The sequence below is a fragment of the Fulvia fulva genome, chromosome 5, assembly GCF_020509005.1.
Source record: "Fulvia fulva chromosome 5, complete sequence".
In the NCBI taxonomy this organism is placed as follows: Eukaryota; Fungi; Ascomycota; class Dothideomycetes; order Mycosphaerellales; family Mycosphaerellaceae; genus Fulvia; species Fulvia fulva.
This window is the reverse complement of record NC_063016.1, coordinates 5366295-5505311: the sequence shown is the minus strand read 5'-3', so window position 1 is coordinate 5505311 and position 139017 is coordinate 5366295. Positions and strand designations below refer to the sequence as shown.

Sequence of the window (139017 nt, the reverse complement as noted above, 5' to 3'; positions counted from 1 at the left end):
ATTTCTATTACAATTTAACTTCTAGATTATTTACCGCCTAGGTATATAAGGAACGAAGCTAGACAGCCTAACGAGACGTAGCTAGGACCTTCCGTAGGGGGTAGACGATCCGAGAAATTAGTACTAGTATTAGACATTACTTCCGCTAGAGCAATTCCTTAAGATCGACTCTATATAAGCTACTATCGAAGATACGCCCGAAGAAGAAGAGACGACTCTCCTAGATACTAAAGTAATCGAGTTCACTTTAGAACTAGAATAGGTACTATAAACATAGCTAGTACTAGCTTAGGAAGTATAGACTACGAATAAAGCCGAAGTCGAAGCTAAACTCGAGTACCGTATAACGACTACTTACGCCCTAGACTAAGAACTTAAGGCGGTAATTAAGATACTACGGAAAGATAGTACTATCCCTCTACTCTTATAGAAGGCGAAGATATACCCTACGTACTATAAGGTAGATAGTAACATATTATATATACGAAACTAGTACGATAGTTAGAGCCTATAGGTACCCGATAACTAGGCCCTACGGACTCGGCTTATTAGAATAAATTATAACGCTCTAGTAGTAGGATATCTAGGACGAGCTCGAACCTATAAACTCGTAGTACGAGAATTCTACTGGCCTAGCTTAGTAAGATTAGTACGTAGATATACCGCGAATTGCCGTATATACCGTACGACGAAATCTCTATACTCCTAGCTACCTAGATTATTATACCTACTTTTAGTACCGGACCGACCTTAGAGGTATATTGCGGTAGACTTTGTAGTCGGACTTCCTAATAGTACTCTCGATAGTATGACCTATAACAATATTATAACCGTAATAGACAGGCTAACGAAGGAAGTCGAGCTGATTCCGATCGGAGCGATAACTATATAGAATACGGCAAGACTTTTCCTTAAGTATATATTCTCCCGACGCGGATTTCCTAATACTATTACTTTAGACCGCGGTAAACAATAGGTTACTACCTTCTAGAAGAAACTTTATAAGATACTTCGTATAAGTCGTAAGCTAAGTTCTTTATACTACCTAGAAACTAATAGACAGTCGGAACGTACTAACTAAGTAATAGAATAGTATCTCCGTATATTTACTAACGAGGTATAAGATAACTAGGTAGAATAGCTTTGTCTAGCTTAGTTCACAATTAATAACCACCTTTCTAAAACTACTAGTATATTGCTATTCTACGCCACTTTAGGCTATAACCGTAAGTTTATAGAGCGCGTAGACCTAAGCGCTAGAAAAGAGGGAGGACTTACTACTCTCTAGCGACTAGCTACGCGATCGGCTAAAGCCTTCGTACGCCGGATTTACGACCTTTATAAGCACCTTTAAGAAAATATACGGATGTTATAAGCTCTCTAAGCTAAAGTAGCAAACCGCTACTAAAGCATTTCGCTAGACTATAAAGTAGGCGACTAGGTATACCTAAGTACTAAGAACATCCGCACGACTCGACTATCTAAGAAGCTCGACAGAAGATACGCTAGCCCGTACTAGATTATAGAAGTTATACTAGCTAAGCTCTTATATAAACTGAGATTGTCGGACGCTATAGTAGGACTCGACAACTACTTTCACACCCCGTTACTTTAGCGAGCCAATCATCCCGACTTCCTACTACTCGAAGGCTAGTATCTAGCACTACTACCGCCGATAACTATCGAGCCCGATACTACCGAAGCCGATGTAGTCGCTAATATAGTCGTAACACCTATACATATATATAAGGTAGAGAAGATCTTGGACATATATACCCGTAAGCGAGTAGGCAAAGTGAAGAAGGGGCAGAAGCGCAAAGTGGACACTTAGTACAAGGTGAAATGGCTTGGATATCAGAATAAGGAGGATAGTAAGACCTAGTAACCGGCTAAGAACATGTTTGAACACGCGGCCGCCGCTATTATAGACTTTTACTATAGCCGGCCGGAGTTGCCTACGCCTATAGGCTTCGTAGCTCTATCTAATTAGGTCCCCCTAATCATTTCTCGAAGGGAGCCGGTCGCGGATAGGCTAGTTATAGATAGACTGGATGCAGATGTGTTACTAGACGATAACAAGGTATTAGAGGATAATTAGACTTTCGTACGGTTATAGAGCAGCACGGGCAAGTGGCCGTATAAGATGGATAACGCTTAGAGGACTAAGACGCGTTTTGAGAGGGGGGGTACTATCATAGGTAGCCCGCGACCCCTCACTATAGCTACGTCGGCCCGGGTGAACCGCGGACCTTCCGTATCGGGTTAGCGCGGCTTAGCTTTGCTTTATAACTTCGCCGCGCCTCGCGCTCCTCTTTCGTAGCTTTATAGAACAACAACTCTCTTATTCGGACCCTACGGTACGCGCGCCCTTATAGGTAGTAGCCTACTTAGTAGATTGTTAGAATAGCCTTAATAAGGGCTTTTAAATATATCGTGTTTTTAGGAACAAAAATTGCTAGTAATATTAAATAGATATTATCACTATTCGACCGGTAAATACTAATACCTATACGTAAGCTATTCTAAGGTTACTAGACGCGCCCTTACTTACTAGGGTAGTTAGTCGTCTATAGTAGAGTAAAGCTCCTAAAATTAAAGTCGTATACGTAGGACTAAGGCTACTACTACGGTACTTATACGCTATAAGTACGGCTCGCTAACAATGTAGAAGTAGAACGCGTAAGTAACGTAATCTACTACGTACCGCCTATAGGTAGGCCGTTAGTGATCCTAGATAGGCCCTAGCGCTATCGTAATCGTATTATTAAGATCGATCGGAAGGACTAGTAGCTCTACGGTATAAAGACCTATATTAAGAATATATAGGTTATAGGGTCAATATTAGGTACTTAGGGGATTAGTAATTAGGGCTTACTAGTTAAGTCCTAAGTATAGCTATCCCTCCTAAAACACCTATACTATTAACTAGCGATACTATATATAGATATACGCTATCCTATTAGGTCCTAATTTATTTATATAATCTATAACGTGCTTTACTACCGAGCGGGCTATACTACCGAGCGGGCCACTTTTACTAAGAACTATACTACTTCTACTTTAATTACGACGGTATCTTAATACGACGACATCCTATAGAATCGTTACTAGGAGGACAATTCCTCTTTAGATTCTTCGCTATCTAGCGAGTCTACTTAATAGGTACGTACGTTATACCCCGACTCGCTATATCGCTTATAGCGTCGTAGCCTTAGTACTAGCCGAACACTATCTAGCGACTCTCTACTCACTTCCTACCTTCTAGTATCCTCTAGAGGTATCAATTACGACGCCTTATCGAAGGTTAGAGACCCTCTAGACTAAATGTACTTGCGCTTTCGTGCTTTTTGCTATATAAGGGCCTCGTTAGACTTACGTAGCTTACTAATCTCGCTTCGTATAAGAGCTATCTAATACGCTATCTCTCTACTCCCTTTCATAAGCTAATACACCCCTTCCTATAACGAGTTTAGTAATAAACCTGCCCGGGCACGCATTTTGTTCGTTACTAGTGTCGATTAAGAGTCGAATTCTTTTATAGTTTGTAGTGTCTTCGACTCCTAAGGGGTAGAGTCCGGAGCTAGAGGGGTTAGCATATATAGCTTAATATTAAGCTTGTCTATTACTACCTATAGATTAAATAGAACTAAACTAGCGCCTCTGAAGCTCAATAGGATGTTCTCCTGTCTAAATATAGCGTTATAGGCTACCCGGAAGGCGCGTAGGAACTCTACTTTATCGATATAAGTAATACGCTAGCGTACTAAGCCTAAGAGCTAAGTACCGTATAGACGTCTAATAGCTAGAGTAAGTACGAGGCGTGCGATAGTATATATAGGGCTAAGATCTTGTATTCCTTATATAGATTCCAGAATACCTTCGAGTTGTAGCTCTCGTAGCTATTAATAATAAGTAGTCTCTATACCCTAGTCGTATAAGCTATAGTATACTTCTAGAAATGCTCTAGCTACCGTATACCGAACTCATTATTAGTCTAGCCGTTCTCTATTAGCCCGATTATCTAGTCTAGACATAAGTTGCCGTCTTAGTACTAGGTACTAATGTGCTATTTGCCTATAAGGATAACGTACAGTAGGAGCGCTATTCCGTCTATATAGATAGTCTTAATCACTATTACCTATTCTCTATTACCCTATTAAACGACCTTCCTCTTTCCACCACGCCTTTCTAAACCCGTAACGACGCTCTAAGACGTAATAATACCTATTATAAACCCTATCTCGTCGAAGTTATAGGTGTCCTAGTTAAGGATACTATACTTCTCCTTTATATTACGTATAAGTAAGAACTACCTCTCGATAACGTCTAGATCTTGAATTAGGGCTCGCTAACGATCGTATCTACGTGTCATACGAACCTTTAGCTCACGATGCCGCCTAATAAACCTGTCTGTCCAATTGAGACTAGCGGGCTTAAGACCCTTCTCTTATAGTAATGAATCGGCTATTACTCGTATACTAGCCTTTAATAGCGGGAAACCTCTAAGATCTAGCTCGAGTATATACTCAAGTATCACCCTCTCGTCTAGCTCTATAAGCTTCTTCGAATTAGGCTCGTAGTCACCCCGGGGAGGTCGTCTATTTAATCGATACCCTAGTATAGTTCGAGACGCGTCGTATACCTTTATAGCAAGTCGATTCGTAATTGTCGCGTCGCGTTTCGTAGCCTAGACAGCTAAGGTCAGTTTGGCCTCATTTAAAGACAATATACGCTATAATAGTGGTTATATAGCTGTATCTATAGAAGTAGTACAGTTCTTAGCAAAAGTGGCCCGCTCGGTAGTATAGCCCGCTCGGTAGTAAAGTACGTTAATTCCTATCTTCTACGGCTACGTAATTCGTGTCCTATTCTTAATAGCTAGGTTAATTACTTTAGATATAGTACGTACGATAGCTATAGTATTAGTAGTACGAGAAGCCTAGATTACTACTTCTAGTACCTATATAGTATCGTCGTCGGTAGATATTAGACGGCCGCTCCCTAATATATACGCTATAGCGGATAGGTAAGTTAGGTATTTAAGTTAGATATTCGAGTTAGTTACTTACCCTTAAGTACTATTATACTAGATTAGTTATAGACTCGATAACGTATATATAAAGATAAGTAGTTAGAAGGGTATTAAGAAGGGCCTCCGGTAGTTTGGTTACCTAATATCGAAAGTAACCTCGCCGTCGCTAGCCCTTAAGAGATAGGAGGAAGGGAAAGAGTTGATTTAGTAGTACGTACTTACCAAGACTTTTAATCTCTTAAAGGTAAATAAGCCCCTTAAAGTGTCGGTAAGTACTTAACGTATAGTAAAGAATATAATATATTTACTACTATAGTAATCGGAGAGCTTACTAGAACAGGCTATACGCGTTAGGTATTATTACTTAATAATGCGCTATCGTATTTATATATATAAAATACGGATACGGTCGCTATATTGTCATGGTCTCCCCACAGAGTGTACAGAAGGTGGGGACAGAAGAGCCTCAGAGTGCTCAGAAGTCGTCAAGAAGTGACAGTCCAGCTTGGTGTGTGAGCACCAAGAATCACATGCCCCGCAACATTCACTACGGGACCCAGCCCTCCAAATTCACCCCTCTACCAAACCTTGACAGATTCACTTCGGCTCGTGACTGTGTGACTCACGGCACTCCCGCGAGCACCCGCGACTGCGCTGGACCCTGGAAGAAGCACGTGGAAGACTCGGAACGTAGGGCAGGTTGGAATAAGGTTTTGAGCAAAGCTGCTGAGCGCGGCTTCGCACGGGTTAGCCCTGTTGATGCGGGGACACGCACTCGCGAGGGTCGCGTATAAATATCTGGCCTTCCCCAGGCCTCTCTTGCTTTCTTCGTCTTTTGTTTTGTGTAGCAATCATACCATACCCTTTTGCATCTGCACTTCGCACCTGCATTCTCGCTTTCACCCTTGCATCTCACAGGCCAGGCTCTCGCCCTGACATCACAAAAGACCAACAAACCGTCAACCACTCGAGTCATCCTCATGGGTGACCACGCCACCGATAGAGGTGTCAACCTCGACAACCAAGACACTCCATTCCACTTCAGTGAGTGGACTGACATCCCCTTCTCGAACGCCGCTGCCTTCGGTGCCTGGGCAAACGCCAACCCCGACACCGCCTACGCTCTCATCAACCGCACCGTCTCCTCTTTCCGCGAGACCGCCCAGCAGGTCGAGCAAGCAAACAACCAAGCAACATACCTTCAAGGTATTGTGAACACCTTCCAGAACCTCGCCCCGCACGCCGACGACAACCGCCGCCAGCACTTCTCCAAGAAGGTCAACGACCCAGACGAGTTCGACGGCAACAAGAGCAAGTTTGAGGCATTTGAGACACAGCTCACCATCAAGCTGTTGGCTAATGCCGACCACTTTCCGCAAGAGAAGGACAAAGTCACGTACGTCTTCTCCCTCCTTCGGGGAGACGCCGCGGCTCAGGTACAACACTACATCGACAACGCCACGCAGACTATCGGCTGCCCGGACGTCCTCACCTTGATGCAGGACCTCCGTGCTGCCTTTGGTGATCCAGACCGTAGAGCCACCGCCCAGAACGCCATCCACAACCTCCTCCAGAAGAACAAGAGCTTCGCCGAGTACCTCGCGGCCTTCAACCGCGACATCGGGTTCACCGGCTACAACGAAGAGACCAAGAAGAGCACTCTCCGCCGTGGTTTGTCAGCAGAGCTTCTTCGAGCCCTCGAGGACAAGGACGTCGGTGCTATGAGCTTCCGTGAGCTCGTCGAGACCTGCCAGCGCCTCGACTCCAACATGAAACACACCGCCTCTCTCCTCGCTTCCCGTTCTCAAGGTCGTCAGCCTCGTGGTCCCGGAAGCCACTTCGCTGCTCCACTAGGCGCCGCCGCTCCTACGGCTCTCCCTCCCGTCTCTGTAGGTGACGCTATGGATCTCAGCGCTGGTGCCGCCGTCCCTCGAGTCCAGGGCCTCGTCAACGGTAAGCTCACTCCCGAAGAGAAGCTTCGCCGTCGCCAGGCCGGACTCTGCACCTACTGCGGCGGTCCAGGCCACATCGCAGCCAACTGTCCGCAGCTCGCTGCCCGTAACGCCCGCAACCCGGTTCGCGGCGCTGTCGGCGCTATCGAGCCTGCTCCTGCTGCTCCCGCTGAGCAGGGAAAAGCCTAGGTCTTCCTCATCGACGCGATGAAGACCAAGAACAACGTTTACCGAAAGTGAAGAGAGGAAAGAAGTTGAGGATCAATACAGCACAGCTAGACCTGTACGACGAGACGGGCAAGGACCACGCTTGCAAACCGTTCGTCACGAATGTCAATATCGGCTCAAAGAAACTCTCTTCTTCCAATCTCACTCTCATGGACACTGGCGCACTAGGCGAGTCTTTTATGGACTATAAACTCGCGACCTCTCTCAACCTCGAACCCCAGGAACTGAAGTACCCTCGCACCCTTGAACTCTTTGACGGCACGGAGACTACCACTGGTAAGATTACTCATGTTGTACACACGTCAATCACCCTCGGAGGCAAGCGTATGTCGATCACTAGCTTCCTTACGTCCCTACCGCATCAGAAGTTTATCCTCGGCCTCCCCTGGTTCAGACGACACCGACCTATCATCGACTGGACTTCCCTTACTGTCAGCTTCCCTCCAGAAGTTCCTCCGGCACCTCCGCCTTCTCCGCCGCCTCAGCGCGGTCCTGAGTATACCAAGATCTTCCAGGTGAACGCCGCTGCCTTCACCACTGCTGCTAAGCAGCCCAAAGCTCAAGTCTTCGCCGCCTCTCTCCGCGATATCGACATCGCCCTCGAGAAGCTCGACAAGAAGCGTACACCTACCGACCCTGCTACGAAGGTCCCTCCTTGGGCACACCACATCCTCCACGTATTCGATGCTAAAGCCGCAGACGAGCTGCCTCCTCATCGCCCTCACGACCACAAGATTGAGCTAGAAGAAGGTGCAGAGACACCGTTCGGACCGTTATATTCCATGTCCCGAGAAGAGCTTATCGTCCTCAAGAGATACCTCGAAGAGAACCTAAAGAAGGGGTTCATTCGAGCGAGCCGTTCCAGCGCTGGCAGTCCCGTCATGTTCGTCAAGAAGCCCGGCGGTGGTCTACGCTTCTGCGTAGACTACCGAGGCTTGAACGCTGTTACAAAGAAGAACCGCTACCCAATACCGTTGATTCAGGAGACGCTCGAGCGCCTCTCTAAGGCCAAGTACTTCACCAAGCTCGATGTCATCGCTGCGTTCAACAAGTTACGAATGGCAGAAGGACACGAGTATCTCACAGCCTTCCGTACTCGCTACGGGCTGTTCGAGTCGCTCGTTATGCCCTTCGGCGTTTGTAACGGGCCTAGTACCTTCCAGAACTTCATTAACGACATCCTTCAGGAGTTCCTCGATCAGTTCTGCACTGCCTACATCGACGACATCCTAGTCTACAGCGAGACCAAGGAGGAGCACCGCGAGCACGTCTGTAAGGTCCTTCAGAAGCTCGCAGACGCCGGCTTGCAGCTCGACATCGACAAGTGCGAGTTTGAGAAGACCGAAGTCAAGTTCCTTGGTTTGATCATTACCGCAGACGGCATCAAGATGGACCAAGAGAAGATCGACGCTATCGTCGAATGGGATGCTCCTACGAACGTCAAAGAGGTCCAGGGTTTCCTAGGCTTTGCCAACTTTTACCGCCGCTTCATCCACGCATTTTCGGGCGTGGTACGCCCTTTGACGAAGCTCACGCGCAAGGGTGAGAAGTTCGCCTGGACCGACGAATGCCAGGAGGCTTTTGACTTGCTCAAAGCGAAGTTTGTTGAGAACCCGCTTCTACGGCACTTCGATTTCGAACTGGAGACCCGTGTAGAGACCGACGCATCCGACGGCGTGGTGGGCGGTGTCCTGCTACAACGCCGCTCGCCTGAATCCCCCTGGTTACCTGTCGCCTTCCTCTCCAAGAAGATGACCGCTACGGAGTGTAACTACGAGATCTACGACAAGGAGCTTCTCGCCATCGTCAAAGCTTTCGAAGAGTGGCGCCCCGAGCTCGAAGGCTCTGCTATGCCCGTCCAAGTAAGCTCCGACCATAAGAACCTCGTCTACTTTATGAAGAGCAAGCTGCTCAATCGTCGCCAGGCCCGCTGGAGCGAGTTCCTCTCCCGGTTCAACTTCGTGATCTCGTACACGCCCGGCAAGGCCAACTCGATGGCCGACGCCCTTACCCGCCGCCCTGGTGACTCTCCAGTTGATCGAAGAGGGGGCCGGCAAATCGCAGGGCAACAAGTCATCAAAGAGCACAACCTCTCTTCCGAGCTTCGAGAGTACCTATCGAATGGCCAGCCTACGCTCGCCGCTTCCTTTGCTACTCTCGTGCTCGCTCCTGCCTACCTTGACGAGAGTGACGATGAATCCGAGCCTGAAGAATACGCCTCGGACGCTGAGGACTTGAACGACGATGAAGAGGGCTCAGTAACGACCGACGGCTCATCCGAATCAGACTTTGAGGGGTTTGATAATGAGGAGCAGCCCGAAGGCATCATGGCACGAGTACGAACAGCGTACGATGCCGACATAGACGCCCAAGAGTTAGTTCAGGCCCTTGAATCTGGCGCGAGGACATTCCCGGGCTTCTCGCTGTCCGAGTGCGAGCTCCAGGAAGGTGTCGTCTACTTCCGTAAGAAGCTTTACGTACCGCAGCCCGAAGGCTCTAATATCCGAGCTGAGATTCTTCAAATCATCCACGACTCCGCCTCTGGGGGTCACCCAGGCGTAGCAAAGACCCACAAGCTCCTCGCTAGGTATTACTGGTGGCCGCATTCCTGGAAGGACGTCCGCCGCTACGTGCTGAACTGCGCTGCTTGCCGAAGAGCCAAAGCTAACCGCCACCGTCCCCACGGTCTCTTGCACCCTCTCCCGGCTCCTGATCGTCCGTGGAAGCACATCACTATGGACTTTATCACCGATCTTCCTCACGGCAAGACCTTCAGCGGCGTGAAAGCAAAGGCCCTTCTAGTGATCGTGGACCGTCACTCTAAGGACCGGTACATGATCCCGTGCTGGAGCATGACCGCAAAGGAGACTGCTCGCTTGTTCTACGAATTCGTCTGGCGCTTTCAAGGCCTCCCGGATAGCATCACCTCTGACAGAGGCACCCAGTTCATCTCGCACTTCTGGAAGCGTCTGTGTGCTATCCTGGGCATCAAGCATAACCTCTCGACCAGTTTCCAGCCACAGACCGACGGCCAGACCGAAATTACGAACGCTATCCTCGAGCAGGTCCTTCGTTGCTTCGTCGACTACCACCAGAAGGATTGGCCTCAGCATATCCCTGCGGTGGAGTTCGCTACTCGTAACTGGGACTCGGAGACTACTGGCTACTCTCCCTTCTATACTACGAGAGGTTACCACCCTCGTACAGGCATGGAACCAGAAGAACCTCTCCCGCCTACCGAAGACGCAAACGAGCAAGCAGCAGACGAGTTCGCTACTATGCTCTCACAGATCCATGAAGAAGTTCACGACGAGATGGTGTACGCACAAGCAATCTACGAGGATCAAGCCAATCGTCGTCGCCAGCCAGCTCCCGACTACCAAGTAGGCGATATGGTCTACCTCAACTCCAAGAACATCAAGACAGACCGCCCCTCCAAGAAGCTGAACTGGAAGAACCTAGGTCCTTTTGAGATCACCGAGCGTATCAGTTCACACGCCTACCGTCTAGCTCTTCCTGCGAACATAAAGATCCACGACGTCTTCCATCCCGTACGCCTTCGGCCGTCGGCTGAGGACCCATTCCCGAACCAAAACCAAGACATGCCAGGTCCTCCCGATGAAGTAGAAGTCGACGAGCCTGTTAACCTACCTTCTGACGACTATGCCGTCCGCAAGATCCGGGGAATCCGCGTAGAGCCCAACGACGTTGAAGGACTACCGCCGATCAAGTATGAAGTCGAATGGCAAGGTTGCCCTGAGTGGGATACCTCATGGGAACCTATCCAACATATCATCTTCAATCGTCAAGCAATCGAAGAATACCACGCCCGCGCAGACGGCCCAGAAGTCAACATCGGCAGGCTCTTCGAATCTGAGCTTTTCGACGGGGCTTACCAATGGTGTATCGACCATGACATCAGGCCTAGGCCTGGTACTGAAGCTGAACATCCTCGATATGTGGAACTACTACGGCTTCGTAGGAACTCAGCTTTGTTCGGGGGGGCTACTGTCATGGTCTCCCCACAGAGTGTACAGAAGGTGGGGACAGAAGAGCCTCAGAGTGCTCAGAAGTCGTCAAGAAGTGACAGTCCAGCTTGGTGTGTGAGCACCAAGAATCACATGCCCCGCAACATTCACTACGGGACCCAGCCCTCCAAATTCACCCCTCTACCAAACCTTGACAGATTCACTTCGGCTCGTGACTGTGTGACTCACGGCACTCCCGCGAGCACCCGCGACTGCGCTGGACCCTGGAAGAAGCACGTGGAAGACTCGGAACGTAGGGCAGGTTGGAATAAGGTTTTGAGCAAAGCTGCTGAGCGCGGCTTCGCACGGGTTAGCCCTGTTGATGCGGGGACACGCACTCGCGAGGGTCGCGTATAAATATCTGGCCTTCCCCAGGCCTCTCTTGCTTTCTTCGTCTTTTGTTTTGTGTAGCAATCATACCATACCCTTTTGCATCTGCACTTCGCACCTGCATTCTCGCTTTCACCCTTGCATCTCACAGGCCAGGCTCTCGCCCTGACATATATATAGTACTATCGGATCCGCGTATTAAATATATAGTATTTGGGTATTAAGGATTATAAAGTGTTCTAATAAGGCTAAAAGCGCCCACTATGAACCTACGCTTCTTAGACCCTTAGGGATCAGAAAGTGGTGGGTGTGTGTGATTGGCTCGCTAAAAGATAAGCTAAAGTAAGAGCCTGAGGCCAACACCACACCCGCCACTCAATTTTTGATTCACGCGGTCTGATTTAGGAGGTAGGCTTATCGAAGGGTAGCGACGGTAAGGCCAGCGACAGTAAGGCCAGCGACAATGAGGCCAGCGACAGTGAGGCCAGCGACAGTGAGGCCAGCGACAGTGAGGCCAGCGACAGTGAGGCCAGCGACAGTGATAAGGCCAGCGACATCAAGAGCACCTTCGGCCCACAGATACGAGGCTTGGCTCCGCCGCCTCGTAGCACATTTTTCTCTCGACAACCACTACTACTAGAGTGGGCTAAGACTTAGTGGTTGGGCGCTTCTGAGAGCACTACCGCCACGAAAATACCGGCGTAGACTACGATGCCTTCATGGGCGCGAGGCCATCATCTCCTCGTAAGTGGCTTCAGTCGCTGTTCGAGCAGTGGTGGTTGTTCTTTTTGCTTCCAGTCTACCATTCTGCTCTCATACTTCATTCCGACAAAGACCTCGGTCCTATTCCTTTTCGACTAAGGGTCACATCCCTATTCCGGCTAGATATACGCGTAAGATAGTCACTATCTCGACGACTAGCACTGCTAGGGTCCTAGTAATTGGGCGCTCCGGAGAGCAATACCGTCATGACGCTACCGTATCAAATGCTTTTATGACCTCGCGCCCATAGCGTTTCGTACTCTAAGGGTTGCCGCTCAAGCAGTGATGGTTGTTCTTTTTGCTCCTGGTCTAACATTTTGCTTTTCTATCCGTCGTTCCGATAGGGGCTTCGCTCCGTTGCCTTCTGCCCCAGACATCACATGCCTAGCTTGGCTACACATGCCATGAACATTCTTATCCTCTCGACGATCATCACTGCTCGGATGGGCTAGTGGTTGTGCGCTCTTCAGAGCACTACTACTGATTCGCCCAGCTGCACTTGGCGTCTATATGATCTTGACTTACGTAGTCTCCGACTCCAACTCCACGGCTTTGCCATTCGAGTCGTGATGGTCGTTCTTTTTGCTTCCAGCTGGACATCTGGCTTGCTATGTTCCAACCCATCATCACGGAGTGTGCTTCCCCTGTCTCCTCATACCCTGCATTATATGTGTATCCTTATCTATACTCTTTCCCGGCATCGGTTTCCTCAACGATCGTCACTGCTCGTATAGTATCATGGGTACGTGCTCGATTAGGACTACTCCTGTCTCTGTTAAAGATGCACAGGCTATGGCAATTGTCATCTTGTCATCCTTCTGCACCCTTGGTTAGCTGTTCGAGCAGTGATAATCGTTCCTTTTGGCCACATCTCCTTTTCCTGCTTGCTGTCTGGCCTTTGGTTCGTTAGGAAAGAAGAACACGATTCACTTTTGCACTACTACCGATCACATCCCCAGCTTATCTATACATACGAGCAAAAAGTCCCTTATCCCGACAAGCACCACTGCTCGAATGGTGTAGTGGTTAGGCGCTTCTTTCCTTGGAGCACTGCTACGATTTTCTGGCTAGATGTGGTACCGTCACATAACTTTGTCGTTATGACTGGTGGGTATTGTCGCCAGGTGGCTGTCTGAGCAGTGGTGACTGTTCTTTTTGCTTTTTGTAAGCATGCTCAGCAGCGGTCGAGATGAGCATCACTTGCGGGCAGAGTAGCGCTTGAAGGTCATCAACACATCGACGCTCTGATATGATCAAACCGAGTTCCTCGATGCTATACTACATCATGCCTGCTCCACGCAGCCCATCACTGCCTTCATGATAATGCATGCGCCTTGCCTTTTACGCAACAACCCCCATAGCGCCTTGATACCTCTCAAACACCCCAATCCCCCTTCCCTCCTCGTCAACCTCCATCTCCTCGCCCTTAACCCTGATACGTCCCAAGCCACCACTCTCAAACTCTCTAACCTCTTCACCCAGCACTCTCATCATCTCCACAATCGCCACTCTCTGCTCCAGACTCATATCACGTTCTCCCTCTCTCATGATCGCCAAGCCAGCACTCAACCTCTCCATGACTCCTCGTCCCTCCTTCGAATGCTTCGCCTTGGTTGGCATGTGCAGAAGCGTGACGAAGTCTTCAAAGATCTGTCCGCTCTTCTCCCAGCCGTAGGGTTTGGAGTGCTGGAAGAGGGTGAGGATTTGGCGGAGGGAATCATAGTCTTCCTCAATGATGGCTGTGGGGCCGAGGGTGTTGGAGAGGACTGCGTGTGCTTCTTCGTTTGCGCCGGCGTTAATCAGGTACACAGTCTGAAGGTTCGCATCTTGGAGGACAGCGCGGGCGTGCTGTGCTTTCGCTTGCCAGATGATGGCGGCAGGGATCATGAACTCGTTCGTAAACCGGGCGAAACGGCTCCTGCCGTCGTCTTCCTGGTCGGGTGCTGGGATTCTGGCGGCATTGCGGTCGATGATCGCTTTGATCGCTTTCTCGCGAACGGACTCATCGCGGATATGGAGAAGGACCCAGACTGCGGTGATGTAGAATGCATCCGCAACTTCCAGCTCCGTGGCAAAGTTGAGGGTCAGCTGATCGAGCTTTTCTGATGGGAACGACGTTGCGATGCCCTTCGCGTCGAAGTACATAGCAAGCTGCCATGCTACACGGGAGTTGAACGCGCTGCCGGAGACGGTTTGAGCATCGAAGAGCAGCTCCAGGTCAACCTCAGACACCGCCAACCGCAAGAGGCCCAGTAGGGTATCTTCTCGCTTTGCTGATGCATCGGCTTGTTGCCCTGAAGGAGTCGCTGGCACCTTCTCGGCACCACTTTCGAGGTCTTTGGTGTACCCCTCAACAGCCTCCGCGATAGTGTCATGTCCACCGAAGTAGAGTCTTAATGCGAAGCTCTGCATCCAAGAGAGGCTGAATCGCTCGGATATGCAAAAGGCGCCGACACGATCCTCGGGAGCGGCCTTGGGATCAGTGCCGACAACGCTGCAAACCTGTCCTGCCACGATAGAGTACAGCGCACGCACAGGCTCGGGCATCTCAGTCCAGTCTTTCCGGGTCAGCCACGTCTCGATCTGTGCATCCATAACCGCATGGCTCTGCTTGTTTCCTGGTAATTGTGCAATCAAAGTAGCAAGCTTGAAGTCTTTGGCGGCCGCCAGAACTTCACAGGCACGGTCGACGTTGTTCACGGTAAGATGCAATAAGGCCTTCTCCTCGGATGTTTGAGCGAGACCAAGCTGCTGTTCGACAGTGTTGGCGAGATGCTCCGACCAGAACGCACCAAGAGCCTCCTTCTGAAGGCGACCCTCATACTGCGTGATCTGCTCAGCAGTCATGCCAGCCTTGAGCTCCTGCGGAAACGTGTCGATCGAGTCGAATAGGATGTGTGCCAAGGTCCAGATCGCTTTCTCGTTAGCGGCAGCTTCGTCGCTGGCTAGCTGGAGGAATGCGGTATAAGGATCAGTCCTCGCTTGGGGAATTCTGCTACTCTGCTCCAAGGTTGTTGCCTCCTTCTGAACACCGAACCATGTGGGGTTGAGATCCTGTGGTTCAGCCCACTTGGCAAAACGGACTTCTCGATGCTCGCCAATGAGCGGTCGCAGGGCGGTATTAAGCGGCTCAGTCGGCTTCGGTGCTGATGGGGTGGTGGAGTAGGCGATAAGTCCGTTGTTCGAGAAGGATGGCTTCACAGAGTCATGAGATCCGAGGCCATCCTTGTCGCTCAAGACGTCGGGCGCGGACAGACGAGGTCGCTTGGGGTATGGGTTCTGTTGATCATTTCAGCTACGTACTTCTACATCGGATGTTAAGGCGTGCTGGATATGGAACGCCCAAAGTTATGCTGCTCAATTCCTCCCATGCAGCCGTGCGCTGACTCGATCATACAAAACGTGTTATGTGGGCAGGGAATGTGCAGGGGTGTGATGGTGGTAGTCGGGGGTCATACCTCAAAGCCTTTGGTCATGGCAGGAGCTTTCTTTGTAGGCTTTTGCTGTTCCCACAACGAATTCATGAGGTCCATGTGGCTGTTCAGCGTTTGGCTTCGGCCGAGCTCATTGCTCTCGTTTGCAAACGTGCTGGCACCGAATCCGACCTTCTTGGCGCTCTTTTGAGCAAGATAGCTCTGACCAAGCGCACTTTGGCCGAGTTTGCTCTGGCCGAACAAGCTGCGGTCAAGCGCAGGGTCAGCTGCACGTGACGTGCTCTGTTGCAGCTCTCGTAACGCCTGACGATCCCGCTTTCGGCGGCTCATGGTACGCTGCAGTTGATCTTCCCATGCATCGGTGGCCAGCTTCTCTGGCGAAGGGAAAGTCGAGCGAGCAGCGGCGGGCTTCAAGATGGATCGCAGGTACTTCGGCTCTTCAGGCATGAAAGAGCCAGGGAGTTTGGGGGAAGGTTCGTCCTGCATATCCTCAGCAAAGTCAACAGCGCCAGCATTGTCGTCAAGCGCCATACTGGAATGATGGCGGTCATAGGCACCTGGCGATGGAGCCTGCACTGCGCCACCAGCCGATATGAAAGGATCCTCTTCGTCACCACCAAGTCCGCCGGACATGGTGTGGTCCTGGACATCGTCTTCCTCGCGTTCACCATCATAGTCGTTGGGGATGTGCTGGGTGTCATCGAAACCCAGTGATTGACCGAGTTGTGACTCGCCAAAGCCACCTGGCACGAACTGACCAGCGGACTGACCGAGCCAACTAGACTGAGATCGCTTTTTGTTCTTCTGGAAGTCGAAAGTATCGTCAAGCTCGCCAGTGCCAGTCTCGACGCTCTGCATCGTGTCATCCTCGGGGGGTTCACTCAGGCCGCTCGTGTCCTGTGGGAGGTCCTCTTGTTCCATCTCAGTGTCTTCAGTAAGCTCATCGCTGTCCTCGTCGAAGCCGTATGTCGTGAAGTGCTGAACCTTGAACGTCCACACGCCAGTGCCCGCATCGTAGTTGACGAATTCTGTACCCTTAGTGCCTCGGAGACGCTTGAGATGCTTCTCGTAGGCTGGTCCAGTCCTTGCCTCCACTGCCTTCCTGCCGCCGTGACTCCGAGGCCATGAGTTCTCGAGGTAGATCGTGCTAGGCACGTTCAAGCCTTTGCCCATCGGAGGCTTGCTTGCGTTCTCTGGGTAGACTGTGACTTGGCGAGGTCTGAAGTTGCAAATCTTGCCAAAGATGTCGTCTAGGCTGGTGTTTGTAAGATCGCAGGGACCAAACTCGATTCTGCCAACGCCATCACGACCCACGACGAACTTGCCAATCTTGGAGAGCTGAGCACGAGACATGTTCTTCAAGTCCTTAATGGATGGCTTGCTCCAGTACTCGCCCATGTCGACGTTCTTGCCGGAATCTTTCTCGGCTGGCTTCTGTGTAGCGGGCGCAGAGATCGGTCGTTGTGGTTCCGCGTCCTCTGGGACAGTGGTAAGAGACGCGCCATTGCTGACCTGCTGCATCTCTGGAGCGCCGTTCTGCTGCTTTAGTGCTGCTCGGAACAGACTTGGCGGGCTGTCCATTTCATCCGAATCCTCCGTCCTCACTAGCGCATTGTTCAATGTGGGCGTGGCGTCGGACTGACCAGCAGTGTTATCAAAGCTGACTTTCTTCCTCAGCGAGGGAATGTCACTTTCGCGGCGAGCTGACTCGACTTGTCGTTGCTCTGGCGGCGCGAACAGATCGGCACGGAGAGACCTGTCAATAACAAGCTTTCGCATGTTCCCAGACTGTAGGTACTTCTGCGATGCACTGCCGGGTGTTGGGCGTAGTAGGCTCTCCCCATCACGAGGCGTGCTGTCGCCACCGCGAAGGTTGTTCATGCTCATGCTCTTAGCAAGTCTGCTTGTGAGAGCGCTACCGAGGCTACCGGATGGCTTCAGGAGGCTGCTCTGCTGCGGAGTCAGGCTTACAGAGTAAGCAGAGCCTGGCGTGCCGTAGTTGGAGTAGCTGAGGCCATACCCGCCATTTCGACCTATCGTGCTTGCTCTGGGTGTGTAGATTGGCGAGTTCAGCCGAGTACTGGACAACAGGCTTGGAGTCTTGTTCTGCACAGCTCTGGCGCCGTTGAGGGGAGTCGCCAACGGGCCAACTGGTGTCGAACTCTGACCAAGCGAACTGAATAGCTGGTCGTTACCATACGGCGACATGGTAAGACTAGCGTGCAGCTGGTTCTGTTGTGGTGTTTGGCTCGAGCCGAAACTATTACCAAAGAGCGAGTTGTTGTTCTGCTGCTGGTTTTGGTTATTCTGATTCATACTTCCGAACAGACCGATACCAGTGGACTGCTGGTTTTGCTGGTTGTTCTGGTTGTTGCCGAAAAGAGACGCGCCAGCGTTCGTGTTGTTCATGTTGCCAAACATGCTGGCTCCAGCGGGCTTGTTCTGGGTGTTCCCGAAAAGCGAGCTTCCAGCATTGTTGTTGTTCCCGAACAGGCCGCCCTGCTGCTGCTGCTGTTGCGGTTGTTGGCTGTTGTTCGATCCAAAAAGCCCACCGCCGGTGTTCGTGGTTGTTGTAGACGAACCAAAGAGGCCTCCTGGCTTGTTCTGATTTGTATTATTGTTCCCAAACAAACCACCTCCAGTGTTCGCGCCAAAGCCGGTGTTCTGTTGTTGCTGCTGGTTGTTCGCAGCGCCAAACAGCCCACCGCCAGTGTTGGTCGAGGTGTTGTTCCCGCCGAAGAGGCTCGTTCCAGCGGGCTTATTCTGCGTGTTGCCAAACAGGGAATTGCCACCAGTGTTTTGGCTGGCTCCGAAGAGACCGCCAGTCTGCTGCTGAGGCTGGTTGTTCTGTGCTCCAAAGAGACCTGTACCAGTGTTTCCGGTTGTGTTCGTACTTGAACCGAACAGCCCGCCGCCCGTGTTGGTGTTGGTGTTCGTGGCACCGAACCCTGTATTGGTCGTGCTGGCTCCGAACCCACCCAGAGTTGGCTTGTTCTGCTGCTGGTTTGCGCCGAACAGGCCACCAGCCTGCTGCTGCTGCTGGTTGTTATTATTGTTCGCGCCAAAGCCTCCGCTGCCACCGAACAGGCCACCGCCGGTGTTGTTGGTGTTGCTACCGAAGCCGCCTGTTGTTGCAGTGTTTGTGGTGCTGCCGAACAGACCTGTAGCAGGCTTGTTCTGGGCCGCTCCAAAGAGACCACCTCCAGTGTTCGTGTTCGTTGACCCAAAGCCTCCAGCTGCTGGCGCATTGTTGTTTGTTGCGCCAAATCCACCGAACCCTGTGCTGCCGGTAGTCGCAGTGGTGTTGTTATTGTTGCCGAACAAGCCACCACCCGTCGAAGTAGCAGTGTTGTTGCTGGCTCCAAACGCGTTGCCTCCGAAGCCACTTGACTGACCAAAGGTCCCTGCCTGCCCATTCTGATTATCACCGAACCGACGGCCTTGTGCGTAGTCCTCAACTCTTAATTCTTCGAAGCTCTTACCCTGGTATGGCTGCATCATGGTGATGGACTGATAGTGCGACGTCTGGTTGCTGGCAGCATCTTTCTCGGTGAAAGCCTGGAACGGGACTGCAGCAGAACCTTGGTTGTTCGTTGCCGTGGTGGAAGCGCCAAATCCACCGCCGAAACCTCCGGTGTTCGTGGTGTTGGTCGAACCAAAGCCGCCACTGTTCGATGTGTTTCCGAAGGCATTGTTCTGGGTCGTGTTGTTTGCGCCGAACCCTCCAGTAGTGCCACTACCGCCGAAGAGGCTTCCACCAGTGGTAGCACCGCCGAACCCAGTGGTCGCAGGCTTGTTCTGTCCGAACAGACCTAAAAACCAGTTAGTTCGTGGCCATGGTATTTCAATGCAATTCGGATCAAGACTGCTCCCACGCATAGTGGGTGGACCTCTGGAAGCCAGAGCCCCCCCCCCCCCGATACTTTCTGTGCAAGGCGAGACTCAAGTCTGCAATGACTGTCGCCCATGCCGCATAGGGAGCGCATCCGGTCCCAACCATGATCCCAGCTTCTCCCTTATTGTGTCGACTTACCTCCTGTGTTCGTGTTGTTGCCGCCAAATCCTGTGCTTGCAGTATTGGTTGCGCCAAACCCAGTACCGGCTCCAAAGCCTCCAGTCGTGCTGGTATTACCTCCTCCAAACAGACTCGGCGCGCTCGTTGTCGCTGCTGGCGTACCAAATCCACCTGTCGTGGCGGGCTTTGCGCCAAACCCGAAACCACCTGTCGTGTTGTTTGTGGCGCCAAAACCGCTGGTCGTGTTATTCGTACTGCCGAACAGCGATGTTGTCGGCGCAGCGTTGTTGTTGTTATTTGCGCCAAAGCCAGTGTTCGACGCCCCAAACCCGCCAAAGGCTCCACCTGTGTTGCTGCTACCGAATCCTCCTGAGCCGAACGACATGATCGCGGTAGTTGAGGTGTAGGTGGTGTAGAAGGCGCGCTCGTGCGCTGTATCGAGGGTGGTCGCGCGCTATTCGAGATGAATGGCGGATGTTCTAGTGTGGTGGGGACCTGAATGTGTTTTGTCAGCGACAACGCCTGGTGAATAGGAATTGGAGTCGCTGCGCGCTTCCAGACTACTTCGAGCTTCAAGGCCGTATCGAGACGGTGTTGGATGCTTGGAAATGCAAGTAGCAGGATGTATGCGCGGATCGTGTTGAGACTCGTGCTCGTAATAAAAGTTGCCGTACCTTGTTCGGAGAATGTGCAGGCCGTCGTGCGCTGTGCAGATGCAGATTGCAGAACTCACCCCAAACGCGCCATGCAATGAGACGTGCAGCTGACAGTGATTGCTAGGGAGATGCAGCTGCGTGAAAGGAAGAAGGTGCGAATGGCCGTGGACGCGAAGGGCTGCAGTCGGGTGAAGCTGTTTCGCGGGCTGGATGAAGTGCGAGGAAGGAACGTCGCGCAACGGGATGTCCCGAAAGTTAGACGAGACACGTTCAACAGCTCTCTCGTTCACCAAAGACACTCATTCACGACATGCATCACTTTGTCACTGCGAGTATCACGACGGCAACTGCTTGCGAATGTCTAAGGCTGTCGGTTGTAAGTGCAAGGAACTAAAGACGAAGAAGGGGTCTTTTATGCGTGTCTCATCAGGCATCCATCCTTCGAGCTCTGCGTTGCTGCCTTGGAGCTACTCAGCTACTCAGCCGCTTTGTGCTCCTTCGCAGCGACCATTTCAGAACGATTTCTTTGCCGGCAATGACGATACGATGCTACTGCTGCTCAATGTGGCCCTTCACGTTCGCTTGGCGTGGAGAGATGAGCTGAGAGCTGACCTATCTGGACGCTCTTGCCGAGCAAGGCATTGAAGTGGGCTCAACTCAAAGAAGGTCCACTACCTGGTTTTCTGTATCTCCCTCTCACCCGTGATAATGAAAATAATGCAGAAGCAGCAGCAGCAGCAGCATGCAGCGTGACTAACTGCGCAAGACCCACTGACAGCTTCAGCAGGACTCAGCAAACAGCCTTCCCATACAAGCCACAAGCTGATCACAACAGAGAGCTGATTCCTGAAGAGCTGGCTCTCTGAACACCTGCTGACCCCGAGATAGTGTTGTCATACTCTGCATGCCGATATCTCACCTGAAATCCCTTGGCTGCATCGCCAAGCACTCCTGTCTCCATGTCAACAAATCCCAGTCGATTGGACGTGAATGAACCGTCGCACATGCTGGCTGCAGTGCGCCACTCAGATCACGCCCCGCCCCTGCCTCACTTTGCACAGGCACATGTGTACCTCACGTGCGGCTGACTTGATCACGGTATCGTAGTCAACAACATAACAAAAGACCTTCCGCCCATTCACCAATTGACCTGTTCACTGATTCACCCAAGAATACTGAACATCGGCGACAACGAACAAAATGTCGAACGTCTTAGGAAGTGCCAATACAGGTCTGCAGCCAGATACATGGTACAGCATACAAAGCTACGCAACAGACTATTACATCGGCGTTGGAAACTGTAAGTCCAGAACGAGCACTAATCCTCTCATCAACGATACTGACAAACGCACCAGCATCCTCCATCTCCCAAGTAAGCTCCGGCACAGACGACACATCTCTCTGGCAATTCCTCTCCGGATCCACCTCAGCATCCTACGCCATCCGCTCCAAATCCTCAGAAGGTCTCTACTGTCTCTATCCCGGCCCAACCCTCCAGGAATGCAGCAGCACATCAGCACAGTACCGCGTCTTCGCCGCAGCGTCAGATGAGGGAGCAAACATCTTCGTTCCCTCCACGGAATCTGACGACGCTGGACTCTATGTCTCCAGCGACAGCTCCCAAGGCGATGCTGTCGAGACCGCAGAGCTGGATCCATTGAATGTAGACGAAGTCGAACTCCTCTTCGCCATCTCCAGCGTCAGCGCGGTTGACACTTCGGCTTACCCGACTGCCCTTCCATCGCCAAGTTCAACCTCGACGTCGTCAAGTGGAAGTAATGCTACCACTCGCACGTCGTCGACAAGCCAATCTTCCAGGTCGGTAACTCCAACACCCTCTTCTTCTTCCTCATCTAGTTCGACCTCCGAAGATACCAGCTCGACCTCAGCACCCACTTCCGACGCACCCGCTGCTCCATCGACAGCATCCTCAACCATCACAATCACCCAGGACGCACCAGTGACCGACGCCGCTGTGCCCACGACGTCGACGGTGCTCGTCGATCCTTCCGATACCCTCGCTACGACTGCGCCGTCGGCTGAGCCGAGTGGTGTGGAGTTGAGTACTGGTGCTGGGAACGTGTTTGGAGTCAGCGGTCTTCTGGTGGGGATGGTTGCTGCGGTGGTCGGATTGTGGGTAATCTAGATGTAGTGAGGTATGGATTACTCTGCATGTCGCAGATGATTTGACGGAGAGAGGGGTGAAGGGAAAGTGTAATGAACGGCTTTCACGTGCATGATTTAATGTAGATATGAGTTATGGTAATGGTTATGCCTTGGATGAGGAATGGCGAGATAGCTTGAGTTTCAAGTGTAATCTTAATTCTGTCAATGATGCGGAGTGTATTTACATTATTTTTGTAGTCCACGTGTTGCTGCACTGGGCATTACGACGACATGGTCGGTCATAATGAGCTCCAAAATATGGATTTGGAGCTCTATGAGCCACAACTCCACGAGACCGAAGGGAAACCATGGTGTTATTATCATCCTGCGACTGAAGGTCTACTGCCATATTCTGAGCGCTGTAGAAGCGGGATCTGACATGTTGCTGGCATCTCATGACTTTTCCTGCTGTACCCTAAGAACTTTAGTGGCCTGAGGCATCAAGTTGTTGGAAAAATGCGGTAGTCCATCGAGGGCCGCCAGAGGGTTGCGTGCACAGAGGGGAGTGTGAATTCGAAGCTGAATCAGACCTGGAAGAAGTTGAGCTGTCGAGATTCTGTGTCGCAATCTTCAATGTCATTCGCTGCGCGAAATAGCATAATCGCTAATGACCACACAACGATTCAACCCCAGTACCGGACTCTTCTCTATACACCAGCATATCTTCCACTACCCTCTTCATGACTAGACATCCACTCAATCACCTCCGCTTCTTCGTTGTCTTCCCCTGCCACGCATCTACAAACTGCGCCTTCTCCTTCACGCCCAACCCCAACGTCTTCGTCCTCCCCAACCGACACAACGAATCCGCCACAAGATCCAGCGACCGTCGCTCTCTAGGCGTAAGTCCGTCAATATCAGTTTCTTCTCCGCCGTTTTGGAAGCTGTCGAAAAAGTTAGTATCATACGGTCTACCTTCTGCGCGCCCTCTGGAAGCTTCCCTGCTGGCAATCTCCGCCGCAGTATCCTGTTGACCGAGGGTCAGCGGCAGACCGATGCGCACGCGGATGCAGTGCGTTTGGCGGGAGCAGAGTTTCCATAGGAAGCGCGCTGCTTCGATGATGCCGGGGATTGGGGTGACGACGTCGGCGGGGGTGTAGCGGAGGGAGACGGGGTAGATGCTGGTGTCCTTGGCGGCGAAGAGGAGGGAGGGTGTGAGGCGGAGAACGCCTCGGCCGTTGCTTGTTGTGCTCTCGGGGAAGACGACGATGACGCGGTCTGGGTTCTGGGCGACGAGTTGGGATAGTGGTATTGCCTGGTCAGGTGGAGGTGGCAGAGTAAAACATGCTGCGAGAGCGCCTTCGATAGATAGATGTCGTACTTTTCGAGATCCTGGATAGCTTTGCGTGAAGATTGGGTCGAAGATGCAAGCCAGATAGAGCACATCCAGAGGTGAGGTGTAGGAAGATGCGATGACGGTCCCTGGTCCTGGCAAAGGATTCGATCCGCCTGGTTTACCCAAAGATCTGGTTGGAAGGTGTCAGCACAGTGGTGTGATGTGGATGCAGGTCAAGCTCACCCGCGTCGGACGCCGTCAACTCTAATGTCGACCCACCAGACTCCTGGAATGCCTAAGATGCACCAGAGATTGGCTTTGCGGAGGACGCCTGCGGGTGGCGTCCATTGTACGATGAGGTACCAGACGGCGCAGGCAAAGATGAAGAAGGGTATGCGGAAGAAGAAGAGAAACTGCCGAGGTGTTTGGAGTCAGTGGTGGGGTGTTCCAGTGCTGGTGAGTAGTGGAAGTAGTAGAAACCTACAAGATGATACGGGGCGAGGAAGATGTTGCTTGGCGGAGGTGCAATGGTAAAGAAGGGTGCTATGCCGGAGCCTGAAGTCGGGGACGAGTAGTCAGCGGGCGAGCGCAATATGCAAGCCGCTTCAAGCGATGTCGAGGTACCTTTGTCCCTGTACTGGCCATACTTCTCCATGTCGCATGCACATTCGTGAGGTGTGCGTGGGTGGTGGTGAGCTGGTGTTGAGCTATCGGTCAGAGAAGGGCGCAAAGAAGATGTCGTGTGAGGTACAACATTATGGGATGCGGGCGATGCAGATAGGAAGACGGAAAGCAGCCAGACGCCGCACGAAAAAGAAGCGTCTGGCAGACTGTGCGATATCCCAGACCGAATCGGTCAGTTCGCAGCGCTGCCCTTGTCCGGACGAGCGTTTCTTGCAAGATGGTTGGTTGACATGTGAGAGCACGCCAATGACGTTGGAAGCTTTGCCCATCTCACGGCATTCAGAGATGGAGATGATTCTCGTTAAAAGATGTATAGCCGCATATGTGGTCTCGTTACCGAGATAGATCAACTTTCGGCCGAGTTGTCCCGACCGACGCTAAGTTCAGGTCCAGTAAACACCAACGCGCTTCCAGAACATTGAAGCCCTCGATAACGCGACTGCGACCACGTTGGACGATGGTCTGGCGTCTTGTTATTCTCACTTCGCATTGACGACACCCTTTGCCGGCGCGAGCCGTGTCCGACATGCTTACGATGGAACGGCCTGTATCACAAATGGAGAACATACGCCCATCAGGTCTGAAGCCGCCATCGAGGCTGCCCGCCTTGACCAGCGGCAGAACTCTGCAAGAAACGACTGCCAGCGACCTCAATGCGAAGACTGCTGGGAGTCATATGCCACCGCCGTCAAGCAGCATACCATCCAAGCACAAGCCTAGCGGGCGTATGTATAGTGGAAGTCTGCGAAAACGTGAAAGTGGAAGCTGATATCACCATCCAGTACCGGAGCCGCCTACAAAGCGTAAGACACTTGCAGAGCGTGCTGCTGAGCCAGCGAATCCACTACGATCGCATGCGTCTACCAAGAGCATCAGCAGCACTTCAGGCTTCGGCACGCGACCGCCCTCCAACCTCTCGAGCCACCGAAACACATCCAATGCCTCGACTGCGAGCTCGATCAGCAGCATACGACCAGGCAGCAGACATGCCACCGGAATACGCCAAGGAGGAGCGACGCGGCCTGCGAGCACAGCACGAGCTCAGCCACCGCAGAGCGATGATCAGGAATCAGATGGAGAAGCAGGGATCATGGGTATGCGCAAAGGTACTCCCATTTTGTCCTTTAACAACAGCCCCGTCAACGGCATACACCTCCGCAAGACTCGCGTGCAAGGCGATCTTGGCAATCGAAAGCAGGATCACAGCACTGCGATTGCAACGACCAGGTCTCAACACTCTGGCTCGTCTTATCAGAGCGAATCCAGCGACGATGGCGGCGTCTTCGGTCAATCGTCGCGAGACGCTTCTACTTCGACCACGTCTTCAGCACTGTCAGCACCATCAGCACAGCAAGATCAACAAGGAGGAACTGTCGGTGCCAGCCAACCCTCCAGTCGTAACGTATCTCTCAGCACGCAATTCGCCGGGCTATCGCTCACACCAAAGAAACCTCGAGGCACGTCCTCGCGGCATCGACCTTCTCTTGAGCGCATCAAAGAAGAGGTGTCCCCAAGCAAGATACCCAAATTCTCCTGCACACCCCATACCCGTCTTCGTCATGCACAGTCTACACAAGCACTCATTACCACCCCCTCCCCTCACAAGCACAAGCAATCAGTCAATGCTCTCCGCACGCCTGCTACCAGCGCGAGGCGAAGAGACATGCCAGTTTTCTTGACGAAAGACAAGCTAAGTCCTGTCGCAGCTTGGGACCCCATGCACCGCCTCGATGGTCTCGAAAAGATGTACTCTGGTCTTAAGGAGCAGATGGGAGAGGCCGCTCAAGCGAAGAGTGCCATCGAAGAGACATTGGCCCTGTACAAGACACGAGTACAGGAGCTGTCCGACGAGAATCGAGAGCTCACGTCCCAAACACGATCCCTCACGAGCGATCTCGATCGAGCACGAAACGAACTTCACACGACGTCGACCGATCTTCGTCAAGTACGACGAGACAACGAGCGCGAGCTGCAGGACTTGGCGAGAAAGCAAGAGAGAGAAGCTGACGAACTCCGGGCGAAGCACGAGAAGGAAGTGCAGAGGCTGGAGCGAGAGCGTGAAAAGCAGGCCGCTGAGTTCGAACGCAAGCTGGACGACGTAAGGAAGGCACTGGAGAAAGAGAAGGACAAGGAGACGGCAGAGCTTACGTCAAAGCACTGGGATGAGATGGATGAGGTGAAGAAGGACCACGACCAGGAGCTGTCGAAATTGCAGAAAGAAGTAGAAACGCTACGCGAGGCAGGCGAAAGCAGAGCGACGGAGTCTGCCACTGAAGTCCAATTCATGCGGGAGTCAATCGTAGACCTGCAGCGCCAGCTTGACGAGAACAAAGCGACCACAGCGACCCTGCGGACGCGCATCACGACATACGAGAATAAGATCACCATGCTCGAGCAGGAGAAGAATCAGCTCATCTCGAAGGCACACTTTCTGGAAGGCAACCAGGAAGCTCAAAGCCACGAGTTCACGACGATGCGCGAGCAGATGGAGAAAGCAATATCAGAAAAGGAAGCGACACTCGAGACTTTACGAAGAGAGGAAGCCCTTCGGCGAAACCTGAATGCCACGATACTGGAACTCAAAGGCAACATTCGTGTCTTTGTCAGATCTAGACCACTTCTCAATGGCGAAACGGATGCTGCCAAGGTGGAGTACCTGGGCGAGGACGAGCTTGATGGCTGCAAGGATATGGTTGTCCATGCTCCTGCAGCACTGACCGCCACTGGAAAAACTCGGAACGAGAAGCACAACTACTCCTTTGATCGTGTGTTCCCGCCGGGTACCGAGAATATCAGCGTGTTTGACGAGTGCAAAGAGCTCATTCAGTCAGTGGTCGATGGCTACAATGTCAGTGTCCTGTCCTATGGTCAGACGGGCAGTGGAAAGACTTATGGAATGTCTGGACCGGAAGGCATCATTCCGTCTTCGATACGCCTTCTGATGTCCGAGATGTTACGACTCAAGTTCAAGGGCTGGGACTATGCTGTTGAAGCTTCGTTTGTGGAAGTCTACAACGAGACGCTCAACGATCTGCTGGGCGACGCGAAGACTTGGGACGATGCTGATGATCTTGGCGCAAGCGTGCGTGGCAAGAAAAAGGACAAACATGATATCCATCACGACACGGCTACTGGAAAGACAACAGTGACGAATCTTACAGCGATAGGGCTTTGGCCGCCACCTGCTGATGCAGATTGGCCTCCGGCTGCACAAATCACTGGCAGCCCGTCTGCCAGCCCTAGAGCTTCAGGAATCGATGCAGCAGCACAATACACCGAGAAAGCTGTCACGAATCTCCTCGACACCGCCGCCAAGAATCGAAGAGTGGCAGCGACAAAAGCCAACGAACGCAGTTCCCGAAGTCATAGCGTCTTCATCATAACCCTCAAAGGTCGCTGCGAAGCTACCGGTGAGACAACCGAAGGTGTCCTGAACCTCGTCGACCTCGCAGGAAGCGAACGACTCAAACAATCCGGCGCGGAAGGCAGCCGTATGAAAGAGACGCAAGCCATCAACAAATCCCTCAGCTCCCTAGGAGACGTCATTGCCGCGTTGGGCAACAAGAGCCAGAATGGCGATGCGCATGTGCCGTACAGAAACAGCAAGTTGACGCATTTGTTGCAGTACTCGCTGGGAGGCAGTACGGCGGGGAAGAGCTCGAGGACGTTGATGTTGTTGCATCTCAGTCCTTTGCAGACGCATTGGCAGGAGAGTAGGAGTAGTTTGTTGTTTGGGAGTAAAGGTGAGTCTGACTCGATATCCTTGACGATTTGAGCGGCCACGATGCTAACTATTATCCAGTGCATGGTACTCATATTGGTACCGCGAAGAAGCGGTAGAACTTGCATTGACCAGGAGTTGGGAAGGATTATGCCGGCATGATTGGGAAGCCATGGGGTTGTTTAGTGGTGCATACCTTGGGACGATTGGCAGGGTTCTTGGAGGACACTTCACCTTCTCTGGCCTGGACGATGTCTGAAAGGAAAGCATTGAATGCTGCATGTTGGCAACAAGAAGGCACATGGTAGGTATGTAGATGACCTGGACAATGACGAAATGTTTGTACATCGTCCTCGTGCACGGAGGCTCTGACATATCTGGTAAGTTCGGGATGCTTGATGTGCTGAGGAGGTCAGATACTCATCGATTCTTGATCGCGAGCGAACGCGTGATCTCAGAGACTGCTGATCGAGACAAGCACCTAGAATCTCCGAAAGGCGCTGCAAGCATCATGCGAGCCAATTGGTTCAGCAGTGGCAGTCAGCCGCGGTTACTGGGTGGTTACTGTGAGGCTGCTTCTATGCTGATATTCTGGACGCTGCGACCATCTTTGGCACCTTGCAACCCGGCTGCCACTCCTTCAATATGGCTCATCTTCAATTCGCCGCCAAGCTCACCTTCAGAGGACGAGGCAGGGCACACACACCACGACGGCAGTGTAGCTGTAGCCGGTCAGGAGTTTATATTTTCACGGAGTGACCACACTTCTTGAAAGCTGGCATAGAAAGAACCGGCCGATTCCGATCTGGCGACAGCTAAAGCGCCTTCGCATCGATTGCGTGAAGACGCCGTCGTGCTTGGGACGGGGCGAGGAAATGTGAAGTTCGAAGAGGATAACTTGCGATGGCGCAGCTCGCCTGCAGCTCCGCCCTGTGGAAGCCTGACCCCTCCCATTATCAGCACTCGAAGTAGGTAGTATCACAGTCAAGCACCACCGGGCTCGCCCATCTCACAAGCAATCCACGAAAAAGTACTACTACTCAACGAAAATGTGAGACTTTTTGACAGCAAGCACGAAACCATTCACCATGGCAGAACGCACATTGCTCGCCGCACCAAGTCCAGTATCGGGCGACGGCAATGTGTCTAAAGTAAAGACGAACTCCCCTCACCACATGGGTGACTACCAGTACGAGCCACTCCGCGAAACTTCCATCAGACTGGTCACTTTCGTACCTGTCGATGAACTCTCCTTGTCGATGAAGCATTTTGATGACTGGGCAGATCTCCGTAGGCGCGAAACTTGGTACACGGCTCTATCCTATTGCTGGGGATCTAGTGAACGCTCGAGTTGTATCAACGTCAATGGATCGCGCCTGGCAGTCACGGAAAATCTGATGACAGTGCTTGCACTGATACGTGCACACCATCTACCATGCCATCAGAAACCTTTGTCCACGCCGCGACAGCACCGGGAGTGGTTCTGGATAGATCAGATATGCATCAACCAGGACGATGTCGACGAGCGAAATGAGCAAGTCCAAGACATGTGGCGTATCTACTCGTCTGCACGACGGGTCTTCGCTTTGCTAGGTGTTACCGCCCCAGACGTTCCAGAGCTCTTCCCAAGTGGCTGTGCCACTTCACGCGACATCGAAGACAGCGTCAACGCACAGCTGCGAAACCCAAGTGAGCAGTGGGAACATAATCTCACAGATCCGGATTGGGATAGGACCGTCTCACCGCATCGGCTCAGTACAGCGGAGTATATTCTCGGGGTGCCTTATTTCAAAAGAACTTGGATCGTACCGGAGCTCCTACAAGCACGCAGTTTACATTTCATTTGCGGTGCATGGTCATTGCCAGCGGCGGTCTTTCGAGATCTGCTCCGACTACTTCGTATTTCATCCTCGTTGGAAGGCAGTGTGTCGGAGTTAGGAAGGATCAGTCGCTTGCTTGAGGATTCTCGTGACTTGCAAGTGCGATCTGCTCAGCAGCGTGTTCGGGTACCCAGCGCTTGCATTGCCTTTCTCGATAACCTGAGATCTCTGCACGACACTGTATGCTCTGATGGTCGAGATAAGATCTTCGCCGCGTTGAGTTGTCCAGGCTCCAAGTCGTTGAGCAAGGCGACTGCGCTCAAGCCGGACTACTCTGCGACGATTGACGAGCTTGCCGTGCTTGTGGTAGCTTATGTTGATCAGCTCCTCAACCAAAACGAGACAGAATGGCCACAGGGTCCCAGGGACGACCTCGCACGGACGCTAGCCAGATCCCTTGGCATGTGTGATGAACGTCACACGACAATGCAATGCCACCTAGCTGTCGCGTCCGCCATACTAGCTTGCACGCGGCCATGGCGCAAAGGTGAACCGTTGCTCATGACTTCTGGCAGACAGGTCATCAGTCCGGGTCCTTATTTGACCTTCTACCTTACATCAGTCATTCGTGATCCAGAGCCTCAGACCGGATCGCAAGTCGTGGATTTGGACTTGTCGGATGTATGAAGGCGGGACCTCGCGAGCGAACCGGAGACTCCTGGTTGCTCTGACACTGCCACGCCTTTGGGGCCCTTTGAGGTGCGCATACATACCATGCACCATCGATTCGGAAGCGAAAAGAAGCGTCCACCACAGACAGCAATGTTGTGAATAGTAGCGAAAGAGGGAATCACCGCCGCCGTAGACCGTCACACCACTCCGTCATCCTGCCGGGAAACGCGAGAATGTCCGATGCCCTGAATCAGCATGACGCGGTCTTTGTGCTTAGTCGAATGTGGAGACGTCGTTTCCTTCTGTCGAGATGTGCATGAGCCAGACACGATGTCAATTCACTAGACTGACTACCTTGCCCGCAAAGCATACCAACATTCTGCGGACGCCTATAGCTTACTCTTCCCACCCAGCACAACACCCTGGATCCAATCCTTGAGAATCGCATTCACCTGCGTGGGCGTCTGCCACAGCGCCCAGTGACCGGCTGGTACTTCTCCGCGAGTCAAGTTTGGGATTGCTTTCTCCATGCCTCTGCTCATCTCTCGGGTCAGGATGTTGTCTTTTGTCGCCAAGATGTAGAGGGTTGGTTGCTTGATCTGCCTTTTGGTGTCTTTCGGAAGATTCAGATCGTCTTCCCAGTTGATCTTCCGCGTGCGGTACCATGAGCAGGGGCCACTTAGGCCGTTCTTTGCGAATTCTTTTACGTAGAAATCGAGTTCCTAGTTATTTGTTAGCAACGTGTGATGTACGAAGCGGACTGACAGATGATACCTCCTCACTCAACAACGGCGTCATAGCAATCTCTTCATTCTCAATCATGTCCAACTTGATCCCATTGTCCGGCGTCATAAACAACCTCCTACTCTGCGTCTTCCCTCCATACATTCCCAACAAGAACTTCCGGATACTCGCCTCATCCTTCACAACCCTCTCCACCTTCCCATCCTCACTCCCAAACTGCAGCTGATACCCAAATTGCGGCAGAGTCGTCTTACTCAACTCCTCAGTACTCACACACTTCTCCATCGGCGGCGCATACGCCGTACACACTGAGAAGACATGACTGACAAGGTCCGGGTACCATTGCGCTACGCGATAGACTGTGAAGCCTCCCCAGTCGTGACCGCCGATGATGACCTTGTGCACGCCGATCGCTTTGGCGATGCCGGCGATGGCGTCGGCGTGGGTTTTGAAGCTGAAGTCGGCGAGGTTCGAGGAACTGCCCGTGTCGCTGTAGCCCATACAGTCGAGGGCGATGCAGCGGAAGCCTAGGGAGAGGAACAGCGGGATTTGGTAGCGCCAGGCGTGGGAGATGTCAGGAAAGCCATGAATCAGGACGACGGTGCCTTTCTGCTTGGTCTTGGGGATGGCGTCGAGGTAGTCTTATATGCGTGGTGTGAGCTGATGAGTGGCATGGACCAGGTTTGGGGTCGGAGGATTGGCAAGGACATGGAGGACTTACACCAGCGGCGACCGTTGACTACGGCGGACTGCTTGCTGGCCCTGGGGTCGTTCACTGTGAGTTTGTCTACTGTATTCGAGGCCATCTCGATCTACACGTGGGAAAGGGTATGTGCGGTGTGGTTGATGTTTGCTGTTTCATCAGCGTGTCGTTGCATTTGCCTCTTTGGACCTCGGCAACATTTCAAGTCATCCTTGCTGTCGCCGTCAGATGCCGCGGACCACATGGTCGTGTCAGACGTTCGAGCCAAGAAGATTGGAGGAAGTCAGACCATGCTCATCATGTTTACTCCGTTCACGCATCGTGTATGTTGGCATCTAGCACTACCATCACAACGATGATGCCAGTGATCTCATGCCACGATGGACCCCACCGCCGTCCTGTCCACCGACCCATACGATGATGAATCCGCCTCCTCGGACGCGCTCCTCAATGGGTCCTGCGATGACCGCACGTGCTGCAACGGCCTCCACGACCTGGAGCCAGCACGAGAAGTCACGGCACACTCTTCGTCGCCATGCCGGCATGTCGTCCGGACGAAGAGTTGGAGCCGAAGCCGATAGAAGACACGAACTGGGCCAGCCGAGTGCGTTGTAGCGGTAAAGGACAACGGTAGACGCTCTCCAGACTGTGCTGGTCATCCTTCGTCCTACATCCTGTGCCGCATGACCACCAATATCAGGCCACCGCCTACGACAGCCAAGATATGACTCCGGCGATGTTATCCTTTGCGAGCACGAGTCGGCCACGACGGCCTGTACGAAGCAACAAGTCCGGATTGCCGATGTGGGCAACTGTCCGACCACATAGACGCGATATCCACTTGGTCTCAACGCCACCGCTGACAGCAAGAGATTTCTGCTCGCCGCTTTGTCAGAATGATGTTTCATAGCAATTCCAGCAAGCTCAGCACCGTTACGAGGTCGTGGGGATGCTCAGATTGCACTCATGAAGCCACCTCGCCTCAGCGCCATCAAAGCACACGAGGCTACCGTACACTCGCTATATGACGGCCAATCATGAATTTTTCATTACTTCCCAGCATTTCCTCGACCACGCTGTTGGTTTGATTGTCCTTCCCCATTGTAACGTGGCAACTGCCTGTGGAGTGCTAGACCATCACAAACCCGGCAGCACCGTGGAGCGGCTCTACAGCGGATGTCTCCAGTCCCACATACTGAACAATATGGAGTAATTTATGGAGTGTGACTGGCATGAGACCCCATCGCCTTCGGCTCGGAGGCAAGGTCAAGGGCGAATCCCGTCCAGTATAAGTAGCTTGACTACAGCCCACGCTCCTCCCACCTCTGCAGCCAAGGTTCTCCGTCGTTCTTGTCATACCCAAGTCTCTGGCCAAGAACCACAACACGTGCGCCAAGCACTGTATTTCTCTTGGCTCTGCTGGGCTTCGCAACAGGAGAGATGGGCTTCAGAGGCAAGACTCTCGAGTCTGCCATGCTGATGCTGGTGGTCTTGCCGTCTTTCATCTTGTTTGGATACAATCAGTCGGGAGTTGGCGGTCTGCTCAGCATCGAGAGCTGGGTCGATACGTTTCCAGAAATCGATACGATTCACACGACCGACGCTGAGAAGGAGAGCAACAGCACCATTCAGGGTACCATCGTCGCATCGTGTACTCTTGGCGCTCTGTTTGGCTCATTGGCTTGCTCCTGGATTGGAGACCCTCTCGGTCGACGCAAGACCGTCATCATAGCCGCAATCCTGACATTCGTCGGCGAAGTTCTCGAATGCACCAGCTTCCACCTCGCGCACTTCACCATCGGCCGCTTCATCATCGGACTTGGCGTTGGTGCTTTAAGCAGCACAGTACGTGGAGGACAAAGCTTGTCCACACATCCTTGCGAAATCGTGCTGATCAGTCGCGTAGGTCCCTGTATGGCAATCAGAGTGCTCGCAGGCGAAGAATCGAGGAGCGCACGTTGTGATTGATGGACTGTTTATCTGTGTGGGATATGTCTTGCAGGCGTGGATCAACCTGGGCTGCTACCAGATCTCGATGGGTGAGGATACAGGAGTTGCATCCCTAGCATGGCGCATCCCGCTCGCGTTCCCGGCTCTGGTCTCTGCGGTATTGATTGGTTCTGTGTTCCTGTTTCCAGAGAGTCCGAGATGGTGAGTAGCAAGCAGATCCTGAGATCTTAGCAGAGAACTGACACTTTTGCAGGCTAGCTGGAAAAGGCAACATCGCACAAGCCCGCCAGAACCTCTCTGTCCTCCGCAACCTGCCAGAAGATAGCTTCGAAGTCACAAACGAGCTTGGAGTCATCGAATATGCCTTGGAAGAAAACACCCGTGCCGCCAAGAAGCGCGACTTGTTCACCATGGGAGAGAACAAGATCTTCTACCGTTTCGCCCTTTGCCTGATGCTGCAATTCTTGCAACAATGGTGCGGCTCGAACCTCATCTCTTCGTACTCTACGACTATCTTCGAAAACGGCCTCGGTTCGGACAGTCAAACGGCTCGCATTCTATCTGGAGGGTGTCTTACCTGGAAATTTTTATCCTCCTTCATCGCCTTCTTCACAATCGACAGGTTCGGTCGTCGAAAGCTCTTCATGTAAGTCAACCACAAGCTTCATCTCAATTTACCCCTTGCTGACATCCCTCCCAGCTTCTCCGGCGCCGGCATGTCCCTCTGCATGACCGCCCTCGCCATAACAACCAGCATGCCCTCCTCCAACAAACCCGCCCAATACGCCTCCGTCTTCTTCGTCTTCTTCTTCAACTTCTTCGTCCCCATCGGCTTCCTCGGCTGCAACTACCTCTACGTCACCGAAATCGCACCCTCCCGCCTCCGGATGCCCATGACATCCTTCTCGACCGCGAACCACTGGCTGTGGAACTTTGCGGTCCTGATGATCACGCCGGTCGCGATAGATTCGTTGGGCTATCAGTATTATATTCTGTATGCGGTGTTGTGAGGGTGTATACCGATTTTGGTGTTCTTCCTGTATCCCGAGACGATGGGCAGGAGTTTGGAGCAGATGGATGTGTTGTTTAGGGAGAATAGTATTGCGGGGTTGGTGAAGGCTAGTTTGAGGAAGCCGGAGGAGGATGTGGTGTTCTCGGCCGACGGCAAGAAGTATGAGGGGTCGATGGATGAGTTTGAGAAGGCTTGAGGGCCGTCGCTATGGCTATCGAAGTGATGAGATATGAGGTATGAACCGTTCACAGCTATCCCCTTATTCCTCCTGTGACGACGCGCCACCTGTGAGCGCTGACCGCCCGAGGTATTGCGCATGGAACTGGCCTGTTCTCGCCTTGAGCACTGATGTACTTTTCCTGACCAAAGGCAGATGCTGCGCCATGTTTATGTATCCTCTGACCTGTTTGTATAGCCTTTCGATCCTTCGGGCTTTGCGACATGATCGTTACACACTGGCTTTGGTGGACTCTTCCTGGACTATTGCCCTAGCATCGTCGTTGCGTAGCAGGGTTGCCAAGATGTACAGCAGTTGTGAGCTTGTCTTCCGTGTCCCTGATGAGGACACGTAGGCTCACAGCCCTTCGACTTCATGGGAGCTGGTTCGGGTTTGCTCGGATCCCTTTTTGCAGTCACTGGTTGTGATGGGCATTGAGGCCACGGGCTGGTGCGTTCACTAGAACAGCATCAGCGTTGTGGGAACGCTGATAGGAGAAGTATATATGATAGCAAGGCTATTCTGTTGATGCAATGAGTGTACCCCCCCTTCTCTCGACCCAAGTAGCAGTAGCGAGAACAGATCATACAAACACCCTGGAAAGCAGCAACTCCATTCGTGTGCTTCGTGCCCTTGTAACATCGTGTCATCTTTTGTCAGTCGATCGTGCTCCTGTACCCTCAGTCACGATCATCGTCCCATTGGTCCCAACGGTTACGTCCGTCATCATCACCATATCGGCCGTGCCTCCCATACTTCTCCTTCTTCTTCTTGTGATCATCATCATCGTCATGATCATCGTCGCGAGCCTTGATCTTCTTGTCGTCGAACCAGTTCTGCAGGGTGTTAGTGTATTGTAACATCTAAGAGGTAGGGCAGCTTTCGTACATCAACATTATCCTTCCACTCATTGTAATGCTCGCGCCAGTCGTCGTCGTTGTCTCGCTTGTCGTGATTATATTTCCCAAGTTTCTGCAAAAGATCAGCAAAATCGTCGTACGATATTACAACCGCCCCATCATACGTTGCCATAGTCCTTCCAGCCCTTCGAGCCCTTGCGCCAGTTCCAATCTTCATGACGGGCCATGAGCCTCTTGTCCTTGACATCTATCAGCATCTGCGTACGAGCGGACGAGCAAGTAATGGCTTACATCGAAATCACCATCCCAATCATCACGGATCTTAAGCTTATCATTCCAACCGTCCTTGTGCTTCTTCCCATCCTTATGGTCTTTGTGATCGTCGTCATCATCACGAGCCTTCAGCTTCTTGTCGTCCCACCACTGTGATCCGATGTCAGTCAAGCTGAGAGGATGCAGTAAAGAGGGTGTTCTCTTACGTCGCCATCGTGCTTGAAGTCATCCTTCTTGCCACGGGCTTCGAGAGCAGCGCCGCTGACCTGGTTCAAGCGTCAGCCTTATCCGATTCCCTTGGGAGATAGTATAGGAGACTTACTGGTGCAGGTGCTGCCAGTGCACCTCCCACGGCCAAGGTGGCGAGTGCGGCAGTGAGGTGCTTGAAGTGCATGCTGTTCTTTTCTTATCGAGTACTGTGTTCTAAGTAGAGTTGATTTGATGGTCTATAGAAGACTCCAATAGTGCATCTTATATCAATTGTGAGGCGTTGCCAGTTCTGGCTGCTCCACACTGAACACGAGTTCCCACCCCTGAATAGACATGTCTGGCTGACGACGATGTACGTGGCATTTCAGCATATGTTTCTCTTGTGCCCAGGGAATATCTTTCCAGGCTCGCGGTATGGTGGATCTTCAGCAAGGCTAGAAGTACGAAGCAACGAGGCTGTGGTTCCGTACTGAACATTCAGGGTAATTCTCGACAAGGATCGACCCTGCAACATCATGCCCCAGACTGAGCTCACCTGTTTTCCATCATCTTGGTACACTCGGCGATGATCATCGCAGCTGGCAGTCTTCTGCAAGCTGTAAGCAACACGCAACGTGTCTGCGACAGTGCCAATGCGTCTCGTCATCAGCTCCATTGCTCGTTGGCTTACTGCGGACTTTGTCGTCGCAATGAAGACGTATACGGCGCTGCTCTGGTACGTTTGTCGTTGCATGCAGTCCTCAGAATTTAGCGGGATGCTACCATTTGTCATGTCGATGTTCGAAAGACGCAGTCCCTCGCTTCCCTACGCCCTCCGTGAGCGCTCTCTCACACAGCCTTAGACTACCCCCTTCCTCCATCACCCCAAAACCCTCTCCATCACCCCCGTGACCGCGGGGACGAGCAGACTACTCGCAGCATGACTAACCCCATCAGCACCACCCCAACGATCCCAAATTGAAGCCACAGTAGCCAAAGCCAAGCACGACAACAACCCGCTATTCGTTCTCTTAAGCTTTCTGATGACCTCTAAACTGTTCTTCACATTATCATCCAGTGTCCTCTGCACCTGCTTCTTCAGCCGGATCTTATTGAGGAGACGACGGGTTGTAGCGGCCAGCTGTTCTTCGGCGGCTGTGATGCGGGTGTTGGCGGAGCTGAGCTGCTGTTCGTGACGTTGCTCGGGCGTGAGCCGGGTGCTGGAACTGCTGGCCTGTCTTTTGATGATGCGGCCGTGTTTGATCTTTTCATTGCCATTCGAAGAGATCTTCGTAGTGCTAGGATGAGGTAACGAGGCGGGTGTGGCATTGTCTTTGTTGCGATTGCGGGCTTGTAGTCGTGCACTGCGTGGATCTCTTCGTGCTGAAGCCCCAGTGTCGATCATGGTGCTGTTGTTGATGTTTTGTGTTCGATAGTGGTAGCCTGTTGTTTTGTAGTCGTTATGAATGATACATTTCCTTTCTGAAGTCTGATAGATGCACTATAAGTACTAGTTAGTGGAAAGCAAAGACAACGTTGACACATATGTCTCGCAGTTGAGACCATGAGGAACAAGTTTTGTCGCAATGGTGCTCGACACGGTATCTACACTGAGCACTATACACTCAGACAACCTCAGAACGATGTCTGCAGCAAGCAGTCAGTCGTCGCAGAGACCTCTATTCAAGCCCCTTGCCCTCCTTCAGTAGCTGCTGACCATCCTCTCTCAGCTTGAACTTCTGGATCTTTCCACTCGCTGTCTTAGGATAGTCCTCCACCCAGAAGACATACTTCGGCACTGTCAATAGTGTCAGTAGATGTCTCAAAGATCTCGTCTCGCGCCGTCTCGCCACATTCCTTGGGCCGGCCATAGCGCCCGTGCAGTACTGTATGCAATAGCACACGTTGCTCGACCATCGTAACGATAGAGAAATGTACTCACCCAAATGCCCACTCAACCTCTCCCTAACATAATCCCTCACCTCCTTCGCCGCGATTTCCTTCCCCTGATGCCGAATGACAAAAGCCGCCACAACCTCTCCATACTTCTCATCCGGCAGTCCCACCACACTCGCATCTCCCACGGAATCATGTGCCAAGAGACAATTCTCGATTTCCAGAGGATGAATATTCTCACCACCCCTACGCACCATCGTCAGCGTCAGCGTCTTCCTCATCACCCAGCAGGCTTTTTCTTTTACAGCTTGCACGTACCTTATGATCAAATCCTTGATGCGTCCAGTGATACTGACGTAGCCCTCAGCGTCCATGACGGCTTCGTCGCCGGTCATCATCCACATCTTGCCCGGATCGTTGGAGTCCGGGATGAGGTTCTCGGCTGTCTTGACAGGGTCGTCCCAGTACTCCTTCATAACCAGATACCCACTCGTTGCCAGCTCGCCCCTCTCCCCAATTCCCAGCGTCTTGCTCCGATCGAACGGATCGACAACTTTACATTCCACGTGCGGGAGAAGTTTGCCAACTGTGTCGATGCGTTTCTGCAGCGGGTCCGTGGTCGAAGTCATAGCGCTAACAGGACTCGTCTCCGTCATGCCGTAGCAGATGGTAAGATCGTGAAGATTCAACGTCTTGTGCAACTTCCTCATCAGCTCCGCAGGCACCACAGATCCCGCCGCGATTCCCGTCCGTAAATGCTCAAAGCCCTCGTCACTCACAGTCCCATTCGCAATCAACTCCAGCTCGGCCAGGAACATCGTCGCAACACCGTACAGCGCCGTGCCCTGATATTCTTGCACGGCCCGCAAGCTGGCTTCTGGGTCGAAGGCTTCGGTTGGGAATACGATGGCGCTGCCGTGTGTTGCGGTCGCCATGTAGCCGAGGATGCAGCCGAAGCAGTGGAAGAGAGGGGGAGGGCAGACGACTACGTCCTTTGGGGTGAGGAGCATGCGGTCGCCGATTTGGGCGCCGTTGTTGAGGATTGAGCGGTGGGAGAGGCAGGCTGCTTTGGGGGCGGAGGTGGTGCCGGAGGTGAATTGGATGTTGATGATGTCGTCTTTGTGGAGATTTTGGGAGGGGAGGGTTTGAGTGGTGTTGTCTGGTAGGTGGTGTTAGCAATGTCGCAAGGTTGTCCGGTGGCTTCTTCATCCTGTCAGGACGTACCTTGGAGCGCCTCAAACGGCACAGCCCCAGTCAAAGCCTTTGCATCAACTCTGCCTGCAAGATGTCAGCCCTCCATCCTCTCACCATACATATCCACCATCCCTCCTTCCCCCAATCCCCCCTCTTCCATCCATAACGTACCCCTCGAATTATCCACGACAACCACCCCCCTCAAACTCCCACACCTCTCACTCTCCAAGTCCAAGCCGAGCGAGCCCTTCCCCCCCACAATCCCCGGCGCAATAAACTTCAACACCTCCGTATTATCCCTCGGATCCTTCCTAACCAAATGCGTCTCCGCGCCAATAATCAAATGGCTGGAGTCGAGGTGATTCAGCGCGCTGACGACTTGCGTTGCATTGAAGGACGGGTTGAGGGGGTTGAGGATGGCGCCGAGCTTGAAGATGGCGTAGGTTGCAATGGCGAATTCGAGGTTGTTGCCGAGGGAGACGGAGACGCGGTCACCTTTCTTTACTCCAATGCCTTGTAATCCTCGTGCTAATGCATTGCTCTTTTCGTCGAGTTGGGAGTAGGTGAGGGAGGCGCGTGGGTGGCGGGTTATGACGCTGGATGAAGGCTGTTAGTCTGTGTTCTGCTCATGCTCTGCTGTTTCTTGCTTGCTGGCCGGAGAAGTGGGTAAGGAACGTACGCAGGACGATCTCCATATTTCGACACGATGCCGGCAAAGTGCTCAGGCACCGTTTGTTCGAAGAGCGGTGGCTACACCACAGCAGTCAGTACCAACACTCTCTCTGGCAACCCTCATCCCAATCTCCCACACCATCCATGCCATACCTCACTCGGCCCCCGATCATGAGCCTCCGTCAACAGCGTCCTCTTAACCACTCCATCTCTCAAGCTCCGCGAAGTACAGCTATTCGTCAACCTCGGCCATTGCGTCTGCACCGCCCTCCGGCTACCCAAAGCCAGCAACATGCCTCCTATCGTGCTTCACGAGGCTGCAGCGAAGAATGCTTGAAACAGAATGGCAGTGGCAGAAACATAGTGCCAGTAGTCAGTGATCAGCGAGGAGACACGCTGCCGGGTGGGCGGTCGTTTGTCCCCAGCGATCCGCCTAGATGGAGCGCGACAAGTGGAACGCGAGCGCCATGAGGTGGGGAAGTGTAAACGCTGTCCTGGGCGAAAGTTTAAGCATAGCCGAAAGGACCGAGCGGGCATGTGTGCAGGCGGACGGGATATGGGAAGTGAAGTGGATGGACAGCCGGATCACTGCTACGCGCAGGCACGTGCTTGCGTGTGTAGTCGAAACAAGCCAGCTTCGCGGCTTCTTCGTAGAGGGCAACATACACCTTAGCCAACACCCACTTTTCTTGGGATGGCATTGAAGTGGTAATCTTACTTCATATCTTGTGGTGGTTGTGATGGTGGTACGTAATTCCTGCTGCTCACGAGCCCATGCCATCTCTCCATCTCGCGTCCAAGATTCCCCTCGTACTAGATCATGCTCATAATCGTTCCAAGATTGATTGCAACGTCTTTCGCGCCCTGACGTTCCCAACGTCCATGTGAGTCCGTTGCGGCTCATTCGTCGTCTTTCCTAATTCCGTACGCCGTGCGCCATGCTTGGTCTCATGCTTCTCTCGTCAATTACAATGCAGTAAGGCCAGGTCAGGTCAGGTCAATCCGCTGTCGTTCGTAATGCTCGTGTGTGTTGAGTGTGGGTGATTCGTGGCGAGCCTAGAAGTCGGCGAAGGCGCGGTCGTATTTGTCGCGCATTTCCTAGGCAGTAGTTAGTAGGAGGCAAGGACGTACGTGATTGTGAGGATTTACCTTCGTATATTCATCCCCCTCTTTCGGCTCGGCGTCATACTCGTCAAAGTTCCGTGTGTCGTCTGCGCCTCTCAGATGCGGCACTATAGGGCCCTTCGTCCTGCGGTGGTATAAGTCGTCCCAGTTGATGCTCTGGAACCACGGATGTTGCTTGACGGCGTCTGCACCGCCTTTCATGTTACCCAGTCTCTTGCTCACATCGACAGTACACAGACCACCAATAATGTCTCGTGCATCTTTCGACATGGCACTGGGGTACCGCACCTTGCCCTCGACAATCTGCTCATAGATCTTCATGGGATTTTGATCCCAGAAGGGCGGCTGTCCCACAAGGAACTCGTATATCAGTATACCGAACGCCCACCAGTCCACAGCCGTGCCATGGCCGGTGTTTCGGATCACCTCGGGCGCCAGATACTCCGGTGTGCCGCAGAGAGTGTATGTCTCCCCTGTCGTGTTGTCAGCTTTCTGGCGCTTGCGCCCGTCAGCCGTTGTTGGGTACGCACTATTTTCAATCTTTTTCGCGAAGCCAAAGTCCACGAGCTTCAAGTGGCCCTCTGCATCAATCAGAATGTTCTCGGGTTTGAGGTCCCGGTATGCCACGCCTTCCCGCTCGTGTAGGAATTCGAGGATTAGTACAATCTCGGCGGCGTAGAATTGTGAGGTGGGCTCGTTGAATCGTCGGGCTCGCCGTAGATAAGAGAAGACTTCGCCACCGGGGCAGTAGTCGAGAAGCATGTAAAGTGTGGTGTCGTCCTGGAAGCTCGCGACCATGGTCGTTATGAAGGGATGTCCCGCCACTGCTGCGAGGACGTTGCGCTCGTTGCGCACATGCTCGACCTGCTTCAGGCGGATCACGTCGGGCTTGCGGAGGATCTTGAGCGCAAAGACTTTGTTGATGTCGCGCTCTTTACGATTGGCGAGCTTCACCAACCATACGCGCGCGAAAGTGCCCGTGCCCAGTGTCTTGACCAGGTCAAAGTCTTCTTTGCGCAGGACTTTGCTCGAATGGCCGACGGGCTTCGTCTGCGGATCTTTGACAATCTCATCTGGCTCGAGTGGGTGCTTTTCCGCCTCCCACGATGCTAATCTCGTCTTCTCCTCTTCGCGCTGTGCGTTGCTCTGTCGGCTGTCTCTGCTGCTGCTGTGGGAGTCGCTGTCCTGCGAGTGGCTCATTCGGTGAAAGCGCGAGGCAATGCTGGAGACGACGGCCGGTGCCATGGCGTCGGGCTCGCTCTAACGTGGTCGAGGGCAAATCGGCCAAGGTACGCGACGAGAAAGTGGTTGGGCGGTCGCAAGACGATGTGCGATGGTGTGCTGCGATCTGTGAGGTGTCTTCACGCTGCGGACATGGCCGCCCTGAGATGGTCTACCAGCGTCGTGTGCAGTAGCAGTATTTACTTTTCTCGTCGTCGGCAAGTCAGTGAGATGATTCAGCCGCAGTTTCTTTGTGAGCACGGTGCCGTGGACTCGGGTCGGAGAGAGGGTCAAAGAAGGGTAGTCGGAGGTGAAGGGAGAACAAGAGCTGGTCTAGTGATTGGGGGTCCCTTGGTAGCATTGAAGGACGACTCTGAAGCTTGAACCTCGCTCTAGCTACCGACGGCGGGACTTGAAGATAATCCCAACCATGACGTATCGTTGAAAGTGCCCACTACTCTGGACGCGCCCGGGGGGTGAGATTGGGTTGTTTCGGCTCGCCGGCAGATTGCAACGTCCCAGTGTGATGTGTTCAGTACTACGAATACCACCTCACCATCGAGATAGGCATGTACTTCATCGACAGCAGATGTATTGACATGTGTGTTGCTGGCGGGCATGGCTACGGCGCAAATTGACTGTCGGCTGTTGGCGAGCTCCCACGGGCAGCGGGCGCCCCAAGCGCCGCTGAGAACCGCTTCTTCTTGACAAGTTCCAAACATTCCTCGCCTTCACACGGCACATGCTTCGGCATCACCGCGATACTATTGCTGGAGGCTGTACATTGAGAGAAGCATCAAGCACATCCAGAGGGCACTCACAATCAGGCTACACCTTCCCTGGCTTCCACGTGCCTGGAACATGGTCGAGGGTCTGAACTGCTCCAGCATGACTTCATGTTATGGATCACAAGCAGCAGTCTTGCATCATGGAGAGTGAAGCATCAAGTGGGCAACTCCAACGGCGGCGCCCTGCCAGGTTCCTTCGAAGCTGCAGCGCGCTGATGTGCAAAGGATTGCTGAACAACTTATCTTCACCGACAGCTCCTTGACAGAATCGGGACTGCCATGACTGATGGCGCCCATAGGCACCACGAATGTTGTTGGCATGGACACAAAACCCTCAGTACCTGTTGACCGTCTAGAGGTAAGCTGGGTCGAGTTACAGCTCTTGATGAGCAAATCACTGCGTTGGGCTTGCATTCCAGACGGCAGCGAATGATTTGAAGCGGCGCAACGAGGAATGTATCAGACATGCTGGCAGAGAGTGTTTGCCTTCTCTTCGCATTCTCAACACTGCTAAGCTTAGGACTCGCGAGACAAAGTTACACGAAGCACGAACGACAGAGGCAAGCACCAGACCATATCCATCACAAAACCTAAGACGACATCAAACATGCCGCCCTCGCGAGTCCTCACGCTCCTCGCACTTTGTGCATCCCCAGCCTTCGCCAGACGCGTCCTGAAATACCGTTACAAGACAATGACCCACGTCGACACAAGCATATTATACACCACAGCCGATGTCTCCGAGGCCGTAACCGTACAATACACAGACAGCGCAATCCTTACGACTTCTGGTGTCATCGCTACGGCCACTATGGAAGGAACGACCACCACGACAGTCATTGCCACCGAACCAGCACAATACACGTCCATCATCCTGGAGACGTCGACCGCCTACGAGACTCTCGTGTCACAAGTCACGTCATACGTCGATCAGGTCAGCACTGTACTGGCAACTGCAGCTGTCGAGGCCCCTGCAGCAACTGTTTACGTTACGGCTGAAGCTGTGACCGTTATGGCGCCACAGGTCACCGTCACGGCTGCCAGGAAATGAGATTTCGCGGCAGGGGGAGCACTGGAAGTTTACACCAGTTTCAAGACCTGAGGACACAGCTTGCCACGACACCATTCAGTTCTTCGACCCGCTGGAGATGATCAGCCCATCTTGCAGATAGCCAGTCCAACCACCGCTGACCTGTCCGCAGTGCCAGCAGCGACACATTCATCTCTCCCCTCATACAATCCTACACCGTCACCTCGCCAGTGCCCTCACTCCGAAACGCACCCCTTACCACATCTTCACCCCCAAAGTCCGCCAACTCTTCATCCTTGACCTCGTCCTTCCCCTTCTTCCACACCGCTTTCCATTCTCCTTCCGCAGCGGCAACCTGCATCTTCCTCCCATCGCTTGGAAGCCACGGAGCCTTCAATTCAATTTCTTCGCTCACTTCACCTCCCGCTGGCACCTCGATCAAGTCTTCGTGAGGTGGCGGCAACTTTCTGCTGACTTTAAGACCAGGGCTCGGCACCTCACTACCAGACTCAGCATCCTTTAGTGTAAGGATTTCCATATCTATCGCTCGCGGGTCAAATGGCGTATCCCAGCGAAGAAAAGTTCGTGCTGTTGTGGAGTCGTGGTTGGTAATTGTGATCCTGAGCTTGTTGTTGGGTGCTGTTGCCAGCTTCAATGATAGTTGCACATCCTCGTTTGCTGGATTTGAATTTGGACCTGCCATGGTGTACCTGTCGCCAGGACTTTGGATGGCGAGGAAGAAGAGCGTTGCGAGCGAGGCGAGAAGAGCGAAGATGGTTATTGTGGTACGTTGTGGCATTGCCAAAGGGTTTGCGGCGAAACACAGTAACACGACTGACAGAGGCACTAGGGTGGAAAGCTGTTACGTGTCATTGACACTGCCGCGACCTGGGCTTGTCGCAATACTTCGCCAAGTTCACTTGATAAGATCACTCCACCTAGGTGGTCCACTATACGAGGCCGACTGGGCACATCTCAACATTGCCAACAACAATCGAGCAAACAAATCACACGTCATACCTCCGCTCCATCTGTGTCGGCCGCACACCAAGACACTGCCCGCCTTCGCCAAGCTGTCGATATTAAGCTTATCACAGCGGACATACCCAATCCGGAAGGAGCTTCATGATCCTGATATGCTCTGCATACAATGTACCTGCAGCGCCCTGTATGTCGACATCGCTTACTCACTGTCCCTGGCGACGCATCCCGGAACAACTTCAGAACGGGAAGGAGCGATGCCACGCACGAGCGGAAGTCTGCTATTGATTCGCCTTGTAACCTCCGAGGCTCTATCTATCTGTTACTCTCCACATCGTGAAGCGACTTCTTCCATGCAGGACAACGATCTTCTACAACGCCGGGAATCAGTCCGGCCCGTGCAGATGATCAACAGCACGCTGCTTTGACGAATCATGCCTTATGACAGGGAACAGCTTGAGCGGGGGCACCCTCTTCACTGAGGGCTATATCGAATCAAATACTACAGCTCGTATTGTTCATCTGGACGACAGTCCAAGTCGAGAAGGTCGCACCACTACCTGAAGAACGACTTGTGATACACCTTTTAGTTGCAGTTGACAGGTGCTTCTGCAGTCTCTCGCTGGCACCTCTCGCTTGCGAGGAGCGAGTCAACACGCCCCCATTCGCTCACAGACGTCTCTGGAGGTATGCAGAAGCGGATTTAAGCCAAGACACATTGAACCATTTGCTGTCCATTACTGCTCGTCAGACACGGCTTTGCTCACGGCCTCCCTATTGTCGTCGGTAATACCGCAGCATACAGCCCCAGCGCCGATTTGTGATCGCGGTGGATCGCTCGAGAACCCTTGACAATGCCAATGTTCGCCTCAAACCCTTGATCAACACCCATCAGATCGCCAAAGTGCGGAGTGGCTGCTGCTGCTATGCAGACCAGGACATGCCAAGTCGGCTTTTTGCCAGCGACTGCAGTACTGCATAAGGTACATCCACCTCGAATGTGGTGAGAGATACTCGCGGCGGAGTCCTTTCTCGGTAAGGTCGAAGCAAGATCGCTTCCAGTGCTGGATGGAGGCTCTCCTGCGATGGTCAAGATAACGAAGCGCTCGGTGTAGCCAGCCAGTATGGACGGTCTAGAGGTATAAGAAGTGAGAAGTGTTCGCAACAATTGAGCCTTGGGAGCATCGGAACAGGTCAGCTTCATTCACTCAACTCTACAACATCAGAATCCTCTCGTCCGACAACACCAGCTTCACTCGCTATCATGAAGTTCACAGCACTGTCCGTCGCCGCAATGGCAGCAGTCGTCAGCTCCACGGCAATCGACATCACCAAGCGTGACACCCCTCTCTCCGTGACATTGACTCCCCTCGGCAACAGCAAGGTCAAGGCATCCGTCACCAACACCGGTGTTGAAGGCTACAACGTCTTCTACAAGGGATCCTTCCTCGACAACGAGGCCCCAGTTGACAAGCTCGAGGTCACCAGCGCAGGTAAGTCCATCCACAACATCACCGCCATCTCCATATACTCACACCATCCCCAGCCTCCAAAGCCGCCTTCAAGGGCGCCCTCCTCCGCATGAAGACCACAGACCTCACCGACGCCTCCTTCCTCGCCCTCGCACCCGGCCAAACAATCGAAACCGAAGTCGACATCGCCGAGCTCTACGACGTCGAAGCCTCCGACTCCTACACCGTCCAAGCAACCGGCTCCCTCCGCTACGCCGCCGCCGGCACCACCGAGCTCGTCGACGACTCCCTGGCCTTCTCCTCCAACGCCCTCACCATGGACATCGACGGCGAAGCCGCCAAGTCCGTCGCCTACGCCGTCGTCTCCCCAGACAGCGTCGAGAAGCGCACCGTCCTCAGCACGAGCTCCTGCTCCTCCTCGCAACTCAGCTCCCTCCGCACCGCTCTCTCTCAGTGCGCCAGCCTCGCCACCACAGCCGCCAACGCCGCCGTCTCGGGCTCTGCCACTACGTTCAATACATACTTCCGCACCACTGCCTCCGCAACCCGCAACACGGTCGCCGCCCGCTTCCGCGCCGTCGCGAGCGACTGCAGCTCCACTTCTAGCGGACGCACTACAACCTACTGCAGCGACGTCTACGGCTACTGCACCTCTGGCGTCCTCGCATACACCCTCCCGGCGTACAACTACATCGCCTACTGCCCGATTTTCTACACTGGCATCCCTGCACTCTCTGGAGCGTGCCATGGTCAGGATCGTGCTACGACTGTGTTGCATGAGGAGACGCAGTAAGTTGCTGTTTTGTCGGGATGATGGTGATGATGGTGATGATGCTGACGAGTTATTTGTGATAGTGCTCCGGCTGTGTACAGCCCTGGTACTCAGGATTACGGTTATGGATACGCCGCTGCTACGGCTTTGACCAGTGCGAGGGCTGTGCTTAATGCGGATTCGTATGCGCTTTATGCCAACGGTGAGTATCCAACGGTCTGGGTTGGATGTGATAGACTGCTGACTGTGCATTGCAGCTCTTTACGTTGGCTGCTAGAGGAGTGGCCAGCAGGTTTGATTAACGACCGAGGCGTGCGGGCTGGGAGAAGAGGGAGGTCCAAGAGGAAGATCGAGTTGTCGAGAGTGGTGTGTGGTGAACGTCGTGTGGCAGTGACAAGGGTGGCGAAGTTTGGACCTATACGCTACCTGCAGAACAGGAAGTGCAAATGCCAATCTCTTGTTCGCCGCAAATCCCCACCTTGTTCAGGTCTTGCTCAGGAAACTCCATCATGACTGTCATTGCTCGACCTATTCTCAATGCCTACTCCCCATCCTCGACATCTTCTTCAAATCTGGGAATGCAGGCTTGATGCTATTCAGCACAACCGCTATCGCACGTCAGTATACCAGCAAGTATTCCTTCCTTTATAATCATCGGAAAGAATCTGACTTACCAACAAACAAAACAATCATAACCGTGGGCAGAACCCACACACTGATAATAAAGTTCGTCCCATACGCGGTCGTCGCCATAATCGACATGAGACAGAGCATAACTCCAATCACCGCCGTAGCTCCTAACCGAACCCAGTGGAAGCGCCTCTTCTCGCGTTTACTCAGTGCGGCGATGAGAGTACAGATCACGAGAAAGAGGCCGATGGCGACGAGGAAGTAAATCTGTCCAAGCATTAGCGAGACCACGAAGGTGGAAGGGGGCGAAACCCTTACAAAAGTCTCCCCAAACACCCGAATAGTCCTATTCAACACATTCGTACTATCCTCAAAAGCCTCAAACTCAGCAAAATCCACCCCAATCTGAACCGCCGCATTCTCAGCCTTCACGGTCTGCGCCGTGAAATTCTCCGGCGGGGAGAACCCCGCCACATTCAAAATCGTCTTCACACTATTATAGTATGTCCACTCCATCGCCAGCAACGCCAACTCTGGGTCTGAGGTGCCACTGGCGATGACAGCCGTGGCGTTCTGGATGTTGGGAAGGTCGTAGATGAGGTCGAGGGTGCCGCCGAGGGAGGCGGAGTTGGTGAGGGCTGCGTAGGTGATGTCGAAGGTTGTGTTGTAGAGTTCCGAGGAGATGGAGGCGTAGGTGGAGGCGGGGACGTTGGTGGTGTTGAGGGCGTTGTACCAGGTGACGAATTGGGTGTCGAAGGCGTTGAAGCGGGTGATTGCGGCCTAGGAGGGGGAGTGTTAGTGGTTGTGAAGGGTGATTGTTGTGATGGATGGGGGAGGGACTTACACGCCAGCTGATGGATTGAGCGACACCTTCGACTGCGAGGACTAGAGCGAGGTGCAGGGGAAAGTGTAAGAACGACCAGATTTGCTGCCAGATGGTGCCGAAGTGCTCTTCTTCCATCCAGTCGAAGTAGAGCATGTAGATGAAGTAGAGGATGAGAATCGCCGAGATGATGCTCCCAATCGTAGATCCACTGAACTTCAGCACTCCCTCAGCTTTGACAATCTTCTGGCACGTCTTGGCCACAACAATAACGCCCTCACCCAGGATGATGAGCGTCAGCAGTGACATCCGTTGGACCAGATGTGTTCCCTTGAAGGAGATGTTGCGGTACACAGATGATACCGCCGTCGCAACGATCGTCTCGCAGATCGCTACGATGTACCATGCAATGTATGAATGGTTCTTGCCCGTGCCGTTGAGGTGGAAACTCCAGAACAATCCCAGATATATGATCGCCGCAACAAAGTAAGTGGATGCGATCATTAGCATGGGCAGGATAGTCTTCTTGTAATGTCGAGTGAACCATAGCGACTGCAGATATTGAAAGACCAGCACGAGCCGGCTGACCATGAGAACGAGCGTCAGGGCCTTGAAGTAGACGAGGGATGGTCCCTTGGAGTCTTCATCCTTCTTCGCTTTCCCGACGTCGAACTTAGGACCAGTGATGGCGAAGCCGATCATCACGAGGAACTGAATCGCTTTGGCGCTGCGTTCGAACACGGAGTCGGTAGAGAAGCGGACGTCGTAAAGCTGGAAGATGTGTCAGATCTACGTCGTTAAGGTGCAAGGGCTCCTGGCAAAGGATGTAGCCACCGTGCTCGCAAAGCAATAGCGTTTGTAGCCTGCGAAGAGTGCTTCGAGCGCCTCAGTCAGAGCGAAGGTCAGCGAAGCGACACGCCTCCCGATCGCCTCTACTTCGCAAGCAGTCGCTACGCCCCGACATTGCTATCGTAACTCTTGAGAGACACTCAAATCCTCGTACAGACGGCCACATCTTGTGTCAGGAGCTCTCGGTGTGAGTGGTGACAACTTACGCTGACTTGATACCATGTGAACCACAGCACGCAGAAGAAGCCAATATACTGCTTCAGCGTCTCGCCATCGTTGACTTCGTGGACGTTGGTGAAGACTGTCAAATTGGCGACGAAGAAGAGGTCGTAGAAGAGCTCGGCGGTGGTTGCTTCTGCGTGTCGGTGGTATTGTGGGTTGTCGTGGAGAGTTTGGTCGTCGTTCGTGGAGACTTGATGGTGTGCTGAGGGTAAAGGTCAGCGGTCTGGTGAATCAGGTTTCTGAGGTTGGATACGATACCGTGCTTGATTGCACCTTCATCTTGACTGCTGATCGATGAATGGCCCTCGTCTCCATAGAGAAGGGGACTCTTGAACAGAGGTAGATGACCCTCCTCTTCGTGCGACATCGTGCTGTAGGTACCTTGTCAATGAACAAATAATGCGATACGTTAATGCCACCGATACTCTCAATCAGTACAGACAACGCCGGAGAAAGGTGACCCACAATACAATCCCAACCAACAGCAGAAAGAACAGCATATATCTCTACTTTGAAAGGATTCCGGGAGGCATCTCAGGGCCTGCGATGCCGACAGCCACAGACGCACAGATATGCATGCATCCAGCCAACCGCGGCTGGGCCCAAAATGTGTTGATCATTCAGCTCAGATACCGCACGAATACAGTAGAGCAGCAGTAGGCGTCCCATTGCTTCTGCCTGAGGGTAGGCCTGACTGGCTTGTTGACGGCCTGGGTACAAGCGAGGTCATTGGAGGCGTGGATGCACGATACCTCGTGTCATGATCGGGCAATGATCTACTCTCTCGCATCCCTGGCATCGGTACCTAGGCATGGACGTAGAAGAAGTCAGCACAACCTTTCCTCAGTATGTTCACATACACTTAGTAGCACCCAGCTGCCGTCGCACATTTTGCCCATCGAAGTGAGTGTGCTGCACATCATCAGACCCTACCTGCGCACCAAAAGTCAAGACCTGCCCTGCAATGATGATGGCAGGCCGAACGAACGTGCGAGGTGCGAGGTGCTATTCCCAACCCATACCGCCCATGTGGTAATCCGATGGCACGCCGTGTACGGCATCCCGAAAGATTAGGGAACCATTTACATCTCGAAGCGTGTTGCAGGATTCTCGAGAGGCTTGCTGCTTGCAGGGCCTCAAACTCTACACCTTGTGGCAAACGTTATTCTGAGGTGAGGCAGTGTAAGGATCACTGGATTGTCGTTTTCAGCTCAGGCGTCCTGCTGGTCTCCAGCTGACATGCCAAGATGTAGCTTTGGCCTATCACGGAGGCTGGCTCAGATGTAGGATATCTCGATTGCGTGCAGATCCTGATACGGAAATAGTATGCTGCTTTGGCTGCAGCCATCACGAATGCGGTCTGTGCTGCCATGTGTTGACATCAGCTCGTTGCAGCAATGTTTGCGAGATCATCGTCTCGCGTGCAGTCGGTGGAGAATGTGGAGGTTGCATGTCCATGGCAGAATCTCGCCGATGCAATTGGCCGGATGGGGACGTTTGAACGCTCGTTCTGAGGCCATTGTCGCAGTGGCTCTGGCATTCAGTATCGTGTCTTGGGCGGGAGACGGGCCTGTGTAGACAATTTGGACAAGAACCTACGACGATCTCAAAGAGAGTACATGCAACCCATACGACTCATTAGCATTCATATACCGCCGCACCTCTTTCAGCTGAACATCTTCCCATAGGCGTTGCTTTTCTGCATCGTCGTATCTGTGGCTGTGAGATACGAGAATCCTTTCGCCTTTCACGAGAGTCGTGCCTTCAAAGTCGATGTCCCGCTGGGGAACGAGGTATTGCGAATGTCGTCCACTCTCGGCCTCCCATTCGCCCTGCTGTGTCCAGTCCTCATGCTGGAAGATCTGTTTACCAAGCTGCCTGTTCGCGCGGTCGAGGACATTCGCAGTGAACCGAGCACTGCGTCCTTCCTCGTCCCGAAACGCTTTCGAAACTTTACCCCCACCCTTACAGCTGTCAATAGCAATGATAATATGGCAATCTCGCTGATCGCCATTCTTACGCAATGCGCCACTCCATTCCAGCCAGAATTTGCTCGCTTCACTCCGGACCATGCTGCCAATCGCCGAGCCCAGAGATAGCACACTGATGGGCCGTTGCTTGTTCTCGTATTTCGTTATCCAAGCGCGAGCATCATCGTGGGTGCCTATCAGCCCATGGCAGCGGATGTACTTGAAGCGACCGGGATCTAGTTCTCGCAAGAATTGCTCGAGCTCATTTTGGTCCAGGTCGAGGGCGTAGTAGTCTACAATCTTGTGCTGACTGTCGATCGCCTGTAGGATGAGATTGGTCCTGCGTAGGCTTCTACTTCCTGGTTCCAGTAGTGTCGTGCCTGCGGGTAGTGTTTCTGCTAGTTCTGCGCTGTGTGATGGCAGAAGTTCGATCTCGGCGTCTTGTAAGTGGGAGTCGGGGGAGTCGATGTTCTGATCGAAATCCTTGTTGCCTTGCTGACCCCGTAAAAACAATTTGTCGAAAGAGCGTTGGCCATTTCCGTCTGGTTTGCGGAGACCATCGCGCAGTGGCTTCGCAGGATCGAATCGCTGGCCTCCTGGCCGAATGTCCTTAATGTCGGTGCTGTACTTTCCAGACTTGCTTCTTGCGAGCGGCCAGCTTGCTATCGGGAATGGATGCTTCCCTATGTACTGCATCGTCTCCACGTTGTCGGCCAGGGGGGAAGATGAATGGTGTGAAGAGATTTGGTACACTGGTCAGAATGTCTTTGGCTTACACTTTCACTTTCTATCGTCATCGTCGCCATGAAGTCTTGTAATGCTGCCCGTCGTACTCGTCGCCACGACCAAGGGCGGGTCCTGAGATTCGTACTTCTGACCTCATTTCTGCCTCATGGTGATGGGGCGCGAAGATTTTGCGGAGGCGGGTGTACACTTCTTGGGTAGGTCGCCATGGCCATCGTTGATGGAACGAGCATCCAGATGGCAGATGCTGAAGAGCGCGACGCTACTCCGAGATATATCTGTCGGTGGCTGTGGAGCTGTCATGAAGAAGGCACGAAGGTTGTCATGTTCAGGGAAATTGTGGGTCGGTCGGAGAATTGAAACCCCGACCCCGGCCTTTTTCACCTTCCAGATCTGCTACTTCATGCTCTTGCCCAATATGCAATGCACATGTGCTACCTCGAAGACAGGCCAGCATCCGTGATGTGCCCGGCGACGCTCTGAATGGCTCAGTCAGCTCTTCGAAGCCGAGACTTTTGGAGATTGTCGTGCACATCTTTTCGTACAGTACCGTTCATGACCGGCAACCATGCAGAACACACCGCTTCGTATCGTCATGTCCTCACCATTGGAGCTGGAGCGAAATTGCTTGCTAAGCAAAAGTCGCGATCGTCCACGTGGCAGACATATTGCCAAGCGAAGGCCAGCAGTGACGAATTGTCTTCGCGGTGACGTCCCAAAGCGACCGCAGGTGCGGTAAGGGCGATTCGAGAACAGCTTCTCATCGCATCTACGATAGAAGCTGTGCTCGGAGGGCTCTGTAATGCAAGCAGTCTAGGTCAATTTTCCAGAGGAAAATAAGATATCGCTCAACTCGCTCTACCCGAGCTTGACTGTCCATGGGACCATAATATGGGCTGGCACTACTTCAAAGCACGTACTGATGATGCAGTACCCTAATATCCAGTCGAGCCTGCATGTGAGCACGACGGCATCAGTCAGCGGCACAATTGCATTTCGGTTTCCAGACCCGGCCAGCGTGTGGCCCACAGCATTACCAGCGAAGATGCCGCCGCCATCGAACAGCACTTCTCGCAAGCACTGACAGTGAATCGTCGCGAAATACGACAATGCATTTGTACGAGCTTACTCAGTGGCAGCGTCAGGCTGTCAACGTGCGGATGTTTCAATCGCTGAGGATAAATGCGGGTCTTTGGAAACATGAGGACATGCTGCTTACCAGCTCCTACACAGCTTTGGAGGACCGATCAAATTTATATGGCGGCGTCTGGAGAGTGATATCTCACTCCTTCATCCCACCTGGCATTGTTGCGCTTCTGCACCACAAGTCTTTCGAAAAAGCAACCAGGACATACGCCAACATGCGTGCCCTCTCCATGCCACCGATGCCGTACATCACACCCACCGCGCCGCTAACCTCAACTACGACAACATTAAACCCCTTTGAGCCGCCACCAGCATCAACTTCTACACCAAAGTCGACGGTGCAAATTATCGCAACATCATCACCTGCAGAACCCGGTTACACGACCGCGGTGGTGATTTCCGTGGGCCGGACCACGTGCCATGACTCCGGCACCGCTACCGCACTATCCACTTCGACCTCTCAAGCAACCCCACCACCCCCCATCGCTCCCCGCCCCTGCGACACCGCTGACCCCATCTCCGTCGACTCCAACGGCTTCACCTTTGCCCCCCAACGCCGTCAAAAACTCCACCGAAAAGTTCTGCCCACAAATCCCGTACGAATGCACAGAAGAATGGCAGCGAAAGCGTCGAGATCAGTGGGCGCGCCCTCCTCCTGATAAGTGGCCGAGCTACTGCGCGGATGAGGATCCTTTGAAGGTGCACAAGTTGGCGAAGTCGGAGGGGTGTGTGCAGAATGTGTTCTCGAATATTAGGTGTAAGGGGTTGTATATGCTGGGGTTTCCGAGGGACGCGGATGGGGAGAGTGAGATGGGGCCGCCGACGAAGGGGATGCCGAAGAAGGGAGTGCAGGGTGGGACGTAAAGGACAGCATGAATATTCGCCATGAGTTCACAGCGTGGAGGTGGGAGTGGGAAGCGCTTTTGCGCTCTCGACTTCACAGTCCACGACAGTGATAATCAGGAAAGCCTTCATAGTATGTTCCAGTCAAGAATAGAGATCCATATCAAGCTAAACTACTACATACGTCCGCCGACCTCGGCCGAAAGAAGTAATTCCGAAGACCAATGAAAGTCTCTCACGAACGTCTTCCATGACGTAGTATTGAAGCTCCATAACAACTTCAGAGGACTCTGCGTACGACTACCACTATCGTTTGTCAGCGCTCGAGTTCTCAGCAGACTATTGATGTGCATACAAGTCCACTGAACTCTTAATCCAAGCAACAACAACGGCACAGCGATCCCAACTCAACAACAACCATGTCCTCCCCCTACAAGAAAGTCCTCCTCATCGGCGCCACATCCGGCATAGGAGCGCGATTCGCGCAGACTCTCGTGGATAACGATGTCTTCGTCATCGTCGTTGGTCGACGACAAGACAGACTTGGGGCCTTCGTGCAGAAGAATGGGAAGGATAATGGCGGATTATCGTGTTCACGACGTTTGCGATTTGGAAGCTGTAAGCGTGCCCTTCTCCCATAACCCCCGAGACTTTACTTAAAGGTACGCTAATCATGTTGCCCAGGCTCCCACCTTCAGCGCTGAAATCTTCAAAACCCACCCCACCATCGACTTCATCCACCTCAAACAGCGGAATCCAACGCGCCCTAAAACCTCACCACCCCTTCCTCCCCCATTCCCCCTCTCTCTCTCCACCTTCCCCCTCGAGCTAAAAACAACCTACACAGCCCCCATCCACCTCACCACCGCGCTCCTCCCCTACTTACAAAAACCCCCCACCCCGACAGCGTTGGCATTCACAACGTCCCAGCTCGCTTTGATTACTCTTCATAGTAGAGCGAATTACGGTGCTTCCAAGACGGCGTTGCATCATTTCATTATAGCGTTGAGGGAGCAGCTGATGAAAGACGGGCAGGGGATGAAGGTTATTGAGGTTTATCCCCCCGCTGTGCAGACGGAGCTCCACGATGTTAAAAAATCAGCCCGATTTGGAGAATGGAGGGGAGATTGGGATGGGGTTCGAGGAGGTTAATGAGGTGTGTCTACGTCTGGTTTCCCTTTGTGGATCTTGTGAGGCTGGAAAGTATGGAAATACATGACTGATATTGGAATCGTTTAGGAACTCTGGCAGGGTCTCTAAGCGGGGAAGGAAGATGTAGTGGTAGGAAGTGCGAATGCTCGATGTACGAATCCTGTTCGTGCCTTTCGAGACAGCGATACAGCGACACCAGTGCAATCATGGACGTCTTACCACAGGGACATCAAGAGTCTTTCTCACTGCCGTTACGTGGTCTCTCGTCAAGAATCCGACATGCCGATAGGACTTTGTAAAGGTCGTGGCTCTCGCCATTTCGCACGCAAGCAGATCTGCTGCTGTGTGCAGGATAGGCTCAGCAGTGGCGAGGTCAGCTATGGTAGCCTGGAGAAGTGCCAGAATGGTGGGGCCCTGTCGTGTTGTCAGTGGTAGCCGAGCGATTAATGGTGGCCAACGCTTCTACTGCTTCGGGACACCAGGTAGAGTGGTGACAGTGCTGGTCATGAATAAACCGGCGTCCTCTGCAGTACTCAGGCGTGAGTCGGGCTTGGACTTCTGCATGCGACATGGACTTCGTGGACGAAGCTGTTCATATGGTCCAGGTAGATGATGTAGGAGCTGCTCAATCTGAAGAGCCCTGTTTCGAATGTTTCGTCGAACCTGTGAGGATTGTTATGATGTTACCAAAAGTCTTCGTGAGGGCTCGTTGGTTCAGTAGATCAGGTGTATACAGAAGGCTTCGCAAAGACTCCCCATGTGCTGTGCCCAATCACAGGCAGTCGTGATGTTGAGAACTACTCATCATAGTATCTGCAAGGTCCAAGAGTACCTGGGGCCGCTGCATGATGAGAGACTCTGGCATCGTAAGCAAAAGCCTGCTTGCCGTACCTACCGTCCTTCCGTCAGCATGGCGATGTCAACTTGAGCGTTTGTCCAGTCAGAATACAGTGTGTGTATTCTGGCAGTTCGATTGGACTTCAAGCGAGCTGTCATACGATGCGAGGGTGTGGAGGGTGCACTGGTCGATAACGTGTCAGCAGGAAGAGACGAAGAAAAGTCTCAGCCCTCCGGTGTGGCTGTCATCAGTGTGCGTGATATACCGCTCGCCTTCTCAGCACCATACAGTCGAGCTCGCATCAGCTCGTGGGTGTCCCTCAACAATATAGAGTTTCCCTCACTCCATGCCAGCTCAGTGGCAACGATAGCACGCAGCATGCCTCAAAGTACGGCCAGCCTGCCACCACGCGCACCAGTCAGGTGAGCACAGTCGTTCAAATACTCGTAGGGCTGATCAGGATTGCTGAACTGCTTGCTTACCGCGCAGGAACTACATCGTTCCTGCGTCGGAACAAGGAGAAATGCAGCGAATGCTTACAACCAACCACTCTCCTCATGCCCGAGGATGGAGCGTAAACGGTATCGTCTGATCTGATGCTCTCACCACGCCACAAACGGGCTGCAGTGGTGTGTAAGATTCATACTTCCAGACATCCCGAGTGCGTGGGTGAACAGGTTTGCAGACGCGTCGTTTGCCACCTGAATGGACGAGTCGTCCAGGATTCTGGTGTGCATCGTGGTAGTGTGGCAGCTGGTGTGCGATGGCAGCGTCATGATGAAGGTTGAGGTTGGTGATGGGTTGACCGACAATGGCGGAGTTGGGAGCGTGCGAAGGAGCGAATGAACGACGGGATGGCGACAGGCGACAGGCGACAGGCGACAGGCGACAGGCGACAGGCGACAGGCGGAGGTGGAATGGAGTGCGGGGCTGTGTTCTATGCCTGCAGAAAGTGGAAGTCGCGTTTCCCAAGTATCGACTATCGAAGGACATCCCGCGCTATTGTTTGGGTGGCTGGTCATCAAGATTGGCACGCGCTGACTCGCTGGGATGAGAGCAAGGAGGTCTCGGGTGCAGCATCTGTCATGCCCCAGATGTCGAATCTCGATGGAGAAGGAAGAAAGGAGGTGTAGAGTTGGTGAGTGTCGCACAGATCGAGCATCCCTGTGCCAGAGATGCACCGGGCAAAGACAGTCGCGGTGATCACCTTCCCATCAGCCTCATCATCACCGCCTAACACCCAACTGGCGCGCCTTTTTGGCGCAAGAGCTGCTGCATTGCGGACTGAGGCGCCTCGCGCCGACGTGGACAGCAGCGCCTACTGGCTGCGCTGGGACCTTGCAGCATGTTTACACCAGCACACTCCCGGTTCGCTCGCTCTTTCAGTGTCGAAGCGAGCAGTAGTAGCGAGCGTGCACAGGTTTCTGGCTGGCGTTGACTAACGCAGCCAGAGCTGTTCTTCATGCGACGCGCCAAGGTGCGAAACTGGCTGACGCGGGATGTCAAGCTTTCCCTTTGCGCTGCATTATTGAAATGGGAAATGCCTCTTTCCATATCGATGCCGCCTGCACCGATGAAGAGGGGAGGCTGCACACACGCCTGCTCGGATCCATGTCTCACTCCTCCAGTCATCTGAGAGAAATGGCCCTGCCTGCTGCGGCCTCCTCTGACTGTGTGACGCAGCCTGGACCGGTGGAGACGTACGCCGCTTCAAAGCCAGCCCAGAGTCGTCGCAGTCATCGTATGTGATTCCTCTTCTTATTTCCCTGAGCTTTCCCCGCTTGCAAGAAGAAGATCCTCGTCGTTCGTTAGCCTTTTTCTTGCGTCTGCAACTTTCACCCTCAGCGCACCCCACACTTTCCGCTGCACACTGCACACCCCGGGCAGCGCTTCACGCAACAGCTGCTGCTCGACCACCGCCACAGTACGCTACATACATATCCGTACAGCAACACGACGACGACGGACCGGCCGCAGAGTCGGGTACCATCGGACCTAGTCTACTACATCTCTACCTTTTGATCTCTCCATCGCGCTACGGCGCTTCGGGTTGCCTGCGGTAGAACCACCGCACGAAGTACGGTAAACTGCTGTGAGATCTACACCGACGCCCTCCATCCCACGCCACGCACAGGCCAGCTCCTCGCGCATGCTTGCATGCTTGCCAACCACATTCCGACAATCCTCTCCGTGCGTTACATATACCATGCAGCCCTCGCCCGTCTTCACCAAGTTCGAGCCATTAGCACTAGCATCACCATCCGCAGTAGCATTAGGTCGCAGCGCAACTTGGCCTCCCACATCAGCAAAAACTAGCAACGCCACGTCACGCTTCACCACCACCACCACCAATCCCATGGGCAATGGAACGAGAATACATATATCGCAGCCCACTACCCCAACCATGGCTCCTGTCAAGCACCATCAACATCAACATCACACCAAACCCATCGACCTCTTCGAGTATGACCTCGCAGAACACCCAGAGAACCACTTCCTCTCCCCCGTCCAGATGTACGAGTACGAAGACTGGGCCGAGCACTCGGACGACGACGACGAAGCCGGAGAGATAGAATGGGACGCTGGCATCACCGATTTCGCCCTCTTCGACACAGACCGTCGACGAGCACAACAAGGCCAAGCCATGCCCGATCGCTGGAACAGTCTCCTACACAGCCAAGCTTCCGCCCTCCAACGCGCAGTCGAACGCAACCGCGCTACATCTGACCCTTCCCGCCGTGGCGTCTGGACTCCCCTCGTCGACGACTTACCCCAACTCACACCCGACTCCTCCCCAAACCTCAAGGAATCCTTCGACATCCACGCCCACTGCCAGGCAAACACCTCCCGCGGTGCCGACCCTCGGCAGGGCCAAACTATGCCAATCCCCTCCTACCTCCTGGAACCCACCCCGTCCGACGAAGAAACAGACGATGAAGACGATGAAATCTCCGACGCCTCCGACTCCGACTCCGACGATGACCTCCCAGTCGCCTACCTCGTCGAACGAGCCCGTGAGCGACGCCGTCAAGCGCGCCAACTGGAGCGGCCTGGTCTAAGGTTCTCGCGTACTATGTCCGGCAAGCATCATGTGTGGAGACGGCCTAGTAGTGGGATGTATACCCTCAGTGAAGCGCCCGAGGCGGAGCGCAAGGCGGAGATGGGGTTTGGTATTCAGAGTGGGGGGACGGGGGCGTCTGAGAGGGTCCTTGAGGAGGGGAGGGGACGGAGGCGGGGGTGATGCCGGTGCTGACTGGTGAGAGGGGATGTTGTGGGACTGGATTGAACTGAATTGAGGGGTTTTGCGGTGTTGCATGTATGTATGTTGTGGGAGTGTAACAGCCTTACGATTACGGTACGGCAAGGGCATTTGGGCTGGCTGGTGTTTCACGATATGGTGTTTTGGCTTGGCTTGGCTTGGCTTGGCTTGGGCATGGCATGGCATGGCATGGCATTTGCAGGATGGATGGATTCATTTATTCATTCACAGATTGGATCATGCTGATGCTGGCATACTGGATTGATCGACAGCATGAGGGACTTTTGCATGGGGCATTTTCTACGGTTACGGGACCAGCATGAATCGGAATGGATCGCAACGGAATGGAGTGGAATGGGATTTTGGCAACGGGTGTACGGGACCAGCGGCGCACGTTTGGGCGGGCTTGGACTTGGAGTGGAGTGGGGATGAGTGATACCAATTTGGCTTATTGTTGCTTACTTCTTCTTACTTCAGCGAGATATGGGCTACGAATGCGATGAAATGCTCGAGCGCAGGCTGTCATGGTTACACTGCATTTTTTGAGCTCCAGTTCAGATCATTCGACGTGAGGTGTGGGAGGTGATAGGGTCGGTACCGACTGTAACGAGGATCTGTCTGATGGACCAGCATTGTGAGTGTACGCATGATTGAGGCTGATCCTACTGCATACGTGTACATCGCATCCAGCATGCTAGCTGATTTCGTCGCTTCAGGGCATGTTGGATCGCATTGCCTGCGAGTTGCCCTCGCGCCCTCGCGTAGCTGCATGGCCTGTCTCGGCTCTAAGTATGTCGTGTTACACCTCATGTTTTCATCTGTACTCCAGCTTTCTCCAGCTTTCTCCAGCTTGCTTGAGCTTCAGATAGGTTACCGGCAGGTTGGGTGAAGTGCATGATCCTTTGGGTCGACTTCGGTACTGAATGCGCTGGAGGCTTGGAACGGTAGCTTGTGATTGCCATGAGCTGGACGTCGTTGGGTCCGAGATGTGTCTGCTTTTCTTCGCGTGGATGCATGTGCATGAGCGCCGAGATTGTACAATGATAGATCCCAGGATGTTACTGGTGTGTAGGTGCGTCAGGTTCTGCAACGTCGTCCTGTTACTCGATCGCATTGCGTTGATCCAGCTAGGTGATAGGCTACCACCATATTTCCATAATCCTTCACCTCCCCAACATCAACCGAGTTTGTCCCGAAGTTGTCAAAGCATCACTGTCATTCTAGCGGTCTGTAGACAGATGCTGGTACACATCTCGTAGCTAGCTATACAGCGCATGCCACGTGAACAGACACACACACGTTCCCCGCTTTTTGAGCTTTCCCGCCAGTGGGATGGCGGGAGCTAGCTTTGAGGATTCGTCGGCAGCTGATGATTTACAGTGTGGCTTGGCTGTTCGCGGGCCGCGCGCAGCAGGACGTGGGAGTGCAGCAGAATACATCATTCGCGTTCTGATGTACATCTTCTGCCGCGCCTATCAGATCGAATCCTGGCCACACTTCTTGCGTTGTCGCATGCAGCATGGATTGGTTCTCGGTTGGGTTGATATTGGGTGGTTGTACTGTATCTGCTGATCCAATGCAGGCTGCGCGATGGGCTGGGCAGCAACCACATGCTGGGAATGTGGTAATCTGTACGTAGCTACGCATGGCCTGCAGATGCATATGCTTGGTGGTTAAGGTTGCGTCTTCGGATGTTTTCACATGTGCGTGGTGCTTTGCGCGTCATGTTGTAAGCCGAATGATGCTGTGCTGAACCGAGACATGGGCTTCCCAGGCCGTTGGTGTTCTCATCTTGCTGCTGATGCTGTGGTATTGGATGATGGTGGAATGATTGCTTTCAGAGGTACTTCTTTGCCGCGGTACTGACGCGACTTCGGAAGACGGGTGATGTGACTTGGGTGTTTACGTGGTAGAAGGGGTTCATGATGCATTTCATCCACGCTTCGTAGACCTGCAAGGTCACGTTAGCGAAGTCTCGGGATGATATTCCGAGTAAGCGCTGGATGATGTGCAAGCAGTGGAGCCTTGCACAAGCATGATGGAGGCGCGTGGGGACTAGCTTACCTCGAACATGAACTGTCTAACAGCTTCTTCAGTCTGCTGACTTGTCGGGTTGGCAGCTATCAGAGTACTTTGTCGCGCCGTGTTAGGTCGTGATGGTGGTGAGGTCTGATAGCTGGAGTAGGTGGTGACGCTCGGGTCCGGGTTCATGAGTAGCATGAATTTGACGTTGCCGCCGGTGAGGAAGGTGTGGATGTGGTTGTTTTGGAAGCTGTCGACTTTCTTGAGGTAGCTGTGTCGTAGTCAGAACATAGTCATACCGGAAGGCAAGTTCGGCGCAATGTGGATCCTGTGATATGAGGCATGCATACAGGTCTTTGGTAGTCCACTGAGCTTCCTCTACAAGGTCAAGAGCAGCATGTACGATGAATTGGTTCATATGCTTTGCCTCTTCTCGAAATCGTGCAATGCCATCTCCACCCACTTTCGACGTGCCAAAGTCCAGCTCGAAGAGAGGGTTGTCGCGAGTGCCGATGATGGTGAAGTAGTAGGACATGTTGTCATCGAAGTCTTCGGACCAGCATGAGGTCTCACTGATTCACGGCAATTGTGACATGGAATCGTGATATGGTGATAATGCGTTCTTGTTCAATGTTGTCCTCTTGAGCAGCCACCGAGACATGTCCGAAGCTGGGCTTGGCACGACCGCGGCGACACCTCCGTGTGGGAGGAGCACTTCACGATGCATTGAACATTCACCGACACACACATCACAATGTTCGGCGCATTCAGACCTACAGCGCCGCTGTCTGGCGGTTTGTTATGGTACAACTCTCGCTCATGGTAGAGACAACCGTCTAACAACACCCCAGGAAGATCCCATGGCGTCTCTCAGCACCCCAAAAACTACGACATCGCAGACGAATGCGCCGCGTCGATAACGTCGTCTCCGTCCTCGACACAGCTCTCAAACGATCCGCCACGACTTCAATACCCCAAGTGCGGAACTCAGCCCCCAGCGAAGCCCCCACAACCTCACCCTCCACCGGCAAAGCCACCCCAGCTGAACTCTCCTCCACAGCAGAAGGCCAGCGCCTCCTCGAGCACGAAACGAACGCTGATCTCGAATCACGGCGGCATGGTAAAGGTCCCAAGAGAGGCGAGCTCGTTCCGCAACACGACGAAGTCGGTCACACAGGCGTTTCAGTGAAAGTGCACAGTAAGAAACTATTGAAAGAGCAAGCCGCGCAAGAAAAGACTACGAAACTCATTGAGAGGTGGAAAGCGGATATGCCCACAGAGCAGGAGATGTTGCCGAGGGATAAGTATAGCATGTTTGATAAGAAGGTGAAGGGTTATAGGAAGGGTGTGCATAAGTTGCCCAAGTGGACGAGGTTGAGTCAGAGGGTGAATCCGCCGGGCTTCTAAAGGGCGTCATGATGTGTGGGAGCTGATCAGGAGATATGGCGATATGGCGTTCACCGCTGGAACAGTGGTCAATGGAACCATCGGAAGCATTGTTTCCCAGAGTCGCATTGTAAGACGAGGAATGTCTGGTGTATAGAATATGTACTATACACTCATGAATGAGAGACTTGATACCTCAGGCCATCCGGTGCTGGATCATCACAGCTGCAAGAGGTAATCTGGCGGGCCTCCAGCTGTTGTGACGTGGCTCGCGTTACACGACAGCTGCTACCGGGCAAGAGCTGAAGCCGAGAGTCCATTCCAGAGCCTCAGGTGTTCCGCGAAGGAAGGCGCCGTGTCAAGAAGTAGCCAGCATTCCGCTCGGCACTCATCGCCTATGGTCATAAGGGGTTCCACACTGGCACCATCGACACCAACAGCCTGTACCACCAGTGCCGACCACTCAGGCAGTGATTGACCCCCACAGTTTGTACCTTCAGCTGGTGGTGCGCCAAGTCAATTATCGGAAGACACCTCCTAAATCGCAGATCTTTGTGCGAGGCACCACCAGAGGTGCGATGCTCCAGGCCAGGCTATGATAAAGCCGGAAGCTCCCCAGCTGCTCGATCACTCTTGCCCCAACTGATGACCCTCGAGTGCAACCGAAGGCAAGATGACATCGCTCGCCTGTACGTCTCGGAGCTTGATTTTCAATGAACGACAGGGAAGAAAAGGCAAAGGCAAGGATACAGGCCAATCATACTCATCGGGGAAACTCCCAATCGAACGGCTGTGTCAACTTGTCGATGGCATGAGCTTGCTCGATGCGCAAGGTCTCGAACTTGCGTTCCACCGTGTTGAAAAGAACGCGCTCGAGCATGAGCCTGGTGAAGACCAGGCTCTCAGCCCATTCCAGCAGAAGAGAAATCTAGTCGAGACAGGCTTGCAGAGCCTCTTGCCGCAGTCGGTTTCACACGAGCTCGCACGGCGAGGTGGAAGATCGCCAACATCCGCATCCGCACAGCTCTTGGCTTACGGTGCGACCAATAACTTCACAGGACTAGAGGATCTGGTCTCTCCCGTGATGATCTTCGACTATCTCCGACCAAAATTGGTCGACATCTCGGACAGCTTCGGCACGCTAGTCATACGTCACACGCCATTTGAGGCTATACCATCCGTTGGACCACTGTTGGAGACACAAGTCCGGCGCGCGGTCGAGAAGGGCGATCACCAGGCGGTCGGAGCCTTACTGAACCGCAGTGATGCCACAATCGATGTCAACAGCCAGGTCATGCTCTACGAGGGTCGCCAGCTCACCGCAATTGAACTCGCCGCACGTCTGCAGCATCTTGCACTCACCAGGACACTTGTACATCTTGGGACAGATGTCAACAAGACGTACGACAAGGCATACTGCTCTGAGGGCCCACGCAAGATCGCACTTGATGAGGGAGCATATCTGAAGAAATATGGATTCGGGAGAGGAGCTCTCGAGTGTGCTCTCTACAACGGCCGGCCACCTCTTGCTGTAAGTGCAGATCTTGTTGCCACGCTCTTGGACGCCGGCTCGAAGACCCGTGGGCCTGTGCTTCAGACTCTGTTGGCCGGTGGATCTGTGGCCATTGGCTATCTCCTGTTGAGTCGATGTTCTTCGGCCGATTTCGAGGGCTGGCTAACGTTCGGGGCCGTGCATGAAGCGTCCTACCATCTTTCTGAGAGTGATGTCTGCAACCTGGTTCGACGACTTCACACAAACGCCATGAATTTGGATGCTCTGATGCCACGCCAAAGGGACAAGTCCGAGCGGCCGACTGTCTGGAAAATCGATCGATTCCCTCCTTCTCTCATCGACATCGCCATCAAACGAGGGCATCACAACGTTGTGACTTGTTGGTACGAGTTTGGAGCTTCTCTCACTCAAACCCCAATGACTGTGGCGATCTTGAGCCGCGATAGTGACATCTTTACTGTCGTGTGCGAGCTGACCCTGGACAACCCGAGACGCCAACGTGTCTCGGCAGACCATGAAAATGAAGTTAGCGGTCCTGAATGGCCAAAGTTGAAAGGTTGGTCATACTCAGACCACTATCGCGCTTCGCCATTCTCGGAAGCCTTGATAGCTGACAGATTCGCCCATTTGGCGTCCTGTCCTGTAGATATGCGGAATGAACACGAAGTCTGTGTTGCCATAGCAGCTGCGGCTCAGGTCGACGATACTAGGCTTTGGCAGTCGCTTCTGAAATACATCCATGATGACCGGCGCGGTGGCGTTCTGGATTATGCTCTGATCAAGGCTGTCGAAAAAGACGACACCTTGACGGCCTTGGCTTTACTCCAAGCTGGGGCCAGTGTACACTTCATGGCCAGCAGTGCCGCCCTGGGGCACAGCGGTAGCTTGGATCGCGGCCTTGGTCCACCACATTCACTTGTAATGGCAGTGCATCCCCAGACCAAAGTCTTGGTCCACGCCTTGTTAGACCATAATGCGGCCGACGGACTGTTGTTTGACGAGAGCAACATTCCTGTCGCTGAAGCCGCCACACCGGGTGATACTTTTATGATGCAGGACCTGATCTTTGCTGGATGCCTCACGGGAAGCGGTCTGGAACATGCTGTCAAACACCGCAACGATATCTTTTGCAGAGCCCACCATGATGCTTCTACGACCAGCCTGTTGCTTCCAGACCCACCGCGATGTACCGCGCTTCCAGCACAGCATTGGCTACCGCAGGACGCCACGGTGATATCGATATGACTCGCCTACTGCTCGATCATAACGCCGATGTCAGAGACAGTGTCCTGACGGTCGCCGTGACTGATGCCCCGTATTTATTTGATATGCTGCTTGCACAACTTCACGCTGTGCATCCCTACAGCCGTCGTGGCTCCGGCATTAGTGCCGTGAGTGCAGCTGTGCATTCGGGACGTTCGGACTTCCTCCAAAGCCTGTTGGCTTGTGGCCTCGAGGCTGAAATGCTGCACAACAGCTCAAATGATTACAGATGTCTGAGCCCGCTGGCGAGAGCAATCGAGAAGGACTGTGGCAGTGACCTCGATCTTGTGCAGCTATTCTTGGATCATGGTATAGCTCTGAACGGAGTAGTACAGCAATACGGAGCCGCTGTGTCTGAAGGCGACGGCATAATAAGAACATCGCTTCTGACAGCGATCTCGACAATGAATCTTGCGATGGTGCAGCTGCTTGTCCAACGTAGCGCAGATCCAAACCTCCCAGCTTCGAGAGGAACCTCTCGAACACCATTGCAGCATGCCGCCGAACTTGGCAACAAAGAGGTGGTCAATCTACTTCTTGCACTGGGCGCAGAAGTAGACTTGGCCCCTGCCGCAAGGTACGGGGGTACGCCCCTACATGGGCGGCTTCATTGGGGTTGCTGAGATCCTGGTCGCTCACGGTGATGACTATCGTAGATCAGGATCGCCAGTTGGTGGCTACACAGCACTGGAAGCTGCAGCAGAGTGTGGGCGCATTGATGCTGTCAGCTGGCTCATAGGTTTGGGTCCTCACGAGCAGCACGAACTTAATAGCGCGGCCGAGATGGCCGCAGGTAAGGTTCACATTGCTATCGCCGAGCTTTTGCAGGCAGCCCTTGAACCAGAAGATCCGTATACTATCCTTGAGCCCGAGCAAGGTCCACTGCTCCTCTTTACTGCCAGCCAGAATGGCCAGTCTGGAGTCGAACAGATACTTCATTACAACCCTATGGCGGCGACTGCAGTGCAGCACACCGGGGCTGTGGAGAAGGGATAAGAGGAAGAGGCAGAAATCGAAATATTTGCACTCAACAGCGATATGCACAATGAGAATGGCGCTTCTACCGACAAGACACCCCAAAGACGCTGTACCTGTCCTCACTGTCACAAGATACACAGCAATGCCTCCGCCCTCAAAAGACACCAACGCACACAACACGACGGGGAGCGAGACCACATCTGTGGGACTTGTGGTAAGCCTTACCCACGGAACGATTCGTTACAACAACATCTCAAGACGCACGACCCCACTGCAAGACATCTTTGCGTGACTTGTGGCAAGGACTTTAGTAGGGGTGATTATCTTCGTCAGTATGAGAAGAATTGTGTTCAACATGCACCTATGGAGATCGATTGAGCGTCTGAAAGCAATATGGATTACCGGGAACATAGCTTCTTGCCGAACGTGGCGCAGATCCCAATCCTCCAGCTTCGAGAGGCATCTCTCGAACACTACTGCAGCAAGCCGGAACATGGAAGTCATGGTGTGACAAACGACGACCGTTCTACGCCCGTTGCGACGGTGTCGCTCACCGCCGCATCACCCACATAGCCCCGACTAGTACTATCGCACCACAGACCATTGTCATTCCTCCGAAAATTTGCGCATACAGGAAGCCGCCAGCTTGCGCGTCGATCAACGCACTTGCAATCGGAGGTCCTGTCCGCGCAGAAAAGCTGATAACGCTCAGGACCCTACCGCTGCGCGTGCCCATTTCTGATGATCCACCGCCAGGCTCCCAAGACCTCCGAGGAAGAGGGCCTGCACTGCGTTTGCGCAGAATCCACATCCGAGAATCCACGCCAGCAGGCCGCCCGAGCTGCGAACAACTGCCCACAAGTATAGTGACAGTCCACCCGCGAGAACGGCTGGGATGAAGACATGTAAAACGGAGGGAGCAACCGTGACCAGATAGGCCGGGAGGATGCGGCCGGCAATGCCGATGCCATTGAGCGCCATGATCCGATAGAAAGATTGCGTTGAGGACATCTCCAGCACGTCCGTTGCGAAGACGGTGATGGAGTAGTATGCAAAATACACTCCCCACAGCACGAGGAAAACTCCGATGGTGTACAACAGGTATGGCAGCTCTGCGAATGCGGACCATTCGAAGATTGGAACCGATTTCCGCGCCGCCCTCGGTGGTCGTACGAGGACGAGAGCCATGGCTGAGTTGGCCAGGAAGACGAAGCCCATGACACGGACGGTCCAGGCCATGCCAACGCGACCTAGCAGTTGTCTCGCAATAGCTGGAAACACCATACCACCGGTAGCAGCGCCTGCTGCTGCAAATGAGACTGCGAGTGGCCGATATCTGTTATCGTAGTAGGTGCTAATAAGCGAGATCATCGGGGTGAATGTCAAGCCGTTGCCAAGACCTACACAGATGCCTTGGAAAAGAAACAGTTGCCAATGTCCGCCGGGTGCCTACGTGACCATCAACTCGGATGGCCTGGTCTACAACGATATCTTGAGCATTACTGACGAGGATGTCTACCATTACGGCAGTGGGCTCCGACAAATGGCCGTTACGAAGGGATTCAACCGACTGAAGTTCCTGCGTATGATGGACCTCATTGGCCTTCATGACTCGCCAGATATGACCAAGGAGCAATACCTTGCAACCGTCGGCATGTCGCGCAAGACACTGGCCGAGAAGTACGGGGATCCAGACTTCAACGCACGTCAAGCCATTCTGAAGGATCCAGACATGGACCTCACCTACTGCGGGTTAGTATTTGCTCTGATTCCATGCCGACTTGTTCTTGAGCTACCTGGCTGATCTGTGCATAGGTACACCATATGCCTCGAGGAGGATCTTCACTACACCCCCGTTAAACTGAAGCGGTCAGCAGCCATGCTTACAGACGAGCTGTGAAGAATGTCGCCGCACAAATGATTACACGCGGCAAAGCCTACGCCACTGTCGTCAAAACGACCGTCCCACACTACGTCCGGTAAGTGAAAATCCATAGAAGTCCCTGGAACTTCCCCCAAGAACTGATGGTTGATGATGCAGTCTCTCCATTCACCGTTCCATTGGTCTCCACAAGGTGTCCTTTCCGCTTGTGCCTTACAGTCAGGTCACTTTTCTATGACGCCGTGGCATTGCTGCATCGCCGTCTCGCACAAGGACGAATTCTGAACTGCGCATGCTGTGAACTTGCGCAAAGATCACGACTTGATACGCCAGGAGGGACGGTCGTACTACTTCCGCGATCGGGACGAGGTCTGAAAATGGGACACTCCAGTGGAGTTTGAATTTCTATCCGAAAGGCGTTTATGTGAAGGCTAAGCAGAGCGAAGGAGAGGCTTTGCCGAGACTTGGACCAAAAGAGTTGGAGAAGGTAAGGAAGCTGAGAAAAGGGTTTCAGACAGTCATCGTACTGGGATTTGCTTAAGGGGTCTTGATGACGCGTCTTTTCTGCGACTTTAAAATGGCTGTGGGACAGGTTTCATACGAGTGCTAGGATCACTCTTTCGGGAGGCGTTGCTGGGGGTGTAGAATAGATTCTTTGCAGATTTAAAAGTGATGGGTACGAACGGCATGTTTGAGATACTTATAATGAGTTCAGCCCAGACCTCCCATCTACATGCTGAGGAGCATTTTGTGAACTCGCTGCTCTGTCTGTCGGCTCCTGTGCCTTTGGTCACCATGATTACGCCCGCTCAGTCTGCTCATTGTGCTTGGTGCCGTGCTGATCACGACTACTGAGTGGAAGAAGGGGAGAACAAGACAGCTCATAACCTACGTAAGGGACTGCATCTCTCGTTGGTAGGCATCACTAGGCATACGTCAGAATCTACTTCAACTCCAGAATGCTTTCGGTCGGTACTCAATGGAGGTTTAAGGGTTGAACCTCCAGTCCTTTCTTCCCGCCACGCTTTGAGGTTTCGACTTGCAATTATGCGAAGAGGGCAAGGGGCTGGCAGTGCACAGTGACACTACCTCAGAAGTGACTTAGCAGACGTGACGATGGGTCGAGTGGTGAGTGGACAGGTGAGACTCGCGAGATAAATCGGAGGATCACAGAAGGTCTAGCGGCGTTGTTCTCAAGCCGAAATGGCTCAAACTTGTGGTCGATCTTCAACCTAACAAATCTCCCAGTCCATCCACGTACGCATTGGGGACAACACTTGCTCCCTGCGACAAGAAGTCTTCCTTCTTGGTCACGCCCGTGAGGACGGCCAATGTGCCGCCCAGTCCGCTATCAATACCAAATTTTATGTCCGTATCCAGCCTGTCACCGACCATGCAGGTTCTACGCCTATCGAACTTGAATTTGCCTTCCACCACGTCCATCATGGCTTGGCTCGGTTTGCCTAACGCCAGAGGATCTTTCCCGATAGCGGTTACCAGCGGCGCATTCGCGCTGCCTGCTCCCGGGAACAGGGAACTAGCGATAGGCAATGTCGAGTCCATGTTCGTTGCTAAGAAGTGTGCACCTTGCTGGCGAACGTACGCGTGGCCTAGTGCGTATTGTTCGCTTGAATTGGCTTATAGGCACTTGTTGCCAAATGTTGTCAAAGGGTTTCGCCATCCGCAGCATAATGACGGAGTTTATACAGCGTCTTCGTGCATTAGAGTAAGAAGTGCCCCCAGCTCGCACACCGTGGACTTCGACCGATTTGCTACGATCCTGGATCCTAATAGGGTGATCGGCCCGGGTGTTAGAACGATATGTCTCAGACACTGCTGGCAGAGAGATTCTGTGATCACAATCTACAGCGTCTTGCTGCAGTGGAGTTTTGCTTTTAGTGGCCGCTGCCAAAGACGACGGCTGATTTGCTGGGATCAAGGATTCTGCTAGGATACTCAGGAAGAGGAGGTGACTCCGCTGTAGGGGGACGCTATGTCTTCTCGCATTCGTAAAAGCATTCTCAAGTGGTGCCACAAGCTCTCTTGCCATCTTCTCTGAATTGAGGCACGCCGTCAGTGTGGGATGTGATTCGGATGCGCGCCTTGATCATCTCTTTGTGTCTAGCAGGTGAGATATCGTGGAAAGTGCTTCAATTCTAGGTAAGCATTTCTTCTCACAAGTGTGGTGAATCTGAGGGCCAATCAGCAAAAAGGCACGAGAGAACTCAGGTGAACATGCGATAACAAGGGTCAGATAGCCATGTGCTGGAACTTTGCTCTGGTACCCAAACCGCGCAGAGCACCTAGAGCCTCTGCCATAGTCCCGAGAACAGTCGATCGAGCTCTTCCTCGCTCCAACCCAGCAACGACTCGGGAGGAAGAACGTCATGTACCACAGCAGCAAACGTATCGAGCTGATCCTTGACCGACCTCTCCAAGACATACTCAGCTACGAGCCGAACGTATTCCTCCTTGTGTTCTCCAGTGACGGGAATGTTGCGTCCATTGTCGACGAGATCGATCGTCTCCGTGACACCGAACTTGTCGATGTTGATGGAGAACGTCTTGCCGATTGCGTATGCCTCATGGCTTTCGAGCATGGCAGTCAGCGTAGAGTAACGCTCTTCATCAACATGCTTCAAATCCTCCATCAAGTCCTCTGTAGACAACGGCTTAACCTCATCACCTTGTATCTGTCTCAACATAGCCTTCGTCAACCGCCGTGGCAGCACCTCACTTTCTCGAATCGCCATGCCAGTGATACGACCAGCTAACTTGAAGAAGTTCAGATGTTCCGGGTTGATGCCGGAGTACGAATTCGGATGCACTCTGCCATGCTCCAGCAAAGAAGCTGTGAACAATACAAAGTTTGGATCAAACATCTGCGCAAAGACTATGGCGAACCACTCGGACACAGTAGCTGGCCCTCTGCCGTGGAAGCGGATGTCTAGCTGAATGTTCTTGATCTCGTTGGTGGTTTTGTAGAGCAAGCTTTTGTAAGAGTCGAGGAAAGCTTGGTCTGTACGAATGTTCATGCGATGGAGGTGTCGCTCGTACATGTAGCCGATTTCGTGTAGATTACGAATGAGATTATCGCGCTTGGTGGTGAAGGCTGGAGTGTGGTGAGCTACTGTTGACTGACGACCATGCCCGACGACTGACCTGAGTCTCCTGGCCCAGTCTGCTGCTGAGCGTCGCCGGTGGCAGTGGCGTGATCTGTATCTTGTGTGGACATTGTCGTAATGGCTTGCTATGAGCGTGAGATAGCAGCTCGATAAGAATCGCGATGAGCGAGGAGCTGTACAGCTGTGTCACTCTGCACAGAGGCAACCACCCATGGCGGAGTCAAAGTTGACACTGAGGCCTTCGAGTTCCTGCATACAGGCAGGCGGCAGGATTGTGCTAACGTTGTGGTAGTGGCATCGCTATTGACACACTCTTACCCGTATTCATCTTGCCTCTCGTATCGAAGGTGAAAGGAGCTCTGAGCCCATGCACACTGTTTGTGGGTGTTCTCGTCTCCTGTATGGCCAACAGCCACGTTCCATGTTCTTGGAAGGAAGAACAGCATATGAAGGAAGCGTCATAGTGTGATGCAAGCACAGTACATGTATGCTGGCCCAGTTCGAGCAAAAGCAGATGTCGGGGGGACATTCTGTTGTACAGGCCACCGTACAGCTGTCGGGCACCAAATTTGTGCAGCTCTGCACAACTTGGCCCCGTCTCGTGGCTGTGGCTGGAAGTGTGGCTGGTGCCCCTCTCCACAAACTTCTCCCCACTTTCACGCGCTCACCCGCGAGTGCCGCGGATACGTCGCCATTGCATTGCTCGGCCCAAGGGACATCAACAACATCTTTTTGTGCAACACAGTCCTCATCTCCCACTCATGTAGACCATCTTCTCCATCATGAAGTCTATAATCCGCAGAAGTGTCCCCCCAGGCCCCACCAATACCGCCCTGGCCAGGCGAGGCCGAAGATGGCAGTCAACACAAACAACCACGTCTCCCGAGCCTCTCAAGTCCATCTTGATAGCCAATCGTGGTGAGATCGCTCTACGTGTTGGACGAACAGCATCTCAGTATGGTATCAGGACTACAACTCTGTACACGGATCCTGACCGGTTGTCACAACATGCTCTCAGCTCGCCATTCGCCGTGAACCTCGGTTCGACTGACCAGTATCTCAATGGCTCTCGCATCATCCAGGTCGCCAGAGAGAATGGCTGCCAAGCGATACATCCAGGCTATGGCTTCTTGTCCGAGAATGCTGCTTTTGCAAAGGCATGTACTGATGCCGGCATCAAGTTCATTGGCCCTCCGCACACCGCGATCGAGGCCATGGGCGACAAGTCCAGATCCAAGGAGATCATGATCGAAGCTGGTGTACCATGCATTCCCGGCTACCATGGTGCTGGCCAAGATCCGAAACGTTTGGAGCAGGAAGCTGAGAAGATGGGATACCCTGTCTTACTGAAAGCTGTCAAAGGTGGCGGCGGCAAGGGCATGAGGATTGTGATGAAGGCCGATGAGTTTCAGAGTCAGCTGGAGTCTGCCAAATCTGAAGCACGATCGAGCTTTGGAGACGATGTGATGCTGGTTGAGAAGTATATCACCACACCACGACATATTGAAGTGCAAGTCTTCGCCGACAAGCATGGGAACTGCGTGGCTTTGGGAGAGCGAGACTGCAGCATCCAGAGACGTCATCAGAAGATTCTGGAAGAGTCGCCTGCCCCTAACCTGGCTGAAGATGTCAGGCAAGACTTGTGGGAGAAGGCTAGGCAAGCGGCGCTTGCAGTTGGATACGAAGGCGCTGGCACTGTTGAGTTTATCTTTGATAACGACACCGGCGAGTTCTTTTTCATGGAGATGAACACTCGACTTCAGGTTGAGCATCCAGTTACTGAGATGGTGACTGGTGAAGACCTCGTAAGATGGCAGATTATCGTTGCCGAAGGAGGAAAGCTGCCTCTTACCCAGGACGAGGTACACGAACAGATCAAGACTAGAGGTCATGCCATCGAGGCCCGTATCTACGCCGAGGATCCAACGATGAACTTCATTCCTTCTACTGGCAAGCTGCTACATTTGCGCACGCCGGTTGAAACAGAGTCGGTGCGAATTGACGCTGGCTTTGTACAAGGCGATGAAGTGTCAAGTCATTACGACCCGATGATTGCGAAGTTGATCGTCAGTGGTCCAGACAGAACTGCCGCCCTCCAGAAAATGGTCACAGCGCTTGAAGAGTATGAAGTTGCGGGACCAACCACGAACATCGACTTTGTGAAGCGAGTCTGTCAAAGTCCGGATTTCATCGCAGGTGATGTTGAGACCGGGTACATCTCGAAGCACCACGACAAGCTGTTCGCCAAGGAAGACATCACGAATGAGGTGTGGACTCAAGCAGCGATCGGCCTTTACGAAGCAGAGCAAGCACGAAGGCATGCACCCAACGCACCTGTGCAGCCACAGCAGACTGTCGGCTTTGGAAACGCCCCACAACCACGAGAATTCCACCTCGTAGAAACATCCACAGATCCTCAAAAGACCAACAAGCCTGTGCACGTCCGCGTGCTGAAGACAGCAGCGGACACATACCAAATCACAATCAACGACGAGACGTTCACAGCAACGTCCTCATACCACCTCGATACCAACATCATAACATCCTTCTTCCCCCACACCAGAATGTCCACAACCCTCATCCGCGATCCCGAAACCAACCACCTTACCCTCTTCCAACAAGGTCGCCAATACAACATTCACCTGGCACTTCCCAAATGGGCAGAGAAAGCCTTGGGCATGAAAGATGTCGCCAACTCTGTGCTGGCGCCGATGCCCTGCAAAGTGCTCAGAGTTGAAGTCAACGAAGGCGACAAAGTTACGAAGAACCAGCCGCTGATCGTGATTGAGAGTATGAAGATGGAAACCGTGATCCGAAGTCCGCAGGATGGAATCGTCAGCAAAGTGGTGCATAGGCAGGGAGACGTGGTTAAGGCTGGGACGAGCTTGATCGAGTTTGAGGGTGGGGATGAGGTGGAAGGGTGAGGATATATCCAATGCACTGAACTGTCAAGTTGATAGATGTCGATGATGCTGTTTCTCGCTGCCATGCAGATAGACGACGACGACGTTGTTTCTTGTACGTCGTTGTGGCTGTACCGTCCCGAATGGTCGCACGGAATGCCACGTCGGTCGTAAAACCACCAGACGTCCTTCACCCACCCGTCAGAAAATGCGCTTCCGTGCTTCCCCAACTACCCTATCCCTGCAAATGACAGCACTTGTCCTCCATACCGCTCGTTCACGACGCCCAAAACTCCCGTCAGATGTGGCACTGTGGCACTGCAGAAGCAACCGACGGCGAGAGCGCAAGCACACGACACGACACCACGATCAACAATTCTACTGGACCACGAATCATTGACATTCAGAAAGTGTTTGCACGAATCAGACAGATTGCGATGTGGAGTACATGTACCTCAAAAGTTCACGGTTGGCTCGTGCAGGTGAGATTCGCCTCATGTACAGTGACGTCTGTGTCCTCCATGCAAGGGCGAGAGTCTGGACTCGCAGCGCCATGAGCGCCATCCTCGGAAAGGCATGACATTTTTGACATGAAAGCGGTCACAAGATCGCCGCATGCATTGGTGCCGCATCTTTGCGCTCGTAACACAGCCAGACGTCATCATCTTGACTGTGTACTATATATCTTATCGCTGCGGGCGAAGGATTCCCAGGTTGCGTCAGACCATCTCCACCATACATGTAGCTTCATCCTTGGCAATAAACATTATCTCTTCAAGAACCATAAGGGACCTCGGAGACTTCAGCATAATAATCAAATCGAAATTTTCCAACCATGGCTGGCCTCGCCCTCGCAGGCCTCATGTCCTTCTTCGAGGACGGCAACAAATACAGCGACAAAATCCTCGACCCCGTCTGTAAGCAAATGCCCAAAGGTGGCAAGAAAGCGTCGGAGAACTACCACGGGAAAGGAAACACCCCCCGCGACTCTGGATCCGGCTCAACTCGACATAAGTCGCGGTCCTCACGCGAGGATCGCGATGATTACAATTCCTCTTCCCGTCCCCGTCATCGCTCCTCGCGGGATCACGAGTACGACAAGTATGACCGCTACGATGATAGACGGGATACTCATCACAGATCTTCGCGAGATAGGGAGAGAGATCGAGATGGCCGGGACCGGAGGCGGTACTCGGAGTCTGAGCATCGACGTCCTTCTAGGAGGGAGGAAGAGAAAAGGAGGAGTTCTGTTGATGATTATTCGCGGAGGAGATCTTCAAGACGGGATGAGAGATCTCGACCTCCGCCGCCGAGGGATGAGAGGAGGAGGGATGATAGGGACAGGTATAGAGATGAGCCGCCGAGGAGACGGGAGAGGGAGAGTAGGGGTGTGAGGAGTATGAGTGAGGATCCGTGGCGAAGGAGGTGATGAGCTGGGTCAGTGGGGCTGGTAGGGTGATGTGAGATTGTGTTTGAGTGAGGATTGGTTGTGATGTCTGGCGGATGTTGGTTGAAGCAAGCGATGTTTGTGCTTTTGTATGATACCCTTGATGTGATTTGCATTACTTTGCGATGATCTCGTATGATCCGCGAGCCTGCGAACTGATGTCCTCATTGATTCATGCAGACTGAATCCATTCTCATCACCGGCTGCGTCAGTGTTGACTGCTCATGTCGGTCACGGCTGCTTCTCCACTCTGCTTGGAGCACATTCTTGATCTGCTTGAGTGTCGCATGTCCTGGGTCGACTCGGTCGCACCGTGCTCCGTACTGTCATGACAATTGACCCTTGCATGGAGAGAATCGCAACATTGTTGCCGACAGCCAGTCCTCCAGGTAGACATCAGCATCGACAACCAAGACTCTGCTCGTAAGCTCGACGACCAGAAGCAATGTCTTGCCACATTGATACATAAGTCAAGAGACTCCCCGTGTTTCTCGAAGCAACGCTCAAATCGCCCTCGATCCGTTCAAACCGCCCCTACTCATCCAGCGACTTTGCTCCATCCACCGATCCAGGAACTCCGAGACGGCCGACTCAGAAACATCCTTCGCCCGATCCAGAGGGTCGCTGCAACAAAGCCAGCCATCACAAGATACCCCAGATTGGTAGTCGATCTACCCACTCTACCCGTCCGCGTCGTCGGTATGATCCTAGCCACCGGCTTGCACGGCTTCGGGGTAGGCGCAGTACCACCCACGCAGAAGTTGATCGGGACCCTTTTGCTTAACTTATGATCAATGTCCAGATCAACAGGCTGACTGACTGGATCGGTCAGGCTTGCATCCGGCATTTCCGGTGGCATGCCGTTCATGAAGAGTGCACCGTCATCCTGTTTCGCAGTCGCGCTAAGTGTTTCCGTCCAATTGCCAGTCTGGTTCTGTCCGTATGCGGCGACACGGAAGGAGTAGGTGGCGCCGGGTTGGTAGAAGGGCCATGTCGCCCATTGGTTGATCAGCCTTCCCTCCGTTTCGAAGGGACCTCCATTGATTGAGATTTCCGCTTTGTAGAGATATGCGCCCCATACTGGATCCCATGTGGCCGTGACGCCGCCTTCTGGGTTCTGCTCCACTCGCAGATTGCTGGGTATGGGAAGGTACCGTTTCAGGCTTGGATCGTCCTTGGGCGGCGGTACGAGGGGACAGACTCCAATGCCGAAGCTCTTCACCAGCGTTTCGGAGAATGCGTAAGCAATGTGGTAGTCGCCCCATGAGTTTGGATGCAGTCCATCAATGCCTCCCGGGCAGTCGCAGTTACCGCAAGCGTAGTTCTCGGCCACATGTACGGGATACACTGGCGATTCTGGTGTACTCCATCCTGGGATAGCCTTTGGCAGCATGTCGTTATACGTGATAATGTTATCAGTTCCATCCGGCGCAAAGCTCTGATAAACCGCATTGCCCAAAGCGATCTCGATGTTAGGCGCAGCTTTGCGAGCATTTTTGATCAGAGTGGCCATGTTGTCCAGCGTGTCTTCCGGAGAGCAGCAGAACGCCAGGTCGTTGACGCCGAGGAGGACCAGCATCATGTCAGCAGGGTAAAGCTCCAACACTTCTTGAATCCAGTCTTTGGCGGCAAGCACAGGCCGGCCTGAGGCGGAGAAGTGATTGCTGTTGTTCAGGAATGCAGGATCGACGTCGAGCGCGTACCCGCCATCCCAGTTGCCTCCTTCGTCCCATTGAGATTGGTCTCTGCGGTGTTTCGAAGATATGGGAGGAATTGGGTAGTTCGACATGTAAGTGCCAGTGTACGGGCCAACGAACTCGACAGGGTAGTCAATTTCTTGGAACCATTGCCAGAGACGATATCGCCATGTGTGATCACCATGGGCTCGTTGTGTCAGTCTGCCCGAATGTCAGGGTTTCCGCCAATCTCATCAAATTCTTGGAATGCTCTACTCACGAATCGCCTACAGCGAGGATCCGCAGAGGCTGTCTGCCTGTATTGCCTGACCCGGCTTCAACCGGATTTGCTTCCACAAGTGTCGCTATTGTTGCCAGAAGGGTGAGCAGGATGGCTGACCAGCGGCCATGGTCACATCTTATCATGCCTGATGCGAGCGAAGATTACTTGCCCGAGCACTGTGAAATGATGAAGATGATGATGCAAGTGGTAACGAGAGCTGCCACGTGGTGAGGTGAGGTTCTGACCCCTTCCTAGTCGACGTTTGGTGCATCCTGGCGGGAAACACCTGACCAATCTCGGTGCTGATGGAATGCAAGGCTTTTCGCGGGGCCAACCCCGGTACGGCGGCGAACCAGTGAGAGCGCAGGCAAAGGAGGAATGTAACGAAGCATCGAATGATATCGGACCTGCCCATTCGGGTTCAAGGATTTGGTCTTGTTCGATGTATCCCGGCCCATAAGGGAAGACGAGTCTTGTCGGCGTGCGATGGAAGGTCCGGATTAAGGGGCATTACGAGGGAACGAGGAATGAAGGGCAGGTCCTGCGATGGGAAACGGCTCGTAGACCAGTCATGAGTCGTGAGGCCTCGTAGCAGGTTCGGTTATTGCGGATGATATGCGTTGTGGCTTACACAAGCGTGTCGGGAAAGAGCAACGCCGAAAGAATGTTTTGCTCTTTTCGACGGCAAGAGGGTAGCTGGCAGATTGCAGAGGGCCTCCTTGTCAGACGCAGCACGGTGGATGTACAGAGGGGGCTTTCCATGGGAATAAAGATACATGGTGATGGTGGACAGCGTGATGTTGTGAAAGAAGACATCGGTCTTGCTGGAGGACTCAGACCCAGGCCAAGGCGCAAGTAGACTAGCTTATTATGCTAACGTGCTTCACCACCGAGCGGGCCACACTACCGAGCGGGCCACTTTTGCCAAGAACTGTACTACTTCTACTTTAATTACGACGGTATCTTAACACGACGACATCCTATAGAATCGTTACTAGGAGGACAATTCCTCTTTAGATTCTTCGCTATCTAGTAAGTCTACTTAATAGCTACGTACGTTATACCCCGACTCGCTATATCGCTTAGAGCGTCGTAGCCTTAGTACTAGCCGAACACTATCTAGCGACTCTCTACTCACTTCCTACCTCCTAGCATCCTCTAGAGGTATTAATTACGACGCCTTATCGAAGGTTAGAGACCCTCTAGACTGAATATACTTACGCTTTCGTGCTTTCCGCTATATAAGGGCCTCGTTAGACTTACGTAGCTTACTAATCTCGCTTCGTATAAGAGCTATCTAATACGCTATATCTCTACTCCCTCTCTATTACCCTATTAAACGACTTTCCTCTTACTACTACGCCTTTCTAAACCCGTACCGACGCTCTAAGACGTAATAACACCTATTATAAACCCTGTCTTATCGAAGTGATAGGTGTCCTAGTTAAGGATACTATACTTCTCCTTTATATTACGTATAAGTAAGAACTACTTCTCGACAACGTCTAGATCTTCTATTAGGGCTCGCTAACGATCGTATCTATATGTTATACAAACCTTTAGCTCACGATACCGCCTAATAAACCTGTCTATCTAATTGAGACTAGCGGGCTTAAGACCCTTCTCTTATAGTAATAAATCGGCCATTACTCGTATACTAGCCTTTAATAGCGGGAAACCTCTAAGATCTAGCTCGAGTATATACTCAAGTATCACCCTCTTTTCTAGCTCTATAAGCTTCTTCGAATTAGGCTCGTAGTCACCCCGAGGAGGTCGTCTATTTAATCAATACCCTAGTATAGTTCGAGACGCGTCGTATACCTTTATAGCAAGTCGATTCGTGATTATCGCGTCGCGTTTCGTAGCCTAGATAGCTAAGGTCAGTTTAGCCTTGTTTAAAGAAAATAGACGCTATAATAGTAGTTATATAGTTATATCTATAGAAGTAGTATAGTTTTTAGTAAAAGTGGCCCGCTCGGTAGTATAGCCTACTTAGTAGTAAAGCACGTTATACAATATAGCGTGCCTAAGCTCTAGTACTAGCTCCGAGGTACTATAAGCCCTATCGTAATCCGAGCGTATATATAGGTAATAGCTGATTATTATCAAAACTTAAGGCTACGTACGCTAAGAATTAGGTAACTAATTAGTCACCTATAGCCTCTTTAAGAGCAACACTTATCTATTCTAGATAGATATATACAATATATATTCTACTTTTGAAAGACCCTATATAAGCCCGTATAATGACTTCTGATACTTCTAACGTAATAGTTATAAGCCCGGGTAGCGCTTACTAATATTCGCTACGATAAGGATATTAGTTTATTGTTAAGATGTAGCATCTCAAAGGGAGTCAACAATTAGGAAGTGATCTAGTAGCCTAAGGCATCTACGATGACTTAGCTTGTAGGGAGATACCTTCTCTCCCCTTTAGCTTAGATAGACATCCAATATAATCAATATATTAGTTCCTAATCTATTGCTATATGCTCGTACTATTAGTCAGTTAAAGATTGATCTCTTACTCTACTCCGCTACTATCTACCCGTACCTATTTGACAGGTTATAAGCCCGGGTTTGTGCAGGAATAAGAGCAACCTATATTAGTATAGGTTACTTATATCCCTTGCTATCGTAGCAGAAAACATCTGGGAATTAGAAGTCTACCCCGTCTATCCTATTAAGGAGCTTAGTTCGATACTAAGTAATAGGTAACCTAGACAAGGACTCTATACGGCTTACTCAAAGCCAATACCTTAAAGATACTCTATAGGCAGAACTGTATCGAGATACTATCAAGAAGGACTTCAAGTAAGTCATTTGAAGCTCTGCTAGGAGACACAGACCTGTGTCCTAGCCCCGAGACCTCACACCGCTCCTTTACTTTACTAAGTAGGCCTTAGTATCCACACCTACGAACTTTCCTATTCTACACCAGAAGCCTTAGCAGGATCTGAGCCACCACTTTGGAACATACACATCTTGTTTCATTACATCTAATTTATTATAGATCTATACCAAGAGAAGACAGAGGAGAAGGGAGGCAAAATCCCAATTCTTAGGAGGGACAATTGGAAGAGATGGTTTAACCTTCAGAGATACAAGATAGAGAGCCAATCAGCATTCTTTACAATTGATGACCTAATAGAAGTGTCTTTTGACAACATCAAGGGCAAGACTCTGAAACTCTAAGAAGAGGCTACAACCAAAGAGATCCTTAATACGCTAACATGGACAAGACACAATACAGTATGCAACTTCAGTATCCTTAGTAGGATCACAGAAGAAGATGAATTTGAGCTTAAGGGCTCATGTGAATCTGGAAGAGCTGCTGAGAAGTGGGTGTATCTCTGGAACAAGTATAGCCAGGTGCTACCAACCTATGCACATGAGCTCACAAAGCAATTTGTGACCTTTGAGATGAGTGAAGAGTTCACCATCAGATCTGCATGGACACACCTGGTTTCTCTTAGAAAAAGGATTGCTGATGTTGACCCAGAGGGTCAGCATTACAGGAAAGCTGATGTGAGGATGACCCAGCTCTTAAGCTCACTGCCACCTGACTACTATGTAGCCAGGGATACTATCATGGCTCAGCCAAAGATAGATCATAAAAGGACCTTAAAAATCCTTGAAGCTCAAGAAGCCAGGTTGGATCCCTCTAAGGCTGAGTATGGCATGGCAGCCACCTGGGTCAAGCCCTCAGGTCTAGCAAGACCACTCTCCTGCGTTCTCTGTGAGAAGGATCATCTGATCAAGGACTGCCCTAGTTTGCCTAAGGCAAGAAAGGTCCTTAGATCTCATTCCCAACCACCATCTTCCCAGAATACAACACATGTCAAGAAGAAGAGAACTCCACTACCCACTTCAAGGAGGACACCAAGAGAGAAGTCCTCTATGGAAGAACTTAAGAAAATGGTGAAGAAACTCAGCTCTGACATGCTGTCACTCCAGAAGAACCAGGCCCAGTCTTATACCTCTAAAGCAAAGAAGACTAGAAAAGGTTTCTCCGCCCAAGAGTCACTATGCAGCTCATCCCTAGAGACAATGTCTGATGATGATGAGTATGATGAAGTGGCTCACTTAACTGCAGAAGTCCAAGGCAAGTTCCCCTCGTCAGAGTGGTTACTTGACTCCTATGCTTCATCCTATATGACTGACCAAAGCTGCCTCTTTAGATCTATGACTCCCTTGACAAGGAAGAAATGGATCAAAGTGGGAGGTGGGTTTTTATTGGCCACTTATATTGGGAATGCAGAGATGAGTAGGAGAGCTAGCAGAAAAGTTGTTTTGGAAGATGTCCTGCTTGTACCCAAGCTAGGAGTGAACCTGGTTTCATAGAACCAGTTTAGCAAGCAGTTTGGTGTGCAACCTCCATCATTTTCTCTTGTTTCCCCCTCTGGTGAGACTGTTGTCCAGACAAAGCTCCTTAGGGGGGTTCCATTCATTGATGAGATTTCTCCTCTCCTACAAGAACGGGCACATTACTCATCATGTGCACCACCAATAGAGAATGCCTTTGTGACTGCTCAATCAGAGACCGACCTGAAGCAGTGGGAGCTTTGGCATAGAAGATTTGCACACTTTGGGAAGAATTTGCTCCAGAATCTTCACAAGGTAACAGACTTGAAAGAACCCATTCCTATCCCTAAGGATAGCTTTCACCAGTGCAGAGTATGCTCAATAGCAAAGATGAAGAAGTACAAAGGCAAAGTTACAGAGAGAAGACCTGAAAGACTTACCCTTGTATCTATTGACATATGTGGCCTACTACCAATCTCAAGACTAGGATTCAAATACTGGCTTGAGATTGTTGACAACTTCTCTAGGAAGAAGTGGACCTTTCCTCTTAGGAAAAGAGAAGATGCTCCAGTTGCTCTCTAGAACTGGAAGATCAAAGCAGAGAGGAAATCATCAGCGCAGCTGAAAGCAGTAAGACTTGACAATGCAAAAGAACTTATTGCATTAGTGAAGCAGTGGGAGAAGGATTTAGAGATTGGGCTCGAGCCGACTGAGGCATACGACTCTCCACAGAATGGACCAGTTGAGAGGTCAATACAAACCTCAGAGGACTCTATAAGGGCAATGCTTGAAGAGGCTAAAATGCCGGTTGAATTTTGGCCTGAAGCACTAGAGGCCCAAATTTATATAAGGAACAAACTGCCAAATGGCCTAGATTACGATAGGTTCAAGGTTTCACTAGATAAGGCTTTTGATAGTATCAAACCGACCATTAACTATTTGAAAGTTTGGGGATACAAAGCTGTTATCTATATAGACACAAGATCCCAACCTCAATAGGCAAGAAGTGACAAGCTAATAAATAGGGGTAAAGAAGCAGTGTTTATTAGGTATGTTAAAAACACAGCTAAAGCCTAGCTCTTTTGGGAACCAGACATGAGAGCTGTTAAACAACACATATATACAGACTTCTTTAAGGACTAGCCTAGAGGTGATATAGGTCTCAATGTTCTAACATTGAATCTACTAAGCAGTGTACTAGCTAGGAAGCCCTTAGGAAGGCCGAGGAAGAACGTATCCTTAGGACAATCTACCTACTATCTAGGCGTCCATCAGAGCCCCCCCCCGAAATAGATCAGCCAATTAAGAGCCCTAAAGTCGCTTAGCCGAGAAAGCTGTTTGTGTAACTTCCCTAGCCTCCGGAGAACGTAGGGGAATTTCAGAAAATCGATTAGCTAATTAAGAGAAGCTCCCTAGATCCCTAGGAAATAGACGTTACTAGGTCACAAGTGACGGTCCCTAAATCATCCCTTAGAAAGAGAAAGGCTGACTATGATGTTAAGGGCTATGACATGAAACAGAAAGCCCTAAAATCTATAGTCCCTAAGCCCGAACTAACTACTAAAGTGGGAGAAGCAATAGACCTCTTAGAGAACCTTGCTGCTTTTCACTAAGCTTTCTTTGTAGCTATGTAATTAGTGGACAGTTCAATACTATAGGATAGCGAATTCCTAGAAGAAGTTGAGGAAATAGCCTTTGTAGCAACTATAGAAGCCATTATATACAAGCAAGAGGTCCCAATTCCAAAATCCTACAAGGATGCTATAAATAACAAGAAATAAGGACATCTTTAGAAGGAAGCAATCTAAAAGGAACTAGATGCTCTATAGAGTAACAACACCTAGGAAAATTCTGTTCCACTAAAAGGAGCAAATCTAGTTATATCAAGGTGGGTCTTTGATATTAAGAGAAGCATTAGTAGAGCTATTGAAAAGTTCAAGGCTAGACTAGTTACAAGGGGCTTCTTACAGAAGTTTGGTGTTGACTTTATAGAGACATTTGCACCTACAGTAAGACAGAACACCCTTAGGGTGTTTATGGCTATTGTGTGTAAGAAGGATCTTCATCTTCACTAAGTGGATGTGAACAATGTATTCATAGAAAGCACCCTCTATGAAGACATCTTTATGTTACCACCACTAGGAGTTGAGCTTCTACCAAACATAGTGTTCAAAATCCTCAAAAGCTTGTATAGACTTAAGCAAGCAGCTAGAGATTAGAATCAACTCTGTGTGTCAAAGCTCAGAGAGATTGGATTCACACAGTCAGAAGTGGATCTATGCCTACTTATCTATAAGAAGAGGGAGATCATAATCCTTATACATATAGATGACATTCTAATTGCTGCACTAAAGTTGACAGATGTTCTCTGGTTCAAAAGAGAACTTGGCAAGATCTTCAAGATCAAAGATCTAGGTGAACCTGAAAAGATCCTTGGCATGAGAGTCATAAGGGACAGGAAGAGAGGAATCCTGAAACTTGACCAAGGACACTTTGTTAGGGACAGCCTAGCCAAGATAGGAATGAACCATAAGAAGGCAGCACCTACACACTCACCTATAGACAGCTATGAGGCCCTCAAACCTTCAAGCCACATAGATGAGAGGTGTGACAAGGCAGAGTACCAGAGTATTAATGGTACTTAGATGTGGCCAGCAACAATCACAAGGCTAGACATTGCTTTTGCCCTAGGAAGGATGAGCTCATTTGTGAGTGACCCATCCACCTACCACATAAAGGCTTTGAAGAAGATCACTAGGTACCTAAGATCATACCCTAATCTAGGAGTTCAGTTCTTAAAGTCTAGAAAAGGACACCTTATTAGATACTGTGATTCTGATTATGCAATAGACAAAGCAGACAGAGTCTCAATCCTTAGGTATGTCTTCTTCCTCTGTAGGGCACCAGTTTCTTGGATGAGCAAGAAGCAAAAGTCTGTAGCAACATCCACAATAGAGGCTAAATACATAGCCATGAATATATATACGAAGTAGTCCCAATTCCTAGCTTCACTGCTAAGGGAAATGGATTGTCTAGAGTTAGTAGGAGACTGTTCCTATCAACTAAGAATCACTAGAAACCAGGAGACTGTATCAAATTTGAGACTAGTCCAATTAAGAGGTGACAATCAAGCTGCCCTCACCCTAGTGAAAGATGCACATGTTCATAACAAGTCGAAGCACATTGACATTGCCTATAACGCTATTAGGAAACTTTAGTAGAGGAGGCTTATTGCTATTAAGTACACCCCAACCTCTAAGATGGTTATAGACGGGTTTATAAAACCAAAGACTAGTCCACACTTCCAGAGGTTTGTAAGCCAGCTGAACCTGTCATAAAAAGGTCCAAGTACTATTGATAGGAAGTGAGTAGACTATAACCTCCTATACGAGATAAGTAGGAGTGTTAAGATGTAGCATCTTAAAGGGAGTTAATAATCAGAAAGTGATCTAGCAGCCTAAGGCATCCACGATGACTCAGCTTGTAGGGAGATACCTTCTCTCCCCTTTAGCTTAGATAGACATCTAACACAATCAATATATTGGTTCCTAATATATTGCTATATACTCGTACTATTAGTCAATTGAAGCTTGATCTCTTACTCCACTCCGCTGCTATCCACCCGTACCTATTCAACATTTATAAGCTTTATATAGCTACTTAGCGAGATATACTATTATAAAGCGGTAGACTATCAAATCCGATAGATTCTAACAACCCGTAAGCTCCTAGCATCGCTAGGAGCGTACGGAAATGCTTGTCTAGGCCGTAATAGGCTAGCGCCGGACTACCGGCTTATAACATCTTTAGAACTAGCTATGTTCTAACTATATTAAAATCTAGAACGCTCTAGGTAGTCTAGAAGACAAGCTATAGAATTTAATAGAATCTACGGGATATAGCTTCTTACAAACCCGCTTCTTATTATGAATATACTACGTAATAGATTACGTAGTATAGAAGGTTCTAGGAGTCTAGAATCGAATATAAATAAGAGTAGAATAAGCCCTCTAGATAGGACAAGTAACAAAAGCAAGTCTACTACTCTTAACTACTACAACCTTAACTATTATACTCGACTTATTACGACTATCTACGAATATCCTAAGGCTAGCTTCCGCTACGAACACCTTTTAATAGGTTATGAGCCCGGATCAGCTCTTAGCCTATAGAACCTAGTCGCTCCTACCGATTAGGAACGATAACTACGCCCTATATATACGACAAGCGGCGTAGCGACCGAAGAAACCCGAGGAAACAAACGAGAAACGGCAAAAATCGCGCGAATCTACTAGAAGGTCCAACACGGACAGGGATTCCCCGCGTTATAAATAAGCGGGCTATACTAGAAAGGGAAACACCCCGGATATCCTAACATCCCGGCAAAAAATCAGCGCTAGTCTCGGCAAACCTTCCGTTTACGGAAGTATCCCGCATTTCGAAGCTACGAGGATTGTGACCTACTATAATTATTACAACTTCGTAAATTCGATAACTCGACAACCCTACGACCTCAAAATTCAAACCAACCTCTTTCCGGATTGGGAATATACGACGAATCTACCTAAAGAGAGCCTATAGCGTTACGAAGTCCCTTCGGAGCGCTATCCTAAGTAATTAGGAATTCTAGCGTTACTAGTAGTATAAAATCCTTATAAGGAACCTACTAGCAATCCGTATACTAATACGCTAGGACGAAAAATAGCGAGATTTGAGGGCGGGAGCCTACGAACGTAGCTAAAGTATTGTGCCTATCTCTCTATAAAAGGAAAGGGCGATTTTTAAATAAAGCTCTTTACTTTCTAAAGGACGCTTTTTTCAAGATGTCTTTAAACGATAAGACATTTAATATTACGCGTCTAAGGGGCCAATCTAATTATAAATTTTGGGCCCTAAGGATAAAAGCGTACCTTATGAAAGGAGGCCTAAATAAGGCTATAGAGGAACCTATTACGGACGATAAAGAAATTAAAAACAAAGCGCTTGCCGTTATTAGGTTATCTATCGAGGACGGGCCTCTTCTATAAATTCAAAATAAAAATACGGCCCTAGAAGCGTGAAATTCCTTAGAGGACTTATATAGTCCTAAAGGATTTAATTCCTCGTTCTTACTTTTAAGAGAGCTATTTAATACTACGCTCTCTATAAGTAATAACTCGGTAGAAAAATATACGACTACGAGTCGCCGTCTATACGACGACCTTAAATCTAAAGGCGTCGAGTTGCCTAAGACCGCTATAATAGCGTAGACTTTAAATAATCTTACGGACGAATACGAGTCGTTTGTTACCTCTATTAGTCAAAACCTAAGAGCTAACATAGAGGCTTATTCTCTCGAAGAATTGTTTAGTAATTTACTAGACAAATCGCGAAGATATAGCGCTAAAGATAAGGAAGATTACGCTTTATTCGTCGGCAACTCTTCTAAAGGAAAGCCTAAGAGATACGGGCCTAAACGGCCGGGAAATAAAGGTCCTAAACACGCTAATTAGAATAAAGTATGTTCCTATTGCGATAAAAAGGGACATATCGAATCTACGTGTTTTAAAAAGAATCCTAATCTAAGAAATAAGACTTTTAAGAAAAAAGATAAGGATTCCAAGGAGGATAGCGACGCGCTATTCGCTAACTCTAACGAAGTTAGTAAAGTCGAAGTACTATTCTCTAATATAGAGGACTTGGGCGGCGAAGAATTAAATAATACCGCCGTTTTAAGCGTAAATAGCGATAATAATCGCGATAAAAGCGCTAAAAGTACCGAGTTTATTCTAGATTCGGGCGCTTCCCGGCATATTATAGCAAATAGAGACTATTTTACTACATTCCGGGATGCTACTACCGGACTACGGTAGGGTAACGCCGGGAAAATAGTCTCCTACGGGCAAGGAGATATAAAAATGCGCTTTAAAGACACTAATAAGGTAGTTCTTCTCAAGGATTGCCTTTATACACCCGAGTTTAGCGTAAATCTTATAAGTCTAGTGCAATTAGATGCTCGTAATTGCTATGCCCGTCTTAAGAACGGCGTTATAGATTTGTATAGCGTAAATAATGCCCTTATAACGAGGGCTAATAAAGACAAATCGCTATATAAGTTAGCCGTTTATTCTCCGAATAATAGCCTACCTAAAGACTCGAAAGACGAAGAGGGTACGTCCTATACTCTATCTAATAGCGAGAATAATTCGCTAATTTGGCATAAAAGACTAGGACATATAAATCCTAACGCCTTAGAAAAATTAGGCATAAAGGTAGACAAAAACGATCCTAGGCTCGTAAATTGCGACGTTTACCTTAAGGCGAAATTTACGCGCAAAATTAATAAAAAAAGTAACACGAGCACGAAAGCTAAAGCCTTCCTAGATAAAGTTAGTTTCGATATCTACGATCCTATAGAGCCTAGGACTAATCGCGGACTTCGTTATTTTATTAGCTTTATCGATCATTACTCTAGGTTTATAGAGGCGGATATAATTAAGTCTAAGTCCGAAGGTTTTCGTTCTTTTTGTGCCTATAAATTACGTACCGAGAATTCTTTGTCTAATAGCGTAGCCGATAATAAAAGGCCTAAGCTTAAGATCCTTAAATCGGATAATGCTCTCGAATTTCTAACTAAAGAATTTAAAGAACTAGTACGGAATAGCAGTATTATACGCGAGCTAATCGCGCCGTATTGTCTAGAGCAAAACGCTAAAATAGAAAAGCCTAATCGTACTATAATGTCTAAAGTACGAGCTATGTTATACGAGTCTAGGCTACCTAAATAATTTTGGGGAGAAGCCGTTTTAGCGGCGATTTTTATCTATAATCGTACGCCGTATTCTAGCTTAGGCTTCAAATCCCCGTACGAAGTTAGGTACGGGACTAAACCCGACCTTAATAATATTAAAATCTTCGGATCTATCGCCTATTATCGTAATCCGAGTCCTAAGAAACTCGAAACTAGGGCGAAAAAGGCTATTCTATTAGGTTATACCGACTACGGTAACTACAAACTATTAGATCTAGACTCTAGAAAAGTAGTCTTTGCTAGAGACGTAAGAGTCTTAGAAGGAACCTTTTTAGATAGTCCTCAATCTAAAGAACCCGCTATAGTTAGCGAATTCGAGGTAAACAATAATTTAAAAATTAGCGGGGACATTAAAGCTTCTAGCGAACAAAATAAAATAGCTACGAAGCAAAACGAGCCGAGTAATAAGAGACTAGGCTTACATACGTCTAGGAAAAATACTTCCGGAAGCGTAGAGGCTCTTAGTCCCGCTATCAACCTCGATAATAGCGATTTTAGACCTACTCCTTCTATAAATTCGCAAAATAGGGCTGATACTACTCGTTCTAGTCCTCTAGAAAATACGAACGACGACGTAGACCCTATATCTATAGAGGCGAATAAGGAATGAGACGGCCCGTCGATTTCTAATAACCCGTTAATTTCTAATGATCCGTTAGAATCTAATAGTTCTAAGACTTTAGAAGACGACGGATTAGAAGACGAGCTAGCGCTACTCGCTAATGATAGCGGGCAGACCGCCGATCCTATTACTTATAAAGAGGCGATTACTAGTCCTAATAAAGTCAAATGGCTAGAATCTATGAAATCCGAAATAGGCGACTTAAATAAGCTAAAAACTTGGGACTTAGTTAACCTTCCTAAGGATCGCGTAGCCTTTAAAGGACGGTGGGTTTATAAGACTCAAACCGACGCTAAAGGCAATATAATTAAATATAAGAGTCGGTGGGTCGTAAAAGGCTTTAAACAAATATTTGGAGTAGATTACGACGAGACATTTAGTAATACTTGTCGACCCGAAACTTAGCGTTCGTTATTCTATTTTGCGGCTTACAATAATTGGGAAATAAAGCAATAGGACGTCAAATTAGCTTTCCCTAATAGCCCTATAGATAAAGAATTATATATCGAACAGCCCTTAGGTTTCAAGGATAATACTCCGAGAGTTTGCCGTCTAAATACGGCATTATATGGCTTAAAACAAGCCTCTAGACAATAGTACTTATACCTTAAGTCTATACTTTAAAAGCTAGGCTTTGTTCCGCTTAAGAAAAACGAGGTAGCGTTTAAAAACGCTAACAGGGGCATTATAATAACGTGCCACGTAGACGATATGCTTATATTTAGTCCTAACAAAGGACTAGTTAGGGAACTTAAGGATAACCTCTCTAAGTCGCTAGAACTAAGTGATTTAGGCGACGTAAACTACTATCTAGGGATCGAAGTAACGCGTAATCGCGAAAAATAAGTCTATTACTCTAAGTCAAAAAGGGTATTTAAATAAGATCCTTACTAGATTTAATAAGAGAAGTCTTAATCCGGTTAGTAGCCCTATAGAAAATAGCCTACGTCTAGAAAAGAATAAGGAACAAGCTAGTTTAGAGGATACTCGGCTATTTTAAGCCGAAGTAGGGTCCTTAATTTATCTAGCTACTAAAACAAGGCTAGATTCAGGCTACGCCGTAGGGCAAGTAGCTAAGTTTGCCTCTAATCCTAATAGCTTACATTTTAAAGCCCTAAATAGGATTTGGAAATACTTGAACGATCCTAAGGCTTACGAGCTAAAACTAGTCTATAAAGCGTAATCGTCACCCCTATTATTAGGCTATAGCGATGCCGATTAGGGGGATGATTTTACGACTTGAAAAAGTACTACGGGATATATTTTTACTATAAGACCTAAAGCGCCTATAAGTTGGCGTAGTATCCTACAAAAATCGGTCGCGCTATCGAGTTACGAAGCCGAATATATAGCCCTAAAAGAGACTATAAAAGAGTTCTTATTCCTAAGAGATATATCTCGACATAGGAATTAGTACGGGCCTTAATACTATTCTTACGGATTCTAAATCCGCGATAGAACTAGCTCATAATCCCGAACACCACGCCAAGACAAAGCATATCGATATACAATATCACTTAGTTCGAGAGTGCGTTCAAGAAAAAATAATAAGTCTAGAGTATATCCCTACGAAAGAAGAAATAGCGGATATTTTAACTAAAGCTCTAGACTCGCCGAATTTTCAGAGGATACGGGACCTTATTTACGGCTAGTTCTTATATCATACTAGTACTCTTTTACCCTATTTAGGTTGTGATCCCTATCTAGGTTTTTAACGAGACTAGTTAGTTTAGAAAACCTTCGTACTCTTTTTCCTTTATTAAAGGTTTTTTAACGAGACGAAGTACTCTATAAGGCGTTAATTAGCGTAAAACGGCCCTTAATCATAGAGCTATGTATAGGCCTTAATCCTAGAACTTAGTTAGGGGTAATAGTAATTAGTTAGTACTTTCATTGTTTTTCTTTAGAGGGACGCCATTAGAGAAAGTCATAATTTTCGAATTTTAGAAATTCGATTATACAATAACGGCTAATCCTACTACTATCAACCGAGATTTAGGATACTTTACTTAAGTATACCTCAAAGGTTTTGTGGTCTAGTAGGGTAAAGAGCTGTTATTAACCCTAAAATAAGCCGATTTTAACGTATTACTTTTATAAAGTAATATAAAGAGGCAATTCGAGCTAAAGTACTATTATGTACTTAAGAGCTTAGAATTATCTAGAAATAGCGAAGTACGTACCTACCTTATAAGGATAGGAATACCGAAACGTTTTAGGTTTTAAGGCGTAAAGTCGCTAAAACGGTAGGGTGACCCCCGTTAAAAGTACCTCAATCCTAAAAACTTAGGAACGACGTTTTAAGTCTATAAGGAATAACTATAGCGAAGCTTTACTATAGTTGGGAAGAGGTCTTTAACCTAGCTTAAGGATTATATCCGACTAGGAGGACGGTATATCCTATAGACTCTCTTAAAATCGCGCGTACTTAATACCTTATAGCTATCTATACTTTAGAAAAGAGTATAGGAAATAGGCTATTTACCTAAAGAAGGAGAGAGTCGTCTCTTTAGCCTAAAAACCCCTTAGTAGAAAGGTATTCTCGCCTTAATTAGTGGTATCGATATAAAGCTTATAGGGGTGTATTAGTTTATAAGCTTTATATAGCTACTTAGCGAGATATACTATTATAAAGCGGTAGACTATCAAATCCGATAGATTCTAACAACCCGTAAGCTCCTAGCATCGCTAGGAGCGTACGGAAATGCTTGTCTAGGCCGTAATAGGCTAGCGCCGGACTACCGGCTTATAACATCTTTAGAACTAGCTATGTTCTAACTATATTAAAATCTAGAACGCTCTAGGTAGTCTAGAAGACAAGCTATAGAATTTAATAGAATCTACGAGATATAACTCCTTACAAATCCGCTTCTTATTATAGATATACTACGTAATAGATTACGTAGTATAGAAGGTTCTAGGAGTCTATAATCGAATATAAATAAGAGTAGAATAAGCCCTCTAGATAGGATAAGCAACAAAGCAAGTCTACTACTCTTAACTACTACAACCTCGACTATTATACTCGACTCATTACGACTATCTACGAATATCCTAAGGCTAGCTTCCGCTACGAACACTTTTTAATAGAAGATAATAATGTTAATAAGGTTGCCTATTCTACTATAGAAGCTAAAGGTAAGTACCCCTCGTCCGAGTAGTTGCTTAACTCTTATACATCATTATATATAACTGACTAAGATTTACTATTTAGGACACTAAAGCCTCTTTCAAAGAGGAAGTGGATCAAGGTTAGGGGTGGCTATCTATAAGCTATATATAGGAAGTGTAGTAATAGGTAGTCCTTCTAGAAAGTAAATTGTCTTAGAAAATGTCCTGTTTGTTCCTAGCCTTAGAGTTAGTCTTGTTTTATAGAATTAGTTTAGCTAACAGTTTGCTATCTAACTACCTAGTTTTACCCTAAAATCCTTGTCTAGTAAACCCGTTGTCTAGACCAAACTTCGAGGAGGAGTAACGTTTATCTACTCGATCTCGGAAATTCTTAAGCTATAGTATACTAGTATACTCTCTTAAGAACGTAACGGTACCGCTATAGCTAATACTAAGTCCAAAGACTAGTAGGAGCTATAGTATAGAAGATGTACACACCTTAGCAAGGGACTACTAAGAAACCTATATAGAGTTACTAATAAGAAAGATTCTATTCCTATTCCTTCTAAACACTAGAATTGCAAGGTCTGCTCCCTTATAAATGTAAGGAAGTTTAAAGGACCTGCTATAGAGAGGAAAGGGGAGAGGCTAGCCCTCATCTCTATTGACATCTATAGGCCTTTTTAGGGCGTAGCCTCTAGGCTAGGATACAAATATTAGCTTAAGATTGTAGACAACTTCTCTAGGAAGAAGTAGGTAATCCCTTTAAAGGCTAGGAGCGACGCTCCTACAGCCCTACGGGATTAGAAGGTCTAGGCAGAACGGTAGTCAAGGTGCTTTCTGTCTACGATCCGTAGTAATAGTATAAAAGAAATTCTCGCCTTACTAAAAGAGTAGGAGAAGGAGTTTAGCACTTAGATAGACATAACTGATGCCTATAACTCTCTTTAAAATGGACCTATAGAAAGGTCAATTCAAGCCTCTATATAAACACAGTCCGGGCTATACTTAAAGACTCTAGTATACTAGTTAAGTTCTGGCTAGAAGCTCTATAAGTATAGACTATGATCAGAAACAGACTGCCTAATAGTCCGATCATTAATAGTATTACTCTTTTACTCGAAGAAGCCTTTACTAGCTAAGTACCGTTAGTCGACCATTTCCGCGTCTAGGGATATAAAGCTATAGTCTATATAGACCTAAGAGCCTAACCTTAAGGCTTAAGGAGAGACAAGTTAATGAACCGAGGAAAAGAAGCCGTATTTATAGGCTACTTAGAAAACACTACAAAATAATAGCTATTCTAGGATCCCGATATAAAAGCTATAAAAGCGTATAGTCACGTCGACTAGTTTAAGAATAAGAAGGGGGGAGATATAGATCTTGGTATCACCTTTACTAACTAGCTAAGTCGAGCGCTATAGCGTAATCCTATTAGGAGGAAGCCCTTTAGGGCGAAATTTTCCGATAGGGGATTATTAGAAACACCGTTACAAAGGCTAGGAGAAAATATTAAGGCGGTTTCAATACTATCGAAGGCCAATAACGGTAGATCTATACAGAACCTACCCGAGTCATTAACACTATAGCAACCGCTATCTATACAACTTCCCCCTCCCCTAAAGGACATTAGGGAATACTAGAAGTTTAGAGATTAGGGTACTCTAATAAAAGAAAAGGAAGATGTCGTTCAGTTCGACCTATCCGAACACCTAGCGCTACCTTAGGTTATAGGTAACAAGAGGTTAAGGGGGGACGGAGATAATAACTCTGAAGAGTATAAGGCTAAACACTATAAGGCTCTTATCGCCTAGATGTTCTATCTAGACCCTATAATGAGCTAGGTAGAGGAGATTCTAAACGACGTAGAAGAACATACATTTGCTACTATTAGGTAGGCCATAGCCTATTAGTAGGAAGTACTAATCCTAAAGTCCTATAAGGTAGCCGTAGGAGACCCCGAATAGGGATATATATAGAGAGAGGCAATCAAGAACGAACTTATTACCTTAGTAAGCAACAATACCTAGGAAGTAGTTATACCGCCAAAGGGTACGAATCTAATTACTTCTAGGTAGGTCTTTGATATAAAAAGAATGATTAGTGGAGCTATTAAGAAGTTTAAGGCAAGACTAGTTATAAGAGGGTTTTTATAGAAATATAGGGTTGACTTCGAAGAGACCTTTATACCTACTGTTAGACATAATACTCTCCGAGTATTCATAGCAGTAGTATATAAGAGAGATCTCGAGATACACCTAGTAGATATAAATAATGCTTTTACCTAAAGTAGCCTCCTTAAAGACATCTATATAATCCTACCCCTAGGAGTTGAAGCACCTCTAAACATAGTGTTTAAGGTCCTACGAAGCCTTTATAGGCTTAAGCAAGCAGCTAGAGACTAGAACAAGCTCTGTGTTACGAAGCGAGAGAAGATTAGATTTACCTAGTCCTAGGTAGATCTATACCTACTTGTCTATACGGATAGAGACCTTATAGTCCTTACCTATATAGATGACATACCTATTATAGCTCCGAAGCTATTAGATATTCAGTAGTTTAAGGCTAAGCTTAGAAAAGTGTTTAAGATTAAAGATCTTAGTAAACCTATAAAGATCCTTAGAATAAGGATTATAAGAGACAGGTCCTAAGGCACTTTAAAGCTTGATTAAGGACACTATATCTACGCTAACCTAGCCAAGATAAACATAGCTAGAGAGAAGGCTACGCTAACCTACTTACCTATAGAGAGCTACGAGCATTTAGTACCTACGGTATCTATAGATAAGAGGTGTAACAAACAGGATTACTAGAGCTATAATAATACCTAGATATGGCTAATGACAATAACAAGGCCAGACTTAGCATTCCTCCTTAGAAGAATTAGCTCATATGTTACTAATCCCTCGTAGTAGTATATAAAGGCTTTGAAGAAGCTCTCCCGATACCTACGGTTGTACCTAGACCTAGGTCTTATATATAGAAAGGGAGGGAGCAATCTCTAGGGATACTCGGACTCTAACTACGCTATAGACAAAGTGGATAGAGTCTCAATTCTAGGATACGTATAGTTCCTTTATAGATCACCTATGTCCTAGATAAGTAGGAAGTAGAAGTCTATTATAACATTAATAATAGAAGCTAAGTTTATAGCTATAAATATAGCCGTAAAGTAGTCACTATTTCTTGCTACTATCCTTAGGGAAATGGGGTGCCTAGAACTGGTAGGAAAGAGCTCTTTCTAGCCGAGTATAAGGGTAAGCAAGGGCACTATTAACGAGCTAAGGCTAGTTAAGCTTATAGGTAATAACTAAGCCGCTTTAACACTTATTAAAGATGCCTATATACATAAAAGGTCAAAGTATATTAATGTTATATATAACTATATTAGACATCTCTAGTAGTAGAAGAAGATTATAGTAGACTACTACTATATAAAGCACATAGCTACTAATAGGTTAATAAAGCCCCTTAATAGCTAGTAGTTCTAAAACTTTATAAGGTAGCTCTAGCTTACGTAAAGGGATTATAGGAGACTATATGGCCTAAGTAGGAGTGTTAAGAACATATAGGCCGTAGGACAAGTATATAGGTGTAGGTGTGTTATATAACTAGATCACGTAACTAGGGTTTACTAGCCTATAGGCTAGTAAACATCCGGACACCTAGTATCTACCTATACTAATACCGGCGATACTATATATAGATACACGCTATTCTCCTAGGTCCTTCTTCGTCTGTTGTATAATCCGCCGTCTTCTACTACTACGTAACTCGTACCTATTTAATAGGGACGTTAAATTAGCTTTCCCTAATAGCCCTAACGTACTTTACTACCGAGCGGGCTATACTACCGAGCAGGCCACTTTTACTAAGAACTATACCACTTCTATAGATATAGCTATATAACTACTATTATAGCGTATATTATCTTCAAACGAGGCCAAACTGACCTTAGCTGTCTAGGCTACGGAACGCGACGCGACAATTACAAATCGACTTGCTATAAAGATATATAACGCGTCTCGAACTATACTAGGGTATCGATTGAAAAGACGACCTCCTCGGGATGACTACGAGCCTAATTTAAAGAAGCTTATAGAGCTAGAAGAGAGGGTGATACTTAAGTATATACTCGAGCTAGATCTTAGAGGTTTCCCGCTATTAAAGGCTAGTATATAAGCAATAGCCGATATATTACTATAAGAGAAGGGTCTTAAGCCCGCTAGTCTCAATTAGACAGACAGGTTTATTAGGCGGTATCGTAAGCTAAAGGTTTGTATAATACGTAGATACGATCGTTAGCGAGCCCTAATAGAAGATCTAGACGTTATCGAGAGGTAGTTCTTACTTATACGTAATATAAAGGAGAAGTATAGTATCCTTAACTAGGACACCTATAACTTCGACGAGACAGGGTTTATAATAGGTATTATTACGTCTTAGAGCGTCGTTACGGGTTTAGAAAGGCGTAGTAGAAAGAGGAAGGTCGTTTAATAGGGTAATAGAGAATAGGTAATAGTGATTAAGACTATCTATATAGACGGAATAGCGCTCCTACCCTACGTCATCCTTATAGGCAAACAGTATATTAGTACCTAGTACTTAGACGGCAACTTAGGTCTAGACTAGACAATTAGGCTAATAGAGAACGGCTAGACTAATAATGAGTTCGGTATACGGTAGCTAGAGTATTTCTAGAAGTATACTATAGCTCGTATAACTAGGGTATAGAGACTACTTATTATCGATAGCTACGAGAGCTATAACTCGAAGGTATTCTAGAATCTATATAACGAATATAAGATCTTAGCCCTATATATACTATCGTACGCCTCGTACTTACTCTAGCTATTAGATGTAGGTTACTATTTGCTATTAAAGAAGGTATACGGTGCTTAGCTCCCGGGCTTAGTACGCTAGCGTATTACTTATATCGATAAAGTAGAGTTTCTACGCGCCTTCCGGGCAGCCTATAACGCTATGTCTAGACGGGAGAATATTCTATCGAGCTTCAGAGGCGCTAGTTTAGTTCTATTCAATCTATAGGTAGTGATAGACAAGCTTAATATTAAGCTACGTGCGCTAACCTCTCTAGCTCCGGACTCTACCCCTTAGGAGTTAAAGATACTACGAACTACAAAATAATTCGACTCTTAATCGATACTAGTAACGAACAAAATACGTCGCCGTGTAGGTTTATTACTAAACTCGTTATAGGAAGAGGTATATTAGCTTATAAAAGGGAGTAGAGAGATAGCGTATTAGATAGCTCTTATACGAAGCGAGATTAGTAAGCTACGTAAGTCTAACGAGGCCCTTATATAGCGAAAAGTACAAAAGCGCAAGTATATTTAGTCTAGAGGGTCTCTAACCTTCGATAAGGCGTCGTAATTAATATCTCTAGAGGATACTAGGAGGTAGGAAGTAAGTAGAGAGTCGCTAGATAGTATTTGGCTAGTACTAAGGCTACGGCGCTATAAGCGATATAGCGAGTCGGGGTATAACGTACGTACCTATTAAGTAGACTTACTAGATAGCGAAGAATCTAAAGAGGAATTGTCCTCCTAGTAACGATTCTATAGGATGTCGTTGTGTTAAGATACCGTCGTAATAAAAGTAGAAGTAGTATAGTTCTTAGTAAAAGTAGCCCGCTCGGTAGTAAAGTACGTTATAGATAAAGAATTATATATCGAACAGCCCTTAGGTTTCAAGGATAATACTCCGAGAGTTTGCCGTCTAAATACGGCATTATACGGCTTAAAACAAGCCTCTAGACAATAGTGCTTATACCTTAAGTCTATACTTTAAAAGCTAGGCTTTGTTCCGCTTAAGAAAAACGAGGTAGCGTTTAAAAACGCTAACAGGGGCATTATAATAACGTGCTACGTAGACGATATGCTTATATTTAGTCCTAACAAAGGACTAGTTAGGGAACTTAAGGATAACCTCTCTAAGTCGCTAGAACTAAGTGATTTAGGCGACGTAAACTACTATCTAGGGATCGAAGTAACGCGTAATCGCGAAAATAAGTCTATTACTCTAAGTCAAAAAGGGTATTTAAATAAGATCCTTACTAGATTTAATAAGAGAAGTCTTAATCCGGTTAGTAGCCCTATAGAAAATAGCCTACGTCTAGAAAAGAATAAGGAACAAGCTAGTTTAGAGGATACTCGGCTATTTTAAGCCGAAGTAGGGTCCTTAATTTATCTAGCTACTAAAACAAGGCTAGATTCAGGCTACGCCGTAGGGCAAGTAGCTAAGTTTGCCTCTAATCCTAATAGCTTACATTTTAAAGCCCTAAATAGGATTTGGAAATACTTGAACGATCCTAAGGCTTACGAGCTAAAACTAGTCTATAAAGCGTAATCGTCACCCCTATTATTAGGCTATAGCAATGCCGATTAGGGGGATGATTTTACGACTTGAAAAAGTACTACGGGATATATTTTTACTATAAGACCTAAAGCGCCTATAAGTTGGCGTAGTATCCTACAAAAATCGGTCGCGCTATCGAGTTACGAAGCCGAATATATAGCCCTAAAAGAGACTATAAAAGAGTTCTTATTCCTAAGAGATATATATCTCGACATAGGAATTAGTACGGGCCTTAATACTATTCTTACGGATTCTAAATCCGCGATAGAACTAGCTCATAATCCCGAACACCACGCCAAGACAAAGCACATCGATATACAATATCACTTAGTTCGAGAGTGCGTTCAAGAAAAAATAATAAGTCTAGAGTATATCCCTACGAAAGAAGAAATAGCGGATATTTTAACTAAAGCTCTAGACTCGCCGAATTTTCAGAGGATACGGGACCTTATTTACGGCTAGTTCTTATATCATACTAGTACTCTTTTACCCTATTTAGGTTGTGATCCCTATCTAGGTTTTTAACGAGACTAGTTAGTTTAGAAAACCTTCGTACTCTTTTTCCTTTATTAAAGGTTTTTTAACGAGACGAAGTACTCTATAAGGCGTTAATTAGCGTAAAACGGCCCTTAATCATAGAGCTATGTATAGGCCTTAATCCTAGAACTTAGTTAGGGGTAATAGTAATTAGTTGGTACTTTCATTGTTTTTCTTTAGAGGGACGCCTTTAGAGAAAGTCATAATTTTCGAATTTTAAAAATTCGATTATACAATAACGGCTAATCCTACTACTATCAACCGAGATTTAGGATACTTTACTTAAGTATACCTTAAAGGTTTTGTGGTCTAGTAGGGTAAAGAGCTGTTATTAACCCTAAAATAAGCCGATTTTAACGTATTACTTTTATAAAGTAATATAAAGAGGCAATTCGAGCTAAAGTACTATTATGTACTTAAGAGCTTAGAATTATCTAGAAATAGCGAAGTACGTACCTACCTTATAAGGATAGGAATACCGAAACGTTTTAGGTTTTAAGGCGTAAAGTCGCTAAAACGGTAGGGTGACCCCCGTTAAAAGTACCTTAATCCTAAAAACTTAGGAACGACGTTTTAAGTCTATAAGGAATAACTATAGCGAAGCTTTACTATAGTTGGGAAGAGGTCTTTAACCTAGCTTAAGGATTATATCCGACTAGGAGGACGGTATATCCTATAGACTCTCTTAAAATCGCGCGTACTTAATACCTTATAGCTATCTATACTTTAGAAAAGAGTATAGGAAATAGGCTATTTACCTAAAGAAGGAGAGAGTCGTCTCTTTAGCCTAAAAACCCCTTAGTAGAAAGGTATTCTCGCCTTAATTAGTGGTATCGATATAAAGCTTATAGGGGTGTATTAGTTTATAAGCTTTATATAGCTACTTAGCGAGATATACTATTATAAAGCGGTAGACTATCAAATCCGATAGATTCTAACAACCCGTAAGCTCCTAGCATCGCTAGGAGCGTACGGAAATGCTTGTCTAGGCCGTAATAGGCTAGCGCCGGACTACCGGCTTATAACATCTTTAGAACTAGCTATGTTCTAACTATATTAAAATCTAGAACGCTCTAGGTAGTCTAGAAGACAAGCTATAGAATTTAATAGAATCTACGAGATATAACTCCTTACAAATCCGCTTCTTATTATAGATATACTACGTAATAGATTACGTAGTATAGAAGGTTCTAGGAGTCTATAATCGAATATAAATAAGAGTAGAATAAGCCCTCTAGATAGGATAAGCAACAAAGCAAGTCTACTACTCTTAACTACTACAACCTCGACTATTATACTCGACTCATTACGACTATCTACGAATATCCTAAGGCTAGCTTCCGCTACGAACACTTTTTAATAGAAGATAATAATGTTAATAAGGTTGCCTATTCTACTATAGAAGCTAAAGGTAAGTACCCCTCGTCCGAGTAGTTGCTTAACTCTTATACATCATTATATATAACTGACTAAGATTTACTATTTAGGACACTAAAGCCTCTTTCAAAGAGGAAGTGGATCAAGGTTAGGGGTGGCTATCTATAAGCTATATATATAGGAAGTGTAGTAATAGGTAGTCCTTCTAGAAAGTAAATTGTCTTAGAAAATGTCCTGTTTGTTCCTAGCCTTAGAGTTAGTCTTGTTTTATAGAATTAGTTTAGCTAACAGTTTGCTATCTAACTACCTAGTTTTACCCTAAAATCCTTGTCTAGTAAACCCGTTGTCTAGACCAAACTTCGAGGAGGAGTAACGTTTATCTACTCGATCTCGGAAATTCTTAAGCTATAGTATACTAGTATACTCTCTTAAGAACGTAACGGTACCGCTATAGCTAATACTAAGTCCAAAGACTAGTAGGAGCTATAGTATAGAAGATGTACACACCTTAGCAAGGGACTACTAAGAAACCTATATAGAGTTACTAATAAGAAAGATTCTATTCCTATTCCTTCTAAACACTAGAATTGCAAGGTCTGCTCCCTTATAAATGTAAGGAAGTTTAAAGGACCTGCTATAGAGAGGAAAGGGGAGAGGCTAGCCCTCATCTCTATTGACATCTATAGGCCTTTTTAGGGCGTAGCCTCTAGGCTAGGATACAAATATTAGCTTAAGATTGTAGACAACTTCTCTAGGAAGAAGTAGGTAATCCCTTTAAAGGCTAGGAGCGACGCTCCTACAGCCCTACGGGATTAGAAGGTCTAGGCAGAACGGTAGTCAAGGTGCTTTCTGTCTACGATCCGTAGTAATAGTATAAAAGAAATTCTCGCCTTACTAAAAGAGTAGGAGAAGGAGTTTAGCACTTAGATAGACATAACTGATGCCTATAACTCTCTTTAAAATGGACCTATAGAAAGGTCAATTCAAGCCTCTATATAAACACAGTCCGGGCTATACTTAAAGACTCTAGTATACTAGTTAAGTTCTGGCTAGAAGCTCTATAAGTATAGACTATGATCAGAAACAGACTGCCTAATAGTCCGATCATTAATAGTATTACTCTTTTACTCGAAGAAGCCTTTACTAGCTAAGTACCGTTAGTCGACCATTTCCGCGTCTAGGGATATAAAGCTATAGTCTATATAGACCTAAGAGCCTAACCTTAAGGCTTAAGGAGAGACAAGTTAATGAACCGAGGAAAAGAAGCCGTATTTATAGGCTACTTAGAAAACACTACAAAATAATAGCTATTCTAGGATCCCGATATAAAAGCTATAAAAGCGTATAGTCACGTCGACTAGTTTAAGAATAAGAAGGGGGGAGATATAGATCTTGGTATCACCTTTACTAACTAGCTAAGTCGAGCGCTATAGCGTAATCCTATTAGGAGGAAGCCCTTTAGGGCGAAATTTTCCGATAGGGGATTATTAGAAACACCGTTACAAAGGCTAGGAGAAAATATTAAGGCGGTTTCAATACTATCGAAGGCCAATAACGGTAGATCTATACAGAACCTACCCGAGTCATTAACACTATAGCAACCGCTATCTATACAACTTCCCCCTCCCCTAAAGGACATTAGGGAATACTAGAAGTTTAGAGATTAGGGTACTCTAATCAAAGAAAAGGAAGATGTCGTTCAGTTCGACCTATCCGAACACCTAGCGCTACCTTAGGTTATAGGCAATAAGAGGTTAAGGGGGGACGGAGATAATAACTCTAAAGAGTATAAGGCTAAACACTATAAGGCTCTTATCGCCTAGATGTTCTATCTAGACCCTATAATAAGCTAGGTAGAGGAGATTCTGAACGACGTAGAGGAACATATATTTGCTACTATTAGGTAGGCTATAGCCTATTAGTAGGAAGTACTAATCCCAAAGTCCTATAAGGTAGCCGTAGGAGACCCCGAATAGGGATATATATAGAGAGAGGCAATTAAGAACGAACTTATTGCCTTAGTAAGCAACAATACCTAGGAAGTAGTTGTACCGCTAAAGGGTACGAATCTAATTACTTCTAGGTAGGTCTTTGATATAAAAAGAATGATTAGTAGAGCTATTAAGAAGTTCAAGGCAAGACTAGTTATAAGAGGGTTTTTATAGAAATATAGGGTTAACTTCGAAGACACCTTTATACCTACTATTAGACATAATACTCTCCGAGTATTTATAGTAGTAGTGTATAAGAGAAATCTCGAGATATACCTAGTAGATGTGAATAATACTTTTACCTAAAGTAGCCTTCTTAAAGACATCTATATAATCCTACCCCTAGGGGTTAAAGCGCCTCTAAACATAGTATTTAGGGTCCTACGAAGCCTTTATAGGCTTAAGCAAGTAGCTAGAGACTAGAACAAGCTCTGTGTTACGAAGCTAGAGAAGATTAGATTTACCTAGTCCTAGGTAGATCTATACCTACTTATCTATACGGATAGAGACCTTATAGTCCTTACCTATATAGATAACATACCTATTATAGCTCCGAAGCTATTAGATATTCAGTAGTTTAAGGCTAAGCTTAGAAAAGTGTTTAAGATTAAAGATCTTAGTAAACCTATAAAGATCCTTAGAATAAGGATTATAAGAGACAGGTCCTAAGGCACTTTAAAGCTTGATTAAGGACACTATGTCTACGCTAACCTAGCCAAGATAAACATAGCTAGAGAGAAGGCTACGCTAACCTACTTACCTATAGAGAGCTACGAGCATTTAGTACCTACGGTATCTATAGATAAGAGGTGTAACAAACAGGATTACTAGAGCTATAATAATACCTAGATATAGCTAATGACAATAACAAGGCCAGACTTAGCATTCCTCCTTAGAAGAATTAGCTTATATGTTACTAATCCCTCGTAGTAGTATATAAAGGCTTTGAAGAAGCTCTCCCGATACCTACGGTCGTACCTAGACCTAGGTCTTATATATAGAAAGGGAGGGAGCAATCTCTAGGGATACTCGGACTCTAACTACGCTATAGACAAAGTGGATAGAGTCTCAATTCTAGGATACGTATAGTTCCTTTATAGATCACCTATGTCCTAGATAAGTAGGAAGTAGAAGTCTATTATAACATTAATAATAGAAGCTAAGTTTATAGCTATAAATATAGCCGTAAAGTAGTCACTATTTCTTGCTACTATCCTTAGGGAAATGGGGTGCCTAGAACTGGTAGGAAAGAGCTCTTTCTAGCCGAGTATAAGGGTAAGCAAGGGCACTATTAACGAGCTAAGGCTAGTTAAGCTTATAGGTAATAACTAAGCCGCTTTAACACTTATTAAAGATGCCTATATACATAAAAGGTCAAAGTATATTAATGTTATATATAACTATATTAGACATCTCTAGTAGTAGAAGAAGATTATAGTAGACTACTACTATATAAAGCACATAGCTACTAATAGGTTAATAAAGCCCCTTAATAGCTAGTAGTTCTAAAACTTTATAAGGTAGCTCTAGCTTACGTAAAGGGATTATAGGAGACTATATGGCCTAAGTAGGAGTGTTAAGAACATATAGGCCGTAGGACAAGTATATAGGTGTAGGTGTGTTATATAACTAGATCACGTAACTAGGGTTTACTAGCCTATAGGCTAGTAAACATCCGGACACCTAGTATCTACCTATACTAATACCGGCGATACTATATATAGATACACGCTATTCTCCTAGGTCCTTCTTCGTCTGTTGTATAATCCGCCGTCTTCTACTACTACGTAACTCGTACCTATTTAATAGGGACGTTAAATTAGCTTTCCCTAATAGCCCTAACGTACTTTACTACCGAGCGGGCTATACTACCGAGCAGGCCACTTTTACTAAGAACTATACCACTTCTATAGATATAGCTATATAACTACTATTATAGCGTATATTATCTTCAAACGAGGCCAAACTGACCTTAGCTGTCTAGGCTACGGAACGCGACGCGACAATTACAAATCGACTTGCTATAAAGATATATAACGCGTCTCGAACTATACTAGGGTATCGATTGAAAAGACGACCTCCTCGGGATGACTACGAGCCTAATTTAAAGAAGCTTATAGAGCTAGAAGAGAGGGTGATACTTAAGTATATACTCGAGCTAGATCTTAGAGGTTTCCCGCTATTAAAGGCTAGTATATAAGCAATAGCCGATATATTACTATAAGAGAAGGGTCTTAAGCCCGCTAGTCTCAATTAGACAGACAGGTTTATTAGGCGGTATCGTAAGCTAAAGGTTTGTATAATACGTAGATACGATCGTTAGCGAGCCCTAATAGAAGATCTAGACGTTATCGAGAGGTAGTTCTTACTTATACGTAATATAAAGGAGAAGTATAGTATCCTTAACTAGGACACCTATAACTTCGACGAGACAGGGTTTATAATAGGTATTATTACGTCTTAGAGCGTCGTTACGGGTTTAGAAAGGCGTAGTAGAAAGAGGAAGGTCGTTTAATAGGGTAATAGAGAATAGGTAATAGTGATTAAGACTATCTATATAGACGGAATAGCGCTCCTACCCTACGTCATCCTTATAGGCAAACAGTATATTAGTACCTAGTACTTAGACGGCAACTTAGGTCTAGACTAGACAATTAGGCTAATAGAGAACGGCTAGACTAATAATGAGTTCGGTATACGGTAGCTAGAGTATTTCTAGAAGTATACTATAGCTCGTATAACTAGGGTATAGAGACTACTTATTATCGATAGCTACGAGAGCTATAACTCGAAGGTATTCTAGAATCTATATAACGAATATAAGATCTTAGCCCTATATATACTATCGTACGCCTCGTACTTACTCTAGCTATTAGATGTAGGTTACTATTTGCTATTAAAGAAGGTATACGGTGCTTAGCTCCCGGGCTTAGTACGCTAGCGTATTACTTATATCGATAAAGTAGAGTTTCTACGCGCCTTCCGGGCAGCCTATAACGCTATGTCTAGACGGGAGAATATTCTATCGAGCTTCAGAGGCGCTAGTTTAGTTCTATTCAATCTATAGGTAGTGATAGACAAGCTTAATATTAAGCTACGTGCGCTAACCTCTCTAGCTCCGGACTCTACCCCTTAGGAGTTAAAGATACTACGAACTACAAAATAATTCGACTCTTAATCGATACTAGTAACGAACAAAATACGTCGCCGTGTAGGTTTATTACTAAACTCGTTATAGGAAGAGGTATATTAGCTTATAAAAGGGAGTAGAGAGATAGCGTATTAGATAGCTCTTATACGAAGCGAGATTAGTAAGCTACGGAAGTCTAACGAGGCCCTTATATAGCGAAAAGTACAAAAGCGCAAGTATATTTAGTCTAGAGGGTCTCTAACCTTCGATAAGGCGTCGTAATTAATATCTCTAGAGGATACTAGGAGGTAGGAAGTAAGTAGAGAGTCGCTAGATAGTATTCGGCTAGTACTAAGGCTACGACGCTATAAGCGATATAGCGAGTCGGGGTATAACGTACGTACCTATTAAGTAGACTTACTAGATAGCGAAGAATCTAAAGAGGAATTGTCCTCCTAGTAACGATTCTATAGGATGTCGTCGTATTAAGATACCGTCGTAATAAAAGTAGAAGTAGTATAGTTCTTAGTAAAAGTAGCCCGCTCGGTAGTAAAGCACGTTATAGATAAAGAATTATATATCAAACAGCCCTTAGGTTTCAAGGATAATACTCCGAGAGTTTGCCGTCTAAATACGGTATTATACGGCTTAAAACAAGCCTCTAGACAATAGTACTTATACCTTAAGTCTATACTTTAAAAGCTAGGCTTTGTTCCGCTTAAGAAAGACGAGGTAGCGTTTAAAAACGCTAACAGGGGCATTATAATAACGTGCTACGTAGACGATATGCTTATATTTAGTCCTAACAAAGGACTAGTTAGGGAACTTAAGGATAACCTCTCTAAGTCGCTAGAACTAAGTGATTTAGGCGACGTAAACTACTATCTAGGGATCGAAGTAACGCGTAATCGCGAAAATAAGTCTATTACTCTAAGTCAAAAAGGGTATTTAAATAAGATCCTTACTAGATTTAATAAGAGAAGTCTTAATCCGGTTAGTAGCCCTATAGAAAATAGCCTACGTCTAGAAAAGAATAAGGAACAAGCTAGTTTAGAGGATACTCGGCTATTTTAAGCCGAAGTAGGGTCCTTAATTTATCTAGCTACTAAAACAAGGCTAGATTCAGGCTACGCCGTAGGGCAAGTAGCTAAGTTTGCCTCTAATCCTAATAGCTTACATTTTAAAGCCCTAAATAGGATTTGGAAATACTTGAACGATCCTAAGGCTTACGAGCTAAAACTAGTCTATAAAGCGTAATCGTCACCCCTATTATTAGGCTATAGCGATGCCGATTAGGGGGATGATTTTACGACTTGAAAAAGTACTACGGGATATATTTTTACTATAAGACCTAAAGCGCCTATAAGTTGGCGTAGTATCCTACAAAAATCGGTCGCGCTATCGAGTTACGAAGCCGAATATATGGCCCTAAAAGAGACTATAAAAGAGTTCTTATTCCTAAGAGATATATATCTCGACATAGGAATTAGTACGGGCCTTAATACTATTCTTACGGATTCTAAATCCGCGATAGAACTAGCTCATAATCCCGAACACCACGCCAAGACAAAGCACATCGATATACAATATCACTTAGTTCGAGAGTGCGTTCAAGAAAAAATAATAAGTCTAGAGTATATCCCTACGAAAGAAGAAATAGCGGATATTTTAACTAAAGCTCTAGACTCGCCGAATTTTCAGAGGATACGGGACCTTATTTACGGCTAGTTCTTATATCATACTAGTACTCTTTTACCCTATTTAGGTTGTGATCCCTATCTAGGTTTTTAACGAGACTAGTTAGTTTAGAAAACCTTCGTACTCTTTTTCCTTTATTAAAGGTTTTTTAACGAGACGAAGTACTCTATAAGGCGTTAATTAGCGTAAAACGGCCCTTAATCATAGAGCTATGTATAGGCCTTAATCCTAGAACTTAGTTAGGGGTAATAGTAATTAGTTGGTACTTTCATTGTTTTTCTTTAGAGGGACGCCTTTAGAGAAAGTCATAATTTTCGAATTTTAGAAATTCGATTATACAATAACGGCTAATCCTACTACTATCAACCGAGATTTAGGATACTTTACTTAAGTATACCTCAAAGGTTTTGTGGTCTAGTAGGGTAAAGAGCTGTTATTAACCCTAAAATAAGCCGATTTTAACGTATTACTTTTATAAAGTAATATAAAGAGGCAATTCGAGCTAAAGTACTATTATGTACTTAAGAGCTCAGAATTATCTAGAAATAGCGAAGTACGTACCTACCTTATAAGGATAGGAATACCGAAACGTTTTAGGTTTTAAGGCGTAAAGTCGCTAAAACGGTAGGGTTACCCCCGTTAAAAGTACCTTAATCCTAAAAACTTAGGAACGACGTTTTAAGTCTATAAGGAATAACTAGGTCTTTAACCTAGCTTAAGGATTATATCCGACTAGGAGGACGGTATATCCTATAGACTCTCTTAAAATCGCGCGTACTTAATACCTTATAGCTATCTATACTTTAGAAAAGAGTATAGGAAATAGGCTATTTACCTAAAGAAGGAGAGAGTCGTCTCTTTAGCCTAAAAACCCCTTAGTAGAAAGGTATTCTCGCCTTAATTAGTGGTATCGATATAAAGCTTATAGGGGTGTATTAGTTTATAAGCTTTATATAGCTACTTAGCGAGATATACTATTATAAAGCGGTAGACTATCAAATCCGATAGATTCTAACAACCCGTAAGCTCCTAGCATCGCTAGGAGCGTACGGAAATGCTTGTCTAGGCCGTAATAGGCTAGCGCCGGACTACCGGCTTATAATATCTTTAGAACTAGCTATGTTCTAACTATATTAAAATCTAGAACGCTCTAGGTAGTCTAGAAGACAAGCTATAGAATTTAATAGAATCTACGAGATATAACTCCTTACAAATCCGCTTCTTATTATAGATATACTACGTAATAGATTACGTAGTATAGAAGGTTCTAGGAGTCTATAATCGAATATAAATAAGAGTAGAATAAGCCCTCTAGATAGGATAAGCAACAAAGCAAGTCTACTACTCTTAACTACTACAACCTCGACTATTATACTCGACTCATTACGACTATCTACGAATATCCTAAGGCTAGCTTCCGCTACGAACACTTTTTAATAGAAGATAATAATGTTAATAAGGTTGCCTATTCTACTATAGAAGCTAAAGGTAAGTACCCCTCGTCCGAGTAGTTGCTTAACTCTTATACATCATTATATATAACTGACTAAGATTTACTATTTAGGACACTAAAGCCTCTTTCAAAGAGGAAGTGGATCAAGGTTAGGGGTGGCTATCTATAAGCTATATATATAGGAAGTGTAGTAATAGGTAGTCCTTCTAGAAAGTAAATTGTCTTAGAAAATGTCCTGTTTGTTCCTAGCCTTAGAGTTAGTCTTGTTTTATAGAATTAGTTTAGCTAACAGTTTGCTATCTAACTACCTAGTTTTACCCTAAAATCCTTGTCTAGTAAACCCGTTGTCTAGACCAAACTTCGAGGAGGAGTAACGTTTATCTACTCGATCTCGGAAATTCTTAAGCTATAGTATACTAGTATACTCTCTTAAGAACGTAACGGTACCGCTATAGCTAATACTAAGTCTAAAGACTAGTAGGAGCTATAGTATAGAAGATGTACACACCTTAGCAAGGGACTACTAAGAAACCTATATAGAGTTACTAATAAGAAAGATTCTATTCCTATTCCTTCTAAACACTAGAATTGCAAGGTCTGCTCCCTTATAAATGTAAGGAAGTTTAAAGGACCTGCTATAGAGAGGAAAGGGGAGAGGCTAGCCCTCATCTCTATTGACATCTATAGGCCTTTTTAGGGCGTAGCCTCTAGGCTAGGATACAAATATTAGCTTAAGATTGTAGACAACTTCTCTAGGAAGAAGTAGGTAATCCCTTTAAAGGCTAGGAGCGACGCTCCTACAGCCCTACGGGATTAGAAGGTCTAGGCAGAACGGTAGTCAAGGTGCTTTCTGTCTACGATCCGTAGTAATAGTATAAAAGAAATTCTCGCCTTACTAAAAGAGTAGGAGAAGGAGTTTAGTACTTAGATAGACATAACTGATGCCTATAACTCTCTTTAAAATGGACCTATAGAAAGGTCAATTCAAGCCTCTATATAAACACAGTCCGGGCTATACTTAAAGACTCTAGTATACTAGTTAAGTTCTGGCTAGAAGCTCTATAAGTATAGACTATGATCAGAAACAGACTGCCTAATAGTCCGATCATTAATAGTATTACTCTTTTACTCGAAGAAGCCTTTACTAGCTAAGTACCGTTAGTCGACCATTTCCGCGTCTAGGGATATAAAGCTATAGTCTATATAGACCTAAGAGCCTAACCTTAAGGCTTAAGGAGAGACAAGTTAATGAACCGAGGAAAAGAAGCCGTATTTATAGGCTACTTAGAAAACACTACAAAATAATAGCTATTCTAGGATCCCGATATAAAAGCTATAAAAGCGTATAGTCACGTCGACTAGTTTAAGAATAAGAAGGGGGGAGATATAGATCTTGGTATCACCTTTACTAACTAGCTAAGTCGAGCGCTATAGCGTAATCCTATTAGGAGGAAGCCCTTTAGGGCGAAATTTTCCGATAGGGGATTATTAGAAACACCGTTACAAAGGCTAGGAGAAAATATTAAGGCGGTTTCAATACTATCGAAGGCCAATAACGGTAGATCTATACAGAACCTACCCGAGTCATTAACACTATAGTAACCGCTATCTATACAACTTCCCCCTCCCCTAAAGGACATTAGGGAATACTAGAAGTTTAGAGATTAGGGTACTCTAATCAAAGAAAAGGAAGATGTCGTTCAGTTCGACCTATCCGAACACCTAGCGCTACCTTAGGTTATAGGCAATAAGAGGTTAAGGGGGGACGGAGATAATAACTCTAAAGAGTATAAGGCTAAACACTATAAGGCTCTTATCGCCTAGATGTTCTATCTAGACCCTATAATAAGCTAGGTAGAGGAGATTCTGAACGACGTAGAGGAACATATATTTGCTACTATTAGGTAGGCTATAGCCTATTAGTAGGAAGTACTAATCCCAAAGTCCTATAAGGTAGCCGTAGGAGACCCCGAATAGGGATATATATAGAGAGAGGCAATTAAGAACGAACTTATTGCCTTAGTAAGCAACAATACCTAGGAAGTAGTTGTACCGCTAAAGGGTACGAATCTAATTACTTCTAGGTAGGTCTTTGATATAAAAAGAATGATTAGTAGAGCTATTAAGAAGTTCAAGGCAAGACTAGTTATAAGAGGGTTTTTATAGAAATATAGGGTTAACTTCGAAGACACCTTTATACCTACTATTAGACATAATACTCTCCGAGTATTTATAGTAGTAGTGTATAAGAGAAATCTCGAGATATACCTAGTAGATGTGAATAATACTTTTACCTAAAGTAGCCTTCTTAAAGACATCTATATAATCCTACCCCTAGGGGTTAAAGCGCCTCTAAACATAGTATTTAGGGTCCTACGAAGCCTTTATAGGCTTAAGCAAGTAGCTAGAGACTAGAACAAGCTCTGTGTTACGAAGCTAGAGAAGATTAGATTTACCTAGTCCTAGGTAGATCTATACCTACTTATCTATACGGATAGAGACCTTATAGTCCTTACCTATATAGATAACATACCTATTATAGCTCCGAAGCTATTAGATATTCAGTAGTTTAAGGCTAAGCTTAGAAAAGTGTTTAAGATTAAAGATCTTAGTAAACCTATAAAGATCCTTAGAATAAGGATTATAAGAGACAGGTCCTAAGGCACTTTAAAGCTTGATTAAGGACACTATGTCTACGCTAACCTAGCCAAGATAAACATAGCTAGAGAGAAGGCTACGCTAACCTACTTACCTATAGAGAGCTACGAGCATTTAGTACCTACGGTATCTATAGATAAGAGGTGTAACAAACAGGATTACTAGAGCTATAATAATACCTAGATATAGCTAATGACAATAACAAGGCCAGACTTAGTATTCCTCCTTAGAAGAATTAGCTTATATGTTACTAATCCCTCGTAGTAGTATATAAAGGCTTTGAAGAAGCTCTCCCGATACCTACAGTCGTACCTAGACCTAGGTCTTATATATAGAAAGGGAGGGAGCAATCTCTAGGGATACTCGGACTCTAACTACGCTATAGACAAAGTGGATAGAGTCTCAATTCTAGGATACGTATAGTTCCTTTATAGATCACCTATGTCCTAGATAAGTAGGAAGTAGAAGTCTATTATAACATTAATAATAGAAGCTAAGTTTATAGCTATAAATATAGCCGTAAAGTAGTCACTATTTCTTGCTACTATCCTTAGGGAAATGGGGTGCCTAGAACTGGTAGGAAAGAGCTCTTTCTAGCCGAGTATAAGGGTAAGCAAGGGCACTATTAACGAGCTAAGGCTAGTTAAGCTTATAGGTAATAACTAAGCCGCTTTAACACTTATTAAAGATGCCTATATACATAAAAGGTCAAAGTATATTAATGTTATATATAACTATATTAGACATCTCTAGTAGTAGAAGAAGATTATAGTAGACTACTACTATATAAAGCACATAGCTACTAATAGGTTAATAAAGCCCCTTAATAGCTAGTAGTTCTAAAACTTTATAAGGTAGCTCTAGCTTACGTAAAGGGATTATAGGAGACTATATGGCCTAAGTAGGAGTGTTAAGAACATATAGGCCGTAGGACAAGTATATAGGTGTAGGTGTGTTATATAACTAGATCACGTAACTAGGGTTTACTAGCCTATAGGCTAGTAAACATCCGGACACCTAGTATCTACCTATACTAATACCGGCGATACTATATATAGATACACGCTATTCTCCTAGGTCCTTCTTCGTCTGTTGTATAATCCGCCGTCTTCTACTACTACGTAACTCGTACCTATTTAATAGGGACGTTAAATTAGCTTTCCCTAATAGCCCTAACGTACTTTACTACCGAGCGGGCTATACTACCGAGCAGGCCACTTTTACTAAGAACTATACCACTTCTATAGATATAGCTATATAACTACTATTATAGCGTATATTATCTTCAAACGAGGCCAAACTGACCTTAGCTGTCTAGGCTACGGAACGCGACGCGACAATTACAAATCGACTTGCTATAAAGATATATAACGCGTCTCGAACTATACTAGGGTATCGATTGAAAAGACGACCTCCTCGGGATGACTACGAGCCTAATTTAAAGAAGCTTATAGAGCTAGAAGAGAGGGTGATACTTAAGTATATACTCGAGCTAGATCTTAGAGGTTTCCCGCTATTAAAGGCTAGTATATAAGCAATAGCCGATATATTACTATAAGAGAAGGGTCTTAAGCCCGCTAGTCTCAATTAGACAGACAGGTTTATTAGGCGGTATCGTAAGCTAAAGGTTTGTATAATACGTAGATACGATCGTTAGCGAGCCCTAATAGAAGATCTAGACGTTATCGAGAGGTAGTTCTTACTTATACGTAATATAAAGGAGAAGTATAGTATCCTTAACTAGGACACCTATAACTTCGACGAGACAGGGTTTATAATAGGTATTATTACGTCTTAGAGCGTCGTTACGGGTTTAGAAAGGCGTAGTAGAAAGAGGAAGGTCGTTTAATAGGGTAATAGAGAATAGGTAATAGTGATTAAGACTATCTATATAGACGGAATAGCGCTCCTACCCTACGTCATCCTTATAGGCAAACAGTATATTAGTACCTAGTACTTAGACGGCAACTTAGGTCTAGACTAGACAATTAGGCTAATAGAGAACGGCTAGACTAATAATGAGTTCGGTATACGGTAGCTAGAGTATTTCTAGAAGTATACTATAGCTCGTATAACTAGGGTATAGAGACTACTTATTATCGATAGCTACGAGAGCTATAACTCGAAGGTATTCTAGAATCTATATAACGAATATAAGATCTTAGCCCTATATATACTATCGTACGCCTCGTACTTACTCTAGCTATTAGATGTAGGTTACTATTTGCTATTAAAGAAGGTATACGGTGCTTAGCTCCCGGGCTTAGTACGCTAGCGTATTACTTATATCGATAAAGTAGAGTTTCTACGCGCCTTCCGGGCAGCCTATAACGCTATATTTAGACAGGATAACATCCTATCGAGGTTTAGAGGCGCTAGTTTAGTTCTATTCAATCTATAGGTAGTGATAGACAAGCTTAATATTAAGCTACGTACGCTAACCCCTCTAGCTCCGGACTCTACCCCTTAGGAGTCAAAGATACTACGAACTACAAAATAATTCGACTCTTAATCGATACTAGTAACGAACAAAATACGTCGCCGTGCAGGTTTATTACTAAACTCGTTATAGGAAGAGGTATATTAGCTTATAAAAGGGAGTAGAGAGATAGCGTATTAGATAGCTCTTATACGAAGCGAGATTAGTAAGCTACGTAAGTCTAACGAGGCCCTTATATAGCGAAAAGTACAAAAGCGCAAGTATATTTAGTCTAGAGGGTCTCTAACCTTCGATAAGGCGTCGTAATTAATATCTCTAGAGGATACTAGGAGGTAGGAAGTAAGTAGAGAGTCGCTATATAGTGTTCGGCTAGTACTAAAGCTACGACGCTATAAGCAATATAGCGAGTCGGGGTATAACGTACGTACCTATTAAGTAGACTTACTAGATAGCGAAGAATCTAAAGAGGAATTGTCCTCCTAGTAACGATTCTATAGGATGTCGTCGTATTAAGATACCGTCGTAATTAAAGTAGAAGTAGTATAGTTCTTAGTAAGAGTAGCCCGCTTAGTAGTATAGCTCGCTCGGTAGTAAAGTACGTTATAGCTACTTAGCGAGATTTAAGGATAAGAAACCGAGAAGGCACCTCGATAGATATACGCCGGGACTACGGCTTTCTTTATATAAATCGAAGCGTATTTACGAGGAGATAAACGTAGCGAACCTATAGCTACGCGCCCGCGCGATCGCGCGCGTAATCGCCCTCGAAAGAGACCTAGAAACACGATAGTTAAAGAAAGGGGAAGACCCTAAAATTTGCGGCGATTTTCCCCTTTAGGAAGGAAGTAATTCTAATAGATATCGACACTACCCCGTCCTCCCCGGACCTACTCTCGTAATAACTAAGGACCCCGATATAACTATAGCGAAACAGACGCCCGATTATATATAGCAATATACCCGTCCGCCTAAGTCCATTTGTATTCTCGTAAATATAAGAAAAAAAAGTCCGAAATTAAAAGAAAATCCTCGATATAAGAGATCTTATCCTAGGAGTATTTGTCCTAGTATAAGGAACCCCGGAACAGAACGACCTTCTTAACCTACTTAAGATCTTCCGTAAGTATATAGAAAAAAAGAAAGTCCGTTAAACGTTATTAATCCTCGTAAAACAAATTAATAACCTCGAAAAAGCGACAAAAAAATCGAGACTATCGAGAAGTAGCCTCGAACCTACGTAGTAGTTACGGGATCGAAAGTATTAAATACTACGAATAATTCCTAGTAGTCTACTATCTAAAAGAAGAAACCGACGCTAAAAGAGACAATTCTTAAAAAGAGAATTATTATAACTCTTATAAACCTAGATAACGAAGTAGACCCGAAACAAACCCGCGACGAGATAAATAAGGTACTCGGTACGACCACCGTAGTAGCCGTAGTAAGGATAAGGAACAATAACGTCGTACTTATAATAACTAGGAAGGTCTTAATAAACACTCTACTAGAACAGAAAGAAAAGTAGAGTAACGCCCTTCTAAAGTAAGCTTAGGAGGTAAGAAAAGACGAAGAATAGTACCGAGTAGCTATCTATAGAATCCCGATCGCCGTAGTCCCGGACCTTACTACCCTTAGCGAAGAGATAGGGAAATATAACGAAGACCTTGCTCTCGAGATCCGCGGTAAGCTACTCTAGCTAATAACGAATAAAAAGAGATAAATATAACAATATAGCTCCGTAGTAGTCGTATTTAAGACAAAAGAACAGGCCGAGAAGGCTATTCGATTTTGTCTCTACGCGCTCGGACTATCTCTAAAGGTAGAGAAATATATCGTAATCCTAAGAACGATATAATACCCGAACTACCTAGGTTTTAGATACCTATTAGAGAAATACCGTAGATAACCGAGATATAAATACTATATTAAAAGCTACGCTACGAGGGAATACTCCTACCTCGAATACGGTAAACGTACTAACTATAAATACGAAGGGGTAAAGTATATAAACTACGGAAAAGAATACCTAGCTACGGCTAAGGAATACGAGATCTTCCGGTTATTACTACGCCTAAGGACGTAATACCGGAAAACGACTCGATCGATGTAAGGGAACTATAAATACTTTAATATAACCTAAATAGATCGATCGCGGCTACAGAGAGCATCCTAGACCTTGTAATTAAATTCGACGTCCGTATTATTTTCGCGTAAGAACCGTAGTTCTTAAGGGAAGAGAACTACGAAAATACGAGGTTAATAAACTACGAGGCCTTCGACGAAATCCGACTAAAGCTAAAGAATAAGGAGACCCGTCCGAGAGTTATTACGTAGGTCCGAAAGGACTACCCGTATAGAATATAATAAGGACCTAGCGAATAAGAACCTAATTACTAATTCCTCGATTTGATTATCGGGAAAAAAACTACTCGGGTTATAAATTACTATAACAAACGAGATCTCGAGACATAGTCGTAAAGGACTATAAACCGTATACTCTTTCGAGAAAACCTTTCCTATATACTAACGAACACGATTCTACTTAGGGACCTAAATCTATATTACCCTAGGTAGGAACCTACCTATACCTTACCGAACGGCTAAGAGATAGCATTTACGGAGTAGATCGATAGACATCACTTTACTATTTCGAATACTATTGGTAAAGGTACCTTCTTCCGGCCGAATATACTTTAGGAAAGCGTAATCGACCTTACTTTTTTAAAAGGCAAACTATAACAAAATAGAAGGGACTAGTAAACGATACCTATAAATAATATTAGAAGATGTTCGTAGCGGAAGCTAGCCTTAGGATATTCGTAGATAGTCGTAATAAGTCGAGTATAATAGTCGAGGTATTAGTAGTCAAGAGTAGTAGACTTGCTTTGTTGCTTATCCTATCTAGAGGGCTTATTCCACTCTTATTTATATTCGATTATAGACTCCTTGAACCTTCTATACTACGTAATCTATTACGTAGTATATCTATAATAAGAAGCGGATTTGTAAGGAGTTATATCTCGTAGATTCTAATAAATTCTATAGCTTGTCTTCTAGACTACCTAGAGCGTTCTAGATTTTAATATAGTTAGAACATAGCTAGTTCTAAAGATATTATGAGCCGGTAGTCCGGCGCTAGCCTATTACGGCCTAGACAAGCATTTCCGTACGCTCCTAGCGATGCTAGGAGCTTACGGGTTGTTAGAATCTATCGGATTTGATAGTCTACCGCTTTATAATAGTATATCTCGCTAAGTAGCTATATAAAGCTTATAAACTAATACACCCCTATAAGCTTTATATCGATACCACTAATTAAGGCGAGAATACCTTTCTACTAAGGGGTTTTTAGGCTAAAGAGACGACTCTCTCCTTCTTTAGGTAAATAGCCTATTTCCTATACTCTTTTCTAAAGTATAGATAGCTATAAGGTATTAAGTACGCGCGATTTTAAGAGAGTCTATAGGATATACCGTCCTCCTAGTCGGATATAATCCTTAAGCTAGGTTAAAGACCTAGTTATTCCTTATAGACTTAAAACGTCGTTCCTAAGTTTTTAGGATTAAGGTACTTTTAACGGGGGTAACCCTACCGTTTTAGCGACTTTACGCCTTAAAACCTAAAACGTTTCGGTATTCCTATCCTTATAAGGTAGGTACGTACTTCGCTATTTCTAGATAATTCTGAGCTCTTAAGTACATAATAGTACTTTAGCTCGAATTGCCTCTTTATATTACTTTATAAAAGTAATACGTTAAAATCGGCTTATTTTAGGGTTAATAACAGCTCTTTACCCTACTAGACCACAAAACCTTTGAGGTATACTTAAGTAAAGTATCCTAAATCTCGGTTGATAGTAGTAGGATTAGCCGTTATTGTATAATCGAATTTCTAAAATTCGAAAATTATGACTTTCTCTAAAGGCGTCCCTCTAAAGAAAAACAATGAAAGTACCAACTAATTACTATTACCCCTAACTAAGTTCTAGGATTAAGGCCTATACATAGCTCTATGATTAAGGGCCGTTTTACGCTAATTAACGCCTTATAGAGTACTTCGTCTCGTTAAAAAACCTTTAATAAAGGAAAAAGAGTACGAAGGTTTTCTAAACTAACTAGTCTCGTTAAAAACCTAGATAGGGATCACAACCTAAATAGGGTAAAAGAGTACTAGTATGATATAAGAACTAGCCGTAAATAAGGTCCCGTATCCTCTGAAAATTCGGCGAGTCTAGAGCTTTAGTTAAAATATCCGCTATTTCTTCTTTCGTAGGGATATACTCTAGACTTATTATTTTTTCTTGAACGCACTCTCGAACTAAGTGATATTGTATATCGATGTGCTTTGTCTTGGCGTGGTGTTCGGGATTATGAGCTAGTTCTATCGCGGATTTAGAATCCGTAAGAATAGTATTAAGGCCCGTACTAATTCCTATGTCGAGATATATATCTCTTAGGAATAAGAACTCTTTTATAGTCTCTTTTAGGGCCATATATTCGGCTTCGTAACTCGATAGCGCGACCGATTTTTATAGGATACTACGCTAACTTATAGGCGCTTTAGGTCTTATAGTAAAAATATATCCCGTAGTACTTTTTCAAGTCGTAAAATCATCCCCCTAATCGGCATCGCTATAGCCTAATAATAGGGGTGACGATTACGCTTTATAGACTAGTTTTAGCTCGTAAGCCTTAGGATCGTTCAAGTATTTCCAAATCCTATTTAGGGCTTTAAAATGTAAGCTATTAGGATTAGAGGCAAACTTAGCTACTTGCCCTACGGCGTAGCCTGAATCTAGCCTTGTTTTAGTAGCTAGATAAATTAAGGACCCTACTTCGGCTTAAAATAGCCGAGTATCCTCTAAACTAGCTTGTTCCTTATTCTTTTCTAGACGTAGGCTATTTTCTATAGGGCTACTAACCGGATTAAGACTTCTCTTATTAAATCTAGTAAGGATCTTATCTGAATACCCTTTTTGACTTAGAGTAATAGACTTATTTTCGCGATTACGCGTTACTTCGATCCCTAGATAGTAGTTTACGTCGCCTAAATCACTTAGTTCTAGCGACTTAGAGAGGTTATCCTTAAGTTCCCTAACTAGTCCTTTATTAGGACTAAATATAAGCATATCGTCTACGTAGCACGTTATTATAATGCCCCTGTTAGCGTTTTTAAACGCTACCTCGTCTTTCTTAAGCGGAACAAAGCCTAGCTTTTAAAGTATAGACTTAAGGTATAAGTACTATTGTCTAGAGGCTTGTTTTAAGCCGTATAATACCGTATTTAGACGGCAAACTCTCGGAGTATTATCCTTGAAACCTAAGGGCTGTTTGATATATAATTCTTTATCTATAACGTGCTTTACTACCGAGCGGGCTACTTTTACTAAGAACTATACTACTTCTACTTTTATTACGACGGTATCTTAATACGACGACATCCTATAGAATCGTTACTAGGAGGACAATTCCTCTTTAGATTCTTCGCTATCTAGTAAGTCTACTTAATAGGTACGTACGTTATACCCCGACTCGCTATATCGCTTATAGCGTCGTAGCCTTAGTACTAGCCGAATACTATCTAGCGACTCTCTACTTACTTCCTACCTCCTAGTATCCTCTAGAGATATTAATTACGACGCCTTATCGAAGGTTAGAGACCCTCTAGACTAAATATACTTGCGCTTTTGTACTTTTCGCTATATAAGGGCCTCGTTAGACTTACGTAGCTTACTAATCTCGCTTCGTATAAGAGCTATCTAATACGCTATCTCTCTACTCCCTTTTATAAGCTAATATACCTCTTCCTATAACGAGTTTAGTAATAAACCTGCACGGCGACGTATTTTGTTCGTTACTAGTATCGATTAAGAGTCGAATTATTTTGTAGTTCGTAGTATCTTTGACTCCTAAGGGGTAGAGTCCGGAGCTAGAGGGGTTAGCGTACGTAGCTTAATATTAAGCTTGTCTATCACTACCTATAGATTGAATAGAACTAAACTAGCGCCTCTAAACCTCGATAGGATGTTATCCTGTCTAAATATAGCGTTATAGGCTGCCCGGAAGGCGCGTAGAAACTCTACTTTATCGATATAAGTAATACGCTAGCGTACTAAGCCCGGGAGCTAAGCACCGTATACCTTCTTTAATAGCAAATAGTAACCTACATCTAATAGCTAGAGTAAGTACGAGGCGTACGATAGTATATATAGGGCTAAGATCTTATATTCGTTATATAGATTCTAGAATACCTTCGAGTTATAGCTCTCGTAGCTATTAATAAGTATTAGATTATAAGCTTTATATAGCTACTTAGCGAGATATACTATTATAAAGCGGTAGACTATCAAATCCGATAGACTCTAATAACCCGTAAGCTCCTAGTATCGCTAGGATCGTATAGAAATACTTATCTAGGTCGTAATAGGCTAGCGCCGCTCCTACTAATCCTCGGTAGTTACCGCGGCTAGAGCTTTCTTATATAGTATCTCCGGGGGTCTATTATCTACCTAGTTTAGGGAGTCGTATATCGAAGATACTACCGGTTACCCCCCTCGTAGTACTATTCGTACGATAGGCTTTCCGCTCTTATACTTAAGTATAAAGTTTAGAGGTTCGACATCAAATTGCTTACTAAACTACCTCTATAAAACTAGATTAACTCCGAGATTAGGAATAAACAAGACTTTCTCTAGAGTAATTTATTTCCCCGTTAGGCCTCCTATAGTTACTATTCCTTTATAGAATATATCTAGGTACTCCCTACCGACTTTAATTACTTTCCTTCTCGCTAGTTTCCTAAGCAATCTAAATAGAGACTGATTATCAGTTATATATAAGGAGGTATAGGAGTCTAGTGCCTATTCGGAGGCGGGAAACTTGCCTTTTACTTCGGTAGTAGAATAGGCGACTTCGTCGTCGTATATTTCCTCGGTATCGCTTTCTCGTAAGGTATAGGCTCGTATCGCCTTTACCTTTATCTTGTTATCGGATTGGCTTCTCCTATCCTTCTACTATTTCCTAGACTTCTTAAGGGCGTTTTCGGCCTTCTCTAGATCCCGGACTAGCTCTTCGTAGGACTTCTTCTCCGGTTACTTCTAGGTATTCTTCTTTTTAATAAACTCCTTTACGGAATCTAGTTCCGGGCACGATATAACTAGGTAGTTACTATCGTAGATAAAGTAGCCGCTCTTACCCCCTTACCTCTAGGAGTATAGAGCGGTCTCGCCCTTACTCTCTTAGATCCGTAATTCGTAGGATTTAAGTAAGGTTATAGCGGATTCCTAGCCTAGGTTTAGCTAGGCTAGGATAGTGTCCCTAGTACTAGCGTAGACGTCCGGGAGGCTACTTAGTAGGTGCTTAAACCTCCGGGGAGGGTCCTTATAGTAGGTCTCTTTACTATCTGTTTTAGTAATCTATATAGATAGGTTACCTAGATATATCTACCCTTGTCTAATTGTCTAATTGTCCGGTAGCTTAAATAATACTAGCTGTTTTATAAGCGCTACTACGTATGCCTTATAGACCTTACTATACTTCTTCTATAGAAGTTTCTAGATCTCTTTCGTATCTCGTATATCTAAGATTTCTTAGTTATCCCCCTTAGACAAATATACTAAGATAGTATATCTCTCTATACCGTTCGCCTTCGAAGTAATCTTAGGCGTAACGGATTCTAGGAGATTAGCCGACGAGTCGTCGATAACCTAGAATACCTCCCGGCTTTCGAGATAGTCTCGTAGTATAACAAACTAGCGCTTCTAGTTCTTACGAGTAAGGGTAGGGCCGACCTTCCGGGGGCCCTCGTAACTCGTTAAGTCTTCTATAGTAAAGGTAGCCTTAGATATATAGCAAGCTCTACTTAACTACGGTGGTTAGAATAAGCTTAGACTCTCCGAGTCTATTAGTACGTTACCGTACGGATTCCGGGTATAGGGTATAATACCCTACGTCGTACTTCCTTAGTATATCGATGTCCTATTAAGCAAACCCGGGCTTATAACCTATTAAACAGGTATAGTATATATGTATACGTAGTAATATAATAGGAAGGTAAGAAATCGTTTATAGAGTAACTATAGAAAGAGAGGTAGAACAACTAGGTTATAGGGTATAGTAGACGCCCTTAGCTAGCGGGATAACCTAAGGAATAGTTAGCTACAAAATCCGCGGTTAAGCACCCCCCGAAGCTTATCTACTACCGCCTTACGAGGGTATAGAGTAGTATAGTAACCTAACTACGAAGCGAACATATCGGCCTCTAGGGGTACCTATTATAGAGGAAGGTTCTAGGATACACGAATACTAGCTACCCCTACGGCTATCGCTCCTAGAACGTACGGTACGTACTCCTCGTCTATCCGAGGTGGTCGCTAGGAAGGGGGGAGTAGATAGCAAAGGCGAGGAACCGGACGATTAGGGCACTTCTTAACAACGCTAAGGACCTACGGCGTATTACGAGCTAGATACTAGAGAATAGCTAGCTAGAATAGTACCGCCTAGTAGGAGTAGTATAGGAAGAGAGGACACGACGTAGCGCGACGAGACCGGCTAGGAGCGGGGGCTAACGGGGTAGTGACATTGACTACGTACGTTTAGAGGGAAAGCTAAACTAGATAAGGAGTAGTCGGGGGCGGGAAGGGTTTTCACCTATTCGGGTTTCCCTTTGTACATAACAATAGATATATACCTATATAGGCCGGATAGGGTCCTAGAACAGGGGAATAACAAATCTATCTATCTATATATATATACGGAAGTTAGGACACGTAATAGGGAAGGAGGAAGGACTAATATAGTATACGATAGTATATAGTAGAATAGTATTTAGTACTAAAGGTGTCTCTACTATTGGTATAGAGACTACGTCTCTTATACCTATATAGAGGGATGTTACTCTAGTCCTAGTTCTATTTTACTACGCCTTATCGGTTTTACCTATATCTTATCCTACGACGGCAGTTCCTCCGACAGTCTCGTACTAACTAGCTAAGTAACTTTAGGTCCTCTAAGTCGCTCCTACTATTCGTACGGTATCTCGGTAGTATTACCGTACTATTGTCTCGACTAGCTTAGTATATACTAAGTTAGTCTTAGTACCGTACGACATACCTACTGACCTATATTCGTAATAGTCTCTACCCTTTAGCTTCTAGGCTATAATAATGTCTTATTTACTAGCCTAGCGCGCCTACTCTACGAGGCGTTAGTACGATAGTACCGCTACTCGCTCTCTTTCTTTAGGGTTGTCTATATATATCGTAACTCGCGCTAAACTAGTCTAACGCGGTACGTTAGTTACTCTACGGCTACTATAGCCGCTTAGGTATATATCGCCGGCCTAGCTCTTCCTAGCGCCTAGATCTCCCGTAGGAGGTCTGCGTTCGTTACTTCCTTTACTAGCGCTAGCGCCTTCGTCGCCCGTAGTAGCTCCTAGATTACTTTAGCTAAGCTCTCGAGGAGGCTACGGATTGCGCGTTTATAGGGTAGATTAGCGCTCGCGAGGGTAGCTATAATTTCGTATATAATTGCTGTCACGGGCAGCCCGCGACCCCTCACTGTAGCTGCGTCGGCCCGGCTGAACCGCGGACCTTCTGCATCGGGTTAGCGCGGCTTGGCTTTGCTTTATAACTTCGCCGCGCCTCGCGCTCCTCTTTCGTAGCTTCGTAGAACAACAACTATCTCATTCAGACCCTATGGTACGCGCGCCCTTACAGTTTGTTCTACCGTACTACCCAGATCGCGGATCTAGGTAAGGGACGCGTAACAACAGGAACAGACAGAACCGCAGAACTCGAGAACGCGCAGGGCCGCATCAGAACACAGAACACGGTAAGGCGCACAGCGCGCAGATGCCTAGAGAACGCAACGCGGCGACACCATCAGCAGGTGGTCGCGCGCTCGTAGACAGTCAGGATACAGGCACCGTCACGCCTCCCCCGAACCCAGACAACATGACTTCACAAACAGCGAACGGCGGCATGCCACCGCCACCTAAGCCTAAGGGCAAAAGCAAGCAGCGCACATCTCTTTTCCCCGACCTCTCCTCTTTTCCTCAGAGTCAGACACAGGACGACAACCGGCGGGTCACAGTAGACACCGGTGTCGCGCTACAACAAGAGATTGATAAAGCTTACCAGAAGGCCTTCGAGCGAGAAGAAGGTGGTGAGATTGACTTTACAGAACTGTTCGAGTTCAAGCTCGAAGAGAACCCAGGCGGCGACCTAGACGAGGTGTATCTATCACTCGACGAGGCAGAACACATTCTCGCATCCGAATACCAGAATGTCACCCCAGACAACCTCACGACCCTTGCATCCCAACACCCGAAGACCACCCACGACTTCGTGCTACAAGCAGTCAACACGGCAATTACTAAGGGCAGACAACTCGATGTAATGGAGCGAGCCAACGACCTCCAGAACACCCAGTACACCACGCTGTACACCGAATACGACCGCATCTACAAGATGCTGCGAAGTGAAGAGCTTGTCACACAGAAAATGGCAGCAGATCTCAAGAGCAAGAAGGATTGCGACCCAGCTAAGTTGCAAGAGCTGGGGAAGAAATACAAGGAAGCCAACAACCTGTGCAAGCAGTTCAGCGAGATCTGCGAGAAGGAGAAGAAGAAGGCACAAGATGCTGAGGCGAAGAACCAGGCCCTGCAACAAGAAGTCGATGACCTGAAGGCTCGGCTTGAGGCAGGAGACACCACACAGAACGGAGGCAGGGGCCGCTCAGGCCGCCGACCCTCTCGTTCCCGCCCACGCGAGACCTCACTCGAGCAGCTGTTGCGTAGGTATCGCGGAGCTGCTGGTGGAGGGGGCGGTGGCGGTGGTGGTGATAACGATAACGATGGAGACGACGATGACCGTGGCGACAATGGCCGAGGACGTGACAACGACCGTCCGCGACCAGGACCCAACAACAGTCGTGACTCGAGAATGCGCAACACCCGCACCCAGACACCACTGGTTGACCTTCCAGAACGTCTCTTCACCATTGACCGCACCCTTACTCGCGGCATGGAGATCGGCAAGGGTGTGCCCGACCCTAAGCACTTCAAGAACGATGACGACCCCAATTTCGACAGCTGGTACAGCAGTGTTCTCCTAAAGCTGACTGTAGCAACCTTCCGCACTGAGGCAGATGGTCTGCGCTTCGTGTATGGGTGGACACAAGGTGATCCTCAGCGAAGCATCAAGCCGAGGATCCCTGTGCCTGGACAGCAGTCCTTCAACGAGTTCAAGACTGGAGAAGAGTTGTTAGACTGGATGACACGCCAATATGGCACACGCAATGAGGGAACCAAGGCTATGGTTGACATTGCTACCTGCAAGCAAGAACAAGGCGAAACCTTTGTAGCCTTCTATGCCCGCTACTCGAAGTTGCGCGCCTGGATGTCATGGACCGATGAGACCGAGCTCATGCTGTTCCGCAACCGACTGAACCGCAAGTACTTCATCAAGACCTTCGGCGACCGCGAAGTCGACCGCCGCCTAGACAGCATGCAAGACGTTATCGAGGAGTGCACCGCACTGGACGAGAGTTTCTACGAGACAGATCGACTATACCCGCAGAAGGAGCGCCCCCGGGGCAATGGCAACTCGAACAGCAATGGCGGCCAGAACAACCAGAACAACGGCAACGCAGTTGCTAGTGCCGCTGCCGGTGTAGCAGGTGCCTTGGTACAGCGCCCACTACAGTACGCTGGTACCAAGAAGAAGGAGGATCTGCCGACACATCTACAGAACCTGCCTGCGCTCAACCGTGAGCAGCGCGAAGACCTTAAGAAGCAGGGTAAGTGCTACCGCTGCCGTACAGGTTCTCACGTGTCGACCAACCCTGAATGCCCAATGTATGGGTACGATGGCGACTATCGCCCACCGCGTCCACGCAATACCACGCCGAATCCGAACGCGAACCTCAGTTCCCTAGCCGCCGATCCGCGGCAGGGAAATGGCACGACCGCTGCCTAAGCGTGGCAGACAGCGGTCACCCGAACTTCCTAGGACAGAAAGAGCATGAGATTGAGAGACACGGAACGCAAGAGACGGTAACAGACTATAGTGAGGAGCTTAAGATATCGGCATGCGCACTGGATAAGCAACAGCCAGCTGTGTACCCTCACATAGTGTTACCCGTAATGATACAACAGAGAAAGGCTCGAGGCCTTGTAGATTCTGCTTCCACCTCTCTCTTTCTTGACTGGAAATTCACACGCAAATACACAATACCCCTGATCCCTTTGACGCAAAGCCGACGACTAACACTGGGAGATGGAACGGCCACTGCGCGGCAGATTACACACGCGGCCCCTGTAGACGTAGTCATAGGCGATCATCACGAGCAAATGTTATGCTACGTCACCGACCTCGAATACGACATCGTCTTTGGCCTGCCGTGGCTTACAGCGCACAACCCAAACATCTTCTGGGAGACAGGCGAGGTGGCATTCAGGTCGGATTACTGCTTTGGTCACTGTCTACAGAATAAGACACCGACAACAGTGCAATCCCTGAACCACCGCGAGAAGAAGAAGCAGGCACTAGTACGGTACGGACCAGAGCCCTTCACTGGAGATGCAGCGAGCTTCACAGCAGGAGGGGCAGAGCTGAATGTCTCATCATATGACCTGGAAGACATAGACGATGAAGAAGTGGACTGCCAGGGCGTTTCTCAACGCGCGTGGGGGATGTACGCGCACCGGCCTGGGGCTGAGTGCTTCTACATCATGCCCACTAGGCGTGAGAGCGACGGCGGAGAGCTTAAGCTGAGTGCAATGGCTGCTGATGATCTGGACCAATTCTTAAACAAGCAGTTCAATCACAACCCGAAGGAGAAGTTGCCGCCAATGTACCACGATATTGCGGACGCTTTCTCAGCTAAGGATCATGAAGGACTCCCACCTCACCGACTAGGCGTAGATCATGAGATTCACATTAAGCCTGATGGTCCACAAGAGCCACCATACCGCAAGCCCTACGGCCTAGCTGAGAAGGAGAACGAGGCAGTTAAGAAATGGCTAGACGAGCAAACATCTGAAGGGAAGGTGCGGAAAGCAGGGCAAAAGACGAACCAGTCTCCTGCACCAGTGCTGGTAGTACGTAAGCCTGGAGGTGGGCTGCGTGTTTGTATCGACTACAGAGGATTGAATGCGATCACTATCAAGAACCGGTATCCGATTCCCTTGATACAAGAGACGCTCAACCGCATGCACGGCAAGAAGTACTTCACAAAGCTGGACATTGTAGCAGCCTTCAACAAGTTACGGATAGCTGAAGGGCACGAGTGGTTGACAGCGTTTGCGACACGATACGGCATCTACGAGTGTCTAGTGTTGCCATTCGGCTTGTGTAACGGACCAGCATCGTTCCAATCATACATCAACAAGGTCTTGCAAGAACACCTAGACGACTTTGTGTCGGCCTACCTGGATGACGTACTTATCTTCAGTGACACCTTGGAGGAGCACATTGAACACGTGCGGAAGGTTCTCACCAAGCTACGCGATGCAGGACTTACAGTGGACATCGACAAAAGCGAATTCCACCAACAGAAGGTGAAGTATCTTGGGCTAATCATAACCCCTGACGGCATCGAGATGGACCCCGAGAAACTCGAATGTATTCAGACATGGGAAGCTCCTGAGAACCTGAAGGATGTCCAGGCCTTCCTTGGATTTGCCAACTTCTACAGGCGATTCATCGAAGCATTTTCGCGCATAGCTGCTCCTCTCACAAACCTGACCAAGTCGGACGGACCAGGCAATCACAAGAACAGAAGGATTCAATGGTCACTAGATTGCCAACGAGCCTTTGACAATTTGAAAGCTGCGTTCAGCAAAGCCGGCATGCTCGCACATTACGTGCCAGGCAGGGAAACAGTAATAGAGACAGATTCTTCAGATTTTGTGAACGCCGGCGTGCTTTCGCAGTATGACGAGAATGGTGTGCTACATCCTGTGGCCTTCTACTCGAAGAAGTTGAGTCCACAGGAGTGCAATTATGAAATCTATGATAAGGAACTGTTAGCCATCATCAAGGCTTTTGAGGAATGGAGACCCGAGCTCGCCTGCGAGGCAGATGATGAGGACTCACAGCCAGTCAAGATTTACACCGACCACAAGAACCTGGAATACTTCATGACGACAAAGCAGCTAAATCGGCGACAAGCGCGTTGGGCTGAGTTCTTGTCACAGTTCAACTTCAAGATAATATACCGTCCAGGACTTCAAGGTACAAAGCCAGACAGCCTGACGAGACGCAGCCAGGACCTTCCGCAGGGGGTGGACGACCCTCGGAACCAGCATCAGCATCAGACATTGCTGCCTCCTAAGCGATTCCTTAAGATCGCCTCACTACAGGCAACAGTAGAAGATGCGCCGGAAGAAGAGGAACCAGTACCGCTAAACCCTGAAGCTGAAGAGTTTATGCCTACAGAACGAGATGCGCCTACTGAACAACCGGCGACGCGTGAAAGTCAGCGGGAAGCCGAACTCGAGTATCGAATGTCGACGGCGTACGTAACCGATAACGAGCTCAAGACCGCGATTAAGGACCTGCAGAAAGACCGCACTCCTACACTGCTACAGAGAGCGAAGATTCACCCAGCACACTGCAAAGTGGATGGCGACCTGCTATATGTTCGAAACCAATACGACGGCTGGAGCTTATGGGTACCAAATGACCAAGCTTTACAGACCAGGATAATCAAGATAAACCATGACGCTCCAGCAGCAGGCCATCCAGGACGAGCTCGCACTTATGAACTCGTAGCACGTGAATTCTACTGGCCTGGATTAGCGAGATCCGTGCGCAGATACACCGCGAATTGCCGCACCTGCCGTACAACAAAATCTCTGCACTCCCAGCCACTAGGATTACTACAGCCACTTCCTGTTCCAGATCGGCCTTGGAAACACATTGCAGTCGACTTCGTTGTCGGACTCCCAGACAGCACTCTTGACGGCATGGTCTACAACAACATTATGACCGTCACTGACAGGCTCACTAAGGAAGTCGAGCTGATCCCTATTGGCGCAATGACAGCACAGAATGCGGCAAGGCTTTTCCTCAAACATGTGTTCTGTCGGCGCGGGTTTCCTGACACCATTACATCAGACCGTGGCAAGCAGTGGGTTGCTACCTTCTGGAAGAAACTCTGCAAGATGCTCCGCACAAATCGCAAGCTGAGTTCTTCGTATCACCCAGAAACTGATGGACAGTCAGAACGCACTAACCAGGCGATGGAACAGTATCTCCGCATGTTCACTAACGAGGCACAGGATGACTGGGCAGAATGGCTGTGCCTTGCTCAGTTCGCGATCAACAATCACCTGTCTGAGACTACTGGTGTGTCGCCGTTCTACGCCACCTTAGGATACAACCCTGAGTTCATAGAGCGAGTTGACCTGAACGCTGGAAAGGAGGGAGGACTGACCACTCTCCAGCGACTGGACGCGCGATCAGCAGAAACCTTTGTGCGTCGAATTTGCGAGCTTCACAAACACCTTCAAGAGAATATGCGAATGTCACAAGCTCTCCAAGCAGAGGCAGCAAACCGCCACCGAAGCATTCCTCCAGACTACAAGGTGGGTGATTGGGTGTATCTTAGCACCAAGAACATCCGCACGACTCGACCATCTAAGAAGCTGGACAGGAGATATGCCGGCCCTTACCAGATCACGGAAGTTATGCCGGCCAGACTCTCTTATCGACTGAAACTATCAGACGCTCTAGTAGGACTTGATAACTGCTTCCACACCTCACTACTACAACGAGCCGACCACCCCGATTTCCCACCACTTGAAGGGCAGCATCTGGCGCCGCCACCACCGATAACTATCGAACCTGACACCACCGAGGCTGATGCAGCAGCCGATGTAGTGGCAGCACCTACGCACATGTACGAGGTGGAAAAGATCCTTGACATGTACACCCGTAAGCGGGCAGGCAAGGTGAAGAAGGGGCACAAGCGCAAAGTAGATACATGGTACAAGGTGAAATGGGCTGGATATCAGAACGAGGAGGATGGTGAGACCTGGCAACCTGCAGAGGACATGCTTGAACACGCAGCCGCCGCTGTTGCAGACTTTCACCATAACCGGCCGGAGTTGTCTACGCCTGTAGGCTTCGCAGCTCCATCTGACTGGTCCCTACCAGCCACTGAGATACTCGGGCTCAACTCGATCAGGGTCATTCCGAAAGACACCGTCACGAATGAGTCGCCTCGAGCCTTGCCTCTAATAGAATCTGCTCCGCACATATTCGATACTCGAGTGGAGCCTACAGAGCCTGCAATGATACCCAACTTTGGTCATAAGGATCATACGCGAGTGCGAGCCGAAGACAGACTTAGATCTGGGGCAAGCCAGCTAACTAGGCAACATGTTTCTCGAAGGAAGCCGGTCGAGGATGGTCTTAATAGAGCGAATGCGATGTTATCGGATGACGACAGGGCACTAGAGGATGATTCGGCGTTCGCGCGATTATGGAGCTCGACAGGCAAGTGGCCTCACAAGGTGAATAACGCTCAGAGGACTGAGGCGTGTTTTGGGAGGGGGGGTACTGTCACGGGCAGCCCGCGACCCCTCACTGTAGCTGCGTCGGCCCGGCTGAACCGCGGACCTTCTGCATCGGGTTAGCGCGGCTTGGCTTTGCTTTATAACTTCGCCGCGCCTCGCGCTCCTCTTTCGTAGCTTCGTAGAACAACAACTATCTCATTCAGACCCTATGGTACGCGCGCCCTTACAATTGCGGTATATTCTACCGTATCTATACCGTATTTCGTATACTAGTTCTTCTAGTTAGTAGCTTATAGTTATTGTGGTCGTTATAGTAGATAGTCTCCGTGTTCCGTTTCTCCCGGGCGCGTCGTCGCTCCGCGCGTCTCCCTTCGTTCGCCGCCCTTCGAGGGCGCTCTTTACTTTTACGATACTATCGCCCCTTTGCTTATTATTATGTTTCGTTTAGCTCTTATAGGAGGCATTAATATTTTTTCCTACAACTAGATACTAAGGAACTACTCCTACTACTTAAAGATGTTATAATTATTATAGATTACTAGCTATATATTTACGGTATTATCTACGTAACTAAAGCGTTTACGAAAGATAATACTAAACGTAAACCTCTCCTCTTTAGCCTCCGCGTCCTCCTTAGCCTCTTCTACCTCTAATTAATCCTTATTATCTACTATATTAATACCTATCGACGCGTTTAGAGCTTAGTTATAAAGTCGCTATTTTTTATCCGGTATCTTCTTCTCCTCTTTAGCGACTATAGAAAGTTACTACTACTATAACTTCCTCTTCCTTAAATTAGTACGCTTTAAAGGTCTCGGTATCTACTAAGTAGATTTTAGAGCTTAGAGAGTACTATTATAAGCTACTTCGACGCTATAGGTAAATAGTACTTACGATTAGTAATAACATTAATATAGTAATAATATAATATTATAGTAAGAGTAGGTAAAAAATAAGGTATTTCTAGCTACTACGCGTGTTTACTATAAGGAATATAGGACGGCTAATCTTCGGACCCGGCCCCGACGCTTAGGCGCGCGATATTGTATAGAGTGTTAAGAACATATAGGCCGTAGGACAAGCATGTGGGTGTGGGTGTGTCATGTGACTAGATCACGTGACTAGGGTTTGCCAGCCCATAGGCTAGCAAACATCCGGACACCTAGCATCTACCTACACTAACACCGGCGATACTGTATGTAGATACACGCTATCCCATTAGGTCCTTCTTCGTCTTTCGTGTGATCCGCCGTCTTCCACTGCTGCGCAACTCGTACCTGTTTAACATAGAGCAATACCTCGCTTACGGTCTGCTTGAACTCGTCTTCTTTGATCATCATCAACATCACATCGCCAAGGTCTTCCGCTGAAGCAATTGACTGTACCGGTGGCCATGGTGAGCGCTCTAGCAGTGGGTCGATCAGATGTCCAGCGCCCGACTTGCCCACGAACTTCGGTGCATGTCTGCTGCTAACGTACAGCACCCTGTCGTCGCTTCTCGTTTCTCGCTGAGTGATCACCGAAGAAGCTGCAATGAAGCTGCAATCGCTTGTATCAATCCACACAATCTCGGAGAACGCTTCTGCCTGAGCCCAGATACCCCCACCGCGACTGCCAATTTGTCTTGCTGCTGTACAGTCAAGGACAGGCTGTTCAATTCCTGGCCCATGCCGAAGGCAAAGTCAAGCTCTTGTCCGGAGCAATGGACCAGGCAGAAACATTCTTCACGATGTGAATGAACTACAAATCGTCTATTAAAGCAATCGACTGGACGATATGGTCCACTCCTCTCCAGCGCCTCTTGATCGAAGCATCTGACAAACCACCACCTTCTTACCGAACTGTGTCATCTGCCTCCAGCATCTCGGGTGACTCGTTGTCGTTGGCGCCGATTGGAGTTCAGTCATCTGGCTCTTCGACTCCAGATTCTTCGATCATTGGCTCTGGCGATGAACCAATTCTGCTGACGATCTTCTGGAGAGACTTTCATGGCCGGCGATATGACGTTGCAGTTCGAGAGAGTCTAAATATCGAGCAGCTGTGTTATACAGTCGGAAGGGCCATGTCACTCAGCCACGGGTACCACGTTATGCTTCTCTGGGGCGGCCTGGTCCTGCACCCCGAGGACTACGTCCACGAAGTGCAGTCTCAATATGTCTGTGAATATAGTTTGCGTAGCCGGAATTGCATCTCGCTGACTAGTCTTAGGGCTACAAGCTGAAGACCGGAAGCGAGATCTCCGTCATGTTGGACACCACAGAGAAAATTGCCACTGAGGTCTGCAATCTCGCCGCCGCGAAGCCTGCCATCGATCTTATCTCGTCAAGCAAGCATGGCTTCGTATTCGCAGTGAAGCAAAATAATAACTTTTTTCTTGTGCGCGCTTACCCTCGTACACCGCTACTCGAAGTCGCTGAGGCTATCCAAAAACGCATCAATCGTTATGTGCATACGTTCAGGATGGTTTTCTAAGGCCGACCAAGATTCGTTGGCCCATCGTGGTCATCTTCGCAGGGTAAGCCAGCGATAATGTTAGGATTGTTGAGGACTTGCTTTCTAGTGTCAAAGAAGATCGCTGACGGCGGCCGACTCATTGCTCTGTCACTAGTGGAAGTGTGGTGCGTTTGCTACTTGTTGGAGGCAGCGAGGAGAAAGGATATACATACGAATGATGCGGCAACTCATGGAGCGACATGGGCCCGTTGCAAGTGTTGGACAGCGTGTAGGATATCAAATACTGTCCTCAACATATCACCAATACTTCCAGCCGCCCACTGCACTACGCCTGAGCCTTAGCAACCTCACTCCCGGAGGAGGACCGACTGCAGCCTGGTCGTAATCAGCAGGTTGCCTTTCCAAACGACTGACTGTGACTTACCATCTAGCGTCTTCAGAGGATCCATCGGCCTTACTGATACACCCAATGTCCAGACTGGTCATGGTTGACCTTCAACAGCCGCATCACCGACCCAGGCCCTACATTTGCCTACAGAAAGGGGTCAGTACAGTCTCATGCTCAAGAAGAACAGATTGCCTACTCACCAACTTCAATGTCTTGACAACATGACCTTGAGATCGACAGTACTCAACACCATCAAAAGCAGGCTTCTGTTGATGGAAGTAGACTGACTGGGCTATGGCGTCACCTAGTCGTTCGTCGAAAGCCTGCGCCACCTCCAGAAGCGAGGTCCACGGATAAGCCCGAACGACAGTGTATCCAACAGCTCGCTGCACGGCGAAGACGAGACTGTCGATCCTGGAGTCTCCACTCAGATCGATATCCGCCGTTTCAGACTCTAGCAAAGACCTGACTGAAACCCAAAGCTTATGATCCGTACTCAGAACGATGCTGATCCCGTTGTCGGTACTGTTCATGACGCAGTCCCTGTCCATGTTATCGAACTCGAGGTCTTGGTCTGTGTTGGAAGCCTGGAACAACACCTCGGCTAGCAGATCTTCGTCGTACAAAACATGACCACGCCACGCAAGCATTAGTCCATAGGAGCCGGCGTCCATATTCTCTGCGATCTGCTTGTGAAGCAGCTCGACCGTTGGGCATCCTTTGATCTCCACATCATGCCGCTTCCCGCGGAAGTCGCGCCAGAAGAGGTTGGTTGGGCACTTGGAGTCAGGCGCAGGCTGAGGACCAGACTTTGCGGCCTCGGACTGTCTTTGGTGCGTTCTGAATGTCATGACTTGGTCGCTGGATCTGGAACTGTTACCGAATGGGGTCTTCTAATGCACCATCTTCGGGCGTACCGTGTTGAAGGCAGCGGTTGGTGGCATCGTCGAATCTGGACACTCGCTACGGTGGGACAAAATCACCTTTTAGAGGTCTTTAGGTGGCCTCATATACGTCTAGAGGATATATTGGATCACCAGGAAAGGGGCTCACGCAACTGCTAAGATATCTAACGGACCTTTAGTGGCAACCTTGTCCTAGGTTCCGGGCACAAACGATATGGCCAAATGGTGACCCGACTGGGGTTCGTTGAATCTACGTGGTCGTTTTTGCAAGATAACGATTCGTCAGTACTGATGTTTGTAGGTCCATGATTACCTATCGCTACCGATGCATACCAACTACAAAGGGAAGGGCCCTAAATACAACGGTACGTGTAATGCGCCTACTAGAACGCTTGTTAGAACACCTCCGCCCTCGGCAAAATTCGTCCCGCTGACGCGTTCCTACCTAATTTTAGTAGCAACACGTCTTTTTATAGAATATAGCTATATATTCTCTTTTTAAAGCCTTAATATAGTAATATTATCGTAGTCCTAGGTGTTATTTACCTATACCGCCTACGCTATAAAGTTCGAGTATTACGAGAGACCTCTAGAGCCGTCTTAAGAGCTTACTACTACGTCTATCTTCTAAACTACCTTATTATCCGAGTCGCCTCCTATCTCTTAGTCCTATACGTCGAAGCCCTCGGAAAGATAAGGCCGCCCTCGCTATATTAGAGCTATAATCGAAGGCGCGGTAGGCGCGCGAGACTATACCCCCGAGCGGCAATAGTTAAGAGGCTAGTAGGCTCTTCGTATCTATTAAATAGGTACGAGTTACGTAGTAGTAGAAGACGGCGGATCACACAAAAGACGAAGAAGGACCTAATAGGATAGCGTGTATCTATATATAGTATCGCCGGTGTTATTATAGGTAGATACTAGGTGTCCGGATGTTTGCTAGCCTATAGGCTGGCAAACCCTAGTCACGTGATCTAATCACATGACACACCTATACCTACATACTTGTCCTACGGCCTGTATGTTCTTAACAGTATCGGTAATAAAGGAGGATAATCGGAAAGATCTAAGCGTTATTAAGAAGGTAGATAAGGACGACTTTTTTAATAACCTATTAACGGATAAGCTTAGTAATAACAACGGTAGAAGTCCTCTAAAGGAGAAGGAGCTAGACTTTCCGCCTATAATACCGCCTTTCGGTAATATTAAAGAGGTATATTAAAATAGGTACGGGTGGATAGTAGCGGAGTGGAGTAAGAGATCAATCTTTAACTGACTAATAGCACGAGCATACAGCAATATATTAGGAACCAATATGTTGATTGTGTTAGATGTCTATCTAAGCTAAAGGGGAGAGAAGGTATCTCCCTACAAGCTGAGTCATTGTGGATGCCTCAGGCTGCCAGATCACTTCCTGATTGTTGACTCCCTTTGAGATGCTACATCTTAACACTCCCACTCATCTCGTATGGGAGGTTACAGTCTGCTCACTTCCTGTCAATAGTACTTGGACCTTTTTATGACAGGTTCAGCTGGCTTACAAACCTCTGGAAGTGTGGACCAGTCTTTGGTTTTGTAAACCCGTCTGCAACCATCTCAGAGGTTGGGGTGTACTCAACAGCAATAAGCCTCCTCCACCAAAGTTTCCTAACAGCGTTATAGGCAATGTCAATGTGCTTCGACTTGTCATGAACATGTGCATCTTTCACTAGGGTGAGGGCAGCTTGATTGTCACCTCTTAATTGGACTGGTCTCAAATTTGATACAGTCTCCTGGTTTCCAGTGATTCTTGGTTGATGGGAACAGTCTCCCACTAACTCTGGACAATCCATTTCCCTCAGCAGTGAAGCTAGGAATTGGGACTGCTTCGCACATGCATTCATAGCCATGTATTCAGCCTCCATTGTGGATGTTGCTACAGACTTTTGCTTCTTGCTCATCCAAGAAACTGGTGCCCCACAGAGGAAGAAGACATACCCAAGGATTGAGACTCTGTCTGCTTTGTCCATTGCATAATCAGAATCACAGTATCCAATAAGGTGTCCTTTTCCAGACTTTGAGAACTGAAGTCCTAGATCAGGGTATGATCTTAGGTACCTAGTGATCTTCTTCAAAGCCTTCATGTGGTAGGTGGATGGGTCACTCACAAATGAGCTCATCCTTCCTAGGGCAAAAGCAATGTCTGGCCTTGTGATTGTTGCTGGCCACATCCAAGTACCATTAATACTCTGGTACTCTGCCTTGTCACACCTCTCATCCATGTGGCTTGAAGGTTTGAGGGCCTCATAGCTGTCCATGGGTGAGTGTGTAGGTGCTGCCTTCTCATGGTTCATTCGCATCTTGGCTAGGCTGTCCCTAACAAAGTGTCCTTGGTCAAGTTTCAGGATTCCTCTCTTCCTGTCCCTTGTGACTCTCATGCCAAGGATCTTTTCAGGTTCACCTAGATCTTTGATCTTGAAGATCTTGCCAAGTTCTCTTTTGAACCAGAGAACATCTGTCAACTTTGGTGCAGCAATTGGAATGTCATCCACATGTATAAGGATTATGATCTCCCTCTTCTTATGGATAAGTAGGCATGGATCCACTTCTGACTGTGTGAATCCAATCTCTCTGAGCTTTGACACACAGAGTTGATTCCAATCTCTAGCTGCTTGCTTAAGTCCATACAAGCTTTTGAGGATTTTGAACACCATGTTTGGTGGAAGCTCAACTCCTGGTGGTGGTAACATGAAGATGTCTTCATGGAGGGTGCTTTCTGTGAATGCATTGTTCACATCCACTTGGTGAAGATGAAGATCCTTCTTACACACAATAGCCATAAACACCCTAAGGGTGTCCTGTCTTACTGTAGGTGCAAATGTCTCCATAAAGTCAACACCAAACTTCTGTGAGAAGCCCCTTGCAACTAGTCTAGCCTTGAACTTTTCAATAGCTCCACTAATGCTTCTCTTAATATCAAAGACCCATCTTGATGTAACCAGATTTGCTCCTTTTGGTGGAACAGAATTTTCCCAGGTGTTGTTACTCTGTAGAGCATCTAGTTCCTTTTGGATTGCTTCCTTCCAAAGATGTCCCCATTTCTTGTCATTCACAGCATCCTTGTAGGATTTTGGGATTGGGACCTCTTGCTTGTATGCAATGGCTTCTACAGTTGCTGCAAAGGCCATTTCCTCAACTTCTTCCAGGAATTCGCTATCCCATGGTATTGAACTGTCCACTGATTGCATGGCTGCAAAGAAAGCTTGGTGAAAAGCAGCAAGGTTCTCTGAGAGGTCCATTGCTTCTCCCACTTCAGTGGTTAGTTCGGGCTTAGGGACCATGGATCTTGGGGCTTTCTGTTTCATGTCATAGCCCTCAACATCATAGTCAGCCTTTCTCTTTCCAAGGGATGATTTAGGGACCGTCACTTGTGACCTAGTAACGTCTA

The 139017-nt window shown here is 48.1% G+C and overlaps 32 protein-coding genes across 32 annotated transcripts; 16 read left to right on the top strand and 16 right to left on the bottom strand.

The window, feature by feature from the left end:
• Window positions 1-13673: 13673 nt before the first annotated feature.
• On the bottom strand, window positions 13674-20166 carry CLAFUR5_06581 (Nucleoporin; the record flags this gene model as incomplete). Its single annotated transcript, XM_047905729.1, has 3 exons — window positions 13674-15611; window positions 15791-19578; window positions 19800-20166. The coding sequence occupies 3 exons, from the start codon at window positions 20164-20166 to the stop codon at window positions 13674-13676; spliced, it is 6093 nt and encodes a 2030-aa protein (XP_047761547.1).
• Window positions 20167-21637: 1471 nt separating this feature from the next.
• Window positions 21638-22583, top strand: CLAFUR5_06580 (uncharacterized protein; the record flags this gene model as incomplete). Its single annotated transcript, XM_047905728.1, has 2 exons — window positions 21638-21737; window positions 21793-22583. 2 exons carry the CDS (start codon window positions 21638-21640, stop codon window positions 22581-22583), a joined length of 891 nt encoding a protein of 296 aa, XP_047761548.1.
• Window positions 22584-23303: 720 nt separating this feature from the next.
• Window positions 23304-24534, bottom strand: CLAFUR5_06579 (Putative lysophosphatidic acid:oleoyl-CoA acyltransferase; the record flags this gene model as incomplete). Its single annotated transcript, XM_047905727.1, has 4 exons — window positions 23304-24069; window positions 24123-24292; window positions 24364-24434; window positions 24504-24534. The coding sequence occupies 4 exons, from the start codon at window positions 24532-24534 to the stop codon at window positions 23304-23306; spliced, it is 1038 nt and encodes a 345-aa protein (XP_047762730.1).
• Window positions 24535-25089: 555 nt separating this feature from the next.
• Window positions 25090-28403, top strand: CLAFUR5_06578 (Kinesin-like protein klpA; the record flags this gene model as incomplete). Its single annotated transcript, XM_047905726.1, has 4 exons — window positions 25090-25288; window positions 25346-25669; window positions 26270-28306; window positions 28366-28403. The coding sequence occupies 4 exons, from the start codon at window positions 25090-25092 to the stop codon at window positions 28401-28403; spliced, it is 2598 nt and encodes an 865-aa protein (XP_047762729.1).
• Window positions 28404-29372: 969 nt separating this feature from the next.
• Window positions 29373-30791, top strand: CLAFUR5_06577 (Heterokaryon incompatibility protein 6, OR allele; the record flags this gene model as incomplete). Its single annotated transcript, XM_047905725.1, has 1 exon — window positions 29373-30791. The coding sequence occupies one exon, from the start codon at window positions 29373-29375 to the stop codon at window positions 30789-30791; it is 1419 nt and encodes a 472-aa protein (XP_047762426.1).
• A 374-nt stretch (window positions 30792-31165) lies between these two features.
• On the bottom strand, window positions 31166-32326 carry CLAFUR5_06576 (Epoxide hydrolase srdG; the record flags this gene model as incomplete). The annotated part of the gene is made up of 3 exons (XM_047905724.1): window positions 31166-31498; window positions 31551-32161; window positions 32242-32326. 3 exons carry the CDS (start codon window positions 32324-32326, stop codon window positions 31166-31168), a joined length of 1029 nt encoding a protein of 342 aa, XP_047761797.1.
• A 1337-nt stretch (window positions 32327-33663) lies between these two features.
• CLAFUR5_06575 (Major facilitator superfamily transporter mfsA) lies at window positions 33664-34823 on the top strand (the record flags this gene model as incomplete). Its single annotated transcript, XM_047905723.1, has 3 exons — window positions 33664-34068; window positions 34130-34374; window positions 34427-34823. The coding sequence occupies 3 exons, from the start codon at window positions 33664-33666 to the stop codon at window positions 34821-34823; spliced, it is 1047 nt and encodes a 348-aa protein (XP_047761795.1).
• Window positions 34824-35060: 237 nt separating this feature from the next.
• Window positions 35061-35381, top strand: CLAFUR5_06574 (uncharacterized protein; the record flags this gene model as incomplete). Its single annotated transcript, XM_047905722.1, has 2 exons — window positions 35061-35179; window positions 35234-35381. 2 exons carry the CDS (start codon window positions 35061-35063, stop codon window positions 35379-35381), a joined length of 267 nt encoding a protein of 88 aa, XP_047761794.1.
• A 701-nt stretch (window positions 35382-36082) lies between these two features.
• CLAFUR5_06573 (uncharacterized protein) lies at window positions 36083-36929 on the bottom strand (the record flags this gene model as incomplete). Its single annotated transcript, XM_047905721.1, has 6 exons — window positions 36083-36238; window positions 36291-36374; window positions 36427-36501; window positions 36554-36685; window positions 36742-36801; window positions 36858-36929. The coding sequence occupies 6 exons, from the start codon at window positions 36927-36929 to the stop codon at window positions 36083-36085; spliced, it is 579 nt and encodes a 192-aa protein (XP_047761799.1).
• Window positions 36930-37604: 675 nt separating this feature from the next.
• On the bottom strand, window positions 37605-38129 carry CLAFUR5_06572 (uncharacterized protein; the record flags this gene model as incomplete). The annotated part of the gene is made up of 1 exon (XM_047905720.1): window positions 37605-38129. The coding sequence occupies one exon, from the start codon at window positions 38127-38129 to the stop codon at window positions 37605-37607; it is 525 nt and encodes a 174-aa protein (XP_047762723.1).
• Window positions 38130-39908: 1779 nt separating this feature from the next.
• On the bottom strand, window positions 39909-40780 carry CLAFUR5_06571 (Acyl-CoA ligase SID4; the record flags this gene model as incomplete). Its single annotated transcript, XM_047905719.1, has 3 exons — window positions 39909-40410; window positions 40494-40564; window positions 40640-40780. The coding sequence occupies 3 exons, from the start codon at window positions 40778-40780 to the stop codon at window positions 39909-39911; spliced, it is 714 nt and encodes a 237-aa protein (XP_047762406.1).
• Window positions 40781-41542: 762 nt separating this feature from the next.
• On the bottom strand, window positions 41543-42856 carry CLAFUR5_06570 (cAMP-dependent protein kinase catalytic subunit alpha; the record flags this gene model as incomplete). The annotated part of the gene is made up of 2 exons (XM_047905718.1): window positions 41543-41584; window positions 41636-42856. 2 exons carry the CDS (start codon window positions 42854-42856, stop codon window positions 41543-41545), a joined length of 1263 nt encoding a protein of 420 aa, XP_047762448.1.
• A 1371-nt stretch (window positions 42857-44227) lies between these two features.
• On the top strand, window positions 44228-44671 carry CLAFUR5_06569 (uncharacterized protein; the record flags this gene model as incomplete). Its single annotated transcript, XM_047905717.1, has 1 exon — window positions 44228-44671. The coding sequence occupies one exon, from the start codon at window positions 44228-44230 to the stop codon at window positions 44669-44671; it is 444 nt and encodes a 147-aa protein (XP_047762149.1).
• A 190-nt stretch (window positions 44672-44861) lies between these two features.
• CLAFUR5_06568 (uncharacterized protein) lies at window positions 44862-45449 on the bottom strand (the record flags this gene model as incomplete). The annotated part of the gene is made up of 1 exon (XM_047905716.1): window positions 44862-45449. The coding sequence occupies one exon, from the start codon at window positions 45447-45449 to the stop codon at window positions 44862-44864; it is 588 nt and encodes a 195-aa protein (XP_047761875.1).
• Window positions 45450-46895: 1446 nt separating this feature from the next.
• On the top strand, window positions 46896-47896 carry CLAFUR5_06567 (Neutral protease 2; the record flags this gene model as incomplete). Its single annotated transcript, XM_047905715.1, has 2 exons — window positions 46896-47124; window positions 47178-47896. 2 exons carry the CDS (start codon window positions 46896-46898, stop codon window positions 47894-47896), a joined length of 948 nt encoding a protein of 315 aa, XP_047762724.1.
• Window positions 47897-48409: 513 nt separating this feature from the next.
• CLAFUR5_06566 (uncharacterized protein) lies at window positions 48410-50899 on the bottom strand (the record flags this gene model as incomplete). The annotated part of the gene is made up of 6 exons (XM_047905714.1): window positions 48410-48483; window positions 48550-49285; window positions 49350-50099; window positions 50384-50601; window positions 50658-50770; window positions 50865-50899. 6 exons carry the CDS (start codon window positions 50897-50899, stop codon window positions 48410-48412), a joined length of 1926 nt encoding a protein of 641 aa, XP_047761639.1.
• Window positions 50900-51994: 1095 nt separating this feature from the next.
• CLAFUR5_06565 (Ergothioneine biosynthesis protein 1) lies at window positions 51995-53065 on the bottom strand (the record flags this gene model as incomplete). Its single annotated transcript, XM_047905713.1, has 1 exon — window positions 51995-53065. The coding sequence occupies one exon, from the start codon at window positions 53063-53065 to the stop codon at window positions 51995-51997; it is 1071 nt and encodes a 356-aa protein (XP_047762161.1).
• Window positions 53066-55521: 2456 nt separating this feature from the next.
• CLAFUR5_06564 (uncharacterized protein) lies at window positions 55522-55806 on the top strand (the record flags this gene model as incomplete). The annotated part of the gene is made up of 2 exons (XM_047905712.1): window positions 55522-55720; window positions 55787-55806. The coding sequence occupies 2 exons, from the start codon at window positions 55522-55524 to the stop codon at window positions 55804-55806; spliced, it is 219 nt and encodes a 72-aa protein (XP_047762583.1).
• Window positions 55807-59298: 3492 nt separating this feature from the next.
• On the top strand, window positions 59299-60333 carry CLAFUR5_06563 (uncharacterized protein; the record flags this gene model as incomplete). Its single annotated transcript, XM_047905711.1, has 1 exon — window positions 59299-60333. The coding sequence occupies one exon, from the start codon at window positions 59299-59301 to the stop codon at window positions 60331-60333; it is 1035 nt and encodes a 344-aa protein (XP_047761635.1).
• Window positions 60334-62188: 1855 nt separating this feature from the next.
• Window positions 62189-62908, bottom strand: CLAFUR5_06562 (Trafficking protein particle complex subunit 2; the record flags this gene model as incomplete). Its single annotated transcript, XM_047905710.1, has 3 exons — window positions 62189-62302; window positions 62416-62644; window positions 62724-62908. The coding sequence occupies 3 exons, from the start codon at window positions 62906-62908 to the stop codon at window positions 62189-62191; spliced, it is 528 nt and encodes a 175-aa protein (XP_047762154.1).
• Window positions 62909-63127: 219 nt separating this feature from the next.
• CLAFUR5_06561 (54S ribosomal protein L31, mitochondrial) lies at window positions 63128-63780 on the top strand (the record flags this gene model as incomplete). The annotated part of the gene is made up of 2 exons (XM_047905709.1): window positions 63128-63177; window positions 63225-63780. 2 exons carry the CDS (start codon window positions 63128-63130, stop codon window positions 63778-63780), a joined length of 606 nt encoding a protein of 201 aa, XP_047761637.1.
• Window positions 63781-64432: 652 nt separating this feature from the next.
• On the top strand, window positions 64433-66517 carry CLAFUR5_06560 (uncharacterized protein; the record flags this gene model as incomplete). The annotated part of the gene is made up of 1 exon (XM_047905708.1): window positions 64433-66517. The coding sequence occupies one exon, from the start codon at window positions 64433-64435 to the stop codon at window positions 66515-66517; it is 2085 nt and encodes a 694-aa protein (XP_047761638.1).
• Window positions 66518-67132: 615 nt separating this feature from the next.
• CLAFUR5_06559 (uncharacterized protein) lies at window positions 67133-67531 on the top strand (the record flags this gene model as incomplete). The annotated part of the gene is made up of 2 exons (XM_047905707.1): window positions 67133-67274; window positions 67329-67531. The coding sequence occupies 2 exons, from the start codon at window positions 67133-67135 to the stop codon at window positions 67529-67531; spliced, it is 345 nt and encodes a 114-aa protein (XP_047762529.1).
• Window positions 67532-68221: 690 nt separating this feature from the next.
• CLAFUR5_06558 (MFS-type transporter) lies at window positions 68222-68884 on the bottom strand (the record flags this gene model as incomplete). The annotated part of the gene is made up of 1 exon (XM_047905706.1): window positions 68222-68884. The coding sequence occupies one exon, from the start codon at window positions 68882-68884 to the stop codon at window positions 68222-68224; it is 663 nt and encodes a 220-aa protein (XP_047762038.1).
• A 37-nt stretch (window positions 68885-68921) lies between these two features.
• CLAFUR5_06557 (Isocyanide synthase xanB) lies at window positions 68922-69413 on the top strand (the record flags this gene model as incomplete). Its single annotated transcript, XM_047905705.1, has 2 exons — window positions 68922-69265; window positions 69329-69413. The coding sequence occupies 2 exons, from the start codon at window positions 68922-68924 to the stop codon at window positions 69411-69413; spliced, it is 429 nt and encodes a 142-aa protein (XP_047761536.1).
• A 1209-nt stretch (window positions 69414-70622) lies between these two features.
• Window positions 70623-70958, bottom strand: CLAFUR5_06556 (4-nitrophenylphosphatase; the record flags this gene model as incomplete). The annotated part of the gene is made up of 1 exon (XM_047905704.1): window positions 70623-70958. One exon carries the CDS (start codon window positions 70956-70958, stop codon window positions 70623-70625), a length of 336 nt encoding a protein of 111 aa, XP_047762541.1.
• Window positions 70959-71698: 740 nt separating this feature from the next.
• CLAFUR5_06555 (E3 ubiquitin-protein ligase TOM1-like) lies at window positions 71699-72630 on the bottom strand (the record flags this gene model as incomplete). The annotated part of the gene is made up of 2 exons (XM_047905703.1): window positions 71699-72507; window positions 72558-72630. 2 exons carry the CDS (start codon window positions 72628-72630, stop codon window positions 71699-71701), a joined length of 882 nt encoding a protein of 293 aa, XP_047762726.1.
• A 672-nt stretch (window positions 72631-73302) lies between these two features.
• CLAFUR5_06554 (Methylcrotonoyl-CoA carboxylase subunit alpha, mitochondrial) lies at window positions 73303-75444 on the top strand (the record flags this gene model as incomplete). The annotated part of the gene is made up of 1 exon (XM_047905702.1): window positions 73303-75444. One exon carries the CDS (start codon window positions 73303-73305, stop codon window positions 75442-75444), a length of 2142 nt encoding a protein of 713 aa, XP_047762543.1.
• An 814-nt stretch (window positions 75445-76258) lies between these two features.
• Window positions 76259-76852, top strand: CLAFUR5_06553 (uncharacterized protein; the record flags this gene model as incomplete). Its single annotated transcript, XM_047905701.1, has 1 exon — window positions 76259-76852. The coding sequence occupies one exon, from the start codon at window positions 76259-76261 to the stop codon at window positions 76850-76852; it is 594 nt and encodes a 197-aa protein (XP_047761538.1).
• A 556-nt stretch (window positions 76853-77408) lies between these two features.
• On the bottom strand, window positions 77409-78972 carry CLAFUR5_06552 (uncharacterized protein; the record flags this gene model as incomplete). The annotated part of the gene is made up of 2 exons (XM_047905700.1): window positions 77409-78768; window positions 78827-78972. 2 exons carry the CDS (start codon window positions 78970-78972, stop codon window positions 77409-77411), a joined length of 1506 nt encoding a protein of 501 aa, XP_047762547.1.
• A 54606-nt stretch (window positions 78973-133578) lies between these two features.
• CLAFUR5_06551 (uncharacterized protein) lies at window positions 133579-134315 on the top strand (the record flags this gene model as incomplete). Its single annotated transcript, XM_047905699.1, has 2 exons — window positions 133579-133998; window positions 134052-134315. 2 exons carry the CDS (start codon window positions 133579-133581, stop codon window positions 134313-134315), a joined length of 684 nt encoding a protein of 227 aa, XP_047762728.1.
• Window positions 134316-134751: 436 nt separating this feature from the next.
• On the bottom strand, window positions 134752-135536 carry CLAFUR5_06550 (uncharacterized protein; the record flags this gene model as incomplete). The annotated part of the gene is made up of 2 exons (XM_047905698.1): window positions 134752-134829; window positions 134886-135536. The coding sequence occupies 2 exons, from the start codon at window positions 135534-135536 to the stop codon at window positions 134752-134754; spliced, it is 729 nt and encodes a 242-aa protein (XP_047762727.1).
• Between the last annotated feature and the right edge of the window lie 3481 nt (window positions 135537-139017).